Source organism: Eublepharis macularius, chromosome 2 (assembly GCF_028583425.1).
Source record: "Eublepharis macularius isolate TG4126 chromosome 2, MPM_Emac_v1.0, whole genome shotgun sequence".
Taxonomy (NCBI): domain Eukaryota; kingdom Metazoa; phylum Chordata; class Lepidosauria; order Squamata; family Eublepharidae; genus Eublepharis; species Eublepharis macularius.
Window position 1 is genome coordinate 154925383 of NC_072791.1, and position 107912 is coordinate 155033294.

The following is a 107912-nucleotide window of genomic DNA, read 5'->3' on the forward strand; positions in this document are numbered from 1 at the left end:
TCTCTCCCATGTACACTTGTATTTGGCTTTTGCTTTAGAAGGTAAGAAATCAGCAACTGGCGCCTTACAGTTTTTACCACACAAATTACCAGTGCAGAACAGAAGCTGGTTCTCTAGCATAGCTCCACAGGTGCTGAGAGATCTGTATGTTGCTGTTCATAAACACTGATCTGCCAAGAAGCCAGTTTACATGGGCTTGCAGTCAGAATGAATTAACCAATACTATGTATCATTTGCCTGAATAAACAGATACTACTGGAGCTTTTGGACTGTTTAAATGGGCTAAGATAGCAGACTAGATTGATATAATATAGGAACAGAATCCTGAAGGGTATTGGCTTTTTAGTTTTGAAGAGCAAGACTACCCCATCACTGATAAAGAAGTTACTATTTAAAATTTTGAAATCAGAAAGGGACTTGATAAACTTTGTAAACAGACAGTTCTTTGTGCAGGACAACCCCAACCTCTGACCTTCCTTTTCAGGCAGTAAGAACCATAACACATTCTGCTGTGGCCCTGATATTTCTAATTTTGGAACAAGCCATTCAGGTTATGTAGATTATGTACAATGTGTCCCTATACCATATTTTATTATTATAGAATACTAGGAATCAGCATGTTCTGGCTATCTCAAGCAACTTTCTTTTAGGGCACACAGACAAACAGGCACATTTCTGAAAAATCTGCTTTTAATACAAATGGGAATAGTAAAAGAGAAGTCAGGTTCGAGTCCTAGGAAGGTGGTCATCATCATAAACGTGAAGCTGAAACCTTTGATCCACAAATAACAGCTAGTAGGGGAGCATAACATCAGGGACTAAGGGCTAAGACTCACCTGCTTTATACAAGGTGAAGAGATGGCATTCTCATATTCCGAGATGTAGATTCACCAAAACCAGGAGAAGAAACATAGAGATGGATGAAGGTGTTGCCACTCCTGTTCCAGTAAGAGTCTAACTTAGTATGTTTTTGGCAGGATCACAATGGGGAGAAGATACAGGATAGAATTCATACATGGCCTGTTGATTTGGGAAGGCATCCAAGATCGGGTCTTCACTCTGAAGAACTCAAGCACCTCAGATCAGATGCCACAAAACAGTTTCCATTTATCTCTGGGATGGCTTCTTTTAATTCCAGCTAGAAAAACTACTCTCCTGTAGCAGTCAAGCACATAAAGGGCCATTTCACTTCTGAGACACTGTGTGTGTGGGCTGCAGGAGGTGGATCAATTTTTTGCAGTGTCTTCTTGAAGGAGGGGGGCTGCTAAAGGCAGTAGCTTGGGACTCATTATGGGAAAGTGCTTCCAGCTTCTCACTTGCTCTGAGTGACACCAGCACCTGGAAAGCAGATTGTGACCATTACATTGTAGACCAGTTTGGCACACTCATGTAGTCAATTTGCCCACTAAAACTGCTTACTGTTCAGGACCATTATGTCAATAAGCCAGCAAATAGGAAATAGAAGCTGAGCATTTCAAATAGAGCTCTATAGTGTCTTGGCTGGTTGCTATAAAGAAGGATGATGTTTGTCAAGGATGTGGATTGCTTTAAACAAAAAGATGTGGTAAAATCTACCATCTTACAACTAAGAGGGAAAACGAAAAGCCAGTGTGGTATAGTGCTGGACCTGGGCTCTGGGAGACCCAGGTTCAAATACCTGCTCTGCCATAGAAGCCCACTGGGTGATGAGTGAGTCACCTACTAACAGGGTTGTTGTAAGGATAAAATGCGAGGGGAGGAGAACAACATAAGCTGCTCTGGGTCGCCATTGGGAAGACAGGCAAGGTATGAATAAAATAGAAATGAAATGGTTAGCTGTCCTAAAACGAGCTAAGTTACTTCTCAGGCAAGGCACATCAGCTCTGAGGCACTCCATGTTGGTTTGAAGCCCGCCATATAAAGGAGAGCAGGCAAGTCAATAATTGCTAGTCAACAATTGCTAGTCAACAGTCCACAATCACACATAGGATGTTTTGCAGGCAATAGGAGTTACGATGAGAAATGTAGTTCCTCAAACTGCTCTCTTGTGTTTCTCTCTCTTCAGCAACATCATATAAAGCAGTTTTCAAAAGAAAGGAGTTCCTCAGCGTTTTGCCAAAAACAAATGATTGAATCTGCTAGAAAAGTTCATGGAAGTTATTACTGGAATGAATCTTTCCTTGCCTTCCCCAGGCAGCCTGCCATTTGGCCAGAATCTCCTCTCTAAGGACACACAGAGCCTTACAAGCAAAAGACACCACAGGATGGGGAGCTGCAGCATCAAGATAAATGTCAAGTGAAATTTTCTGTTCTATTCAAGGCTTTTATCAGTAGAAGAGGGAGGAAAGGGACACTTGTATTCTCGTGTTGCTCTCCCAAGCCTTTCAAGAAGAGTTTCAGGACAAACAGCAGCAGGAAAAATCCACTCCACATCTTTCTTAAACTCTTTTGGTGGGTCCAACCCTGTAATGTAATTTTCCTTTTAGTCCTAACCTAAAAGCTAGTTCCAGTACTTATCCAGAAAGAAAAACCTCTTTAGCTTCACATTCCCTAATAGCCATTGCAGGAAGCCTGCCAAAGTCCCACAACATACACTGGTCTATTGGAACCAGATAACTCAAGCACAACACTGATAACTAATAGAACACAGATAACTAATAGACCAACACTGATCTATTGGAACCAGATAACTAAAGCACAACAATCTGTAAAGATTACTTTACAGATGGTTTAACAGGTCTATTTCCCAACAGGCTGAGAGAGTATATGACTTCTACCTCCACAGGTATCAAACAGGTAAGTAGCCAGTACCTGGTGGATCTTCGGCTGTTGGCCAATGGATCGGAGGGCAATGAGTGATGCCTTCTGCACAGCTGGCTGAGAATCATGGCAGGCCATATCCAACAGAAGATCAGGTGCTCTGCTCTGGATCAGCAAGTTGCCCAACTCCGACTGTCGGCTCAAGTTTCCCAATGCTGCAGCTGCATTGCAACGAGTCTTAGCTACAGGATCACCCAGGAGGCGGACAATCCAGGGAACAGCTTTGCTAAGGGACTGCATAAAAGGTCCGGCATGGTAGGCTGCATTCCCAACAGCAAAGCTGGCTGAGCAGCGCACATATTCATCCTCATCCAAAAGACGCTGCAGCAGACATTCCAACAGTCCAACCTGGTCCCACAGAACCTGGCGGAAGTCCTGTCTGTGACGTAACAGATTACCCACAAGGCTGCAGGCTCTGGCACGGACTAGTTGTTCTTGGTGACACAGAAGACAGCTTAGTGGTTGGGGGGATATGTTAGAGCCAGACAGGAGTTGCTGTAGGAGAGGCAGATAAGTTGCACCAGCACGGGCCACATGTGTGAGCAGGGATAGCAAGTCTGCAATGAGGGCTACCTGGTCAGAAAGCAAAATGGCCGATAGGAAGGCAATCGCGTGCTCAGACGCAGCTATCCTCATCACCTGCTCAATGACTCTCTCATCAGCCACCACTAAATGGCACAAGAGACTCAATGGTAGCTCAGTCTCCACAAAGGGAAGATAGTGAATGCAGACCTAAAACGAAGATGAAAGTAGATGAATTAACTGTGAGAAGCATTATCATTGTAGAGGATGGCCAAAGAGTTACATTGTAGTACATTTTTATAAGAATAACATTCCCTCCTTCCTCTTTTTCAGAGTGAAAGACTTTTTTAAACACATTGAGCAACTAGTCTGGCTTGAGGTGAGGCTGCATTCCTGGAGTAAGGAGGTGGGGGAGGTGAGATCCTCCTCAGCATCGCTTTTCCAGGGTCCCAATAACTAGTATGAAGGAAGAAAGATTTACCTGGAGCAACTGAGCAGGGATCTCAAAATCCCTCACACCTGTCATGATCAGCTCTAAAGTTTCAGGATGTATATCCAAAGCAAAGGGAAAACAGAAGAGCTGGCAAACTTGGAGCACAACAGCTGACACCAACTCTGGATCACCATCCTCTTGTAGCTGCCTGGGGAGGAAGGAATCAGCAGTCAGTAAATGCCAGATGTCTACATTCAAAGAAGATCATAGGTGGGACTGCAGTAATGAATTCCAGGTGAAACTTGAGCTTGGTGAAGTGATCTAAGAGACATCACAGCAATTTTCATTGTTTAAAACAGCCACAGAGAAGCCCTAGAGCAAGGGTGGTGTGAGGAAGTGGTTGTGTATCATGAATTCAGTTGAGGAGAAGGGAGTATGAAACACGTTTCTTGCAATTCCCTTTCCTACTCCACAAATATCTGACCTTGTAGCATTTCACAGCTGTGCTCATTCTGTTCTGTCCATTGCTCTACTTTGGACTGTCTATAACTTACGTCTGTGCCAAGCATTCCAGATAGTCAAGGCCAAGCAGTTTGTTGAGGGTTGCCATGATAACTCCATTGGGCTGAGCCAGCTGGACAAGGCACTGATGAGGTTCACACTGGAAGATGTGAAGGACAAAGTGGAGGAAGATCAAGGTTCCTACAGGACAGGAGGGGAGGGGATCTTTAATCAATTCATCCCCTCTCATACACCTGAGTGTAATAACCAGGCTTGGAGAGAGAGAGGGCTTCCTTAATACCAGCTTGTGAAGACTGGAATCCCTCACATTCCATTATCTCACAAAATAGGGCAGGAACATTTTGGAGGCCAGGTGCAGAACAAAGTTACTTAAGTAATTCAGGGTTCTATTACCAGAAAAAAGCCAGCTTTGTACCTTGTGGTGAGATGAGGTTCCACTCTGGCTCTGGTGCATCCTGGTCAACTTTTGGGGTCTCACTTTCCATTACTGGCTCCTCGTGAGTCAAGTGGAGCACCGTGGCAATGCGATGCCACACAATGCTCCAAAGGTCCAACCCAATGAATTCCCGTACCACTGCTGCATCCTCCTGTAAAAAGAGAAAGACAAGAAAAGCGACAACTTGCATTGCAACCTCTGATTAGGCCTAGTATGGAATCCTTGTCCCACAGATACTTCCTCTTTAGTCAGACAAGTCTTTTCATCCTCCAGAAACCTTCCTTTAAAGCTGAGTTTTTGTGACTATTCTAACTAAAAAGTAGTAATGGTCAGCTAAGCACTCAAAGGCCAGATTGCCACATGTAGCCAACTTTTAATTGAGGTACCTAATATGCCCAGTTTCAGATCGGTAGCTGAAAAGCAGTCAAAAGCAAGATCTGGGTCCAATAGCACCTTAAAAGACCAACTACATTTTCAAGTATGAGCTTTCAAGAATGAAAGCTCCCTTTGTCAGATATGAGTGGAAAAAGAAAGAGGCGCTTATAATCCTGGCAGAGAGTGGGAGGAGTATTGTAAATTAGAATGTCAGAAAGCTAGTTATAATACATGTTGTAATTAGCTTGATAGAGCAGGGTTGCAAAGTGCAGAAAATTAGCATCTGTAATGTGAGAAAAATCCCATATCCCAATTCAACCCTGGGGGGATCCATTGTTCCAAATTTGTAAATAAACTCGAGTTTCAGCAATATTGTGTTGTAATTTTTCTTTGAAGTTTCTCTGCTTGAGAACAGCTATTCTTAAGTCAGCGTTGGAATGAACTGGGAGAGTAAAATGTTCATTCACTGGTTTTTGAATGTTGTGAGTTTTATATTTATTAAATCTATTTTAGTATAAAAAAATCACAACTTTCAAAAACCAGTGAGAGAATATTTTAATCTCTCAGGAAATTCTATCACTGACTCTCCTCATAGCTGATAAAGGGAGCTTTGACTCTTGAAAGCTCATACGCTGGAAATCGTGTTGGTTTTTAAAGTGCCATTGGACCTGGATCTTGCTCTTCTGATGTGTCCGGAAACCCAGGAATTGAATCGATAGCAGACTGTAGGGTTTAGATCAAGTTTTAGACCCATGTTGTCTCCCTTCTCCTTTCTATGATGTAGTTGTTTCTCGGGAAATTCTTGAGCAAGGTCACAACCTTGGTGAGACCTAGCTTGCTACTGTCCCAGGCTACAGTGCTGGGTACATTTCTTGTCCTACCTCATCCTGCTTGGGCAACAGAAGCATCCCCATACATTCATATTAACTTCCTGTATCACTTGTGTACATTATCTGAAGAATGCAAAACAGCTGCTTCATGTGCCATGGAGGGAAGGTCATACCTGGCTTAAGAGTTGCAGGAGCAAGAGTATGAGACCATCATAGAAGCCAGTTTCCATGGGAGGTGGCAGATACAGCTGCAAGACATTTGAAAGCAGGGTTAGTCAGCCAACACACTAAACAGTGGGCATGATATATTTTTCTCTGTTAGAGCTGACCCTTACCTCCGTGGGTTCTGTGAGCGCAGTAGTTATTGCTGCAAAGGCCTCTTCTCGGCTGAGTTTCACAGCAGCACCATACTGGCTGAGGTGGGTCAGAAGCAGTCCTGCAGCACCCTGCATGAGAAGGGAGAGCTTGGTTATCATCCTACAGTGAAAGCCAGATTGCACTCTTTTTTGTAGTGGATGTGGATCTGACTCTTACACTCAACATGAAACCCCTTAGATTGCTTTAACCCTCACAGTGGCACAGGGAATTCTAAACTTTCCCCAAGAGTCATGTGGCAGGGTATTCTGTAGGAAGTATGACTCACTAAAATAGAGGTAGCTGCTATATGGTTGAAAAGCTCTGTCGCCGCTTTCAGCACATCATCTGACCTAAAACAACAAGAAATAATAGTATAAGTGGGATGAAACAGATTTTTAAAAGGCCATCTTGGGCTATGCAACTGTTGGCAGTTCCAGGCCTGACCATCAACCACTTCTGGGAAAGGAGCTCTGCAGATGCTGTCCTTATAGGACAGTAAGATCCTCTAGTCAATAAGGATCGCAAAAGATAGATAATGCTGGGTTCTGGTAGTCACATTAAAAACTAGGAAAACTCGGCTTCTGGCTGGACTCACATGAGGTTTCATTCAAATAAGAAAACAGACTGATACTTTATTTGGAATACTGGCTGCTGCTGTTATCATGGGATAGCAGGATTGGTACTGCATGAGGGGTACAGCAGGATTTGAGTCCATTGGCACCTTAGATACCAAGTTTTTCAGGGTCAAAGCTCCCTTCTTCAGATCTGAAGAAAAGTGTTTTGACTCTTGAGAACGTATACTCTGAACATCTTGTTGGCCTCTAAGGTGCCAATGCACTCAAATCCTGCTGTTCTATTGCAGACCAACACAACTACCTAACCTAAAACTACCTGAGGTTACAGCGACCCAGAGGACCACTTAGATTTATAGAGCTCTTTCAATCACACTATAACAGCATTTCCCCCCTTTTTAACTTGGTGCAGAGGTTTCCTGGATTAAAATTGGAAACACACTTCATTCTGCAATCGAAAGGCGGTATCTGTTTTTTTAATTAGCTCCTAGAATATTGGGCAGTGATCCTACCTGCAACTGTGGGACAGTTCACTTCATATTTCCTCCTGGGTATACATCCCCTTCTCAACTTGCCTCATAATTCAGGGTCAGTTATAGAACTGTACTATCCAGGGAAGGGTGATGATTCTGGGATTTCCCCACACTTTTCAACAGTAATGCAAGCTGCATTAGAGAATCCTGATGCATCCTCCCTCTCTCCTTTGAAATGAAGTCACTGCTTCTATAGTGGCAGAAGGAGACAGGCATCTTGCTGCATGGGCTTTCCGGCTCCACTGACACAGAGCAGTCACTGAATCCAATACAATTGGTTAATATTTCAAGGCACATCAGCATCTCTTATGGCATATTAGTATGCTTCTCCATACAGTTTGGGAAAGCAGCACACTATAACAACTAAATTAGTATGGAGTCCTTTATCCACAAGTACAAAGTTGTCATGAAATTTCAGCAGAGTTTTACTTCTATACTGCAGAGCGAAAAGGGAATTAAAACTGCAAAGGCTAAAAGGTTGGTTAAAAAAATAAAAATGAGATTTACAAACTGTAGGATTCTGTACCCAATACCAACTTCTGTATTTATGCAGTGTAATAACATAATGTTGGAATACACATAGCCCTATCCTATCCACAGAGGATGAAAAGCAAGAGGGGATGTGGCTCCATGACAGAGTACATGCTTTGCATGCAGAAGATCCCAGGTTGTGCCTGACATCATCTCCAGTTAAAATCATCTTGGGAAAGACTCTTCTCTACCTAGCCATTCAGGTAGACAAATATAAAAGCTATATGTACCTATGGTCTAACTTGGGGAGGGGCTATGGCTTAATGGTATAGCACCTATTTTGTATCCAGAAAATCCCATGCTCAATTGTCAACTTCTCCAGTTAAAAGGATCCAGAAGTAGGTGATCTGAAAGACCTCAACTGAGACACTGGAAAGCTGCTTCCAGTCTGGGTAGGCAATACTGACCTTAAGAGATCAATGGTCCGATTCACTGTAAGGAAGCTATATTCGTTCTTATGGTGCGGGTTCCTGGCCTCCACATTTCTATCTATCTATTACTACTGCAATGCTTCAGAAATTAATATACTGTGTCATCCAAATCTTCAGCAGGCTAAGGGGAAAAGGCCCACCTACTCTTCTCAAACTCATGTCAAAAAAATTAAGATAAAAACCATCCGCTTCTGAAAAATGAATCATTACATTAGGTGTGTATTTTAAAAAATAAAACTCAAAAAAGTCTTTAACATCAGTTTGGGGATCAGTCCTAAAATATGAGATGAGATTTGCTTCAGCCTCACTTTGGCCACTGCACGAGAACAGAAAGAGGTCAACACTAGGGCTGTGCATGGGTGGGGAGATTTGGTATTCTTGCTTCGGGGTTACCCGAAGCGGGAAACCGATTCGGGATACCCCCAAATCCGAAGAGGCAAGCCGCTTTGGATTCGGGTTTTGGGAACTGCTTCGGTATGCTCCGTGAAGATTCGGAGCATACTGAAGTGAGGGGGGGAAACTCCCCACCACAACCCCCACCCTCCCTGGGACAATCCCTCTACCCCCCACCCCCTGGGGAGACCTCTCCAACCCCCACCCACTTACCTGGCGGTGGGAGGGTTATCAGCTGGGCAGCGGGCCGCCGTTGCTGTGGTGGCAGCAGCAGCAGCAGCAGCAGCAGCAGGCAGTGCAATCTGGAGCCAGCTGGCTCCTCTGCCGCCGCATCGCCACCTGAGCCTGCGGAGTGGTGGGGAAGGCCGGAGCTGCCACCTCCGGCCCTTCCTGCCCCTCCAAACTTGCAACACCTTTGTCTCACACTTTCAGGCTGGAAACCCATTTCTTTCTCCCAAAGTCACATCATGGAGAGATATCATGTGCTGGAGGTGATTGGAGAAGGTTCCAGGTGACGCGCTGGAATTACCAGAACCCTGAAGTGGCAAGCCTGGTATTTAGCTTGCTTCGTAAAGATTCGGAGCATACTGAAGTGACGGGGAGCAAACCTCCCACCCCCACCCACCCCACTTACCTGGCCTGTACGGAGAGGGGAGGCTAATCAGCTAGGTGGCGGGAGGGCTGTGGTGGTGGCCCTTGTGAGGCCGGGAAGGCCCGGGGCCGGCTCCTCTGCCACCACACCGCTGCCTGTGGGGTCCGCAGCAGCCAGCTGGCTGGTGAGGAAGGCTGGAGCCTCCTTCTCCAGCCTTTCCTGCCCCTTCCTGCCAAGGCAGCCATTTGAGGGGCAGGAAGGGCCTTCTCCACCTCCTTCGGTGCAGCCATTGCAAGGCAGGGACAGCCCGGAGCTAGCTCCTCTGCTGCCATGCTGCTGCCTGTGGGGCCTGCAGCAGGCAGCTGGGCATCAGGGAAGGCTGGAGCTGCCGCCTCCACCACCACAGTGGCCCTGTCCGCCCAGGTAAGTGCGGGGGGGGGGGCTGGGGGGGGTTGGGCTGTTTAAAGGGCCCTGCCACTTGCAAGCGGCAAGGAAAGGGCCCTTTAAGCTTCGGGAACTCTGATTTGGAACTCCCGAATCTTTACAGATCAGGTCCGATTCAGGCATTTCCCCCTAATCGGATACCTGAAGCACACACCCCTTGTAGTAACATCGTGGTGAGCCCCCCCCCTCCCCAAAGCACCATGTATATTCCCATTCTGCATTAAGTGTCTCAGACGGGTGTATTTTGTGACAAGGATAGTCCTCACAATAAGAAATGTGTGGAAACCTGACTCTCTCCAAAGATGTATAGATCTGGCCCCCCTTTTCCATCAAATTGTCTCCCTAAAGTATGGCTGATGCTTACTGGAGGCCATTCCTTTCTCATCAGTCAGTGCTAACAGTAAAATATCCGCTAGCCTCCTGGAAAGAATCTGAAAGTTAGATATAACACTTACTGTGGTGGGAGACTCTGCAACTGGAGGAGAAGCAGGGAGAGTAGTCTTAGGGAGGCTTCAGCTGCCTGTACTTGTGCAAGTTCAGCCAGTGGGATCTTCCAATGAGATAAGAACATTGCCCTCACAAGTTATCCCCTTGCTAGTCCATATCCAGCCCAAATGGAAGCTGCTCAATGTATCTTCCACAATGCTTGACTCCATTACAAAAACATGCATATTCCCATGGCTTTTTCAAACCAGTCCCAATCCTTTGTGCTATTTCCCCTGCTCTCTTATTTTCTTCTCCATACTATATCTGACTTTCAAACTCTGCCCGCTTCCCCCTCAGTGTATACTGAGTAGCAAGATTTCTGGCTGAGACCTTTCCTGCTCTCCGTTCAACATAAGAATTATTTCATTCATGGCATTTTTATCCTGCCCTTCTTCCAAGGTGCTCAGGGCAGGACACACAGTTCTCCCCACCTCCATTTTATCCCCACAACAATCCTGTGAGGTGACATAAAGCTAGAGTGAGAGAGAATGACTGGCCCAAGATTACCCAGCAAGTTTCATGGGAAGTGGGGATTTGAAGCCAGATCTCTCCAGTCCTAGTCCAGCACACCACCAGTACGCCAAAAAAAAAACACCCACCTTCCCATGCAGATGACTTATCAGGGAATTCAGCACTTCTTCAGTTGCTATGTAATGGCACAGATTCTGACTGACATGGCAACACGCATATAGGAGCTGGGCAATGGAAAGATAAAGAAAGAAGGGATCATCATAGCATCATTTCTTGCTTCCTCAGCCAAGAGGGAGAAAGAAACTGCATAAGGCCTGTTACATCAAAGGACACAGAAATGAAAGAAACATAGGCCAATATGTTACCTTTAGGGTGCTCAAAGAAAAGGCCGGGTGCTCAAGTCTTGCAACAAGTCTGGGCAGCAACTGGTTATTTTCATCAGTCAGCTTCTCAGCTATTTGCTGGGAAATCTGCAAGGCAGATTTCAATATGGACAAAGTTGAAAGATTTATAGATGTCTAGCTATGAGGGGAAGGGGAAAAAGGAGGATTCTTCTCATATAGGATATCCTGAAATCCTCAATTGCATGAGCTGATCCTGGAGGCCTGTTGACCAGCCATACAGTTTGATAACTTTTTCAGTGATACACACAAAGCAAGAGAATTTTGAATTATAAGCACTGAATTCCTCAGCACTTGCGGGGGGCTCAGATATGAAGTACATCAATGACAATTCAATGGGTAAAGGAGCTGCAAATTTGCCTCTCATCAACTGAATGGTGATCAGAGCTCATTTTGAGGGGGAACGCACAGGAACGCAGTTCCGGTAGTTCCCCAAAGAGGTCACGTCAGGTGGCCCCGCCCACCTGATTTTCGGCCATTCTAGGCCCATTGCGGCCTGGATTGGGGCCAAAATGGCCCAGATCGGGCCTCTGATGGGTGGTGGATCACTCTCCTGCTTAGCTGCATCCTGATCCTGACCGTTGTGGGCCCCTTTTTGGCCATTTTCATCCCCTTTTTGCCATTTTGGGCCCAATTTCACCCTGAATGGCCAGGATTTAGTCCAAAACAGCCAGGATAGGTGATGTCAGGGCGTGTGGCATATGCAAACAACTTATGCTAATGACACACTTCCGGTGATGTCAAAGGGTGTGGCATATGCTAAGAAGTTATGCTAATGAGTCATGCTAATGAGTCATGCTAATGAGTTCCTGCAGCTCTTTTTCTATGAAATGGCCCCTGATGGTGATAAATACCAGACAATAGCTACAAGAGGTCTCCCCCTTGCCCCCAGTGATAGCAGCAATAAAGGATACATGCTGTTGCTGGCATCCAGTGCTATCATTACCAGCAACCACCACTCAAGGAAGCGGTGCTGTTGGTAAGTGCTATGAGAATTCCCACCTGCTTTTTGGCCTTATGACATGTGGTATGCCCTCCTGGGATGCCACAGGATGCAGCTACAGCTGTTGTAAATGCTGCTGCCAGGCATTCATTCCGTTCCTGCACTGATTTTGCCTCCTTTGGTGACACTGTTGGAGGTGGAGAGAGAGTATATTTAAGTAAACAGTAAGATTTAATATATCAGTCAGATGCAGAAAAGATGTGTATCTTTTACAGTAACATAGACTACAGCAGGAAGAATAGTATAAAGTTGGCAGCTCTTTAACTCAGTGCTGGGACAGAAGCTCCTAAACAACCACAAAGAACACACTGCCTAGAAGTCATGTCCTCTAACTGGAAGGCTTATAACCACGCTGGAGTTTGTCGTCATTCCAAAGTGGTAGTGGCCACAGGTTTGTACATACTCAAATGTACTGTTTTCATACTGTCTAAGGCTCAGTCCCTTCATCGCATACAGAACTGCAATGTACCTCAGTTCAAATCAAGCCTTGTTCTTGTAACTGTAAATAGGAAAGTATTAGAAGATAGAGACGACAGGTGCTAAGGTAAAGGTAACATTCAAATTGAAGGAAAGTGAAGATTGGTTCAAATTTCAAACAATGGGGGGACTTTCAAGCACTGAAATATAAAAGCCATAACTTATTGACAAGGAAGGAGTATGAAGGAAACTGCAAACCAAATGCGGGGAAGCCAAGGGTGGACTAAGCTACGTGAGGGCCATGGACCCAAATTCCACCGGAGGGTAAAGTAATTCAGACTGACCCCCTGACCTGAATTCAAAGTAAGGGAAAGGAAAGATAAAAGTGAAGAAGCTTCAGACTGAGAGGCATTAATAAAGTGATGGGAAGTCACATCATGGGTGGTTAGAACTGGAACTCAGGGCCATTAGCAAAACTGAAAGACAAGGGCTGAAACAGCAAGGAGGGTTAGAGCTGAAATGCGGGGAGGTGCATTTTCACAAACATTTGCACAATTGTGGGGAAAGTACCCCTTTGGGTGATTACAAGGAGAGATGGAAAGGGTGCAAAAATGTTCATATATGTTCATAGAGGCAGGTGAGGAAAGGGAACATCCCGGTTTCCAAGACAATAAGGCTGAAACTCTCAGTCAAACTGCTCTGCTCCAGTGCAGCATAAGACAGGGAATGTTTTTATAGGCTGACACCCTGTGATGCCCTATGAAATTGTGTTAATTGCACTGAAGTGCAGCAAGAAAGAAACATTGCACTGGCCTGGGAGCCTTGGCAACAGAAACAGTTACACTTCCACCAACTCCATGTAGGCAATAGAACTTCATTTGCCCTGTAGTCATAGCTAACTAAGTCCAAGGAACACTACTGCTAGCCCAGGCTCTCCTCTTTTACACAGAACCTGCAAGCAGCAAAGGAGATGAGAGGCTTAACATCTTTTCCCCTCCCTTAGACTGTTTCTTTTGACATTTTGGGCTTAGAGAGATCAACCAGGAACAGTGACCATGTAGGAGGAGGCCTGTCACCAATGCAGAATGAGGATCTTTGGCGCATAGGATTGGTCTGAAGAATGCCACTTCTCCAGATCTCCTCTCTTATTTCGCATTGTTGCCAAGGTGGCACTAGATGGCAATGTCAAAAGGAACTGTCCCTCTGGTGTGTCCCTGTGGCATGAGGTTCAGCATTTGGCACACCACACCCTTTTTATAAAGCTCAAGCAGTCTTCTTCTTGTACTGTGGAGTTTTCCATTGTTAGTGGTGAATCTGCCAAAATCATCACTGAATGGTATGCTGAATCATATGTACAGGAGTACTGGTATGTGGCATTGAAGCAGTAAGTAGGTACAGGAGGTATGGGGAGGAGTATTTGTGTGAAACGATATAGCAAGAATTGTAAGAGGATTCCTTCTTTTTTTTAAAAAAAAATTAAATTTATACCTGCCCAGTCTCTTATTAAAGGGACTTGATTCGGGCTATGGGGGAATGAATGACCAGGGAATAATGGGTATAAGTAATTACAAACCAGTAGGCACACCAGTGAGCTTCACTCAAATTAAGGAATGGGGAGAGTAATTAGACTACTCTGCTTAAACATAAATGGGTTGGCCTCAGATGTTAAGCGTTATAGAATAAATAAAATGTTAAAAGATTTATTCAAGAAACCCATAAAAGCAGAAAGGATCTAAGATCATTTTTAAACTCCCCCAGTTGGAGTTTTCAAATAGAATCAAGGGGAACAAAAAAAGCGAGAGGAGTAGCCATTCTCTTACACTCCAGATCGAATGTAAATATTTTGGAACAATGTAAAGATAGAGAGGGAAGATTTATTTTCCTGAAATTTAGCATGAATGGTAAAACATATACTATGGCAAATATTTATGCACCAAACAAAGGTCAGACCACATATTTGAATAAAACCATGCAAAGATTGCAGTTATTCTATGAAGGGGAATTAATAATAGCAGGGGACTTTAATAATGATAGTTTGTCAAATAAGAAGTTAAAGTTACAAAAATGGAGACTTAAAGAAAAATATGACTTAATGCAAGAAGAGAAACAAACTACCATCTTTTCAAAAAGACATCAAAAATTCTCCTGTATTGACCATATATTAGTAAAAGAAACTAATAATATGGAAGTAACTAAAGTTGAAACAGGGCCAATATGGATATCTGATCATGCACCACTTATTATAGAAATTAAATTGGATGAGGAGCACCGAATTAGAAGGTGGAGATTCAACCCCCAAAATATTTTTACAACAGAAAGATAGGGAAGATTTTCTTAAAGGGGTGGAACTTTATTTCAAGGAAAATAGACAGTCCACAGAGGAAGATATAATTTGGGAAGCGGCAAAAGTAGTGATTAGAGGGATCTGTATTACTAAAGAAATTCATTTTAGAAAAAATATGGGTATGAAAAGAGAATAAAAGTTAAAGGAAATATCAGAATTGCAGAGACAATTACAAACAAAGTATGATAACCAGATTCAGGACCAAATAAATAAAATAAAAGTTGAATTGCAGGTATTAAGATACCCTCTCAATATGGAAAAAGGAGATGGTAGTGAAAAATGAGTACCAAAGCATTAATATAAACACCATGAAGAGAATGGCTAATTATTTGAAGAAAAGAAGGGAAAAGCAAAGGATAGGGTTTATGAAAGATGCAAGGGGAAATAGGATATTTAAAGACGACCATATAAGAGAAATTTTTGCAAAATTTTACCAGAAGTTATTTAAAGTTGAGGAAAGCAATCAATTTGAGGAGATAGACAACAAAATCAAGGAAGAGGACACGACAGTACTGAATACAGACAAGATGGAAGTGATTGCTGGTTGGGAAAGCAGATGCTTTTGAAGAGTTTACGGGCACACCTTTTGCTTTTTAGAAACAGGTTAGAATAGTTGTTGGGAGTGCCTTTTATGATCTGCATCTAGTCAAGGAAGTCTCTTCTATCCTAGCCTCTGTTGATTTAGTCACACTATTTTGGGTTTCTGGAATCCCAAGGCTGGACTTCCACAGTGAGCACTACATAGGGCTGCCCAGGAAGGTAACCTGTAACTTGAGCAAAATTCAACAGTTTATCTTTGGGCACTTGCTGCCTATTTCCAGATGTAATTCAAGGTGTTGGATATAACATTTAAAGACCTTCACAAAATATAACCCATATATTTTGTGCAATCTTTGGCCTTTTCTGTTGCTTTCCAGACAATGTAGTTTACAAAACCAAGCTTAGGTACTCTTTGAACAAGACCACTTAATTTCAACAAATGTTCAGTTGAGCAGTTTAATCTTTTTTATTGTGGCAATGGCTAATGTGGGGAGGGGAGAGAGCACTTATACAACTTATGGCTAAGTGTAAGTTTCTGATCATTATGAGAAGGCTGTGATGTTTCTGTGTTTTCAAGAGTTATCTTAGGCTAACTGGTTGTAAGCCTCTTAAAGCAAAGATAGAAGTGTGATATAAATATTTTTAAACAACTAAAGTGACTACATGGAGCTATGACATCATCCCATTCTCTATGCGATTCTTCATGGACATAGATCACATAATGAAGGACAACTGAAAAAGGAAATTAGCACCAACTAAAATATGCAGCTCCCTCTACAGCATTTAATACCTTTTTGGACTGGCTGTTCAAAGCTGGCACCACAGCAGAGGGCATCTAACAGCAGCCGATGATCTTCAAACAAGCTGGTGTAGAAAGGGATGGAGATGGAGGGGCAGACAACATCCATGCTTTCACACAAGCAAGTAAAGCACTATGAAGGCAAGAGATAGATTATTAAAATGCAGATGGGGCAGGACTGGGAACAAGTAGAGAAAATACTATCCAAATCAAAACACTGAAGCTGTGCTGTTGAAATCAGAGTCATTTTAATGGGCACAGAGATTTGAGCAACTGAGCAACTGATAGGCACAATGATAAACTATTTCAAGCACAACAATTAAATGTGTGTGATAATATGATACATGGTTTGAATTAACAAAGAAGCAATGAGGCTTCTTTTACCCCTGTGCTTTTACCCCTGTGCTTAGTCGTTCTATACAGCTCTGATAACCACTTTTGAAGAAGGTGCTAAAGAAATGTAGGAAAGGAGCTACAAAATTAATTTAAAGACAGGAAAAACAAACAGTGCAGTGAGAAATTTGAAGGACATCAAGTTCTCAGCCAGTGTCATATATAGGAGCCTAAATATATATAAATATATATATATTTAGGCTCCTATTATTAAAAATTCTCTCTTTTGCATCGATTTCTCAACTAATACTCTGTGCCATTACACCTATCATTATTATTCTATGCTGTTTTCTAGTTGTCCCTGAAATTTTGTTCAGCTCTTACATTACTACCAACTCAAAAGCTCATAGCCTGGAAATCTAGTTGGTCTCTAAGGTGCAACTGGACTCAAATCTTATTCGTCTCTTACTAAGGACAGATTCTCTGACTTGAACAACCCAAGTCAAATCAATGTTTGTTAATCTATGGAAAATTTTATCTTGGTCCCTGCAAAAGGGAAAAAAAAGACTGAAAAGCTCTTTCTTTTTTCTTGTTTTTTCCATCCCCAAACCATGACTGTAAATCCCCTCCTGACTTTTGCTGCAATAAACCTATTTAATATTTAAATAAGTTATATACAGACTGGAATGTTTTTATTCCTTGTCAGATAGTATGTTTATATTGTACACCTCTCCTTTGAGTGGAAAAAGGGCTTTAAACAGCCACAGGTAATCAGGTGTCCTTACTCCTAACTGTTAAGTTTCCTCTCTTAAGATCTTGTTTGTCTATAACAAATGGCAGTGAGAAGGCATTAAAGAAATCCCAGCTTTAGTTTCCATCAGGCTATATTTGGATTTAACCTCCTCTCCCACTCTCTTCTTCTGTTTAATTTACAAAGTCATATTTTAACATACCCAGAGAGTTCCCCAGACTGACTTGTTTAGGCATATGGAGCCAGGCAATAAAAGATAAAGCTTAAGGAAGGGGGTACGGAAGAGAGCCAAAGGCAAGACAAAGCTGAATAGAAGAAAATAATGCCCCCTTACCTTAAGACTTTGGTCTTGCAGCCTGACCTCTTGATCTGTTGGCTGAACCAGCAGCGTAGGCAGCAAGGCTAAAAAGTGACTAGCAGAGCTTTGGAATGCCTGAAAACTACAGAAATGTCTGTGTTTGAGTCAGACACTGGACATTAGCCTTTTTACTTGGCAGTTGGCTTTAGACAAGAACTTAAACTCGCTCAGCCTTTTACCAGTTGAATCCCTGTATAATGGCAGACAACCAGTGAGGGCTGATTTACATGTTACATTGCCTACATGATGGGCACATGGACTATCAGCTAGACACATATTGGGAAATTCATTCTTGGAAATGAATTCTCTGGCATGCCCATGGACTGTGGTACATGGGGAGGTGAACTTATACCTTCACCCCAACACTATTTTTGTAATCTGGAATGTTATCATGAAGCCACTGTTTGTCCCACTGGGGAAACTTACTGAGGGCTACAAATAGCATCTCCCTGGAGTTGTTTCACATCAGGGAAACAATACGGGAGGAAGGTTTAAGCAGCCCCCTCTCCACAGTCTCAATCCAAATGATGCCCATACACGCCTGGAAATTACATTCCTAAGCAAGAACTCCCAGACCCAGGCCTGGCAACAGACCACATGTCTCCTGTGTAAACTTTATAATGTGTGAATCAATCCTTAGAGGAAGAATTTCACGTGCCCGGTCCTCAGACTAAAACACATCATAAGGCATAACCAGGAGAGTGGAACTATTCTATCTGTATCAATCGGCCTCAATTTCTTCTACCCTAACTGCAGCAAGCACAGCACGCTAGCATAATCCCCCTCTATAGCACAGTCACCCTGCAACTTCCTTACCTTTGCTTTTTCCCACCTGGTTCTCTGTTGAAATCACTGGCAAAGTAGACCGACATCACAGTGATTAGGTCTGTTAGCAGTGTGACATACCAGGGCTGCTATGGAACAAATAGAGAGGTAAAAATGGTGGGTAGGGGTGGATTTCAATTAGCTTGCAGCATATGAAAGAACCAAAGATCAAGCAGAACAGATATCTGCTGCAATCATCATTTGCCCTGAAAGGAGAAGAGGAACTATTTTTTAATGTTATGGCCTGAATTCTGTACTGTAAAGTTGCATATGCCAATAAAAGCCTGCTACAGGAATCAAGCAGCATGATCAGTGAGAAAGGCAGACTATAAATAACATAAATAGATGAAAATATCTACATAGCACTAAATGTAGAATTTAATGAAGAATTTGGTTTCCCAATAACCACACTTTTAAGTTCAGGATATGTTCTTCATTTAACCCCTCACTTCCTAAGCATTGTGACCCACCCACAACTCCTCCTCTTTGTAGTTTCCTAGTATTGCAGTTCTTGCCAAAATAACCTGAACTCTGCAAACATCTTAACAATGCAACTAAAATAAAGCAAATTAAGTACATTATACAACTTTTACACAATGAACTCTGTCTTCTCAAGAAACAGTTTTAAATATATTCTGTATGCATCATAGCCCCACAAGAAAAACTAGAAACACGCATATAAAAAACTGCCTGCTATTTACATGGAGGCTTTTCATACAAACTGACCTTCTAGAGGTCTTGACCTGGATAGCCCAGGTGAGCCTGATCTCATCAGATCTCAGAAGCTAAGCAGGGTCAGCCTTGGTTAGTAATTGGATAGGAGGCCTTCAAAGAAAACCAGGGTTGCAGAAGCAGGCAATGGCAAACTACCTCTGTTAGTCTTTTGCCATGAAAATCCCGCTAGGGGTTGCCATAAGTCAGCTATGACTTGAGGGCACTCTCCACCACCAGAACCTTCTAGAGAGCTTCCTTTCCCTACCGGTATAATGTTGAAGTTCCCCAAGATGCTTTCCATTAACTGCACAAGGAAATGGGCCAGTTCTATGTCACTGCAGAAGGTATACAACAGCTCTGAGTCACAGCGGGTCCCTAGCAAATTGCCAATGACACGGAGAGCAGGACGAAGATGAGATGCTCCCTCAAGCATTCCCTCCAGGACCTGGGCAAGGAGTAAGGGTCAACAACATACATAAAAATACTATGTTTGTCAATACAGGTCAAAAGCTGTGCCATAGGCAATGATATTCCCATCATATTTCTACTTCAGTTCCTAAAATACTCTAGAAGTAACACAAAACTTAATGATTATCCTCAACAGCATTTGGCACTGTCAGGCCATCCTAAAGTTTACCCAGTATATATTGCTATGACCTTTGAGAACCGTCTTATACTGAGACTATATAGCCTGCTCTTGTTTACTCAAATTGATGACAACACTCTAAAGTCTTAGGTAAGGTCTTTTCCAGCCCTGAGACTTCAGAATCTTTTAACCAGAGATACTAAAATTGAATCTAGGACTATATGTAGGCAGAGTATATATTTTACCATTGAGCAAATATCCCTCACCTATGGCTACCATACCCTATTCTCCCAAGCAAACATCTCAGGCAACGGCATACCTCCATTTTTCCCATCCCAGTAACTCCCTATATAGTCTCCAGAGTTTATTCAAACCTGTCTCCCATATCTCTGTCTATGAATCACCTTATTTCTACAGATACTACCTGAATGATCTAGAACGGATAAAGGAGCCTTGACAGTTAACGGATTCCACCAGTATTTCCACCAATTTCTTCCTTCTTCCTGCAAGATTATCTTACTCATATTCTGAAGGAGTGGCCTATCTTTTTAGGCAACACAACTCACTTGCTGACTAGAATCCTTGAGCCGGGCATGGATGCGCTGCACAAAGGTGGGGTCCCCTAGAAGACTCAGTGGAGCGCTCAACTGAACATGTGAAGGATCTGTGGCATCCATCAGGTGTTGCCACTCCTCATCGCTATCCAACTCCTGAGAAGTAAGAGTGAAGCAGTGAGGACCACAACGATTAGGAAGCTAGAAAAGCACCTCCTTCATACCCAAGCACAGGACTATGCCCTGCACTCACCTCAGTCTCTAGATCTACAGTATCGATGCTACGTCTGCCTCGTAACTCTAACCTGCCACTTTCAGGTCTCACATCCAGAAACTCCTTCTCATAAGCCTGTGTGATCTGGTTCTCTCTGTTCATGAACAGGGATGAGAAAGGTGACAAACAAGAAGTTGTCTTATACTGAGCCAGACTTTTGGTCCATCAAGGTCAGAAGTGTCTACTCTGACCAATAGCAGCAACTGTCCAGAATCACAGGTGGAGGTCTTTCATATCTCTTACTGATCCTTTTAACTGGAGATGTCATGGATTGAACCTGGAACCTTCTGCATGCAAAGCAGATGTTCTACCATTGAGCCACACCCCCGCCTGAAACTAGACAACAGTATGTTGTCTTCACCCTCAACTCCAGCTGCTTCTCCTCACCGAGGTGTGAGGGATGGTTCTCTTTGCTCCCACTCTGTTTCCTTTTCATTCATCTGTTCTCCAGTGTTGGTGGCTGTTCTCCCTTCCCTGGTGGATGTCTGACCAAGATGGCTTTTGTGTGGGTGGCTTTGAGCACCTTTGGTGTTTTTCCCCTTAGATGGAATTTTGTATTTCAGTAGTTCCTGAAAGAAGTCAAGCAGCATGTGATCAGATAGTAGTGTAATGAATTTAGTCCTAGTATCCCATGAGAAACCTTTCTAAGGATGGGGCAACATGCTCCTCACTTTTTCCTGAGCCTCCTGGGCCATCTTCTGCCGTGCTTTCCTCAAGATTTTTGACTGGCCACTGTGAGGGGCCAATGAGTGTGTCTGCTGTTCTTTCAGGGCCTGCAGTTCAGGAGGTAGTTTGCTAGTGAAGGGATTGGCAATGCCTTGCTCTGTTGTGTCATCAATCACTGCAAAATATAGTCCCAATCAGTGACTGGGATTGCTTGAATTGGGATCACAAGGAAAAACAGGTGCAAATGTCAGATTAGTAGAAATGGCAAGAAATAAGAAACCAGCACTCACCAGTGACCCGCCCAGCAATAAATGGATGGTAGAGAAGCTCTGGCCAGGACAACCGCTGACGAGGATCCTTCATCAGCAGGCCTTGCAAGAAGCTCTATAAAGAAATAGAAAATGGTCATCTGCACATCCACAGACTATTCCAAATTGCTATGTTAACCAGAAAAACCTCAGATCCAGATCTGGTCACTGCTGGAAGAGTCTCTTCGATCTATCCAATTATACTGAATGTTCACATTCTGAACATGTTGTATTTTGTTTATCTGAACGGTACTTGGGAGTGCAGAGACAGTCTTGAATCCATGGTTTAAGACTGTGTCTTAATAAATCTGATGAATATAGTGATACTGCTGAAGAATGCTTTTGTACCAAAACACATCCTTCAACAAGCACATACTTCCAATCTAATCGCCAACAGAATGGACAAGACAAGGAGCAGAAAAGAAGAGATTCATATGATGGAAACTGCTGAAGCAGCAATAATTGGACTTCTATGCCAATATCACTTCAGTTGAGGGAGCATGATTACACATGCTTTCCCTGCTTCTGACATCCATGTGTTGAGTTAAGCATCTGCACAGAACTTATGCACATGCAACTGTATGTGTATAGGGCTCTAGCTGCATGACAAGAAACTTAATTATGTAAAGAGCACTCCCCCCATATTCTGCAGAGGCAATGTAATTAGTAGTTAGAGTTCTGGACTAGGGATGGGAAGACCCAGGTTCAAACCCACAATCTGCCTTGAAAATTTCTAGGTGATGTTGGGGCAGTAGCTCTCTCAGTCTAACTTATCTCTTAGAGGTGATATGCAAATCAAATGGAGGAGGAAAGAACCACTTAAGTTGGCCTGAGCTCCTTGAAGGAAAGGTAGAATAAAAATTAGGGAGTCAGACACTGTATAGAATAGGACCATAAACTCTCCGTGTGAATGACAGGAACAAAAATGGCTCTCACATTCCTTCCCATTGGCTGAAAAGCATCTGCTTTGGAGTTGCAAGACTGAGAGAGCAGAAAGGGTGGTTTATAGCACAGTGCCATGTTGCACTAAACTGTATGGTAAAGGAAGCACCAGGAAGAAGCTGACGTATTAAAATCCACAGGAAGACTGGGGGAAAGAGGCAAGAAGTGATGAGGAGCTGACCTGTTACAAAATGCTATCAGTAGGGCTGGGTGGGTGAGCAGAAATTGAGAATGTTAGGGAGGCAGAGTTTGGGAGTAAAAGGAAGATAGGAAGAACTGTCTGGTTGTAACTGGATACATGTGAGAAGCTGAAGAAGGCCTAAAGGGAAGAAATCACTATCTGGTAGCAGCAGATACCATAAGCAGGAATAAAAATGGAGAAATCCCCCAGGTATGCCACTCTGTGATTCCTAGAGGAAGAACATGAATGTGCATGTGTATGGATGAATGAAAGAGAGAGATATACTGCTTCATAGGAAGGTAACAGAGTGTGCCAGTTTAATGTAAGATTATAGGAAATGGGGTAGTAGAGGGCACAGAATACATAGGGAAAGCTAAGGACAGGAGGAAATCAGCTTGAACACTGGAAAAAAAGAATACTGGACATGCATCAGCGGCTGCCAGTACACGGAAAAGAATTTTCTGTAACGGAGTGACAACTGGTGACAGGTAACTGACACTGTTGTCAAGTAATCAAAAATTGTTTAGAACTCAGGTTAATTTGTGCTTTTATCTTTTTTGAGTTAATTTCTAATTGCTTGTGCCAATTGTTTTCATGGAAGTTATCATTTATATGCAAGCATCCGACACACAAGCATTTGCATGTATTATGCTAGTATCAAAAAGAATAGAATCGTGAGGGGAGAACTAAAATATGCTTCAGACAGAATACATTTGTTTACAGATGAAAAAATGCATAGAGATGGAAACGGGGCTGTAAATGGCTGTCATTCAATACAAGTGTGTTAAGTGGCAAATATGAAGTATGTCTATGAATATTGAGTGCTCAAGAAAAAGAGGCTCATGCCAGAAACACAGAATTATGCATTAACATAAAATAATAGCAATAGGAACAATGCATTACAAAGCACAATATTTATAAACTTGCCCTGAGTTAACTGGACAGAATGGGACATAAATCTAAACACAGTTACCTTGAAGTGGGAGCTCATAGTTTTAGGCCATTTGATGGGGTCCTTGACAATCAGGCTGACCAACTGGAAGATGCTGTTGGTATAGAATGGTGGTGTCCCCACATACAGCTCATACAGAATGCAGCCTACTGACCAAAGGTCAGCTGTGTGGTCATAGGGCTTCTCCTCCACTAGCTCGGGTGACATATACAGTGGAGTTCCTTTAATAGATGTCAGCACCATGGTCTGGATGCTCATTGCACGGGCAAACCTTCCCAGGAATGGAAGAACAGAGCAGATCTTTTAGTGCCAACTCCAGAGACTGGGAGGGAAGGGATAGAGGTCTTAAGGCACCTACCCGAAGTCACAGAGTTTGATCACACCCCCTTTTCCCAGCAGGATATTCTGAGGTTTCATGTCCCGGTGTAGGATCCGGTGGGAATGCAGATAATAAAGGGCTGAAACTAGCTGAGATGCAATGTCCTGCACCTGAAAGACAAATGGCAATCCCAACACTTAACAAAGGCTACTTACTAGCGGTGAGGAAGCCCCTTAAGCTTCAGCACAAAGCCTCTGTTCCTTTCATTATCTCGGCTGTTGTCCCTGAATCATTGACAGCAGCCCCACTCCCCAAGACACATACACATGCATATAGTCACACAGGATTCTGCCTGTATTGGCCTATTCTGGCCCAATGACGGTCTTCTTTTAATCAGAGAACTGCTTTCCATCTACACTGTTATGTTTTCCTGATTTACACGTGAAAGCAGTGAGTTCCAACAACTTCATGCTTCTTACACAGGTGCATGGCTCATGGCCTAGCAGGGTATGAACACCATACATCTTAAGGTCCTGTTATTTTTCCTTCCTACAGCCTTTTCTCCACTTGTATAAGTCCAATCTCACCCCAGATAACAGTTACCTGTTCCTCAGGCAGGTTCCCATCATCTTCGAGGATCTGAAAGAGCTCCCCTTCAGCATAATCTGTCACTACTACCACCTGGAGGAGAAAAGCAAGATCAGAACATTCTCATGAATGCTGGAGAAGGGGGAGGATACTACTATAACTGAAGTACTATAACTCAAAAAAGACAAACTGAACTGTTTGAAAGAAACAGAAGGCCACCCAGCACGGGGGAAGCTGTGACTACATTCTCAATGCCCTGAGAAGCATCTGTGAAAAGGATCTAGAGACAGTTCTTGGAAAAGGCCATTCTGCTGACAGATCTCAGCAAGTTAACTGATGCAGTCTCCTGGCCTGACCTGGAAATCCAGCCATTCATAGACCACGTAGACAGGTAGCTGTCATACTGGCTGACTGCTGTTTCACTCTACCTACAATGCAATCCTTAGCAGGATTACAACCTTCTAAGTAGATCTGAAGTCAGCAGACCTAGAAGGCTGTAACTGTTGAGGACTACAGTGCCAGAGTACTTACTGGATGATCATGAAAATATCACACCACCTAAATGTTGTAGAGTGAGATGCCAAAACTCTCAGGTCTTTTGCCCTTACTCATGGCCTTTCACACATCTAGAAATGGGCACGTTTTTCATCTTGCACTCTTGAAATTTATCACCTCTTTGTCAGTTTCAAAACTGTCAAGCATTTGCACAATATTAGGATGATGAAGCTCCCTCATGATCTCAATCTCTCGCTGCAAATTCTTCAGTTCTTTCTGTGATCGCCCCACTTTGGGAATAAACTTCAAGGCCACCACCTGCCAAAAAACAACAACAATCTGGAAACATGACAAATAATTCTTTCCCCCTCTTCCAGTCTTTCTGGCCCCGAAAGACTAATTGTAGGACTATCAGCATTACAAGCTTGGGATGCATTTTAAAAACAGCTCTCTTCAAAAACACCTCTCACCTAAATGACCAGTAAAGCCTATCTCCACTCACCATTTTTTCTCACCTGGGCACTGTATTTGCGGCGTCCTTTATATACCCTTCCAAAGGAACCTTCTCCAATCACCTCCAGCACATGGTATCTCTCCATGATGTGACTCTAGGAGAAAGAAGTGGGTTTCCAGCCTGAAAGTGTGAGACAAAGATGTTGCAAGCTTGGAGGGTTCCCATATGCCATGGCCTTGCCGGCATCTGCACATCATCTCCAGGGATATCATCCCTCGCCCCATTCTTTAGTTCTCTTCTCAGTCACCACGTATCTGACTCTCTTGATCCTAGCCATTTTGTTTGCTTTTGATTACCCCAAATTTGATACCCCCCAATTCATTCCAAATCACGCTCTCTATTAGATTTTTACTCCTCCCTTTCTTTAAGTTGCTAAGGATGGCATACATGGTTCTCCTTTCCTCCCTTTGATGCTCACAGCAACCCTGTGAGATAGGTTAGGCTGAGAGAATGAGTGATTGGCCCAAGTTTACCTACTGAGATTCATGGTTGAGCAAAAATTTGAATCCACATCTTCTCAGCTCAAATCCAACAGTCTAATCATGACACCACAACAATTCTGCTACTCCTTGCAAAGAGGTCATCAACCCCCCTCCCCATCCTTCTGCTCATTACAACCCTAAAATATATTAATTAAAATATTTATATTCCACCTTTCCATGTGGCTCAAGGTATAAATCATAATTTTACTCCTACAGTCTCAAATACTGTCCCCATGCAGATGCCTGCAATCAGAATGCCCTGGCAAATAAAATAGCACGTCCTGAAAATGTCTAAAGATGTACCTCCTGGGGGGGGGGGGCTGTTCCACAAAGAGAGAGGTACGATAGAAAAGGCATGGGTTTGGTTGATGCCAGGTGGGCTGCCGTGAGTGGGGGAGCAGCCAGTAGGTGGCAGCCCAAGAACCATAGTTGTTGGGTAGGCAGGGTTCTTCCATCAGCGAGACCCATTCATTAATCTGTTCATGTGTTCCCATTAACTATTCGAATGCAACTACACTCCTCCACCCAACACAGCAATAATCCAATGAGAAAACAAAAACGTTTCATTTAACATTAAACAAACAAACAAAACCCCACTCCACACTCATAACAATTCTAAGGATGAGATTTTATCCACATTTATTCCGGAGTAAATTCCACTGAATTGAAACGAACTGCCTTCCGAGTAAACCTCCCAGGCCTCGAAAGGAACGGGCTCCACCGCTGGCCTCTCCCCGACACTTCTCTACCTTCTCCCGTTCACACCACCCATCTGGTGAAACAGAAGGTCTCCACCTACCCGCGCTTCTGGATGCAATCCAAGGGGCATTTGCCAAGGAATAACTGCTAGGCAAACGTGCTAGGCTTCACCCGCGCTCTTTCATTCCAGCGTCCATCTATCCATGCACCCAGGTCTGAAATCCAAGTCTGTCTCGCAGCTTACCCAGAGACCGTCGGCGGACTCACACAAAACCGCGTTGACTTCAGCGCTGGTGGGAGAGATTGGAATCCGCTTCTCGGGAGGATGAGTAAATCTGAGGGGAACGCGTTCGGAAGAGAGAGGGGCGGAGAGCTCTGCACAGTCGCTTAGGCGGTTATTGGCGCAAGCGCCCGTCAACGGCGTCCCGAGTGTTGCCTAGCAACTCCTGGTGCCGGAAGAGAGCCTGGCCGAACCTGCAAGTGTTTCCGTTTCAGGGTTAGTAAGATGGCGGCGGCTGTCTGTGATGGAGAACTGGAGGGGGCAGACTGGTAAGTGACAATGTGGAGTTTCTGTTATTTGCTGTATCGGAAAAGGTCTAGTGAACGGCTGCTTTAGCTTCCATCTTTCTGTATATTCTCCTGTCCACATCTTCATCTGTCCTGTTGGTTTGTTGTGTGTAATACTCGTGGCCTCTAAAGTCTTTTACAGACCAATATACTTGTATGGTACTTTCCAGGGTTTAAAGAGCTTCACGTGCGCTGTTGTAATCCTTGCAACAGCCCTGTAAAAGAGATAAGTATTCTTACACATTTGTAGAGTGGGGAAGGAAGGAGCAGCTTGCCTAACTTGTGAATTCGTGACAGAAGTAGGAGTTTCCTGACTTGTAGCTTAGTCTCTTAGCTGCTGTGCTACATCACATTTTGTCATTTCAGGCAGTGAGCACCAAAGCCAAGCATGTAGCAACTATGCCTAGTCCCCCAGAGAGCAAAGTGCAACATAACTTGGTCACTATTTGGAGAAACTTGCCTACCAAAATGGAGTCAGAAGGCAGGCTCTAAAAACATGTCTGCTGTCAAGACAGAAGAAATCTAGAGAAAGGATCTTTGTGTAATATTATGTCTTTCTCTTCAGGGTGCTGCCTTCAGAGGTGGAAGTCTTAGAATCCATCTACTTGGATGAGCTACAGGTGTCTAAAGGAAATGGCAGGTATTTGAAGCATTGTTGAGTGTGTTACAGAATTTTAATTATCTTTCCTAAATCTCTGTGTGTATATAGTCCTGAGCCTGCTCTCTAGTGTAGGTATTCTTAAATGGTCTGGAGTTGTCTTCATATCCTGTTTTTGGGTCAGACTGCAGTGATTTGTGTAAATTCAAAATGACTTGCATCCTCTGGTTCACTCTGAAACTTCACCAAGCAGTTATATCCTATTCCTTCCAATATTAGGTACATGTGAATTAGCACTCTGCTGGTTCAAATCCCACTACTGCCATGAGCTTAGCAGGTGGCCTTGGGTAAATCACTCCTCTCAGCCCCAACTCCCTAGCTGAATTGTGGAGATAATAATAACACTGACTTTGTTTACTGCTCTGAGTGGGGTAGTAATCTGTCTAGAAGAGCATAGTTTTTATTACAGTCCTGTCTTGATAGCAGGACATGTGGGTTTGGGTGGGATGCCTGCTGTTTGTATACCTCAGTCTTATCAAATCCCGAAAGGAAGAAAATACACACGTTCTGTTTCATCTCCTCTTCATTATTGCTCTTTATCTAACTGATAGCTGGCTCTCACCTGTACCTTCCTGTTATCGTAGAACTGTGCCCTGGGAAATCTGCATCACTCTATATCCAGCAACTGCTGAGGATCAGGACTCACAGTATGTCTGCTTTACTCTTGTGCTTTCTGTGCCCACTCAGGTAAGACTCCTTTTGTCTTGTGTAGCTGTGTTGTAATAGGAAATGGCTGGACCATTCATTTTAATGTTGCTTTATATCTTTTTAGTATCCCAATGAAGTTCCAAAGATAAACATTCAGAATCCTCGAGGGCTATCGGATGAGCAGATCCAGAAGTAAGTGTATGCTAATAAACTCACTGCTAGTGAGGTAATTGTTTTTAATCTGTTTCATATTTCTGATAAAAGCAAGGTTTACATTTGTCAGGACTAGCCTTTAAAATCCTATATGGCTAATCTGCTTGTGTGACTTTGGTTCAGGAATATAAGTTTACACAGGCCCAAGATCAGGCTGATCTTGGAGAAAACATGCAGGCATGGAGCAAAGAGCCTCTCTCACATGCTGGTAGAATGATTCTGAAGAGAGAGGATCCACACTACTGTGAGCAGCCATCTTTTCAAGAGCTGTTAGCCAATCAGGGCACACTTAAATTGGTCCTAGCTTGAGAAACTGAGGATGGTGGCTGGGACTGATATGCCCTGCTGCCCAAGGATGTTTTCCTTTGAGAACAACAGGCTCCAGGTGCAGCTAATCAGGAGGCCTGCCTGTGCCCCATTAGATTAATCCTATATTTATGTTATACTTGTCAGTGCAACCAGATAACTTGGCCTCCTCCTTAGATGTTGCTGTCTCATCCATCCTATCTCATTCTCTCATATCCATTTTCTTTGCTTTCCTCTAGGATTTCTCAGACACTACAGAGTCTTGCTGAGGAACATCTGGGTACAGCCATTCTTTATGAACTAATAGAGGTAAGAGAACAGAAATTAAGAATAGGTGGAATAAGGAGGCAGGGGGCTAACTTTTGGGGGAGGCTGTCCAGACCTGTAGACAGAGCGTGGCCTCAGCTTTAGTTACGTTTTAACATTTAAAATGTACTGTTCCTCTTTTCACAGAAGGGAAAGGAAATCCTCACAGACAACAACATCCCTCATGGACAATGTGTGATTTGCCTATATGGCTTCCAGGTAAGGATATGCTGCAGTAGCATCTTGCTATCATATTTTGGGAGTCGGAGAAACTGAAAGCACTCTTGTGGAAGAAGGAAGAATAAAATAATGGTGCAGCTCATTTGAGAACAGATAAAGTTAGAATGTAGGCTCTTATGTATGTGGGTAGGGATCATACTTGTGCAGGAGAGTGGATCAGATTGTATTTTATAGCTGGGAGTACAGGAACTCAGAGATAGTGTCCTAAGCTCTGCACTGGTGGGATATGGAGCAGTATTGTAAATGCTGTATTATTGACTGAATTTATATCACAGTAAGTGCATTATTAGTTTTGCTGAAGAAAAACTTAACAAAGGGGTTCTGTTTAGAATTCTTTTTCCTATTGTGCAAAGATTCTTTGCAATGTAACTATACATCTCATCAAAAATATATGAATTATTTAAGGGAACCCAAATTCTCTGTTCATAATAAAAGTTGTCATTTAAACAGATTTACCATCCTCTTTTTGTTAATGGAAAACTTGTGCTGTTGTAAAATTGGGATTTTTCCCCCAAGGACCATGATATTGAAAAAAGGCCATTGGGGTGCCTTGCTGCTCCCCAAATAGGCTATGAGTTATAGAAATGCATAAGCCATCCTCCTTGTTCAGATTATTAGGCAGCTAATTACAGTGAAGTGGATCCTACCCCTGCACTCTACTGAGCAAAGTTTGATTATGTATGTACTTATTTATTTATATATCCCGCCTTTCCTTTTGGCTCAGACTTGAAGCCTTCTTCTAAACTAAGGTACTTTCCTCTGAATTAAGTGGCTCTTCCATTGGAGGAAGGCTCCTTGGCCTGGAAGAAGACTATTTGGAGGATGGTTGGATCCACACCAGTATTTGCAAATACTGTAAATCCAAGGAACTAAGGGGAAAGAATCCAGGCTCTCAGTTCTTAAGATGCTAGCTTTTGCATCTTAATAATGGTAATGATTATTATTGTGTTTACTGTAAAATGAAGGTATGCCAGAGTCATTAACTTCAGTCCACAGTGTCCAGTGTCTGTTCCCTGCATGTGTAAAGGAAGTAATTGATTCCCTACACTTGGGCTTTAGGCCTTCATTCCACATCATGTACTGCTCTGGCAGGTTTCTAATACTTTTGGCATATTTGTGAGGGACTGCAGCTTCTTTCTTCATGTAAAATTCTGTATATATTTGTTTAAATCCAAGCAGTAATCTTTGTACAACAGATACAGAACTGAAGCTGAGATCTCAGTGGACTCTGTAAAATGTGCTTAATGTGTGCTGTGCTAGATACAGTTTTTCACAAAAATTTGTTGTCGCTTCTGCTGTGCAGGAGAATGAAGCTTTCACAAAGACTCCATGCTACCATTACTTCCACTCACATTGCCTTGCCAGTTATGTAGCACATATGGAAGAGGAGATCCGTGTACAGAAAAGGGAGACAGAGCAGACTTTGTCATCTTTACCAAAAGAGGTAATCACCGTTCATCCATCCATTACAGTCTCTTTGAGCATCTACACTTTTGTCATGGACCAATTTCTAAAACTAGAACAACACTTTCACTTATTTTGATCTGTTTAGTAATGTCAGTGTGACCTGTAGGCAGGATTTTCCATCTTAGGTGTTGATTAGCTTTCCCCAGCCTGGTGCTTTGTTTGCTTTTTTGGTGAGATCAGAGCTGTGAGTAATAAGTCTAGGAAATATGTTTTAAGAGTTCTGTGAGATAGATGCCATATCCATTACACTCTTCAATTCAGAAAACACCAAGGTTTTATTGGGGAACTGATCTTTGCAGCTTCACCGAAGATGCACAATCAGAAGTACCCTGAGTACATTTATTGGAATTCTTGGTAGAAAAAATATGTATTTTAACATATACAAAAGATCGCTGTAGTCAGGAAATAATAGAATAAAGTGGTGTTGAGAATAAAGAGAATAAAGTGGTGATGCAGATCTCACTTCCCTCATTCACGTTCTGTGGGCACAGTAACTATATCTGCCATTCTGACAATTAGCCAAATCACTTTTAAGTCACATCAAATAGGTTGGGTTCCCATATAAAAACCTGAATAGACTGGTAACTTCAGATTTGATTAAGATCATAGTTTTTTTTTAAACTTACATGCCTATTATATTTTGCTGCTTCGATCCAGTTTGTTTATCAATACTACAAAGACATTACTACCTTCCTTAGAACTCACTCAAAACCACATATCTAACAGTGCTCAGATATTATATTGTGGCTTTGCCATCAATGGTCCATTTTCAAGACAGATCATATGGTTTATTTATGCACTACACTTAAACAAGCACCAGAGCATCTAAAACACAGCTCCAAATAAGAGAGCTGTGCTATTTGTTTGCTGAGGCTGTCTGTGTATGATTCATAACCAATGTTCATATGGAATTTGTATAAGTGAATGTTCCTTTGTTTTGCTATGTGTTTTTCATTGCATTCTTTTTAGTCTGTGCCTTCATAGCTATTCCATTGTTTGACTAATTAGTTGTAATAAAACCCCATTACCAAAATTGAGCGTTGGGTCTAATTCCCCACAACTGTATTAAGGCAAGAGGGAGGCTGCCCATTGCTAGTCCTTCCCTCCTGCCCTTTCTTTCCCTTGTTCTCAGCCAGCTGGTCTTGGTTCTATACCACATTGAGAGCCAACACTGTTCATAGGACCCTGGTATACATAGGAACAGAAATCAGTTTCTGCATTAACACTTTTGGTGCTGGTTTGCTCTCTGGTGCTAGTTTCTCTCTCTCTCTGGAGAGAAATGTCTCTTGGGGATAGGGGAGCAGATGTGGGTGGCCATTTGGGTAACAGGAGCTGCTATTTTGCTGATAGCCATAAGCTTGAGTGCTAGCATTTCCCTGGGAGAGAACAGCCCTCAATGCACAACATTGGCAACATAGGAATACTGAGGCAGAATATTCTATCTCCGAATTCAAGCTTACTTCTAAGATGTTGTTGTTACCATCTTCTTCTATACAGGACGTTGAAGTACAGTGCCCTGTGTGCAGGGAGCCTCTGGTGTATGACCTTGCAACACTGCAAGCAGCACCACCACCTCAGCAGACAATGGTAAGCAGACGATGTAATCATTCACACTAATTAATTTCTGTCTATAAGATAAACCAAGCAGGGATTCCTATCACTTCAGTGTTCTCATTTTTCTGTCAGACTTTTGGCAACCATATCTAACTAATATAGCCTTTGCCATGTAAGATTGCCTAGTAGTCATGTGCATGACCACAAATTAAAGGTGGATAAGAGCTTTAAAAAATCATTATTATTTTATGTATAGTCTGTCTTTTTGTGATATGTGGGTTTTAACTCCATTGTATCTCTTGGCCTTCAACACTGCAAGCCTGTGCAGAACGAATCCAGTCTAAGCCCACTGATTTCAATGGGATAAGATTAGAGTATGTCTGTGTAGTAAAGCAATGTTAGCCTGCTGATCATTGTGTGAAGAAACTAAGTGAAAAATAATCTAAGCCATGACACAGGAAAGCTTCCTCTCCATTATACAATATGTAGCAGGTTGAGTAAAAGGTCACAGACATTAAGTTTAATGCATCCTCATCCACTTACACAGTGCAAATTCTAAACTATTTGCCCTGCTGTGAATGCAGAGGGTATCTCTCACTTACCCATTAAGGCATCCTATCCCCAAAGTCAGATTGCAAGCCTGTGAGGCAGAACCAGAAGATCTTCTTGCTAGGCATCTAATCATCATGTGTGTTCTTCCTTTAGGAGATATACTGCCCTGATGCAAAGACACTACAGCACAGGGAACAACTGCGTCTCATCTACCAGAAACAGCAGGAGAAAGGTGGCATCATTGACCCTGAAGTAGAGAGAAACCGCTACTTTATCAGCCTACAAAAGGTTAGTGGGCTCAGCAGGACTGCTATGAGGATACTACGAACAGTAGTACTAGAGTCAGAATGCAGAACTGGAGCAGTATTTCCATTTCTGCATTCTGTAGTATTTCCAAGGATGGGGAGCTGTTGCTTCTCCAGCTGTGGGAACAATTGGAGGCTCCCATTATGTCCCTTGCAGGGCCTTGCACTCTGCGGATAAGCAGCTGCTGGTGGTTCCCAGCCCAAGGGACTTTCGGCTGGCTTCAACTAGGGCCAGGGCTTTTTCTGCCCTGGCTCCGGCCTGGTGGAACACTCTCCCAATGGAGATCCAGGCCTCGCAGGACCTTTTACAGTTCCACAGGGTCTGCAAGATGGAGCTGTTCCACCAGGCCTTTGACTAGGGGCCAGCTTTTTGTCCCCCTCCTGACTGCCACACCTTCCTTTTGCAGCTGCCCTTGAGTTACGTCATGGTGGTGCTGGGGCTTATGATGATTTTGCAGTAGCCGATATGTCTGATGGTGCCTGAATTTTAATGTGTTAATATTTTATTGTATTTTAACAGTGTATTTCTTGGAAGCCACCCTGAGCCCGCTTGCGGGAAGGGCGGGATATAAGTTGAATTAAATAAATAAATAATAGCAGTATATCCTGTACAAGATAAAGCTTTGGTAATTTCTCTTCTGAGAAGATTTGCTAGCACCTTGAAGACCAACTAGATGTCCAAGGCATCAGCTTTTGAGAGTCAAAGCTTTCTTTAGAATGCTTTAGAAAAGGTCCATAATTGCTTGTGGTATTTTGCAGCTTGCTGTGAGAGGACTGTATTTTGAAAGTCAGGCATGTGGGGAATACATATTTAGTGGCACCACCATCTATATTTCTTCTTCTCTTATGGATTTTTTTCTGTCCATAGACTGGGAGTGAAAATGTTGTTTGTATCTGTTTTTTGCCTTTCATTTTGGCCTCTCTGCTTTTCAGCCCCTAGAACATACATCCATCTCAGAAACTGTCTCAAATGCTGAAAAGCAGCTGGGCCCCCTGGCAGCCTCAGAACATACTCTGGGAATAGCAAAAGTTGTACCAGCAAGGAATGAGTCTGAAAAATCAGAGAGACCATCTTTCCCTTTGCATCACCATAGCAAGAGAGAGAGGACTCGAGGGGAGAGGCCACCTTTACGAAGCCCAGGCCAGCAACTACACTGCAAGCCTTTGCAGGCACCAGCAGAAACTTGCTATCTCTTCACTGTTGAAGGAGAATCCAAAACTTTTGGTTGGAGAGCCCATTGTAAGAAGGACAGAGGAAACTGTGGAAAGTACAACCAAAACTTTCTGAAATCTCGTACCAGAGAACAAGTATCTGCATGCACTGATAATAAAGAGCTATGCACTGGAAGTACCTTGCCAGCCAAAGAGGGAACTTACTTTAGAGAAGAGAACATTGGTATGCAGAGGTGGACACCAAAGCAGGAACTTGAAACTCTGGACAAAGAGGAGGATAGCCTGGAGATAAGCCACCATGAGGTCAGGAGATCCACTAGGTGGCAGGGTCAGCATGCAATGCAGGATTGCAGACGATGGGGAAAATCCAGAGGAAGAGAACACGGATCTTATTCTAGAATGCCAAGAGGTCGAGGGTGGTCCAAACCCAAAACAAGTGGAGAACCACAAGTCCAGCAGACCAAAGAAAGCTCTTAGTAGGAAAAGGTTGAGGCATGCAGAGTTCTAGAAGAGAAGAAGATTGCTGTCGTGTTGTCAATCACTAGTCTCTGAGAAGAAAGTGCAGCTGACTTGGAATTCTCCTCTGACACATAGGTGGTCTTCATTTTGTGGAGCAGTAATGAGCTTTCCTGAGATCATGATACTGCCCAGGGAATATGGTAAAGCATGATTGTGAACCAAATGCTGGTATTAATGGATAAATTATAGAATCTTGTAGCAAATCAGCTGTGCTACAGTGGTCTTGATGGGATATGGGGAGGAGTCAGTTCCTTGATATGAAACTTCAAAGTGTAGTTTTCAGCCCTTTACTCTTTGGTATTTAAAAACAAATTTATTAAAAACAATTCTCTTTGCAGATGAGCTATAGTGTAGCACAGTATAGACAGCATCAAAGGTATTGACAAATCTTGCTACACTTCTGGGCATTAAGAGTTATTGGTATTTGATGTGATGGTGGCATTGGTGTCTCTAAAAAGAGTGAGTGTGAGTCTTGACAACCCATTAAAGTTCAGACGTTGTTAAGTGTACTGTTAAACAGAAAGGGCTGTGTTCAGTTTCAGAAAGCTGTGACCAGACTGCTGGATGCTGAATCCTCTGTTGGCTACTTATAATGAGTTGGAACTCAGCGGCAGTCAGCTTTGAATGGTGAGCACTGAACACGCCTATTTTAAATAGCCAAAGGGCCTTTGTCTCTCAGGGAAGAGCAAGTTCTGAGATAGCCAGTATCTTAGAATCTGGATTCAGGAGTACCAAGCCCCTTAGTTCCAGGTAATAACATGCCTGAACTACTAAATAAGAAGCTGTAGAGACACAATTGAGGTACCTCTAATCATCACAAATGTGACTGACACCCAGCAGTCATACTCTAATAGTGACCTTCTTTCTTCTAAGTTTTAGTTCTCTGCCTCAGGCTATTTTGGAATCCTGTAACTTTGGGACAGAACAAACATTCTTGAGTAAGATGTCACCCTATGCATTCTAATTTTTGGTAACCTGTGTGTGTGTACATGTGCACACATGCACACACACCTGATGTGAGAAATAGCTCACCATTTTGTAGGAGATAACCCTTTTACCAATTCATTCCTAGTTTATACAGTCCCGCTGTCCAACTTTTCATGCACTAAGCCCAATCTTCCCTTTAAAAGTCCATTTTGCTCAGAGAGCCCATCTAAACCTGCTGTGTGTATATTTGGACACTGTGCCAAACTTATGAGCCGTACTTGTTACCTACTATTTGCCATTTTGCCAGATGTTTGGGATATGCACACCACAAAAGTGTTTTGGTCTAGGATGTAGGAATGTAGTTGACCTGTTTAGGCTCTGGAAAAGCACATCATTCTCCTAATTAATGCTTTACCATTTGACCTCATAATTTTGCGTTTGCACTGGCTGTGTAATAAGAGCGACCTTGCAGACAGGTCTGGCTCAAAGTATCTTGTTGCTCATGGGCAGTTTGAATTAGGTAAATGACAGGGAAGGTTATACTTCCTCCCATGTCTCTGACATGGGAACTTGCCTTGGACCTGAGTTGTCTGCACTGTCTGCACCACCACTTGCCTTAATTTGCAGTGCTCCTGCCAGCCACTTCACTTACTCATGCAGTGAACCAGTCATGCTTACACAGTACCATGGAAATATAGTAATGTGTTAATTTCTACCCTTTAAATCTAGAGGATGGTATACATACAAATGTCATTATGAGCAACTCTAACAAAGGATTGAACTGAGATTGACCTACTTCATAGGTCTGTGGTGAGATGGAATTTGTGACGATATGGTACAAAACCTGAAAGTATTAAAAGTAATCTGAATAAACCTGGCTATGAGTTTCCTTCTTGGGTAAAGAGCCTGGTTGCTGCTATGCTGAGAGGTGCTTAGAGATGAGGGAATGCTTCCCAAAGAACATGAAGCACACTACAAGAACTTGTCACCATCGACACCATTGTGTAGATCAAAAAGGTCTGTAGACACTTGATAGGTGCATAGCACTTGTGATGGCACAAGATGTTTGTCCTTCGCAAAAATATCATTGAGGCCAATTACCTTTCTGTAGTCTTTTCAAAATCTAGGCCAGTGACTCCATTATGACTCTGGGCTTAACAGTATCACAGCATCCTACTATGTGGTAATTTTCTTTGTGGCATCTAGTTGTCTGAATCTGGTATGTCTTACTGTTGTCCTATAGCTCAAGAAACCATTCACAATTAAATATATTTTATAGTTAAATGTGCCCTTGTAATAAAATCTTGGCAGCAAAGTATCTAGAAGAGTTTTCCATGAGCCTGCACATCCATAGATCCTTGCAAGCAGCAGCATGCAAAGGATCTGTTGCTATTGCTGTGAGTATTAAGGATGCAATGCTCTGCATGCTTACTGTACAGTAAGTCTGAACCCATTAGGACTTGTGTTTGAGTAAACGGAAGCTCACATAACATAAGCTATTATCACTGAAGTCCTTCTCCATATGAACCTAACAAGCTAGAAAGTCATTAAGAGTCCAGACATGACGGTAGCAGATGTATGTTTAAACTTGGATCTGCTGCAATTCCAAAGAATAGTGGAAACCCACAGCTGGGAGTGGATACTATAACTCAATTCTCAAAAAAAAAATTATGCTTAAGTGCAAAGTGCTATGTGTTAAGTACATATAAATACAGTATAAATACTGTATTTGTATGTCTTTTAGATATTTATTGTAAATATTTATACTGTATTTATATGTACTTAACACATAGCACTTTGCACTTAAGTATAAAAAACAATTTTGAGAATTATGTTATAGTATCCACCCCCAGCTGTTGGTTTCCGCTATTTATTTTTGGTCAGTCTGACTGGGAGAGCTTCCTATTTGGTTGTGGCAATTTCAAAGAAAGCAGGGAGAGTTCCAATTGTAAAAGCAAATACATGTTTCTCTTGCTTTTGGCTTATCTTCCTGGTTTCCTGCCTGGCAATGTCCTCATCCAAGATCTAATAACAAACCTGGCTAAAGTGTTTGTGGGGTGTGTGTATAGGCCCTTAAAAGAGACAGTTATACATTCTTCATCTATGTGTTTCACTAGCAACAGAGCCTGTAAAATTAAATACAATGGGCTTTAGCAGTGAGGCGTTGGGAGGGCTGCACCAGCATGGCCCTCCCAAGGCCCTGCAGCTGGCAGAGGTGGCAGGAAGTCCGTGCTGGGAGAGAGCCCCCCCTGTGCTGCGCCTCCCTGGACCCGCAGCTGCTGCAAAGATGACAAGGCTGCCCAGAGGGCTTCCCCTCCTCCAATGTGCCTCCCCGCCGGCAGGCCTCTGAGGTGCTGCAGAGCTGGCAGGGAGGCACAGCACAGCTCCGCAGCTGCTGTTAAGGTGGCAGGAAGGCCACACTGGGGGAGCTTCCCCGTACTTTACCTCCCCACTAGTTCTGTAACTGCCGCCGACCCGGTGGGATAGCTGCATGGGGGAGCTCCCCCGTGCTTCGCCTCCCTGCTGGCTCCATGGCTCCTCAGAGGCCTCCCCCTGCCACAACTCACTTTTTATCCTGGCTCAGGCGCACCACAGGGTCCTCAGTGCACCTGTGCCAGGATAAAAACTGAGTCATTGGCAACACAGTTTGCCTTTTATGCCTTAGGATGTTGTTGGAGACTTCTAAAATTTTCTTTCTCCTTTATAAAAATTTGCTGCTGTCACATCTGCTTTGGCCTTAAGAAGCGTAATTATCTTTGAGCAACTTTTAAAGATAACCCAGATTCATTTGCAGTATATTCTTATCACCTCCTTATATTTGTTCCCTTCTGTTAATGAGAATCTCAGGAATGGTAAGATACTTTGGACTTGCAGCTGTTGCTACAATGGTAAAATATTAATCTTTTGACCTGGAGGTTTATCAGTAACCAAACTAATATAGCATTGGCTATTAAATTTAATAGATGCATGTCTTTGATACAACTGCTCTGGCAGAGCTGGAAAATAAAGAATCTGACTAGAGATTTAAACTTTTTTATAAACAAATGCTCACTTAGGAGAACTTTTCATTTGACGTACCATGTCATTTCAGCTGGAAAAAAGCCACTTAGAAAGAATTTGAAAATCCCAGAGTAAGACAAAAGGGGTCGGGAGGGAACAAATAATAGTGCACAGGTCTTTTCTTCCCCAAGCCATCTCATGGCAGGTTGAGGAGATGAGGAGGAGGGAAAGGTGAGGAAGTTAACACAGCTGTACAGCTGTTAGAAAGAATAGTTTCTAGAGAGCGACCCTGAACACCCTCAAATTCTGAAAGCAAGAACTAGTCACAGTACACTTTTGGTGAATGTCCAGTTCTGCTGCTGTATCGCTCCATTCTTAATGCATCAAAGACTCATCTCTGACAGTTGTATCTGACGAGACTGAAGGGGTGTGTGGTGCAGTTTCAGGGCGTAAATCTCTTTGGACATCTCTTTATCCACGCTAAACACTCTTGTTGTATGCCCCCTCCAGGAGCCATGGCAAAAAAAATATATTCTCCCTTCTGAGAAAGAGGGAGGGAGGGAGGAAGGAAGGGAAATTTCATTTGCAAAAATTACTTGTAATTTTGACCATATCTACATGAAAGGCAGATGAATTAATATCTTACCTTTATATATGCAAGTCCTTGTTAATGCTAAAATCCATCCAACCGTACAGTGGCACATTTACAAATGTACCATGGAAGCCACAACAAGGAGCCGCCTCAGTTGTCATCATTTCCTCCTTGGATTGTGCTGTGGTATCACTGTAATTTAAACCATCTTTATAGTTGCAAAAAGTGATGGAGAAAGTTATCTAGATTATCACATATCTAGGGATCAAATTGGGCAAAACAAATTATGCTCCACTTTCAGTCTCACAAGTTACCCTGATACCACAACTCCTGTCCTTGTGCCAGTATATTCCCTCACTGGCTCCTTCCCCGTCTGTCTCCCAACACCCCTTTTTTAAAAACTATCTCTCTTGCCTTCTACTTGCTACTATCTTACCTCTTCTTTCTCTTAAATTTCAAACTTCTGGGAGGAATACTGTGTACCCCAGCTTCTTATTGTTTGCCTTCCGGCATTCTTTAACTCTCTGGATTCACCTACTGTACTCTACAGAAACTGCTCACATCAGGATTCGCAGTTATATGTTCCATGTACTTGATGTCGGGGCTTCTTGATTCGGTTTCAGCCTTTGATTCTGTTGATAACATCTGCCTTGGCATTCTTCTCTTGCCATCCTCTCTTTGAGAACAGTCTCCTCATCTAATCTGCTCACTTTCTATCTCCTGTAATATCTAGATCCAGCCGTTTCTTCCTTGCAGCGTTTCCAGAATATTCACCTTACAGAACCTATCCAGTATTTTGTTTCCTCTATTTCTTTTGTAGTGTATTAGACACACATTCTCACTACAAATATTTGACTAGATCTTTCAGGCATTAAGCTTGTGATGAAATGGCCTTTATTTTCTCATTCCTTACCTTAAGTTTTGTTCTTTTTCTCAAAATGAAAGAACATAAATCACACATTTTTCTTGTAATGGTAATTTTTGTGGGAAGAACAGATGCTCTTCTACTCCCTTTATGACCAAAGAAACACCTACCTCCATGAAAACATTGCTCACTGATACTGAAAATATTATACCTAGCCAGGGTGGATAGGCTAACTGTGACCATGAACCCACATCTATAGGACAGAGAGGTCTTTAGAGAGCTGGCAATGCTTCCTATGGTACATGAAGCTTCAAGAGACATTTCCCAACAAACAGAGCAAGATCCAGATCCAATAGCACCTTAAAGGCCAACTAGATTTCCAAGCTCATACCTTGGAAATCTAGTTGGCCTTTAAGGTGCTATTGGATCCGGATCTTGCTCTTCAACTGCAGACCAACATGGCTACCGACCTGAAGAGGATTGCTTTGCCAGCTTCAACCCCGCGGCTTTTCTTACCATCGGGAGGAGACTTCATAACATAGTTGCAGGAAGAAATGACAACGGAGACAGGATATGGACATTAACTTTATTGTACCCGGTTGTTCTAGTAGAGTGTATTTAAATTCTATATGAATCGTTGCTGCTATACCATGCTTAATTGGTTGTACTTATGAAGAATCATTTACATTTGCTGTATTGCACTAATTTGTTAATAGCGCTTGCACTTTAAATATTGAAAATTTATAAAAATTCATTTAAGTAATTGATTAATATTGTTGAATGATTCCCGTGGGTTAGTCCCAATATCTTTGCTAGAAATCTGTGCCAGCAGAAGTTGTAATGCTAGTCTTAATCATGTGGCTGCATATATGATTAGTTTCAGGTAGCTACCCTGATGGTTTGAATCTGTTCTACACTAGGAATGGTTGGAAATGTTGTGTGTTCAGCAGCTGCTGTCTTATTAATCAAAGAAATATTTACCATTAAAGTTTTCTTCAGTGTTGTTATAATCACTGCCTTTGCAGCATAGCATCTGCACATAGGTTTGTCACATCAATAACAATGCAAGTCCATTCCAGAATCAAAGTTCTTAAGCCATAGCTATTGCTATTTCATTGTGTATTTATGTTTGACTTGACTTCTGTCAAAAAGGAACCAGGTTATCACAGGTACAGGCCTGACAGCATCATCAAGGCAAGGGAATTACAAGAACAAGGCATTCTCTTGACTAAACACTTATATAATGCATAGGAAGAAAGCAAGATGTAGAGGCAGGCCTCATATAACAAGAAGACCCACGTTGCTGTTCATAGTCACCAAAATATTGAATAAAATAGTTAAATGCAGATCTCTGAGAAACTTCACCCCAAATACTTCTTTCTGTCTTGCAAGCTTGTCTTTTCGCTTGCAATACATTCCTCCACCCACCCACTGCCCCTTATCATCTTGGTATTTATCAGGGCAATTTCCCCCATTTTTCTTCATGATTTGTATACATTTCCTTGCTTTCTACACAAAAAATTCTTTGCAAAACACAAAGAGATTTGATCAACTCAATTTCCATTGACCGTAGAACCAACTATTTTCTCAACAACAATAAAAAGTGATATCAAATTAGCCTTTGGAACTCTGTGCTGTCTTATATATGATCTCTTTAATTTGTCTTTTCTTCATCATTTATACTACAGCCCTATATATCGGTGAAATTCAATTTAACATATCTATACTTACTTGAATCAGTTTTATTCCCTTTCTTATCTTTTATATATGCTCCAGTCATTAGTTAGTACTTTGTTAGCGTGTAATCCTATGTACAGTTACACAGTGCTTTCACATATAATCTCTCCTTCCATCTCTAGTTTTGGCTATAGTTCTTCAGCACATATCTGCAAGTCACATGGCACCCGCTCACAGCCTCCCTGTTATATAAAAGATACTGGGAATTATGGTCTATGTTCCAGGAGAAAAATTAATGCCAGAAAAGGGGATATAACAGTAGGCACAGCCCCATTGCAAATAGTTATCTCTTTTCCTAAAAGTCTGTGCACTTCATTTTGCTATAGTTCTTGTAATGGATGCATTTTGTCCTTATAACTTAAGTGGACAGCCCAATCCAATTCATGTGTTTAGCTGCTGCAATCAAGTAGTGAAGTTGACTGTAGTACCTCCCCCACACCACATTTCCTATATAAAAGCCCACTCAGTTCTAGACTGTATCTGGTAAATCCTGAGTCTATGAGTCCTCAGTGTTCCTAGAGCTTCTTGGAAACCATCCTGTTGTTCCATGCAGCATATTAGCTCATACAAATAATGCAAGTTAACAAGCACTGCAGTAAATGATTACCCCAAAGTAAACTAATTTTTATTAAGAAACTTACTAAAGGAAGTTAGTTGCATGTCAAGATTGATTTTTCAGCTTTTCTATGTAGCTACTTTACACCAGCAGGTGAACAAGGGATGTGTTCTGTTTGATATTTGATAAATTAGGTAATTGCCTTGGAAAGATAATGCGCTTTCAGTCCTTTCTAGTGTGTGATATAGTGTCCACTTTAGATGTTCAGTTGAAAATAAGATGAGGAGTTCTTTCCTGTTATGAATCCTGAAATAAGGGGATGTTCACATATCCATTTTTTTTTACATTTTTACTTCATTGCTAGCCTTCCTTTCTCTCCAATAGGGACCCAAAGCAGCTCACATAATTCCCATCTCCTCCATTTTATCCTCACAATAATCCTGTGAGGCAAGTTAGGCTGAAAGCGTGTGACTGGCCCAAGGTCACCCAGCAAGAGTGATTCAGACCTGGCTCTCCCAGATTCTAGTCCAGTACTCAAACCACTACACAATGCTGGCTGACATTTCATCTTCCTTGTGCCTCTGACAATCCTTCTCCCAGTTCATTTGGGAATTGCTTCCAATGATGCTTAAACTGTGATTATTGATCCCACTTTTCTTTGCATGTGGGATTTTTCTGAGTTCAGGGTGATGCTGAACAGAGAAGAATTAATATTAAGGGATGCCAGCCAGGAGAAAGGACTGACTGGCCCCGTTTTAATGTGGGAAGAAGCCCAAACACATTCTGCTTGAACTTGGAAGAGATAATATATTTAGCATCAGCATATAGAAGTCAGTGAGACAAAACTGCCTCTTCGCTGTTTCTTATCTCAAGTCAAGTGTGTCAGTTTATAAATAAAACACTATTTGTTCTTTGAACTCCCCCCCCCCCAAGTTTAAGAAAGTATGAGAGATTCAGTGTATGAAGTGGTCAGCTACATCCCACAGAGCTACAAGCTTTTGTTCTTTATCTGATCAATCCTAATCACTTATGGAAGAAAGTACATATGAGTATAAGTGAGATGAAAGATAATAACATTTTGTCCGATTCCACCCTGGCAAAATTCTAATCTGGATCATACTGCTCTTTCTCCCATCAGCTTTCCCACTATAAAGCTCGGGCAAGCTACAGTGCAAACATCACATACTCTAGTGACTATGAAGACACTTTTGCTGCAACTGCTCTTTGTGGCTTCCTTTGTAAGTATCTTATTCCAGAAGGGGGTGAGCTTCTGGCACCACTGGGATGGACACTAATTGGATTATAAAGGGTGAGGTGAATCACCTGTTAGTTTTCATCAAATGACAAAGATTCAAACACACATAGTTCTTGTTCAGGAGATGTCTGCTTCGGTGTTGCACACAGGTGGCATATATATGGATTAACAATGAAATAATGAGATATAGAAACTGTACTTGTATACACAGGGGGATGATATCAAGGGAATACTGCATCTAGCTGCTACAAGTAGATATTAAACTGAAATTTGGGAAGATATCAGTCTACAAGGCTTATCTGGGGACTGAAAAGGTAGCTTTATGTTAGTCTAGCATGTTCTTTGGTTTAATAACTGAAAGGATCCAGAAGGAATTTATACACTTCCCAAAGCTAAGAAGCATTAGGCAGCTCCTAGTCCAGTATTAATAATCTAAAAGGCAGAAGCCAAAGTTGCAGCTAGCATGGGATGGTAGAAGCTGGAACTTTACAAGCATGACAGAAATATTCCCAAGAGGAACAGCTAAAACTATAGAGTCAGCTATGATGGGACTGCATGAAATTTTAAAGGAAAGGCAGGGAAATGAACAGGCTACCATGAATAAAGCTTCCAATTCATTTTCAAGGAGAGCTCCATGTAGAGTGCTTTTCAACACTCCTGTAAAGTCATAATAAACAAATGTCCAGTCCCATCATGTATTTGTACTCATGTGGGATTGGGGTTTTAAGATTCTGTCATTCAAGCCTTCAACGTTCTAGCACAGTCTGCCATATATTCTTCTGCCAGCAAATAGGAGCTTGTTTTCCTATGCTCTCTTCATTTGTTGAACTGGTTACTCCCACTATGACTTGTTCTTCCACTAAAATAAGTGCCAAGCTATTTCTTGGAACTTTCATGGGTCGTAGAAAGGATCAGTTTGGGAGCGAGCAATCTCAGAGAGGAGTTCACAGGTTGTGAATGCTTTGGGAATTCCTGAAAGCCAACTACAGTATTTGAAGCTGAAACTAAGCAAATTAAAATGAGAAACAAGGCATTTTTAATCATTTAATAGAGAAGGTCAGCCAGCCTTGGGAGGATACATGAATGCTCCACTATTTACCCCTTGAGTAGGATGAGACTGAAGATGTTGAGTCAAGAAGACTCAAGAAAAATCAAATAGTCAGACTGATTCTAGCACTATGTAAATATAACTTCCTGGTATAGGCACATCAAAGGTATCTCTATGTTAACCTTAGTATAAGTTTGCAGGGAGGACAAGAATGACTCACAGTTTCCCCCTAGTCATACTTTCAATTTTCTATCTACCTTACCAGGTCATAGTCCATGGTGGCCACATCCAGAAAGTAGTAGGAGTGAAAGATGCAAGTGGACAGTGCATTTGTAGTGTGCAGCTGTCACATGTTTCCTTCCCCGTACGTAAAGTGGAACAATTGGAGGGTGACTACTACAACCTGACTGATCATTTACAGAATATACTGACCAAGGTAAGGGGCAGCTCCTGCCATGATGCCTGTCATCACCACATGCTTATCATCCCATAGTTATGGATATTTCAACATACAGATTGTGATAGCTATCAGAGAAATATAATTGAATTAACGATAACCATGCTGGTTCCCAAGGGCTACTGCAGGGCACAGAGGAATCTCCTTTCCGTCATCAAAGGAACTGACTATGTACCTCCTTCACCGAGTCTCCTGACACAGCCCTATGTACACATTCCTATTTTAACTTCTACCATAAAGACTTGGCCACAAAAATCTGATGAAAGTTCTGCAGAAAACCAACTTGCAGCCATCCAGTGTTGGTAATATTGATGAGCACAGATACAGTGGCTAGCTGTGTGTGCGTGTGTCAGAAATTCTCAGAACACAAATTTGACCACAGAATTCTAGGAATTGGTTTGTGAAGAGTCTATGCATATGTAATGCTGCAGGGGATGAAGAATGAAAGAGGGTACTAATATTTAATTCTCTCTCATAAACCTTGTTATTAATCATTTCCCCCCCACTCTCCCATTGTTTTCAGAACACATATAATGCTTGTGAAGTGTATACCATATACTGCTCTTGTAGTAGCTTTAAATTCAATCACAACACTAAATATGGAAGTTATAACAATTATATAACAACTATGACAATCCTTTATTTAATTAATCTTCAAAAACTATATAACATGTGACATGTCCCTTCCTTATGCAGAGGTCTCTGCACAGCAGGGGGCTCCTATAAGGCTCTGTAGAGCCATGAATAATTTTCATGCTGAGCCTTGGGGAAGAGTGCCTGATCCGTCTGCATCTATTCTTGATCAAAGTTTGGTGTATTGTAATACCCTCAGCTGAGGACAAGCAGGAGCAATCTCATAGCCACAGAGCAATGGAGGCAGCTGCCTTGGGGAGACATCACTGCTGAGTTGCCCTATGAGATGTTGCTGCTGCCACCAGCTTCTCACCACCACCAGGAGGGACTTGGCTCGGAGGGGGGATTTGGGGGGAGAGGATTTGAATATGCCTCCCAGAAGCAGACTGGGAGGCAAAAGGGGCCCTTAAAAGGGCCCTAGTCTGAGGATTATTTTATGAAGATCATTCAGGCTGTTGTTTTAGACAATTTTTATGCCTTCACTGGGTTTTATGCTATTTCTATGCTTTGGCTCCACTGGAGCTGTTCCATGGGTGGAAAGATTTCCACCCATAAAGCATGGCTTTCTCACTTCCCCATTTTCCTGCTGCATCCCAAAATATCTCCCCAAATGTTGCTCAGCAGGAGCTACCATGGGAAGGAGAGACAAGAAAATCCCATTTTATGGGTAGAAATTCTCCCACCTCTGCAGGGAGGTGCTCTTCCCCCTCATACACACCAGTACCACAATCCCATTTCAACCCATACATATAATTTCATGAGGAAAAAAAATTGGGTTTAGTTATAAAATTACTGTTAGATATTCTAAAATATTTTAAAATGCCCACACTTTCAACTTTTGTTTAATAATAGCAACCTGCCTAAGAGTCCTACATATTTGCTAATTATTTTGTCAGCTTTTGTCACTGAAAAGGGACTATCCTGTCAATGTCTTTCAAAAAAATTCTAATAGCCCAATGTGGCTGCAAAGATAAGACCAATTAACGTTAAAATTTTCTTTTTCTTGCCTTTATCATTGCAAAATAATGAATTAGACCCCTCCCCTCAAGCCAATTTCTCTTGCAAATTAATATTCAATAGACAAAATGACTAGATGGCTTAACAGTTCTTGACCCATTGCAGAACACCTGCGGTTTTTGATGAGTGCTCGCTTGCTGAAATTTCTTTCAGCTTCTTCCACAGTCACTGGAACAGTGTGCAGTGAAACTGTAGGGCTATGCACACTTCACTGAAAATTACTTGCCATTAGATGACCATACAGTAACTCGGGATGCAGGGGAACAAACTTAAGATGAAACTGATTTCACTACAGAGACTGAGTTTTTGGCAACTAATTTGGCACCTAATGGAAGAAAACAAAGATAAGGAGATCTGCTGAGACTATATCTGGAATGCTGAGAACACCATGATGGGCATTTAATTACTTCAGCTTCATGCACCAATAAAAGCAATGGAGATGATGAACTAAAAGCCCTTGTAGAACTCCAATTCTTTGAAAGCAGGCTTTGAAAACAAGACTCACTGGAAGGAATGCTGCTAGGAAAGGGAAAATCTGAAAGATACACATAGATCTTTATAGTAAAGAGTCCAATAGTACCTTTAAGACTAACTAAACTTACTAAATCTCAGTAGTAGAAATAGTTGTAGTAGTAAATCACAGCAGCAATGAAGCTAAATTATGGATCTGGATCTAGTGTAGTCCAAGTGAACATATCAGTGTGCCATAGTTTTCTGGTTCCTGTTTACTTTTGTTTTGGTTCCCTTTTTGGCAATCATAGAAAAATCACAAGTCTGTTTGAAATATCAATACTACAAGCAAGAAAGAAGCAACAGGAACTCTCTTGCTAATGTAACCTGCCTTTGTCTGTTTGGATTCCAGCTTTATACCTTCCATTGGGTGGTAAATGATGGGAGAGCAAACCTGACAGATCTGGACAAACGTGCAAAGTATGCAAAAGATTATGGTGCTCATATGGACCTGAAATTTGATAAGCTCATAAAGGACGTTTATACACTGGTGTCTACGGCCAAAAATATAAGCCAGAACACAACTTCTGTGAAAAATAAAGAAATGATCAACAAATTGATAGATGAGGTAACTGCTAAGAATTTGGAATATCAGTGTTTGAGAGCTCTATCCAGGCTAAGCGAAAACCATGTGAACAATTGCCCCTCCATCTATTTTAAAAACGGAGGCAGTTAAATATATGAAGTATGAATATTATCAGAAACAGCATTCTGTAGTCAAAAAAGGCTGATCACAGTCACTTCTAAGGTTAACATCAGATTCTTCCTCTGAAATACCAGAGATAGACACCACTAGAGATGGAATATTATGAGAGATATGCTTGTGATGGAAAGATAAGGAAGTTTCCCTCTATTAAAGCTCACTACATTGGCTTTGCTTTCATACACTAATAGTGCAGTCCTAAGAAGAGTTATTCCAGTCTAAGCCCATTGAAGTCAAAGGGTTAGACTGGAGTAACTCTGCTTAGGATTGTACCATAAGTCTGACAAGGAATGTTTCTTTTTTAAAAAAAGATTGACTATTGCCATACTTGTTCTTGGTGAAAAACAAAATAAGACCCTGGCAGGACTCTCCAACTGCAGGCAGGAGAGGGCAAGATTTAGATCAAGAAATTGGCGGGGAAGAAAAAGGTTAAGTACTCCCATTTCACCCCACAACCCTGATCAGATTGGCACCCTCCTTCCGTGAAGCTACATTTATTTACAATGTCAAAAGATCAATTACAGATCTGTCAGTGTAACATGTAGCTTGACCTTCAGTTTCTAAATATCCATTCCTCTCCAACATGCTTGCCATTGCCTCCCATTTGATCCAAAATGAGAGTCAACTTCTACTATGAACACTCCAGCAATGCAGCACATTGCTCAGGTTGAGGGTTATTTTACCCATGTTATCAGTTCCTCCTAATTACTAACTCTTGTTAATTAAATGTCATTCAGAATGGTGTACTGTATGCCTTAATACATCTTAGTGTCAGCTCAGGGCTCAGGCATAGACCTTCATGACTAATTTCAGCATGCTCCCTCTTTCACTTTGTTTCCTTGAGGAAAATGGGGTAGTATGCTGCATCTCAAAGGATCGGTATCGCTGGTAATGAATTTGCCTCTTTTGGAACTCTGACTGGAATTCCTTTCCCAGTTTCTAGTTCTAATTCTGTATTTCTCATGAATAGTTCTGTTTCATGCGTGTATTATCTCAGGGGAGTAGGAACCACACATACTGTATCATATTTCAGATCAATGGTATAGCTGCTGTAATAATTTCGATGGAAGAACGTGACAAAAACAACATAATCACTGCACAACGTGAGGTCGATACACTCAGGAAAAAACTCTTAGAATGTGAGGAAGCAATTGCCCTGGTCCCAGCAACAGTGGCAGACAAGACTGTTTTTGGTGAGTATTACTAGAATCTTATTACTGATAACTAGAAATGAGAATATGTAGATTTGTAAATGTGGAAGTGTAGTCAAATAAGCGTTCTCAGTTCTGAAGACTACACTTATATGAAGAGATGGAATCTGACAATCATTAACCATGGTTTTGCTCCTTCTAAATTTGTCGGACTAAAGTATTCAGTAATATGTTCCATGTTGCAGAATAAAGCAGCTTGCCTCTTAACAAGCCAATAGGATGAAAGATCATAACTGGTTTTTTTTAAAGAATTTTTATTAGGTGAGAATATTAATACATACAACTTTCAAATATCATCTCAATATCATTTCCCCCCACCCTTTCCCTCCCCTCCTTTTTCAGGACTTCCAACAGCTTTCCAACCCTATATCTTAATCTATTCCTAATCTATCCCCTTTTTCTGTAACTCATTATATCATATTTACATTCTGCTTTATTAAACTAAGCCCTATCCGTTAGCTTTGAATCTATTATTATTAACTTAAAATCTATTATCTATTACTATCTGTTAACTTCAAATATATTTAAATTTAAGCTAACAATTAAATAAAATATCTACTTTATTAATTTTACCAATATCTATTAACTCCAAGTCCACTTAAATTTAGGCTCACAATTAGCTAATACTTCACTTCATATGGTAAAGATTCTGTCTCTTCCAATAAAAAAAACCCATTCTAATAATTTTCAAATTGCCATAATTCTCCTTTCACGTCCCACTTCTTTTCTAGATATGTTTTCAATCTTCCCCAATCAGTAAAAAATTCTGCTAAATTCTGATCTCTCAACTTTCTTGTCATTTTATCCATTTCCGCCATGTACAGCAATTTATACATCCAGTCTTCAATAGTTGGTATTTCTTGCACCTTCCATTTCTGCGCGTATAAAAGTCTTGCTGCCATCGTCATGTAAAATAGTAATGTTCTGTATTGCATAGGGACATCTTCCATACTTAAATTCAGTAGCAATAGTTCTGGGTTCTTCTTTATTTGGGTCTGCAAAATCTCATTTATTACTTCTAAAATATCTCCCCAGTACTGTCTAGCTACTTCACACATCCACCACATATGATATAATGATCCTTCATGCTTTTTACATTTCCAGCATTTATCTGACATATTTGCATTTCCAAGCGCAATTTTCTTAGGTGTTAAATACCATCTATAAATCATCTTATAGACATTCTCTTTAATACTGGTACAAGTTGAAATCTTCAATGTAGTTTTCCATAAATATTCCCATGACTCCATTGTTATTTCTTTGTGACAATTAATTGCTCACTTCACCATCTGTACTTTGACCGTCTCATCCTCTGTATACCACTTCAAAAGTATTTTATAAATTTTTGATATCTTCTTTTTACTTTCTTGTAGTATAGTCTCTTCCAACTCTGAGTTTTTCCATTTGATTCCTCCTTTTGAACAATCCGAGTTGTAAAGATCTCTAATCTGTCTATATTGGAACCATCCATAACAGGGAGATAACTCTTCCTCCATTTTGATTCTTATCATTTTTTGTTCCATAATCAGTATCTCTTTATATGGTAGACATTGTTCTTCATTATAAATAGCTCTCGGATCGATCACTTCAAACGGTACCACCCAAGAGGGGATACCTTCACCCAGATATTTTTTATATTTTTTCCAGATCGTGAAGAGGCTCCTTCTGATTAATGGTGCAAAAACATAGAATCAGCTTTTATTTTATCCTGCCATAAGTAGGCATGCCATCCAAACAACTTCTTATAACCTTCCAATGTTAAGAGTTTGCGGTCTTTCAGTGACATCCATTCTTTTAGTCAAACTAAACATATTGCTTCATGATATAGTCTAATATTCGGCAACTGCAGTCCACCTCTTTCTTTAGCATCACACAGGACTTTCATTTTTACTTGAGGTTTCTTGCCTGCCCACACAAAGTCAGAGATCTTCCTCTGCCATTTTTCAAATTGTTTAGTGTCTCTAATAATTGGAATTGTTTGTAATAGGAACATAATCCATGGTAACACATTCATCTTAACTGCCGCTATTCTTCCCAGCCATGACAGATTTAATTTATTCCATTTAATCAAGTCTCTATCAATCTGTTGCCATAGCTTTTCATAGTTATTCTTGAATAAGTCAATATTTTTCACAGTTAGCTCATTTCTAAGGTATTTAACTTTGTGTGTTACTTCGCAATCAATAAGTTCCATTAATTCTTGTTGCTTTTGTTTAGTCATATTCTTGCATAATATCTTTGATTTCTTCTTATTAACATAAAATCCAGCCAGATCTCCGAACTCTTTTATCTTATCAAGCAACTGCGGCATGTTTTGTATTGGATCTTCCACTATAACCATCACATCATCCGCAAAAGCTCTAACCTTGTAGGTAAATTCTTTAATCTTTATGCCTCTTATAGTATCATCTTCTTGTATTTGAATCAATAGCAGTTCCAAAATCAAAATGAACAACAGTGGAGATAATGGGCACCCCTGTCTTGTACCCTTTCTTATTTCCAATTTTTTTGTTAAATCATCATTTACTACTATTGCCGCACATTGGTCTTTGTATATTGCTTTTACTGCTTGAATAAAGTCTTTTCCCATTTGCAGCCTTTCCATTGTGGCAAACATAAAATTCCAATTCAGATTATCAAAAGCTTTTTCTGCATCCACAAAGAAGAAACCAACTTCTTTTTCACAATGTTTATCGTAGTATTCTATAGCATTCACTACAGTTCTCAAATTGTCTCTAATTTGCCTGTTTGGAAGGAACCCTGCCTGCTCTTCTGCAATGAACTCAACTAACCAGTCCTTTAATCTCTCCACCAAAATTTTTGCAAAAATTTTGTAATCATTATTTGACAATGAAATAGGCCAATAATTCTTAACATTACTTAAATCTTGATTTTCTTTTGGTATCAATGATATGTTGGCCTCATTCCAAGACTCTGGTATCTTTTGTCCTTTTAAAATTTCATTCATTGCCACTTTCAAAAAAGGTGCCAGTTCATTTTCCAATAATTTGTAAAACCTAGCTGTAATTCCGTCTGGGCCTGGTGCCTTCCCTAATTTAGTCGTCCGAATAGCCTCTTTTATTTCCATCTCCGTTATTTCTGCATTCAACTTTTCCTTCCATTTTCCTGATAATATTGGTAAATTGATCTTGTTCAAATATTGATCAATAGTGTCCAAATTTACTTCTTTTCTTTGATACAGGTTTGCATAATACTTAAAAAAGGCTCTGCTAATAGCCAATTGATCTGTTAACATCTTGCCATCTTCTTGAATCTTGGTTATTACTTTTTTCTCCCTTTTCTTTTACAATTGCCAGGCTAAATATTTCCCAGGTTTATTCGCACCTTCAAATGACTTTTGATTCAATTTTTTCAGTTCCCACTCTAATTCTTTATTATTCATAACTATCAGCTGCTCTTGCAAAATTTTTATTTCTTGATACAGCTTCTTCTTCCCTGGTCTTTTCTTTAATTGTAACTCCTTGGCCTTTATCTTTTCCATAATTTCTTGCCTTTTCTCTTCTTTTCTCCTCTTGTCTCTTGCATTTAAATCCATTAGAGTTCCTCTAATCACTGCTTTATAGGTGCCCCAAACTTTGTCAGTTGAAACATCTTTATTTAAATTGTATTGTATAAAGAATTTGGTCTCTCTTTGTAGTAGCACTATATTATCTTCTACTTGCAGCAAATCTTCATTTATCCTCCATCCTTGTCTTTTGGTGCCTTTCCCAAATTTCCACATTACTGGATTATGATTTGAGCCTACTTTAGGCATTACTTCCACATCTTTAGTCCATACCGCCAAATCTTTGGAGACCCAGATCATATCAATTCTTGATAGTGTCGAGTGTCTCGCCGAATAGAATGTGTATTGTTTTGTTTTAAGATTACTTCTTCTCCATACATCTTCCAAATTTTCCTGATCTTTAATTTCAAAAAAGGATTTTGGCAAAAGCCCTCTTTTTTTGTGAGCACCTTTCGGTTTTTTATCATCGTCCAAATTTGTTACTCCATTAAAGTCACCTGCCAAAATTATTTGAGCATATTTGAGTTGGTTCTGTAAATCCTTAAAAAAGTTCTCTTTAGCACCATTAGGTGCATAAATCCCAATCAAAAGTATTTTCTTTGTATTCCAAATTATTTCCACTGCTATATATCTAGCTTCCGCATCATTTAAAATCATTTTCGGTTGCAGCTCATCTTTAATATATAAAACAACTCCTCTTTTTTTCTGGTTTGACGCGGCTGTAAATTCTTTCCCCAGTTTAGCAAATTTTAAATATTTCACATCCTGTTTCCTAATATGTGTCTCCTGCAAACAAATTATATTACAATGTTGTTTGGATAGCCAGTGGAAAGTGGTTTTACGTTTAGAAGGTGAGTTTAGTCCATTTACATTCCAAGATATGATTTTACACTCCATAGTCAAATTTTAGATCTTTTGGGTAAGTCTTTTTCATAATCCTTTATGAACATTTCCATCTCATGTCCAGATCTGAGTGTTCTTTTAATCTCACGAAATTCAAAGCTCAATCCTTCTGGTATTTCCCATCTATATATAATGTTCAACTCTTTCAGCATTTGTACTAATTCTCTGTATTTCTTCCTCTCCAACAAAACCCCCCTAGGCAGTTCCTTCATTATTCTCACTCTTTTCCCATCAATTTCCAGAGGGTTTTGAAATTGCTTACTCACAATCTCTTCTCTTGTTCTTTTTGTTGTAAATTGGACTATTATATCTTTTAGTAAATTTTTTTGTGCTGCATATTTTGAGTTGATTCTGTATGTCACATCTAGAAAGGCTGCCACTTCATCCAATTCTTTGTTCAAAAATTCTGCTAGTATTTCTGAAATCTGCTCTTGGGTTGATTTCCCTTCCACTTCCGGGACTCCACAAAATCTGAGTTGTTTTTCCATATGTTTACATTCCACCACGGCCATTCTTCCTTTCAAACCCTTGGTTTCTAACTTGTGTGATACAGCCAACTTGTCAGTTTCATCTTCCACTGTTTTAACTTTCTGCTGTGTCGATTGTAATTCTTTCTTGACCTCATCGATATTTTTAACCAGCTCCACCATCTCTGATTTAAAAGTCTCTTTAAGCTCCTTAATGTCCTTCACAATCTCTTGCATCATATCTTTGATCTCCTTATTCCCCTCTGCGACTTTTTTGTCGAGACTATCCAACGCCGTTTGCTATTCTTTCTTCGACATCGTGGGGCTTGCTTTGCCTCGCTCCCACGAGTCTGCTCTTTTCCTTAGCTCCGTGGCGTGGCTAATTTATTTTTCTTGGTATAAACATCAAATTTTAACAAAGTCTTTTAAAAATTAGCGATCCTAGTATCCAAAATGTCAGGCATCTTTTCTCTATGGTTTTTTCTTGAAGTTTATGCCCTTTCCCTTATCCAAAATGTCCTATTTCCGCCCAATTTGAGGTCAAGCCCTTTCCCTTCTCCAAAATGGCGTTCTTCCTTTTCCGGTTCTTCAAAGGCCGCTTCCAGCCAGTCTGTCTGTTGCACTGACGCACTTCCGGTTGCTCTTCTCGGCTCAGCATTTCTTGCGATTTTTCAGCTTTCCCACACTTCGCTATCTCTTTCAAGCCACAGGTATGTAAACAATAATCTATTTTCCACGTTAACTCTTCTCTGAAAAGTTCTTTTTTCTCAATTACTTTGCCAGAACATTCACAGTAATTTTTTAAGCCTTTTGCAATTTTTATCTTCTACTTTAATTCAGTTCTTTTACCGATTTTCTTCTCAAAAAGAGAGATAGCAATCTTTACCTTATTAGTCCTTCTTTGCAGGTTGTAATCGCTGTTTCAGTAATTAGAAAGATCATAACTGTTGATCACATCTAGGCCCAATTTAATATTCTGGAATGTAACTTAAAAACTCTACATGGTTTGTATGCAGCCTGTGTCAGGTAACTATTTTTAGGAATCTCCAGACCTTTCAAGTTCTGCTAGGGAGGACTTGTTTTTACACAGTTCAGAACTGTTCACTTGACATAGGAGAAATAGGGCATCATCCATGATTTTAAAGGCATACTCTGGCTAGGGAGGCCCAGCTCTATCATGTTCGTTTTAGGAAATACGTGACCTTCCCTCCTTTATTTAAAGGAAAGTTTTTATCTTGGCCTCAGGTTTCTAGTTGTACTTTACTGATGCTTGTGACATTTGAAGTTAATTTTAGTTTTCTGGATTAGAAATAGAGCAGAGAAAGAAGATACATAGTAAACTTTGTGTAAGGTAAAAAAAGGTAAAGGTAGTCCCCCTGTGCAAGCACCAAGTCATTACTGACCCATGGGGGACGTTGCATCACAACGGTTTCTTGGTAGACTTTTTTATGGGGTGGTTTGCCATTGCCTTCCCCAGTCATCTACACTTTACCCCCAGGAAACTGAGTACTCATTTTACTGACCTTGGAAGGATGGAAGGCTGAGAGCCAAGCTACAAGTGTTGCCTGACACAGGTTGGACACTTGTCAGCTTCCCTCAAGTTTTGATGGGAAATGTAGGCATCCTAGTCTTGCAGCTGTAATGGAGAGCCAAGCTGTAAAACCAGGATGCCTACATTTCCCATCAAAACTTGAGGGAAGCTGTAATGCGTCACTTGTAGCTTGGCTCTGAGTCAGCCATTAGCCAGCTACCTGAACCCGGCTTCCACCAGGATCAAACTCAGGTTGTGAGCAGAGCGTGGACTGCAGTACTGCAGCTTACCACTCTGCGCCATGGGGCTCTTTGTGTACAGATACAAATTATACCATTATTTCAATACGTTACTAAAAACTTGCTGATTATACCCATATTATGCCAGTATTTCAGCACAACATTGATGCCCTCTGTATACATTCTCTCAATATGCAACAAAACAAAACAAAAAGCCAGAAGTCCAAGATGATGAAGGAACTTTGACCAAAGATATGTAGGATTTATGCTGGAGCCCTGAATGTTGTATTCTGCTTTCCTTTCTGACTGGTCACTCCCCCACTTCCACTCCCAAAGCCTTTGGAAGAGCACTGGAGGAAGGCAAGAGTCCCTAGGCCCATTTCTACCAAGGCTCCAGCCTCACCCCATACCTCCTATGCAGCTCTAGGAAAGCAGAAGAGGGGAGAAGTTAAGGAATTGGGAAGGAGCTCCAGCTATGGCCTAGAGGGGTTGGGGGGGGGAGGGGGCCTCGCTGGGATCTGGCCAGACTGGTGGGAACTCATGAGGGCTTTGCTTTTCTCCACTACTGAAAGGTAGCAATTCTTCAGCAAAGAAGTGAGGAGCAATGTCTGCCTGTCTTGTCCGGGCGTAGGGCTGTTTCGGAAGGCAGGAACTACCCTGGGCTTCCCCATTCCTTCCTTCCCAGGGATTTGCAATGTGAAGAGAGTTGCTTGAAGAGCAACCCATGAGCTTATTATTTCCCCCAAAGCCCAACATTTCTCCAAAGGGATCCAAGTCCCTTGTCCCCGCTGGCAGAAGTCAGTGCAAAAAGGACTTCTCTGCAAAGCATCTTTTCCATTGATTGTGACGGAATGTGAAGCCATGACTTCTCTTTGTGGCAAATGCCCCATCACACACAGAACAAAGCACAATGACAGAACTTCCTGCAGTCTTCAGTGCCATGGGAACAGGGGAGGCAGCTTCATTGAGTGGCTTTGGGAAGCCAGGTGCAGACAAAGCACAGACATCTCAAAAAGAAAGCTGGTAGAGGTTGGATGGCATTTTGCCATAGTAACTGCAAATGTGGCATAAAAATTGGCAGCAGCCAGGAGGTAGCCAAATAAATAGGAGAAGGAGGCAGTGGCAGCCAGGAGGAGGAGAATAAGGAAGAGACCAGGAATTGAGCCAGAATGAGGTGGGGAGTAAGAGGGAGCCATTGGTGGTGGTGGTGGTAAGTCAAAACTGGAAACAGGGAGGAGACAATCTGGACCTGTAGGCAAGGTGGGGAGTGGAACAGAGGGGAGGGCAGTAATGGGACTTATATACAACCAAATGCTGATGGGAATGAATTCCCAGCGTAAAAGAAACTAGATAACTTCATTCCTTTGAAAGGGCTTTCAGGATTAGTATTAATGGCACAGAAACGACTAACAGAACCAAAGAAATTTCACCCAGGAACTGCTCAAAGAGATGTCCCAGGATGAAAGCTGTAATTCTTCATGCACATCTCTGTGAACCAGTTGAAGCAGAATACAATTGATGAAATAAATTTCCTTCTTATTCATATACAGGTACATGTCAACATGATGGGCTACAAAGTGTCAGTTCTCCCGTTCTAGTGAAACTGAACTGGAAAGGTCCAGATTTCAAAACAGGATCCTGGGGGAAAGATTTTGCCTTAGGGAACAAATTAAAGGATCACTACTGGGTTTTCCCAATGAACAAAGATGAGCGTACACTGGAGACTTTCCGTCTATATGCTTCATACAAGAAATTGCTGCTTTACTCTCCCATCCGAGAATATAGCCTTAATGTTAATTCCAAGGACACATGTGAGAGCTGTGGCCAAGGGGGTGGAGTGGTCTTCTACAATGGTTCCTTTTTTTACAACTGTTATGATAGCAGAGCCCTATGCAGGGCCGACCCATTTACTATGCAAGTCTCAAGGGTGGACTTAGATGACCATGACCCTGCCTCCTTTAATAACTGGTTCTCCTATAAGGATGTCAAATATCAGGATATGGACATGGCAGGGGATGAGAAGGGCTTGTGGATGATTCATGGCTCTACAATGGCCAATGGGAACATAGTTATTAGGAAGGTAAACCCTGACCTCTTGAAAGTAGGAACGCCTTGGATCACCACACAGCCAAAGAATAAGCTGACAAACACTTTCATGATCTGTGGAGTCTTGTATGCCACCAAGAGAGTGAATTCGACACACGAACAGATATTTTACTATTATGATACAAACACAGCCAGAGAAGGCAATATAAAAATCTTGATGGAGAAACTCAGACCTACTGTGCAGAGCCTGAATTACAATCCCAATGATGAGAAGCTCTACATGTTCAATGATGGTTACCTACTTTATTACAACACCACATTCAAAAACCATATTCAAGTAGTGAGCAGAGGAGGAAAGGTTTTGGCTCTTAATCACAAACAGGATTCCATCAGTGAGAAAGGACAGCGTCTGATGAGCAAAGGAGCAGAGGCTAATGCTGGCCAGGAAGATCAGAGTTCGGTGAGCAACAAGCAACTGGACTGGTTGAGCAAAGGAGGAAGTGATGCCCAGCTCAAGGAAGAGCAGGTTGCTATTAGTGCTGTCAGGCAGGAAACCGTGAGGGAGGGCAACCAGCTTGTTGATACTGAGTGAGGCCCAAGTGTGACTTAAGGAAAAGCAGGATGCAATGAACAAAGATAAACAATGGTGGGATTGTTTTGTAAATAAATGTATTGTTCTAAGTACATACACAAATGAACACAAGAGTTCTATTTTTCCACCACCTAAAAAGCTGAATTTGCCTGTAAAAAATAAATGCATTATCTTGCACAGACATACTTGGCAATCACACCTATCTTTGGAATTCTATTGGCAATAGTATATATATATATATTGTGAGGAAGCATCAAATTAATGTCTAAATCACCTGCAAAGTTTAAAGACTATAGTGGAAATAGCTCTCCTAATCCCACCTGGTCTTTTCTCCATCACCAGCCATCCAATGTATTATTTTTTAAATGTTTAGGTAAGAGGACTCATCACTCACACTGTGAAATCTGTCTCAAAGCCAATTTGATTCTCAAATAAAATGCCTTTGTTTGCTTTATTGCCTAAAGTCATTCTTTTTGGAATTGAATTTATCTACTGGTCTTCAGTCCTTGTAGCTACAAAATGACTATAAAGGTCCCTGTTCAAACTAAACTATTTCTTTAATTGTCTTCAAAATGAAAGGCAGAAATTATAGTTATTGCTTTCTAAACCATCCTGCTAGGTTTAATACTGCCCCATAATCTTTCCTAAACTGATCTACATCTTTGTTGAGGTGAGTTTTCCTGGACCCTGTAAAGGAATACTAGCAGGTATTGCTCCTGCTCTTTGGATAAGAAGGTAAGACATGAATCATGTTTGTGAATACAAATCACAACTTGCTTGCGTGCCTGTGTGGGCAAATGATCACTGCCAACAGCATATCAACAACAAAGCTTAGTATTATTTTTCATTCCTGCCCTAGCTTTACTTAACAAAACTGGGATTGAGAGAAGTAATCCCAGTGGAAACAGGAAAATACAGCATGAAAGAGCCTCGCACTGGGATTACTCTGATCAGTAGCCATGCAGGGACTTCCATCCAGGGACTGCTATCTTGTAAACAAAAGGAAACACATTTTGCACAGAATGGGATTGGTTGCCCAAGGCAGCATGTTCACATCAAGCCCTGGGATTCTGGCTAAAGAAAACCCCGACTGCAAGAGGCAAGAGGGAAGTCACCGCCTTTGTATATCTGTCCTCTGTCCTGCATAGTTATATGTTTAAAGGCAAGTGAAGCAGCAGCACAACTATGCAAAAGTGCCAAGCTTTAACAGGACAAACATACAGACGTGTTGACCATTTGCTGTTTCTCTAGACTTCCAATGTTTCTAAGGATGTGCTGCAAGCACATTTGAATGCTTTGAACACAGCTCCCGAAACACCAAAACAGGCCAAACCTGGACAGGGCCACATCTGTTTACATCGCACCCCTCTCAGATTGTAGCAGCACATCACACATAGCATTTGAAGGGAAGGGAGTCACTGAGAGCTTTGCTCCTGGTCCCTGCTCAAGCTGTGCTTCAGGCTGCACTCTCCGAGGCAGGGGCCACCTTCCTTCTGTGCATCCCCAGCCCTTGGAAGATTCATGTGTACAGATGCTGCTGTCCAGCAATCAAGGCAACATGAGAAATGGGAGGGGATGCTGCAGCTGTATTATTGGTGCCAAATCACATCTGGAAGGAAGTCAAAGACCCTGCGCAGAGAGTGTCACATCCTTTTCTTCTCCTTCGGTCCCTATAGTGGGAAACGCGTCAGGCAGGTCCCGACAGATGGCATGAAAAACCTCATTCTGAGCTCTGAAAAATAATGTATATGGAACTTAACCATGGATTCTGAATACCAAAGGGTGGGTGGGTGGGTGGTTTTGCTCTCAGAACCCTGTGGTTTTGTGTCAGAGATTGGCACAAGAAGGGATAGATGGCGAGGATAGCTTGGATCTGCTGGCAATGCTCCAACTCAAACTCTTCATATTCAACAAGGGGAGGGGAATAAGCAGCATCAAGTTCTCCAGGTGGAATTTCTCTGCTCCCAGCAGACAAGCACTCTGGAAGGGAAAGACAGAAAAACACAAAGTTTCAAGTAAGCTATTCCCCAGCTGTATCTCTCCTAACTAACCTGGAAGGGGGGTGCCAAGGAGAGGAGGCTGCACACAGAGGCACAGCTGTACAGCTGTTACAAAGAGTTGTTTCTAGAGAGCCACTTAGTGCTACTGTGTATTGCAGCAGCAGCCCTGGCTTGTCATTGCTAGCTTGATGTACACTGACATAAGGGAGAGAAGATCCTCACTGCAGAGAAAGCATACATGGCTCCATTCCCCCAATCCCTTATTGCACCTGCTCTCCAGAGTCCCATGTAGGTCTGTGGGGTGCTGAAGCTCAGTAGACTGCATCCAAGCAGCTAGTCAGTTTCACTCTTATTACCAATAGGAGGACCCCTTTCTGTGTTGCTATTAATCACGTTCAGAGCAGGCTAGACATGAAGTATTTTCATTTTTACAGTCTGTTGTCTTTTTCTGGCAATTCTTGCTCTCTCCTCATTTCCCTCTCTTAAGCCATAGGTGGGGGATGTGGATATCTTTGAGAAGCACTGCTCTGCCCCTAACAATCAGGATAGGGTGTCTCTTCCAGGAGATATCTGTGCCCCTCAGAATATAGCTGGAGTAAGGAAAGGAGGATGATTAGATGGCCAGTGAGGAAGGGAAAGGACAGAACGGCCGTGAAAGCCAAGTCCTCATGGGCCTAAGTGTTGCCCTTGTCATGGCAACTCAAGCATTACCTCTGCTACAACCCTGCCTTCCAAATTCCTAAAACTGGGAGACTTGCAATTAGGAGAGGTGGTGCTTGGAATCACACACCTAGTTCAAGGCACAAACTAGCGTCTGACCAGTACTTCCCAAATCAACGGTTTCAGTTCATCACCCTCCAATCTTGCAAGATTGAGGTGTGAGGTGAGAGGGACCGAGGCATCTGCTGAAGCAATCCAGTGAAAGTTGAAATGCAAACAGATCCCCCAAGACCTAAACCAAGAAATTCACCAATCCCACCCCACTACAGCTCAGAGCAAAGGCCTGTGCACTTATCAACCTTTGTACATGCGGTAAATGAAAGGCAGTGGGTACCTTTCCAAATGTGCAAGCTCAGTGTCTTGACTAGCTTCTGAAAGGGGTGTGAGGTCTGGAGCAAAAAAAAAAGTTGTCAAGGATCATTGAGTTTGATTGCAGATTATTCTAATGCTCATTTCAATAAACTCACCAGCAGCAACAGAAGATTCCTGGTCACCTCCCCCTACATCCTCCAGACATACTTTTCTTTTTATCCTCTCATGCATCTCCTAGTAGGAAAGGCTGCGCCTAGAAAGTGATTCTCCTCAACTGATTTGTTTCTTGGACTGTAGCCCAGGGCCTTGTGGGCCAAGATAGCATAACTGGACAAGTCCCTGATTAAAGATTTATCTGAAGAAGTGAGGTGTGCTCATACCCTACCACAAATTTTGTTAGTCTTATAGGTGCTACTAAACTCTTGCTCTTTTCTACTGCTACAGACAGACTAACAAGGCTACCCATCTTGATCTATCTCCTATCTCCTAAACCAAGTACTTAATAGAGCAGATGCAACTCATCTTTAATGAGTGCTATCTTGGCCTACAAGGCCCTGGGCTACAGTCCAAGGAACAAATCTGTTAATGGTTCATTTCTTCTGGGATAAAAGTAATTCCACCAGCAAAGCAGCCCATTAAAGAGACCTGGCCAGACCAGACGCTGACTGAGTGGGTGCATATTCCTGCTTTGAATATTCTTAATCTGTTCCTGTTATCAGCAAGAACCAGCTGGCTGCAGGTGAGCCACTGATGGTGTGATGGGTGACAGTAACCCAGAACAATATGCTCTTGACTGTCTTGAGCATTGATCTAGAAGGGGATTAACTGTTACTGTTGGGAACACAGGAGCTGTACCAATAAGCACCTGTGTGTTGGCAGAAGGGTTCAAATATATTTTTTCATTGAGGTAGAAGATCTGGGGATGATGATAACTGGTTTCTTTTCCCTTCTCACAGGTGCTTACCACCCATCCTGTTTCTGTTATTTCCTACCCAATAGCCGCTGCCTGCTGAGTTATGCTGATCCTGTCCTGCTCTTCCAAGTTGCAACTGCTGGAAGGAATTTTAAGGAAGAGCCTTCCTCAGACCCTTTCGGTAAATTTGAGCAATAAAATTTTACTAACTTAGAAATGGCTCTGAACAAAGGAGAAGGGGAAAGAGATGCAGAACCTCCTCTTTGTACTACAAGCCACAAGCATCAGCTAGATTCCTGGCATCTCATTCATATTTTTCCTACACTCCACATTCAATGGCCTTCTGATATGTTATGTTTACTTAGGTGTGAAAAACATGCTTAAAATATGTGCATCAGAAAGGTACCCTCATCAGAGAATGAGGATTGGCTGAAGATTCCTGTTATATAGACAGTTGGGATAACCCTGGGGTTGATGCTCTGTAATGTGAATTCACTTGCACAGGGAGAACACTTAAGTTGGTGGTGCACTAGAAAACTTTCTACCAAAAACAAATTGTGGGATGTGTTGCTCCTCAACACTTGACTTGACTACCACCAATGAGAGACAGGTTGGACGTTCAGCATGGAGTCTTAATGCAGAGTATGGAAATAAACATCAACAATGGAATATTATTTTTAATAAATATTTTATTAGTTTTCTTATAAAAGTAGAAATAGAAAAAGGGGAATGGGAGAGGAAAAGGTAAAAGAAGCCATATAGTCAGCTTGCAGCATTCTACTTATCTATATATCACATCTTTTCATACTACAAATCATTTGACTGTGACTGTTAATAACAAATTACAATAGTGCCTTCATATATTTACTATATTCAGGTCTTTATATTTCTTTTAAATCCAATTATAGAAGGGGGTCCATGGGGCAGCAAAGTCTTCTTCTATTTGTCCTTTCATTAATGAAGTCAGTTTATCCATTTCCTCATTTTCCATTATCTTCACCATTAATTCCTCTTGTGTGGGTATTGTTTTACGTTTCCAATAATATGCTAATAAAATTCTGGCCACTGTTACTACATGTACTATGAAGTATTTCTGGTCTTTGTTCAGTTCATCTGGTATGCAGTTTAACAAAAATATCTCTGGTTTCAAAAGGAATTGGAGCCTGTAAAATTGTTTGTAATAATGCATGTACCATTGTCCAACATTTATATACCTCTTTGCAAGTCTACCACATGTGACAGAATGTTCCTGTATATTTCCCATATTTCCAGCAATTATTTGACATATTTTTATACAAGTTTGTCCGGAGTTAAATACCATCTATAAAACATCTTGTATAGATTCTCTTTAAATGCAACTGACTTCGTTATTTTAACATTCACTTGCCATATCTTGTTCCATTGTACTGGATCAATACTATATCCTAAATTTTGTGACCATTTAGTCTTATATTCTTACACCCCCTCATTTTTTGTCTTCATTTGCATTAAAATACATACATTTTTAAATCAATTTTTCATCAGAATCACATAGCAGTTTTTCAAAAGCATTTTGTTCTAAGTAAAAACCTCCCATTTTTTAATCTTTATTATATCTAGATTCGATCTGAGCCCTTGACCACCAATCTAAGTTAATATCTTGTCTCTGTAATTCCTCTTTTGTTTTTAATACTCCTTTATCATCCAAAAGGTATTTATATCTAATAATCCTGTCTAGAGGGAATACGTTTGGCTGTGAAAACGCTTCTAGTGGTGAGACCCATTGTGGAGTCTTAGAATATATTGTCAGTACAGTTCTTTCCCATGTTGTTATAAGAGATTTTCTTATCAGTTGATCAATATTATCAAAATCCATGGAGTTCCACATCCATGGATTTTCTGTTTGATTCCTGAAATCTGTCATTCACTTCCTGATTTCCCTACTGAGCAGGGGCAGCCCTATTTCCAGAAGTTAAAAAGAAGTTGCCACAATATCAAGAATGGAGCTAGCCATGGCTGATTATTAGAGGTGGGCACGGACTGAAAAACAGACCAAAATTTTATACAGACCAGGCCAGTTCAGTGTTCGTAAGTCAGTGGGTTGTGGGATGTGCCTTTTTTTACGGATGCAATGAACTTTGGCTAGTCCATCCTTCTGTGAAACCAGACATTCTGGCGCCGAGCAATCAATTCCCTAGGCTCTGGGTGGGAGCAAGCTTATTGGGTTTCCTTGGATGAGGGCTCATTCTCGTTTTTCCTTTTTTTTCTTATTTGCTTGTGGGGTGGTGGGATAGCCTAGAGCTGTGCCCCAACCCACTCTTAGAGCTGCAGTCAGGCTCTTGGTGCAAGTTTGTTGATCTCCTTGAGGACTCACTTTTCTGTCTCATTTTTCCACCTTACAAATTGTATATGATTGTGGGGTGTTGGGCTAGCCTAGGGCTCTGCCAATTGTTGCAAGCCAATGGAAATCAATTGGCATTTTCGGCTCCTATTCTATGTACTGGAAGTTTCCTGGGGTGGCCACTTTGGAGGTCTGTAACTCAGATGTCCAAAATGCAATCTTGGCCAAACTTGAACGGAGGATGGAGGAGAGCCTGCTGAAGATACGCTGTATGTTTGGCATCTCTGAGCATGAAAGGGGCAGTACTAGGTCCCCTAGAAGAGACAGAACGCAGACCAATGAACCAATCTGCAAACTGGGGTGGGTCCATGGTCCATGAAACACTTTTTCCCAGTCCATGCCCATGTCTACTGGTGATGCACACGGTAGATTTAATGGTGCAGGGAGGACACTGCCACGTGTTACTGACACTATTCCTTCATGCAAGTTCTTGCATCTCCATCCAATATCCAGTAGGAAATGTGCACTTAAATGTACCATGAATGTGCTGTGGACTACAGCACCATTCAGTGGGTATTGACACAGGGCATCAGAGCCATTTCATCAGAGTCGCCCCTTGATCTGCTCTTCAGTACCAACTCTCACCTATGATTCTTGGCAGGTCCATGGAGCACTAATGAACATCAACCGTGGGAACCCAGTTGGACATGAGGTGCTTGTGGATTCATGGCCAAACTTCAAAGCTGTCCTCACTCGGCCACGCAGAGAGGTAATATAATCTTCAATGTTCCTTAGGGACACACTTTTTGGGATTCTAGCAAGGAATGGGATATGAAGTGGCTTTTACTATGAAGCCATGATCAAATAGAAAGGTTGTTAGATATTGTTCCTAGGAAGAGAGCAATAATAGTTTATTAGCATTCAGAAATGTCACAGGTGAAGCTTTCCCCATCACTGCAATCCCCTCTGCCTCCAAGTCATGAAAACCTTCATCTGTAAGTTTTGTACAGAACTAGCTGATGAATGCCTAACAGGAAACTGAAGTCCCCCTCCCCCAAAATCCAGCACCCTCTGAGCAGGCTGATCAGTTATTCTCCATTGTTCTCTATAAGGACCAACATCACTCCAGAGAATCACCCAAACCAAAATGAAGCAAGGGATAGTCTTGCAATCAGAAGCAAACTCAAGCAAGGGAATGGAACTCCCCCCCTCCCAGAACCAAACTGATGCAACTTCAAATAAATAACAGAAAATTAGAATAGTAAACAACAGCTCAGCTTATCTTTCTAGATCTATTTGGAAGTTAGCAAATGCTTATTTATAAGACCTTCTTTTTCCCTTCCCAAATCTAGCTAGACTTTTTGCTTTTCTCTTTTGTAGCACATGGAATAACATATTTATTTTAAAAGCTCAAGGCTCTATGCAGCCAAGTTAAGCTCTTTTAGACATTGGTTTCAGTTATTCAAGTCTGTGTTGCATCTTTTCTGTTGAAATAAGTTGGACTGAACATTGTTATATTGTAGGAAGTTGAGGTTGTTGAACACTTTGCGTAGACTTGCTTAACTGTATTTCCAGTTGCAAGACTGTCCCCCCTTGCTTCATTTTGTGGGGGGCTTCAGTTTGGTTCTGTTGGGCTGTCTGGTGTGTAGGTTGTAATTGGGAGTGTACCTCTGGCCATGGCAGCCACAATCCATGTGTTTCTGCAGTGGGAGTCCCTTTTTCCTCTCCATAGATACAAATGGGGTAGCTGGGGGCACCTTCCTTGCAGGGCCATAAAATACCCCCCCTGTGTCCAATCTCCCTGAAACTTGGGGGGGGGGTCTTTAGAGGACAGGAGTAAGTTCCCTGCAAATTGGGTGGATTTTGCTTGCAAAATTCCATGCTAGATACCTCCCCAAGATTACTCCCCTAGTTTTCCCCACAGGGAATAATGAAGATTGGAGGTGGCTGAGGGCACCTTCTTGGGGGGAGGCATAAAATAGCTCCCCCCAAAGTCTAATCTTAATGAAACTTGGGGGGGGGTTGTTAGAGGACAAGAGTAGAATCCCAGCAAATTTGGTAAAATTCGGTTCAAAAATTCCCCCCCTCCCCCGGAAAGCTCCGAATTGCCTTTCCCATTGGAAACAACAGCTGAATTTTACCAAATTTGCTCTGTACTGCTGAGGAAGATTTGAGCATGCACAAAGAGAAGGTGCATAATGGGACACCATCCCTTGTTTTGGAGGAATGAGGAGGAAACCTGTGCCAGTTCATACATGGAATTGACTGCCGTGTGGCTGAAGTGTGCAAGTGAACAGGAAAGTAATGGGAGAAACATGTGTAAGTGCAATCACATGCTCCACATGTGTAATTCATCTCGTGTAGTTCAGCTCTTTGTCTGTAGCAGTAGAAAAGAGCAAGAGTCTAGTAGCACCTATCAGTCTAAGATGAGTTTTCATGAGTCACAGCTATCTGAAATTGTGGTATCTGAAGAAGTAAGCTGTGACTCACAAAAGCTCATACCCTACCACCAATTTTCTTAGACTGATTGTGGTCTATAATCTTTTAAATGTCTGTTTTGGCTGAATGTTGTGAATGGAGGGAATTTCTTTAAGCTTGTTTTGTTGGAAATTGCAATGTCTGATGTACTGCAGCAGCAAAGGGAAGATGAGCCTTCTATGCAGGGGCCAGCAAGCATCACTTAGTTAGGACAGTGAGAGCAGCATCTCTCTTGTTTTCTGGGGGTCATTTCCTTGTCTTGTCTCCTATTGGGCTAAACAGGGCAATATCCTGCTTCTTCTCTCTCCTGCATTATTCACTCTCTCTGCAAGATGTAGTCAGATAGCAAGGACTCTATCTCTATCTCTCCTCCTTCACTCTCAAGTATGTATTTCTTAAACTTTTTGCCTCTTTAATCAGCACAGCATAACTTCTCTGCTCTGTTTACACTCCGCTAACAGTTTTTTTGTCCCCAACCAAGATTTCTTTACCATTTAGAAACCAATGTGAAAAGTAGGTTGGGGTGGGGGTGCATGTGTGTGTGTGTGTGTGTTCAGGGTTAAACCCATCTCTCTCCTTCCTGAATTCCACTTTAGATGAATTTGTAGATTCCACTTAATTTGGATTTTCCTCTCCTTTCCCTGCCATTCCCAGAATACCATTCAAATATACTTCAGCAGCATTTGGATTTCTCAGAATGGAAGCTGTCTTGACTTCCTGGCAGACCTTCCACTGAGGGCCAAGCTAGATGTGTTAAAAGCTGTTAAAAATAAAGCCTAAATAGCCTCAGAATGCCTCTGTGGGGGAGGAGAGGCTCCTCCTTCCCCCATCAAGCCCTTTCCCCCTGTCAAAATAGCAGGGGAGAGAGTCCCTCCCCCATGTTTTTTCTGCTCCATGTAGAGTATTCTGTGCACATGGAGCAGTAAGAACGGGAGATGGGGACTCCCCCTGTGCTATTGTTGTGACACAGGGAAATGGCTTGAGGGAGGAAAGAGGAGCTCCTCCTTTCCTCATGGAGGCATTCTGAGAGCCAAGCTACAAGTGACGAATTACACTTGCCTGGCAAGTGAACAGACTCACGTGTATTCCTCTCTGTTCACTTGCCATTCACTTGCTCTCCACTTGATCAAGTGGAGGGCAAGTGGAGGGCAAGTGAACAGGGAGGAATACATGTGAATCTGTTCACTTGTCAGGCAAGCGTAATTCGTCACTTGTAGCTTGGCTCTGAGGCTATTTGAGCTCTCTTTTATTTTTTAACAGCCATTTACTGTTTAATGGCTGTGGACACCAGAGCTGGGTCTAGCTTGGTCCTCAGATTTTTGATCTTTAGGTTTCTGACAGAATTCTACCTAACTCATATGTTAATGAGGGCTGTGGCATGGAACAGAAGGAGATGTCTGGAGGCTATTTCCTCGATTAAGGCCTGTATGGGTCTTTTGTTTCATAGATAGGTGGAGAGCAGAAATGTCCAACCAGTTCACCTCTGGTTTTCTGCCATTGCTGTTTTGACTTATTTTGGAAGGGAGCTTGTGTGGGAGAAGGGGGGGAGCAAAGCATGAGGATAGGGAGCAAGCATTGCTCATGTGCTAGCATCACTTACAGGCAATCTCCTTCCCTCTATGCTGCTCTAGGAATCCCCCCAATATCTATGGTTGTGACACTGCTGTATCCGCAAGTTCATCCCCCCATTTTCTCCTGCTGTGAGAGTGGGAAAGAGTAGGAGAGAGCAGGGGCGAGGGGGTGCTCATTATGGTAGGCAATCTGATAAGACTATATTATGATGAAAAAATTATATTACTGAAGATTGAGGTATCATAACTAAGTTATACCTGGCTAGCCTGGGGAAGTTTAGAAATGCTGTTAATTAAGAAATTATGTTTGAACTCCATGTCACTGTTTTAGGTTGCCTCAGATAACTCTGATTTGTATGCCAACATGTATGCAGCATTCTACCATGATCTTGATGCGTATCGAACACTCTTGCAGGACACAGATGCTGTCAACTGGGACCAAACCTTTCGTATTCATGGTAACAGACAACTTCCTTTGAAGCAAGAGTTAGGGGATGGGAGGATCAACAGCAGCTTTAGTATCTCATATCATCCAGCCAGCATGAAGTAGTGGTTAGAGTGTTGGATTCAGATCAGAGAAACCCAGGTGGGAATCCCCACTCTCCTTCCAGGGTAACGTTGGGCCAGTCACTCTCAGCCTAAACTACCTCACAGGGTTGCTATGAGGATAAAACAGAAGAGAGGAGAATGATGTAACCTGCTTTGGGTCGCCTCTGTGGAGAAAGGTGGGGTATAAAAGGGAAAAAATAAATAACCAACACCTTGCTTTTCAGGATACACCATAAACCATTCTAGGTATCTCTGTTGGTTCATGGGGAAAATATCCAAAAACAACAGTTTTTTTTATTAGAATCAACCGGAATATCACAAAATGCTAATAAACCATAATTGGCCCACAGCCTCAGCACAAGGAATAATATTGCCTCTTCAACAAAAATTATGACATCATTATCACCATAAAAAAAATCACGCACTGTACAATTAATTAGGCTAACAAGAACAAACTCTGTCCAAGTTTAACGATGACTCATCCTGATTAGGAAATGAGGGGGGAAGGAGCAGAGGCAGAGATTAAAGGCTGGGAAGAAAAGATGCATTCAGGAACTTGCAAGGAAAGAGCAGTGTGGATGTTGGAGGCAGTGAGATGTAGAGGGGGAAAGCAACAAGAGAAAATGGCCAGAAGGTTAACTGGAGATTCAACTAAGAGGGGAGGATTAGCAGAAAAGGGAAGGCAAGAGGCAAACAACCAGAGAAAAGAGATGTAAGAATCAACTAAAGACTTAAGCAGAGGGTGGGGAGTACCAAAGCATCCTGAGAGCCAACTTGGAGTTACGCCAGTATATCCTGGACTTGTGCTGTCGTAACCCCACCTATGCTGGTGCAGCATCCCGGCGCCACTTTGCCTGAGTCCTCCACTGGCACTCAGCCACAACAGCTGAGTGCAGGCATAAATGAGGTGTAAGTCCCTGTGCCAGTGGAACAAAGGGGCAGGCCAGGAGGCAGGGTGCAACTTTATTGACTCCCTAAGCCATTTCCGGCACAGGAACACCCCCAGCACCAGCAGAAAATTACAACAAAAAACAACGGTGTAGCCTATAGGTGCCCATTGTATGGGGAAAGTTGATTCCGCCCCCCGCCCCGCACATAGCCCTGCCTAAGTGGCCCGGCAGAGCTTGGGATGCCAACTACTGAGGGGACCAATTTGCTTGTGCCCCCTGTGGCAGCTGAGCCCCCTTCCCCATGCCCAATCAATTCCCTGGCAACCTACATAACCTCCAGCTGGGGCGCCCATGACCTCAGGTAATTATGGAGGCAGCCAGAGGCTCTGCCGGAGAGGACCCTGCCATGGGGCCTGAGAGCTGAATTAGACAGGACAAATTACACAAGGCTATGCAAGTGTCTAGAATCATGTCTGTCCTTGGGTGAACATGTGTCCTGTAGCCCTAGTCTGTGCACATGTCAGGTAACTGGTGTAGTCATGGTTGCAAGTGTCCATGGTTATAATCAGCAGGTTGCCATTGCAGAGCGTTGGTTTTAGGTGGCTTCCATGTCCCTTTTCCCTCTTTTTGCCCTTAGAACTGGTTTACACCCAAACTGTTTTGCTTTTAATCTGGCATGTTTTAAATTCTCCTGTTATCTAGTTGACACTGCCAACTCCCTCCTCCTCCTTCCTGCACCCTCCCCCTCCCTTAACTTCCTCCTCCTCCTCTTCTTGCAATGTCTTTGGCTGGGATAAGGAGGAGGTGGGAAGAAAGATCGTGGCAACACAATTAAGCATCTGAGTGAAAGTTCAGAAACATGTCTGATACATGTACCTGAAAAAGACAGGGTGTGTGGAGGGTACTCATTCTTCATTTTGGCTCGGCAACACAGAACATATTTAAGTAAAATTTGGCCATTGTTTCCATGGGAAATGAGATTTGGGGCTTTCCAGGGGTCTGGGGGGGGAATTTTAAGACTGAATTTTACCAAATTTGCTGAGGACCTACTCCTAGCTGTTCTCTAAAGACCTCCCAAGTTTCATGAAGATTGAACTTCGGGGGGCATTTTATGGGCCCCCAAAGAAGGTGCCTCCAGCCACATCCAATGTCCATTATTCCCTATGAGGAAAACTAGGGGAGCTATCTAGGGGGCTGGGGTGGTATTTTTCAAGCAAAATCCACAGAATTTGCATTTCCTAACTGTCCTATAAAGACCCCCAACCCAAGTTTCAGGGAGATTGTACCCCTGTGAAAGGCATGATCAATGTCAGTTTCTCTCCAGAATAGGAAAAAATGGGGTGGCTGAGGGCACCTTCTTTGGGGGGCCATAAAATGGCTTCCCAAGGTTCAAAATCCACCAAATTTGCATGAGACCTACTCCTACGTGTCCTCTAAAGACTCTTCAAGTTTCAGAGAGATGGGACACCTGGGAAGCATGATCGATGGGTTTCCCCAGTGGCTGTCAGTTTCTCTCCACAATAGGAAAAAATGAGGTGGCTGATGACACCTTCTTTGAGGGGGGCATAAAATGGCTCCCCAAAGTCCAATTTCCATGAAACTTGGGGTGTCTTTAGAGTACAGTATGCAGTAGGTTCCCTGAAAATTTTGTGGATTTATTTTGCAAAATGCAACCCCCATCCCCCGGGATAGCCTCCATAGTTTTCCCCATAGGGAATAATGGAGATCGGAGGTGGCTTGGGACAAACAGGCAGGAAAGAGTTGATTCTTGCTGACAGCAAGAAACGCTGCCACAGCTCCCGAAGTAGGGCTTGCCCAGCCCCCCTTGCATAGATGCTCCCTTCCTAGCAGGTTGAGCTGCAAGATCTCAGCTGTAGTGTGGAAGCTTCATTTTTAGCGCACACACACCCAGGAAACCCAGTGTTTTTTTTTTCCAATTGAGTAAACAACTCTCCCTCTCAGAAAAGCTGCAGAGGAAGGTTTGAACATGCATGAAGAGGTGCATCATGGGATACCATCTCTCATCTTGGAGGAATGGGGAAGAAACATAGGCCAGTCTGAGCATGGGATCGAGTACAGTGTGGCCATGGTGTCTGAGTGAACAGGAAAGCAACATGGAAACACGTGTAAGTGTGTTCACGTGTCAGACGCGTGTAATTCATTTCATGTAGTTTGGCTCTTAGAGTGCGAGGTGGGAGAGGGTGCTCACAGCGGGAGGGCATAAGTGCATGGGGGACTTGCTGGAATCTGGGGCATGCCTCACACTCACATATGGGAGGAAAGCCATGCCCATAATGTCTGACTAACAACTACCACTTGAGTTTCCTTGCAGGTTACCCATCTCCTGAGTCTTGGCTCAGGGAGGAGCGAAGGTACACCAACAGGTAAGAAAGAGCTGGGAAGGTGGCTGCCTCAGCCCGCTCATTCACACTGGCCTCCCCTCTCCCCTCACCCATGGCCCCCCAAACACTTGTCTCTGCAGTTGAGGCTCACCAGGGGTGTGTGTGGCCCGGCATGGCCTATGCCTGCCACAGAGATAATCACCCAGAGAGCCATGCTCAACACAGCTGTTTTGGGCAGCCCATGTTGGGCTCCATTCTGACTCCCTTGGCTGGGCTCCCCTCTCAGGCAGAGGAGAGAGAGTGGCTGCAGCTTGAGGTGAAAGGGTGCTTGATCTCATAGCTCCCCTGTGATGATGGGTGCACATGTCTCCCAGGATCAGAACCTCTAGCAGCTACTGGAGGGGCATTCCTCATCTGGTTGCCAGCAGCAACTGTGATGACGGAACTGCCCCTGACCACGGACACCCTCTCAGGATGAGGCAGGCCTGGCTGTAGTCTGTGTGAGACCCAGCCCCTCCTCACACACATCTCTTTTACTTTCAGGCCAATCATAACCCATCAGGGAAGCCAGGGAACATGGCTGTTCCAGCCTCTGGTGATCCTTCCCAGCTGCCATCCGAACCCTACCCTGTACAAGGGTGAGACTCTAGGCATGCCACAGCTCGACCCCACTCCTGAGAAGGACAGTTAACCCAGGAAGTACACAGCCATTCCCCAGGCATGCAGCAGCTCGACCCCACTCCTGAGAAGGCAGCACAAGAAACAACTCTAGTGGCCCGAACTGGCACACAAACAGGTGCAGCTCCCATCTCAGCCAAGGGAAGTTGGCAACACATGGCCGGATATCCTCTTCACTATTGGCAGTACAATAAAGTCTGTGTCAAACAACTATTTCCTCCCTGCCTCTTTACTTGCCCGCAGCCAACAGCAGCTCCCCCCACCTCCACTCCCCCCGTGTACATCCCCAGTACATCCCCAGGTATGGTCCCTGGCCCTGAGCCACCAGGGAAACAGCACCCCCAAGGATCCACCAGGCACCTCTGCCCTGTTGGGTGGCATGGCCTCCAAATGGAGCAGGGGAACATTGGTTCTGGGTAGGCTGCCGCTGAATGCTCCCCTATCCCACCTGGCACCTCCTCACATGGCTTTAAGGCAAATGGGGTGGGACGTGGGGTCTCACCTGTGTACAGGGGAGAAAGCCGTCAATCCCCCGCAGTGCCACTAGGGTCTGAAGCACCAGACAGGTGGCCTGGGGGGCAAGGATGATCTACTGGAGGAGGGATGGGCCAGTCCATGTGCCATGCAATCATGCTTGCAGGGGGAGCTCCTGGAAGAACCCTGGGGGTTCTTCTCTTCACCAGTGAAAGTGGGGGACTGGACAGGTAGCTGCCCATCATTCCCCTGCTCCTACTGGGACAGTTAACCCGGAAAGTACAGAAGAAAAGAAAGAGATGGAGGGGGGCATTGCCCCCTGGGTTGATGCTTCTATGTGGTATACCAGTCCAGGAAGGAGGGAGCACGTGTGTGGTGGTGTAAGCACACACCAACTCTCTAGTTAACCAGTCTTTGTAGCAGAAGGATTTTTAAAAAATATTTTAGTGAGATTTAAAAGATGGAAATGGTAAATGACAATAAAATACTCTAGAATGATTCAGAATAACTTGCAAATGCTCCTTTCACCCATAATTTTAATCCTGCTTTCCCTCCCAAGATAATTCACAGCAGACAATAGTTAATCCACTAATGGGCACCCACAGAAAGGAGTGAGGATCCATCTTTTTAACAACAATTATTCAATTAAAGGCTAACTAATCTTTGTGAAGGGATCTTTAATATGTGCAATGAATGTAATGACTGCCTTCAAGACCACCTTCTCCCACATGAACCTAACAGTCTATTGCAGTCATCTGCAGAGGCCCTGTATTGGGTGCCCCCGCCATCTGAGGCTAGACAGGTTGCAAACCTTCGAAAGGGACTTCTTGGTAAAGACTCCAAAATTTTGATCCCTCCCCAGGGAAGTTCACCTGTCTCCCTCAATTGTTGTTTTCCGCTCACGGGTGAAGACTTTTTTGTTTGGTTTGACGTAGTCCAGTAACTTACTGGCCATTCTCTCTGCCCTTGGCCCAGTCACAGCTTCTTGGAGCTCTCTCAGCCCCACTCACCTCAAAGGGTGATTGTTGTGAGGATAATATAAGACATTTTGTAAACTGCTCTGAGTGGGCATTAAGTTGTCCTGAAGAGCAGTATATAAATCAAATGTTGTGGTGGTGGTGATGGTGTGTGTTCGTATTTATATGTTTTTATTGAATTATTTTATATATACTTTATTTTAAAGGCTGTTTTAATGTTGAAATGTTTTGATATTCACCACCTTAGGGATCCTATTTGAATGAAAAGGTGCCAAAGAAATAATTTAAATAAATAAATGAGCTTCATGCCTGACCCCACAACATGCATACCCTTCTCTCTGTGACTGAATATTGTACTGCTTTCTACAGGGCACCAGAATGGGATATATGAGGCTTCCCGAGATGCAGCCACCATCAAGCAAGTGCAGTTCTCATCCTCTTCCTACTTCACTTACTTGCACCCTGACCCAAATAAAATACGTGCGCGTCAGTAAGTGTCCATTTTGTTCTCTACCATTTCCTTGTGGTGCAATTGCAACACCACATAACTTTTGGGAAACCAGCCCTTGGTCTACCTTTTGATGGCTTTAATTTCTTCTGAAAAGGAGAAAGAAAGCCACACATTTAAAAATGTGAGAATAGACCGTAGCGTTCTTTCAGAAAGGCAGCCAACGGCAGGGTGACCATTCCTTATGAAAGAGATTTCAGTACCACAGGAGGCCACTTGCCCCAGCAAGAGAGGTGCCACTTCTCCAAATATGACAAAAGGGAGGTGAGGATTCGTCTTAATTTCTCACCTATGAAACTGCCCATTAAGGTGTAAGCCTTTTGAAAAAGCGGTTTTCAACAGCTGCCATCTAGGGAAGAAACAAAAACAGGGAGGGTCCTGACAATTGCTAACAGTTACAGAATTCAAGACCACCTAATGAAATAAAGCTACTCCAAGGCCGTTTCCAGATGGCTTACCTTCACCCGGGACGTCGCAAAATATTGCATTTCCTCGCGCGAGTTTTGCGCGACGTCGCTCGACGTCGCGCAAAACTCGTGCGAGGTAATGCGACATTTCGCATTTCCCCTGCAACGAGGCGCGATGTCCCGGGTGAAGGTAAGCCATCTGGAAACGGCCCAAGTCAGTTTCATACAAAGTATTAATCATACATTAAGTGTTATTAATTGCCATTCAATTCATTCACAATCATTCTACAGTCTCCCTCACCAGACCTATAAAGTGCTTAGTGCATATCACAGATATTATTATTTGTAATGACCATTCCACTTGGTTGTTGTGGGTTTTCCGGGCTGTATTGCCGTGGTCTTGGCATTACAGCCCGGAAAACCCACAACAACCATCGTTCTCCGGCCGTGAAAGCCTTCAACAATACACCATTCCACTTCATACTATTTTTTTGTTTTGTCCAGTAGTTCAATTATTTGTATAATGGTCCAAATGGTCACAAGTCCATTGTAGCCTTCACTTGAAGCCTTCACTTGAAGCAGCACCCGACGTTGGGATAATGGCGATTTAAATGGAAGTCTGTAATTTTTGAAGGTAACGTTGGAACAGTCTACATCTTCCATCTTTGAAAAAGGGAATCCAGAAATGGGACCTTCAACCGGTCATCCCGTCAGATGGATGTTTCTATCTATGTGCTATTGGACCTATAATGGACTTGTGACCATTTGGTCAATGGACTTGTGACCTGCCAACCACAGGCCTGCTGTGTTTCTCAATGAGTCCTCAGCTTATAAAAGGGCACTGGGCTCCCAGTTCTGGTTTCACTTTCAGCAAGCAGTGGAGTGGGACAGAGCTCTTAATAGCTTTTTGGGAGAGAGAGAGGGAGAGTGCATTGGAGCTGGGCTTTTTTCTGTGTGTGGTGGGTGGGATAGGGAGCGATCCCCTCTGGTTCCAGGGCTGCTGCCAGGCCCTGGGGCCAAGCTCAATGGGCACCTCGGCTGAGGGTTCACCCAGATTATTATTACTATCAGTATCAGACAGTGCCTGATCTGGTGGTCAGGCTTGTGGGTGTGCTGGGCTAGTGCTCTAGCCTCAGCCTCCGGTTCCAGGGCTGCTGCCAGGCCCTGGGGCCAAGCTCAGTGGGCACCTCGGCTGAGGGCTCACCCGGATTATTAGTGCCTGATCTGGTCAGGACTCTGGGAGTGCCGGGCTAAGGTTCTACCCCCTCACTCTGGTTCCAGGGCTGCTGCCAGGCCCTGGGGCCAAGCTCACTGGGCACCTTGGCTAAGGACTCATAGTGTTCTCTCCTTTTCTGTCCTCCTTAATTCTAGTTTGGTGGCACAATGAGTCTTCATGTTGTGTTGGCTTCCATGGGGTGAAGTGCGAAGGCAATCCTCCTGGTTTACTTGTGGAAAGCAGTAGTGGGTGTGGCTCATGGGCAGCAGAGAGTCCTCCCGCTCCCCCAAATTCACCTGTGGGGGCTGTGGAGGAGGCCAAAGAGGTCTTTCCGCTGGGGGGAGAGGATCTCTCTCAACATTTTGAGGAGGGGACGTTTCTATCTATGACGGATCCCTGGAGGAATGGTTTGTGTTTTAAGAAACATCCCTCCCCTATCCCAAACTCTCGGTGGTGTCCCCACCTGCAGTCCACCCCTCACTCCATTGTCCGTGGCCAGCTCCACAGTGCAGCCTGTAACCATTCGTCCTCCCTCCCCTGGGACAGTTAGTGGTCCATGTTTCAATTCCTCCATACGGAGGCACTTTTGGGCCCTTCCTAATGACCCCGGTGAAGGTGCGGTGCTGTGCCTGTGATGTCCTGGTGCACAGGGGCAAAAACCCGAAGCACCTGTCGTTGACGGCCTTGAGTCAGCACCTGGAGACGCACCACCCGAGCCTATGGTCTCCATCCTCGCCCAGCGAAACATCCGTTGGGGGGTAGATAGGGGTAGACAGGGAGTGACCAGCTCTTCTGAGTGGGGATCAGTGGGAGGGTCACCTTGCCCTGAGGGTGACGCTGGTGGGAGCGGAGTGCTCAGGCAGGCCGCGCTTGCGGAGGTTGTCGCCTTGGGGTCTTGGACAGCAGTGCCACTTAGAACGTCGAGGTTGAGGGCTCAGGAGGCGGGCCTTCGTGTCTTGGCAGAGACAATTGCCCTACATGGCTTGCCCATATCCATCGTGGAGTACGTGGGCTTCCGCAGGCTACTAAAGCATCTTGCCCCTTGGTTCTCCATGCCATTGCCGCGCACCCTTGCCCGTCGAGTCCTGCAAGTATATCAAATGAGGGCTGGCACATTTGGGTCAGGTTTAGCCAGGCCCGCTCCCACTGCTAACAGGCTTCTGAGGCCTTGATAGGCCTTCCTGGCACAGCCCGATCATCATGACACCTCCTTTCTGCGAAGGCAGGAAAGTGGGTGATGCTGGCGGAAGCCTCCTTTGGGCACTTGCGTAATAGCTCAGGAGCTGTTGCACATGTAGTTGAGCTGCACAGTGCCCCCATCCATTGCAAACACTGTGCCCTCTGAGCAGGGGGGAATGGGTCCCTCGACTCATGTCCTTCCTGCAAGGGCAGGAAGGTGGCCGATGTCAGCTGCTGCTGCTGTCCTGTTTCTGTCTCTTCCTCTCTGGAACCACTCTGACCCATCCAAGCAATGTCTCCTGTCCCATCCATCCCCTTCTTTCCGCGAAGGCAGTATGGCAGGTCATGTCAGCCGCCACTTCACGAGGGACTGTCCTGTTACTGCTCCCTCCTTGGTCACGAGGGACAGCTCGGTTGCAATCGCACAGCCAATTGTAACATATAGGGATACAGTTGGTTGCACAGCATGGCGGCTCCCCTGTCAATGGGACTGACTAGACCCCTTTGAGCCAGGGGCGAATGTGTCCCGGGCCACAAAGGCAGGAAGGTGGGCGATGGCTGCTGCTGCCGCTGCCCTATTTTATCCTCTCCCTCTCTGGGACCACTCTGACCCCTCCCAACTACCTCTCGCTTGGGAGCTTTCCAGTTCCCAATCCATACCTCTCCCAGGTACTGCCACGAGTCCCTTCCCCACCACTTGCACCACCCTGTCCCCTCCTTTCTGTGATGGCAGGGAGGTGGGTGATGCCAGCAGCTGCTGACAGATCAGGATCTTCCAGGCCCTGTAACAGGATCTTCCAGGTGCGGCTCGTCGCTGCATCCAGAACCCCTGGGTCTCCCTCTCCCACCCTGACCACTTCGTGTTCCCTCTTTCCTTCTCTTCCTCTCGGGGACTGCCACGAGTCCCTTCCCCAACACTTGCACCACCCCGTCTCCTGATTTCCATGATGGCAGGGAGGTGGGTGATGCCTGCAGCCGCCGAACCGGAGTCTTCCAGGCCCGGTCGCAGGATCTTCCAGGTGCGGCTCGTCACTGCATCCAGAACCCCTGGGTCCCCCTCTCCCACCCTGACTACTTTGCATTCCCTCTTTCCTCCTCTCCTTCTCGGGTACTGCCACGAGTCCCTTCCCCAACACTTGCAATGCCCCATTCCCTCATTTCCATGATGGCAGGGAGGTGGGTGATGCCTGCAGCCACCGAATCAGGGTCTTCCCGTCCCCCTCACAGGATCTTCCAGTGGCATGCCACCACCTCCCCGAGCCCGCCAGGCCTGGCGGCCGCAGTCTTCACCCACCTTGCTGCATAAGCGGATGCTTTGTCTGCCTCCAACCTGGAGGCCTGGTGGGTGGGCACATGGGGGGTGCCACTGGCGAGCGGCCAGACCCCCCACCCCCTGTGGGGAGGCAGCATGCCACCGCCTCCCCGAGCCAGCCAGGCCTGGAGGCCACAGTCTTCACCCACCTTGCTGCGTAAGTGGATAATTTTCCTCCCACCCGCAGACCTGGTGGGCAGGCACATGGGGGTGCTGCTGGCACGTGGCCAGACCCCCTGTCCCTGTGAGGGAAGGCAGCACACCTTCAGGACCAGTGCACGGGGCACAAGTGAACTGGGGAGGGTGGCTCCGTTTGTGTTGATGGGGAGTTTCCTGAGGGCCTTGAATTTGGGAATGTATAACTCCAAGATCCATACTGCAATCTTGACCAAACTTGGATGGTGGCTGGAGAAGAGCCTGCTGCACATTCCCTGTGAATATAGGCTCTCTAAGTGCTATGGGGGGCACTCTGGTGCCGATGAACACCGAACACCGAACACGTTAGTTAATGGGACATGTTTGGTTCCAGTCGGCTGTTCGTGTTCCTCGTCGGGAACAAGCACCAAACAGCTTGTTCAGGTTTTTTCCCCCATGTGTGCCCATGTCTAGTCTTGACTAAGACTAAAAAGGCCTATTTTTAAAGTCAAACGAGCTTTGGAATTATTCTATATAACATTGTTCTCTTATTAGAAATCTTTTAAGTTAAAACTATCAGCATTGTCATTATCATTACTTAAACTAACAATATTATTAAACTAACAATATTGTTATAACCTTGAGCCCATTTTAGGCTGAACTAGAGGAATCAGACCCTAATCATGAAAACATGTTTTCATATTTACTATTATTCATCTAGATGATGGTGATGATTTGTTTAGTTTACTTTTATCCCACTTTTCTCCTTGATGGCCTACAAAAATATACTTGAAACGTATTTACAAACTAACAGCATTTTGTACAAAAAAGCAAGTAAAAAGCAATAAGCAAACAAGATATCCTGAAGTGATGTCCACCAGCTCAATGTTGACTAGCCAAGGCCATGGGCTGTGATCCATAGGCCAAGTGCCAAGAGCCAATAGGCTCTTGCCCTTCAGCTTGTGCTCAAGGGCTCATGCTCCAGGCTGCACCTAAACAATAAATACCTGCAACAAAAGAGAGAGAAAAAACACTCAGGCTGATCGTTTCAATCTGGCAGCCATTTCCCCTCAATTCATACTTCTGCTTCAGTGTTGCAATACTGTGAAACCTATTCTCATTCATATCTATTAGTAAAGACATTGGTGACCCATAAGGAATCATAGAAGTGGGCAACAGTTTAGAAATTTTCCTCCATGCCCCAAATCTCCTCTTCCAGGAGTCTCTAAACCCCCCACCCCGGCGGGTTTATTGTGCTAATTTCCTCTCCCCTCTCAGCATTCCATGCTCTGGAGAGAATTCAGCTGTCACCTTGTCCTTTTGAATTTTGTCTCTGTTTTTAGATATATTTTTCGGGCATATTTGGTGAATTCCCTGAGTTTATAAAAATCCTTACTTTGTCTGCAGGTAGCCCATTTTTGTTGCTTTCATCATTCACACAGGAGCCCACCACTTTACTATTAAATATAGTGATATTTCTCTCTATCAATATTAACACCTTAAGAACCACAAATGAAAAGGACACAGGCAACATTTTCTAATTACCAGATGCTGGGGAAAGTGACATGGGATGGTCTTCACCACCATGCCCTGTTTGTGAACTTCTGAGATGTATCAGGCTAACCTCTGTTTATTCTAGACTTAATGGACTTTTAGTCTAATCCACAGTCATAAGATTATATTTAGTTCTCTTCATGTCTCATTGACATCATTTGTTTGGTCTCTCTCTTCTTCCAGGCTAGATCCCAGCTTGACACTTTCCACCTTGAATAGCTCCCATGCTGACCTGCTGAATGAAACATGGCCCTATGGAGGCAATGAGCAAAGTCGTCGGTACCTGGCCACTCTGCTGCGCTCCTTCCCCAACCGCTGCATCCTGGACAGCAATGGATACCTGATCAGCTGGGGCATCATGGATTCTTTTGGTGCATTGGCGCATGGCTATACCCTTCCAGAGTATCGTGGTCGTGGCTATATGACTATAGTCCATAAAGTACTGTCCGTGCATGTCCATGAATTTGGCTATCCTGTATATGGCAATGTGGCCCTCAATAATGTGTACATGCAAAACTTAAATGAACACCTAGGCTCTCAGAGGTTATCTCAATTATGCCATATCATTTCCCATGTCCCTAAATCCCCCATTGTTTCCTGAAGAATTTCTTGTCATGTGGGAGGGCATCATAACACTGCCTCTCTGGCCTCCCCCATCTCAGGATGGGAAATTTCTCTATTGCATCCTATGAGTCTGAATTTCAGTTTACTAAAATAGAAGCCCTCGGGATGCCATAAATATCTCCATTGCCAAGCCTCTGGAATGTAACTGGGAAATTTCCCATCATAGAAAGTGGGGAGACCAGAGAAGCTCTGATACTTGCCTGATGGAATAGTTCTCTCTTGAATCCCAGGTGATTGTGATCAAAATACAAGCCATTGGAAAGCAACAGAGAAATCTGTGAGTGGGATCAGATCCTTATGTTCTGATTCTGCCCGCACAAACTTCTTGTCATATCCTGGCAGGGACATGTTGGGATGTTTCCCCAACCCTGATTTCACCTGACCTTTCCCATCGATGTTAAATAAAATTTATTTTTGAATTTAAAAACGCCTCTAGTTCCATGTAAATTGTTAAAGTCAAAAGAAGGGGCATCATAACTCTATATAAGGTCCCTTTCACACTTATGGTTTAAACCACCACTTATGAGCATTCGCCTAGATCGCAATGGTTTTGGCATGGCACTCTCACGTTCCACACTGGTCCAAGGCAATTTCAATTTGGCATTTTGTTTTTCATTTTAGATGGGCTCTGAAGCCTGGGTGCAGTTTCAGATTTTCAGGGCTTTGGAATTCATGTCACACTTTTTAAAAAAACGTTGAGCATGCGTAGTTGGAACCTCCCCCTCCCCCCCGAATTTGCTGATGGGGCTGTCCCATGCCCAGTGGAGAGGCAATTGGTGGTGGATTTCTGGGGGGAAACATGTACTTTTCATGCTTGTTCCACTCTCATTTATTTTTTTTTAAAGCCAAGCCAGGAAAGAATTAAAATCATGCTGCTTCATTCCCTCCAGGCAACTTTCCTGCTGCTTTGTTTTGCAAACAGCTGTGCAAAGTGCTTAGTATTTTTTTTTAATCTTTGGTATTAGCAGAAGGAGGGGAAAGCAGCCATTTAACCCTTTCCTGGCTTTTAAAACCAGGAGAAATGAGCAGTAGCATTACAACACTTTCCTAGCTTTGGAAAAAAAAATAAAAGAGTGTGGTCATACCATTGAGGGAGGAAGGGAAAAGTAGCCATCTAACCCTTTCCTGGCTTTTAAAGCTAGGGGGAAGGTGCAGTAACATTATAAAATCAATGTTACAACTCATTCCTGGCTTTGAAAAAAAAGTGTGTGCATACTCTTGAGGGAGGAAGGGAAAAGCAGCCATTTAACCCTTATCTGCTTTTAAAGCCAGCAGCGAATAAGCAGCAAAGTCTGGAATTGTTCCTGGCTTTGAAGAAAAAAAAAGAGAGTACGTGTATACCTGGGAGGAAGGAAGCCAATGGAGAAACAGCCTTATGACTCTTACCTCGCTTTACTGAAAAAAATAGCAGGAAAGGAGTTCAGAGGGCTGAGGAGGGTGGGAATGGTTAATTCCACACAGACCAATCAGCTCCTGGGGAAAAGGCGAGGGGGGAGAAGAGAAGCAGAACGGGAGTATAGAGTTCGCACTGACATTAACCAGGCCCAACATGACTGGGCAGCAGCTTCAAAATAAAATCATGGTATGTCCACGGGGAAAAGTCGGGGATTCCGTGGTCAAACATTGGTTCTGAATCCCATGACTACCTTGCAAGTGTGAAACTCCTGCAAAGATGGGAAGTAGAACAGATACCGAAACACTTTAAAGTCCCAGTGTGAAAAGGACCTAAGTCTCCCCTCAAAATCATCTTCCACAAGAGAAGAACTCCGGGGGAACAAGGCAAAGCAACACCAACAGTTCCCCTCTTTACTATCGCTAAACACCATAGTAATAATAAACAAATATACATTTAATCAACTACACACATGAAGGGTTAACAATGTATAAAGAATGTAATCTCCATCAAACATTAACCATAACATCAACTCCAATCTGTTAGAAATACATCATGAATGAATCTCAACCAGAACCCAGTATCAAAGTAATCTCTCAGAACGTATACCTAGTATATCAAAAACATTCAAAGTTCAGATATCAAAATGTCCAGAAGCAGTTATATATATACAGTATGGAGGCCAGCCATATCCTCCACAGGAGACCAAGGTGGAACAACGTAGCTCAGACGTGGTCCAATCTGTCCTGGGGGTGGCTGGTGAATATCCCAGCCCAACACGCCACTAGCAAAGAAGTGTTTCACCTCGTGGGCTTTCTCAGGGGCTAAGCTGTCTATATTGAACAGAAGTTACATTCAGAGAACACAATACAATACTTTACATTAATTCCTTCAGGTTACAATGTTATACTCACAACTAGTGAGACATTTTCAAGCTCAATGGCATCACTGGTCTGGTCTGGTATTTGCGCCAACAATGTCCGTGATCAAGGGCAATTAACAACTCTGCATAGATACTATACACATTTAAAGTGGTAACGTCATTATCAGAATTACGTCCCTCTAGAGAACAGTTCTAAGCTTAAAGAGAACATGTCCCAACAACGTAAGCAGTATACATTACAGAATGCAAGTCATGTCAAGATCTAAATTGAGTCCACTTACGGCCAACGACCCTAACTGAAATATCCAAAAACTCTCCCTCTGGAGTAGTTTTCTAGTTGGAATTCTCCCTTCCTTGTCTCGTACAACCTCCAAGGGCCAAGCTACACATGACGAATGACACTTGAACGGCAAGTGGATGGAGTGGAGGGCAAGTGAACAGGGAGAAATACACTTGCCGTTCAAGTGTCATTCGTCATGTGTAGCTTGGCCCTATGACTGTGAACCTAATATCTTTCTCCCTATGCTGGAACTGTAGAAAATGCGCTGTTAATGGAGCTTCCCTAATCCATCTCCTCACTTTAGATAGATGTTCCTGAACCCTTATCTGAACCGCCCTAGTTGTACTTCTTATGTAAACTTTACTACATGGGCATTGTAAAAGATAAATCACTCCTTGGGTGTTACATGTAGAAAAGCTGTGCAGTTTAATCTCCCAGTCGTGGTAAAGCGACCACACTACCTTGTAGTGAAAGGGGACGCACACGGCAGTGTCTGCACTTAAAATGTCCTGTCAGTTGGTTTCTCCTGACTACCCCTTCCCTCATGTCGGTGTGCACAAGAATATCTCTAAAGCTATTCATTTTCTTGTATCCTATCAAAGGAGGTTCTGCGCAGCCTGGCAGGTGTTGTACTAAATGCCAGTGCTTACGAACAATCTGGCTAATGTAAAAAGCCCTAGGTGTGTAATTTAAAGACCAATGCACTCTCCAAGAGGAGTTCTTAATAAATCTTCTCTTACTCTCTCTGAAGCTCTACCTCTCACCTCCTGTACAACTCTGGGAGAGTAACCACGTCTTAGAAAATTCTTGGCCAATGTATCACTTTCTCTCAAGTAATCAGTAGTTATGGTGGAGTTCCAGCTACCTAGTGGTGAAATTTGGGGTGTGCTGTGATTGGCAAAACTTTAGCATCTGCAACCCTACTGGGGCTAGGGTCAGAATTAGGGTTGCCAGGTTGGAGCCCTGGCACTTACCTGGTGCAAGCCTCTTTTTGCGTGCACTCCCAGCCAATGAGATGATATCACTTCCGGGAAATGACATCATTGCATGAGCCACAAGCCACCCTGGGAGCACTCCTGCACTCCGCAGGGGGCTGATTTGTCCTGAATCTGGCGCATTCTCCCCCACAGTGGCCAGGTAAGTGGGGTGAGGTGTGGAGAGCAGGGGACTGGCAACCCTAGTCAGGATCCAGTTGTCATAGGACAGTTCAAGCTTTCCTTGTAGAGTGGTACCAAAGAAGAATACCTATGAGATGAAATGAGGAAAGGAGATGAGTCTAATTGCAGGTGATTGTATGAACTTGAGTGGCATGAGTAGACCTGCTAACAATGGCCAGGACAGGGCCTAATGATGGCCCTTCCTGGGTTCTTTATTACATTACTAGAGGATTCTGCATGGAGATTCTGAGGGCCTTGTGTATTATCCTGGAAACTTGGATGATCACTCATGGTGAGTATGCAAAGAGCTCTAGAGGAATGTACAAAACTTCTTAGATTGATGTGCCCCTGGAGTTCTCAGGCAGCCCCTGGAGAACTACTCACTTTAATTTAGAGACCCTGCCTAGATTTCAAAAACAGATGGATTCCTCCACACCCCTGAATTCAGATGCCCAAATGTGCAAAAAGACATGGGTCTCAGTGGAGAGGCATGAATGGACAAAACCAGAAAGCTTCTCACAGGCTGCCTATAGGGATGAAGCGAACTGTTTCCCTAGGGAGGCAGGGATCACATGCACCAATATCCAGTAGCTCCTCCATGCCTCCCACCACTGCCTACACTGATGCCTGTAGTGCCAATGTACTCACACCTTCTCTGCCACCATTGCTGATGCCTGTACCCCTGATCCCCATACCTCCCCCTGCTGCCATCCCCACTGGCATCTGGCAGGCCCGCCACACCTCTTGCCTGCCATTTAGAAGGCTTCCCCATACACACCTTTTGAGTGTTTTAAAATTCTGATGATGGGGTCTTATCGCTTTGGTTTTAGTTTACTGAGTTATATTAATTGATAGGGTTCAAATTGTATTTGTATTGTTTTAGTATATCTTATTAGCCTCCTCGGGCAGGTTCTGGAAATCTTCTCAATAAAAAAAAAGAGCAAACAAAAGGAGATGCTCTGAACTGAAGGGGCAAAAGGATACCTGGCCAAACAGGCAGGGCCTCTAGCAGGTTGCAGCTTCTCCCATCTAGGAAAAACAGTCTGCCCCCAGCCATCGCCCTGACCTGGATGGTCCAGATGAACCTGATCTCATCAGATCTCAGAAGCTAAGCAGGGTTGGCCTTGGTTAGTACTTGGATGGGAGACCTCCAATGAAGAACAGTGTTACTGAGGTAGGCAATGACAAACCACCGGTATTAGTCTCTTGCCTTGAAAACCCCACCAGAGGTCGCCATAAGTCAACTATGACTTGAGGGCACTCTCTACCACCACCACCCCAGCCATCAACCAGACTAAAAGCAGGTGCTTTAATCTCCCTAATCCAAACCAGTATCTCTTAGCCTTCCTGCCCTTCAGTGTGAAATACTGGACTCTAGCTCCTGAGCAGGAAACGTCTGAATGGGCTTGCCTAGAGCTTTGGGCTCTACCTTCTTAAATCAGTCATCTCCAAGCGTATTTTCCTGTAATTGAAGCTACTAGATTGGCCTGGCCTGGCATATGGTTGGCACTCAGTTGCCTTTTCACTCATTCACACACAGGGATCTATATATTTGGAAAAATCCTAGATTAAGATAGCAAACAAAGTTATTTGTTGGAAACATTGGGTGTCTAGTGCATTAATGTTCCTCTCTGAGTTGGTTGGACAGGATGACAACGTCAAACACTCTGACACCATGCACAGAATGGTAGAATATGGGTAGAATCCACCCAACTGTCTGACCTGTTTTTGGTCCTGAGTTTTTGCAACTTTGGAACATGCCCCCCCCAACTGCTTTCTGTACTCCAACCTTCAAATTCTACCTAGTCCATACTATTATCATATACAGTTTTTAAGAAGTCAAACAGAACACAATCTAGATTCCACCTGTTCCCATGGAAACAAAAGTTAAACATATTAAGCTGCATCTAGCTTAAGTGCAATTTGCCACTGGAGTTCCAAGATGCAGCTTAATATGTTTAACTTTTTCCATTTTGTTTAAAGGGGCTACTTGATCACTCTTGTGCTTGATGGGACAGCTCTAAGGAAGCAATAGAAGACTATAACCCGAGGCCATGTAGGTTGGGAGAATCCTCAACATTGTAGTATTCTTCTTCTTTCCTTTCTGTCTGGTTGCTCCCCTGCTTCCACCCCCAAAACCTTTGGAAGAGCACTGGAGTAAGGCAAGAGTCCCTAGGCCCATTTCTACCAAGGCTCCTGCCTCACTCCACACCTCCTATGCAGCTCTAGGAAAGCAGAAGAGGGGAGAAGCTAAGGAACTGGGAAGGATACATAGTAAACTTTGTGTACAGATACAAATTATACCATTATTTCAATACGTTACTAAAAACTTGCTGATTATACCCATATTATGCCAGTATTTCAGCACAACATTGATGCCCTCTGTATACGTTCTCTCAATATGCAACAAAACAAAACAAAAAGCCAGAAGTCCAAGATGATGAAGGAACTTTGACCAAAGATATGTAGGATTTATGCTGGAGCCCTGAATGTTGTATTCTGCTTTCCTTTCTGACTGGTCACTCCCCCACTTCCACTCCCAAAGCCTTTGGAAGAGCACTGGAGGAAGGCAAGAGTCCCTAGGCCCATTTCTACCAAGGCTCCAGCCTCACCCCATACCTCCTATGCAGCTCTAGGAAAGCAGAAGAGGGGAGAAGTTAAGGAATTGGGAAGGAGCTCCAGCTATGGCCTAGAGGGGTTGGGGGGGGGAGGGGGCCTCGCTGGGATCTGGCCAGACTGGTGGGAACTCATGAGGGCTTTGCTTTTCTCCACTACTGAAAGGTAGCAATTCTTCAGCAAAGAAGTGAGGAGCAATGTCTGCCTGTCTTGTCCGGGCGTAGGGCTGTTTCGGAAGGCAGGAACTACCCTGGGCTTCCCCATTCCTTCCTTCCCAGGGATTTGCAATGTGAAGAGAGTTGCTTGAAGAGCAACCCATGAGCTTATTATTTCCCCCAAAGCCCAACATTTCTCCAAAGGGATCCAAGTCCCTTGTCCCCGCTGGCAGAAGTCAGTGCAAAAAGGACTTCTCTGCAAAGCATCTTTTCCATTGATTGTGACGGAATGTGAAGCCATGACTTCTCTTTGTGGCAAATGCCCCATCACACACAGAACAAAGCACAATGACAGAACTTCCTGCAGTCTTCAGTGCCATGGGAACAGGGGAGGCAGCTTCACTGAGTGGCTTTGGGAAGCCAGGTGCGGACAAAGGAGGATGGTAACTTAGGTGGGAAAAGGAGGACTTCAGACTAAATTCATCAGTTTCTAATAGAAAAGAATTGGCCCCTGTACAGATAGCCAAAATCCATACAATGCAGACAGCTGTAACTATTTGTAGGGATATACAAATCTGGGTGGACTCTCATGTTTGCAGGAAAATCTCTCATTTTAAAAAATGAGAGGGCAAACTTCAACAATTCAGGTGGAATTATGACTTACTGTAGCAACTCAAAAATGACATGCAGAAACTGGCAGTGTTCAGGAGAGCTGGAAGGAAGAAGCAGTAGTAGCCAATAGGAGGAGGAGGAAGCAAGGAGGTGAGAAAGGGTTCGTGGAGAAAGGAAAGCTGAAGTGGAGTTTGTTTGTTTGTTTGTTTAATCATATTTATATCCCACCCTTCCTGCAAGCAGGCTCAGGGTGGGTCACAGAAAAAATAATCAAACTCGCCGTGAAACCTAACTAATAAATAATTCTGTTATAATTCAATCAAATTTATAGCAATACTCTAATCAAGTTGAACAGGAAAACAATGTATACAGGGAAGGTGATTACAAATACAAAAGGCAGGGCATCATATAAATTATTAATCAATGGGAATTCATACACAATATTAAAGTGCTCATGCCTGAAATTGACCAAAGGTCTATATAGTAACCACCAAAGTCCCAATAGGTTTGTAGCGTGCCCTCTGCTAGGCTCTCTGTGTGTTGCCAGCGTGTTTGGTTCCCGAGTGCATTTATGGGACCAAGAGAGCGCACTTCCTCTCACTGCTGCCAGTGCGCTCCCCTTGTTCCCCTGAATGCATTCAGGAGCCGAGAAGACTAGATGAGATGCCTAGAGAAAGAACCTCTGCCAGGGAGAGGGAGGATTCTCCCTCTTCTCCCTGACAGAGGTTCCTTCTCACTACATTTCCTGTGGAAACTTGTGGGAAACTGACGCATGTCCTCCACATGTCAGGTGTCTCTTCTAGTTTGGCTCTGAGTCCCCTCTGTAAAAGAAATTAGTTAACTCTGCAGCTCTCTAAAGAGGATTTCAAGGTTAGCATGAATGGCACATGAAGGGATAGCACAACCAAAGAAAGCTCAGGAACAGCTGGCAAGCAGCCATCACAGGATGAGAGCCTTGTTTCTTCTGCCCAGGTCTTTGGGCAAGCAGAATAAAGTTCTTTAAATAAACAAACCTATCCCTTCTTTCCTGACAGGTACCTGCCAGCATAAGGGAATACAGAGCATTAAAGGACCTGTTCTTGTGAAATTGAACTGGAAAGGTAAAGATTTCAAAGCTGGCTCCTGGGGGAAAGATTTTGCCTTGGGGACCAAATTACAAGACCATTACTGGGTTTTCCCAGCCAACAAAGATCACCGTACACTGGAGACGTTCCGCCTTTATGCCTCCTACAGAAAAATGATGCTTTATTTTCCCATTAAAGAATTTAGTCTTAAAGGAAAGAATGATCAATGTGAGAACTGTGGGCAAGGGGCTGGGGTGATCTTCTACAATGGTTCCTTCTTTTACAATTGCTATGATAGCAGAGCCCTGTGCAAAATGGATCCAAATGCCATGCAACTGTTGCACAAGGATTTAGAAGACAATGATCCTGCTTCCTTTAATAACATGTTCTCCTATAAGGGTGTCAAATACCAGGACATGGACATGGCAGGGGATGAAAAGGGCCTGTGGATGATTTATGGCTCTTCAAAGGCCAATGGAAACATGGTAATTCAGCAGGTAGACCCAAACAACTTGAAAGTGGGAAGACTTTGGACTACAACACAGCCAAAGACAGAAGTCACCAACAGTTTCATGATCTGTGGAGTGTTGTATGCCACCCAAAGAGTGAATGCAACGCATGAAGAGATATTTTACTATTATGACACTAACACAGCCCAGGAAGGCAATATACATATCTTCATGGAGAAAGCTCTACCCACTGTGCAGAGCCTGAATTACAATCCCAATGATGAGAACCTATATATGTTCAACGATGCCTACTTGGTATACTACAATGTCACATTCAAGGATCACATTTCTGTAATAAGCAGAGGAGGACAGGTTGAGGCTACTGGAAAAGGGCAGCGTTCTGACAGTGCAGGTGGGCACAATGTTATAAAACGACAAGTACAGGCTGATGCTAGCAAGCAAGATCAGATTTCAGATTTGGCTAGCAAAGGAAGGAGCAATGCCAGCCATAAGGAAAGGTATGCTGTTGTTCACAGAGATACCATGCAGGACAGATAATACGATGCTGTTAGCAAGAAAGGGCAGAGCACAGCAAGCAAAGGCAGGCAACCTCGGGCCAGTGAGTGGGAGCAGATGGATGAAGGATATTTCAAAAAGAAGAAAAGGTTTTGCCTATTCCACCCTCCAGAAAAAAATAAAAACAAATGTAGCACATCATAAATAAAATACTTAGAAATTGCACTTATCCTTAGAAATGTTGCTTTATTCATTCATAGAGATGCAAAAGTACATACAACAAACTAGTAAAACCCTGGGATGAAAGGGTTCTGCCAATCCCATCTGGTCTACTCTCCTCTATCAGCAACCCAATGTGCTATTTAAAAAAGTTAAGTGCTGAAAAGTCTCATTCTCATTTGGAAATCAACCCCAATGCCCAGTTACAAGTAGAATGCTTCCCCCTGCTGTATTGCCTGAGGCTTCCTATTTATAAATGGCTAGCTGTTCTTTTATCTTTTGTAGCCCCAGAATAATTAAAAGCATTTCTATTCAATCCAAACTCTACCATCAATTTTCTCCCTGAAACAAGTCTGTTTCTTTCTAAACTGTCCTGCCAGCTTTAAAGTCTTCCCCCTTAATACTTCCTGAAATGATTTACACTTTTTTCCAGTGTGTTTTCCTTGTTCCCGTAAAAGAATGCTAACAGGTATTGCTGCTGCTCTTTGGATAAAAGAGTAAGGCGTAAACCACGATGTGGATACGAATCACAACTTGCTTGCGTGCCTGTGTGGGCAAATGATCACTGCCAACAGCATATCAACAACAAAGCCTAGTATTATTTTTCATTCCTGCCCTAGCTTTACTTAACAAAACTGGGATTGAGAGAAGTAATCCCAGTGGAAACAGGAAAATACAGCATGAAAGAGCCTCGCACTGGGATTACTCTGATCAGTAGCCATGCAGGGACTTCCATCCAGGGACTGCTATCTTGTAAACAAAAGGAAACACATTTTGCACAGAATGGGATTGGTTGCCCAAGGCAGCATGTTCACATCAAGCCCTGGGATTCTGGCTAAAGAAAACCCCGACTGCAAGAGGCAAGAGGGAAGTCACCGCCTTTGTATATCTGTCCTCTGTCCTGCATAGTTATATGTTTAAAGGCAAGTGAAGCAGCAGCACAACTATGCAAAAGTGCCAAGCTTTAACAGGACAAACATACAGACGTGTTGACCATTTGCTGTTTCTCTAGACTTCCAATGTTTCTAAGGATGTGCTGCAAGCACATTTGAATGCTTTGAACACAGCTCCCGAAACACCAAAACAGGCCAAACCTGGACAGGGCCACATCTGTTTACATCGCACCCCTCTCAGATTGTAGCAGCACATCACACATAGCATTTGAAGGGAAGGGAGCCACTGAGAGCTTTGCTCCTGGTCCCTGCTCAAGCTGTGCTTCAGGCTGCACTCTCCGAGGCAGGGGCCACCTTCCTTCTGTGCATCCCCAGCCCTTGGAAGATTCATGTGTACAGATGCTGCTGTCCAGCAATCAAGGCAACATGAGAAATGGGAGGGGATGCTGCAGCTGTATTATTGGTGCCAAATCACATCTGGAAGGAAGTCAAAGACCCTGCGCAGAGAGTGTCACATCCTTTTCTTCTCCTTCGGTCCCTATAGTGGGAAACGCGTCAGGCAGGTCCCGACAGATGGCATGAAAAACCTCATTCTGAGCTCTGAAAAATAATGTATATGGAACTTAACCATGGATTCTGAATACCAAAAGGTGGGTGGGTGGGTGGTTTTGCTCTCAGAACCCTGTGGTTTTGTGTCAGAGATTGGCACAAGAAGGGATAGATGGCGAGGATAGCTTGGATCTGCTGGCAATGCTCCAACTCAAACTCTTCATATTCAACAAGGGGAGGGGAATAAGCAGCATCAAGTTCTCCAGGTGGAATTTCTCTGCTCCCAGCAGACAAGCACTCTGGAAGGGAAAGACAGAAAAACACAAAGTTTCAAGTAAGCTATTCCCCAGCTGTATCTCTCCTAACTAACCTGGAAGGGGGGTGCCAAGGAGAGGAGGCTGCACACAGAGGCACAGCTGTACAGCTGTTACAAAGAGTTGTTTCTAGAGAGCCACTTAGTGCTACTGTGCATTGCAGCAGCAGCCCTGGCTTGTCATTGCTAGCTTGATGTACACTGACATAAGGGAGAGAAGATCCTCACTGCAGAGAAAGCATACATGGCTCCATTCCCCCAATCCCTTATTGCACCTGCTCTCCAGAGTCCCATGTAGGTCTGTGGGGTGCTGAAGCTCAGTAGACTGCATCCAAGCAGCTAGTCAGTTTCACTCTTGTAGACATATGTGGATAAGCACCTATCCTTTCAGATACTACCCCTGCCCCCCACCCCCATCCCCAAATTTCTCCTGGAACTGCAGAGCCATTGAGAGAGTGTGTCACTGTCATTGTGAGCTCTGTCTAACAAGTGACTGTGACATTCACACCTAGAGGTACCCCAGTTACAGCCCAAATCACATTTCCAGTGCTATTCTGAGTTTGTTCATCATTGCTATGAAACCCTGCTCAGTGGTTTTTGGCCAAAGACCATACACAACAAACATGTATCTCATATGAAACCTCTGCATGACCCTAGCAAGTCATGTAACTATGTCAGAGGAACCATTGCCTAACCTAAGGAGCATGTCTGGCTTCAGAGTTTCCTCCAGTTCTCATTGGTGTGGTACACTGGGTTGAGTGCCAGACTAGAACTGGGCAGACTGGGGTTCAGTTCCTCGTAACCTGACCACGTAAGATTTTTGTGAGGAGAAAATGGAGGAGAGGAGAACCATGAGCTCCTTGAAGGAGGAGCTCCTTGGAAGAGGAGCACAATGGAAAATATTGAATAAGGCTTATTTACACAATTCGACTAGCTTCATTGAATGATAAATGACTTTTTCTGACGGAGACAGAAAACCCTTCTTTGTTTAAGCAAGTCTTTCTCTGTTGGGGGAAGATTTGCCTGAGGGGTGTCACAGGATCCAACTGAGTGGAGGAGAGTTATAGGCCCCAATCCTCAGCCTTCAGTACCTAGAGCTGCTGGTTGTGTGTGCAACATCCAGAGTGCCTTGTCAATCAACAGTAAGCGCTGTGAGTCATGCTGAAGATTTTCTTGTTTATTTGAATAACAGATAAATTTGTTAGTCTTGCTGGATTTTTTTTTGCAGGATATGTACGATATGCTTAGGCCTTTCAGTCCTGTTAGCCTTTAGCTCCTCAGTTCCTTAATCTGACTCTGCAGTGCCCACATCCTCTCTGAACTTCCTCAAGCTGTTTGGCCACTCCAGGCTGGTCACTTCTCATGCTGCCCTGGTGACATGCAGGGCAGCAGCAGGGCAGTGACTCTGAAGCCCCCTAGGATCCCATAGAGATGGAAACTGTAGGAGGATCCACCACCCCTTTCTGTGTTGCTACTAATCACATTGAGGATAGGCTAGACATGAAGGATTTTCATTTTTACAGTCCGTTGTCTCTACCCTGCTCTTTGCCATTCTTGTTCTCTCCTCATTTCATTCTCCTAAACCATAAGTGGAGGATGTGGATATCTTTGAGCAGCACTGCTCTGCCCCTAACGATCAGGATAGGGCGTCTCTTCCAGGAGATATCTGAACCCCTCAGATTATAGCTGGAGTAAGGAAAGGAGGATGATTAGATGGCCAGTGAGGAAGGGAAAGGGCAGGACGGCAGTGAAAGCCAAGTCTACTCGAACCAAAGTGTTGCCGTTGTCAGGGCAACCCAATCACTACTTATGCTGCAAACCTACCTTCCAAGTCATTTATTTATTTATTTTATTTGGCTTATACTTTGCCCTTCCCACAAGCAGATTCAGGACAGCTTCCAACAAGATATACAGTTAAAAAAATACAATAAAAACATTGATCCAGAGGAGTTAGCCATGTTAGTCTGTAGCTGCAAAATAGTAAAGAGTCTGGTAGAACCTTTAAGACTAATCAACTTTATTGTAGCTTAAGCTTTTGAGAACCAAGAGAGCTGTGGTTCTCAAAAGCTTATGCTAAAATAAAGTTGGTTAGCCTTAAAGGTGCTACTGGACCCTTTACTATAATAAAAACATTATAACCACATTGATCCAAATAACATGAAAAAATTCCAAGTGCCACCAAACAAATCAGGCTACTGCAAAGTCACCATAAACTATGGGCACCACCTTGATGTAACTCCAGGGTAACTGCAAATGGAGGGCATGGCGGTCAGAAGAGGTTTCACTTCAACACCCCCCAATCTGTTGCAAGATTCAGGTGTGAGGTGGGAGGGACCAAGGCCTCTGCTAAAGCAACCCAGTGAAAGCTGAAATGCAAACAGATTCCCCAAGACCTAAGACAAGAAATGTGACAATCCTACCCTGTTAGAGCTCAGAGCAAAAGCCTGTGCAGTTATCAACCTTTGTACATGCTGTAAATAAACTACAGTGGGGATGCTTCCAAATGTGCAAGCTCAGTGTCTTGACTAACAATAGTAGCTAACTAAAAGGGGTGTGTGGTCTGGAGCAAAAAAAAGTTGTCAAGGATCACTGAGTTTGACTGCAGATTATTCTCACACTCACTTGAAGAAGCTCTCCAGCAGCAATAGAAAATTCCTGGTCACCTCCCCCTACATCCTCCAGCCATACATTTCTTTTATCCCCTTCTGCATCTCCTAGTAGGAATGGCTGGGGCTGGCAGGGTGATTCTCCTAAACCGAATATTAACAGATCAGATGCATCCCATCTTTAATCATAGACTTGCCCAGTTATGCTATCTTGGCCCACAAGGCCCTGGGTTACAGTCCAAGGAACAAATCTGTTAATGGTTCATTTCTTCTGGGATAAAAGTATCTCTACCAGCAATGCAGCCCATTAAAGAGACCTGGCTGGAATACACAGTGACTGAGTGGGTGCGTATTGCTGATTCGATCATTCCTAATCTGTTCTTGTCATCAGCAAGACCCAGCTGGCCACAGGTGCACCACTGATGGTGTGATGGGTGACAGTGGCCCAGAACAATATGATCTTGATTATCTTGAGCACTGTTCTGAGGGCGGGGGATTTAATGTTACTGTTGGGAACACAGGAGCTGTACCAATGAACACCTGTGTGTTGGCACAAGAGTTCAAAATGTATTTTTTTCATTGAGGCAGAAGATCTGGGGGTGATGATAATTGGTTTCTCTTCCCTTCTCACAGGTGCTTACCACCCAACCTGTTTCTGTTCATTCCTACCCATCAGCCTCTGCCTGCTGAGTTATGCTGATCCTGTCCTGCCCTTCCAAGTTGCAACTGCTGGAGGGAATTTTGAGGAAGAGCCTTCCTCAGACCCTTTCGGTAAACTTGAGCAATAAATTTTTCCTATCTTAGAAATGGCCCTGAACAAAGGAGAAGGGGGAAGAGATGCAGAACCTCCTCTTTGTACTACGAGCCACAAGCATCAGCTAGATTCCTGGCATCTCATTCTAATCTACCCTGTTCTCCACAGTCAGTATCTGATAGCCTCCTGATACATTGTGTTTACTTGGGTGTGAAAAACATGTACTTAAAATGCATGCATGAGAAAGGTACCCTCATCAAAGAATTAGGATTGGCTGCAGATTCCTGTTATATAGACAGTTGGGATGAACCTGGGGTTGATGCTCTGTAATGTGTAAAGTGGCCTGTCTGTGAATTTACTTGCACAGGGTGAATGCTTAAGTTGGAAGTGCATTAGAAAACTTCCTACCAAAAAACAAATTGTGGGATGTGTTGCTCCTTAGGAGTAAGAGCAGTGCCCATGCATATTGAGTTGACTACCACCAACGAGAGACAGCATGAAGGTTTAGCATGGAGTCTGAATGTGAAGTATGGAAATGAGCATTGAGAATGGAATATTAGAGGCACTCTACATACCCATGTATTTTCTGTTTGATTTCAGAAATCCATCATTCACTTACTGATTTCCCTAGTGAGCAAAGACAGCCTTACTTCTAGGAATTAAAAAGAAGTTGCCCCAATATCAGGAATGGGGATGATGCACATGGACACTGCCATGCATTGCTGACACTACTCCTACGTGCAAATTCTTGCATCTCTGTCCAGTATCCATTAGGAAATGTGCACTCAAATGTACCATGAATGTGCTGTGGACACAAGGCATCACAGCCATTCTATCAGAGTCCCCCCTTGATCTGCTCTTCAGTACCAACTCTCACCTATGATTCTTGGCAGGTCCATGGAGCAGTAATGAACATAAACCGTGGGAACCCAGTTGGGCATGAAGTGCTTGTGGATTCATGGCCAAACTTCAAAGCTGTCCTCACTCGGCCACGCAGAGAGGTAACAGCCTTCAAAGTTTCTTGGGGACACACTATATGGGATTCCAGCAAGGAAATGAGATATGGAGTGGCTTTTACTATAAAGCCATGATCAAATGGAGAAGGGTTGTCAGGTATTGTTCCTAGGAAGAGAACAATAACAATTTATTAGAGCTCAGAAATGTCACAGGTGAAGCTTTCCCCATCACTTCACACACACCCTCAAGTTATGAAAATCATCTGCAAGTTCTGAGCAGAGCTAGCTGGTGAATGCCTAACAATTGTGCCAGGAAAAGTCTGACAACCCTCACAGGGGTATTGCCTCCTTATCCTAATGGTGTGTGTATATTCAGCATGACTCTTGGTCTCTGAACTATAGGTGGAATAAACAGTTTCCTTTCCTGCACTTCAGAATGAAAGCTAAGCACATCCTAAATTCCACTCATTCTATAATGATGGCCTCACAGCACTGTACAGCAATATTATCGTGTTCATCATCTTTAAACGCTATATTGTTCTTTTAGGTTGCCTCAGATGACTCTGATTTATACACCAACATGTATGCAGCATTCTACCATGATCTTGATGTGTATCAGACACTGTTACGGGATTCAGATGCTGTCAACTGGGACCAGACCTTCTATATCATTGGTAACAGACAACCTCCTATAACAAAAGAGTTAAGGGATATGAAGACCCAACAGCGCCTTTCTTATTTCCTGTCATTCCTACTGTCCAATACCTGGCCTTTATTTCAGGACACCCCATTAACCATATTCTAGGCACCCATATTGGTTCATGGCGGGGAGGGGGGGATCCAAAACCAGTAATGCAATACCTTTTTTAAGAACAACCAAAATATCACCAAATGCTGAGTGTCTGTAAATGATAGCACAACCACGCAGTGTGGGCACAGAGAATAACAGTGCCTCTTTGACCACATAAATGATGACACCATTATCACCATAAAGAGAAATCTCAGACACTGTACAGTAAACTAAGTTAAAAGAACAAACCATGCCTGAGTCTAAGCATACCTCACGTCCCCATTAGGAAAGACATGGGGAGACGAGGAGAGGTAACAGTGTCTTCCACACAGGGACATGATTTTGTGGTTTTCCCCACTGCTGGCTCAGCTGCAGATAAATCACAGCAACAATGAGGCTTCCACGTGGCAGGATTCCCTGCAGATTTCCTGCCTCAATCCCCTGGAAGTGATCACCCTCCACCCCTGGGCTGCCAGGGCTTTTGCAATTTCCCCCCAAAACTGGCACAAGAATATCATTATATCAATTATATCATTATCATTATAATGATATCATTATATTATAACAATAAATGCAACATGTTCACTGAATTCGTTTTAATTTTTTAAAGCAAATCTCTAGCCCCTTCCCTTATATTGCTGTAAGGGAGGTGGCTAGAGACATTTAATTTTTAAATGAAAGGTGAGAATTCAGAGAACCTGCTACAACTGTTGTTATAATAGTATAGAGATATATCGATATTGTGTTAATTTTTTAAAAATTAGAATGCCCCATGGTGGCAGAGGGAGGAAATGGCTGTTGCAGAGTAGTGTTGCCAGGCCCTTCCTGGCAACTGGTGGGGAGGGTGGGACTTGGTGGGCCAAGGTTGCCAATGATGCGCTGATGTCACTCCCTGTGCATTCAGAGCACATAACCATATGGTGGTGATGCTCTGGTAGGTGGGCAAAACTCTGAGGTTTAACCATAGGATTTTCCCCTATATTAGATGATGATGCACTGGGTGCACAGGGAGTGACATCAGAACATCAGGACACTGGTGATGTTCCCTCCATTTCCTGCTATATTTCCTACGCCAGCCAGCTGAGCAGCAGCAAGAAGCACCCGTTGATAGTGGGAAATTCCCCACTGTAATTGGAAGAATGGTAAGCCTGCTGTGGGGACAGGGTCAGGGAAAATGGCTACTATGTAGGCCAGAAAATCAGAATTTATCTACCCACACAGCAGCCATCCAGGCTTTACTGTGATCTTTACCAAAACTTTGTAGCAAAGCAGGTTTGAACAGAATAAGAGCTAAACTACACGAGACGCCCAACACATAATGTGTTCCCATAAGTTTACCTGGGAAGTGTAGTCAGGCCAGCAGCAGGGCCAGAAGGACTTGAGGGAAAGAGTCAGCGAGGGGAGCCCGAAGCTGAGCGGCAGCTAGCAGCAGCAGAAGGAGCTGCTGAGGCTACCGCTGCAGCTGCTAGACTCAACCATCCCTTTTCACAGCCTTCTGCTGCGGCTAGCCGCCTTTCAGCTTCAGGCTCCCCTCGCTGACTCTTTCCCTCTAGTCCTTCTAGCTCTGCTGCTGCTACTCTGACATGCTGTTCTCCCTGCCCCCAAGCTCCTGGAGGAAAACCCGAGTGGAGTGGTTTTTATCTCTTGCAAAAATCTGCTCTGCTCAGGTTTTTCTCCAGGAGCATGTCAGTGCAAGCAGCAGGGCCAGAAGGACAGGAGGGAAAGATCCTGTGAGGGGAGCCTGAAGAGAGCTGATCCTGAAGCTGACAGGAGGTTAGCAGCTGCAGAAAGAGCTGCTGAGGCTGCTGCCACTGCCGCTGCTGCTGCCACTAGACTTAACCATCCCTTCTCACAGAGAGGAGAAAGTCATCAGGGCCAGATGGAGGGGAGGGAATGAGTCAGTGAGGGGAGTCCAAAGCTGACAGGTGGCTAGCAGCAGCAGAAGGATGTGAGAAGGGGTGGTTGAGTCTAGCAGCTGCGGCACTGGCGGTGGCAGCTTCAGCAGCTCCTTCTGCTGCTGCTAGCTGCCTCTCAGCTTCAGGCTCCCCTTGCTGACTCTTGCCCTCCCCTCCTTCTGGCCCTGCTGCAGCTGATCGGACTACACTTCCCAGGTAAACTTGTGGGAACACAACACATGTCGGGTGTCTCGTGTAGTTTAGCTCTCAGAGAAAACTAAAATAGAGAAGGAAAGAGTAACACAAGAGAGTGGCCAGAAGAGGTACCTGTAGGCTTAGCCAAGAGGGGAACATTGGCAGAGATAGGAAAACAGGAGGCAAATAATGACAGAGACCTAAGGAAGAGCTAAGGAGTAAAGCAACAAAAAGTAGTAACTTAGATTAGATTTGATAAGGAAGGAGAAGCCAATGAATAGAGAGCAACAAAGGGGAAAGGAGGACAAAATAAGGCAAAAGGGCCATCAGGCAGCAGAATTATGGAAGAGAGTGAAACAGGGAAAAGTCAGTGAAGAGGAAAATTAAAGCAGTCTCAGAGCCAAGCTACAAGTGGCACCTGACACAGGTTGGACACTTGTCAGCTTCCCTCAAGTTTTGATGGGAAATGTAGGCATCCTGGTCTTGCAGCTGTAATGGAGAGCCAAGCTGCAAGACGAGAATGCCTACATTTCCCATCAAAACTTGAGGTAAACTGACAAGTGTCCAACCTGTGTAAGGCTTCACTTGTAGCTTGGCTCTCAGTCCAGCGAAGAATGAGAGAATAAACCAGTTTTTCTAGCAAAAACAAACCAAAAACAACATTTTAGCTGTATTAAAAAGATGGAAATGGCTAGTGACAGCTCTTTATTCTAGATTGGTTCAGCATAATTATCAATTGTGCCTTTCCTCCATCATTTATGTGTTTAAATATCCCACTTTCCCCTCCAAAAGGTGCCTAAGACTGCTCACAATGGATTCTTTCCAATCCTTTAAAATAATGTACAATGTTTACATTACAATCCTAAGCAGATAGTTTCAAGTATGTAATTATGTTAGTTTATATTCGTAGAACAACATTTTGTTCATTTTAAGCGGAATTACACACTTCTCAAGGATGGGGGTACATACTGCTAATCCACCAAGGGGTAGCCATAGAAAGGAGGAGGGATCAATTTTTTAATGCTACTTACCCAATTGAAGGGCAATTAATCTTTATGAAGTGATCCTGAATGTGTCCATTTAACTTCTAACCTGACTCCACAACATACGCACCTTTCTGTCTGCGACTGAATAGTTTACTGTTCTCTACAGGGCACCAGGATGGGATATATGAGGCATCCAAAGCTGCTGCTGCCGCCAAGCAAATTCAGATATCATCCTCTTCCTACTTCACTTACTTGCACCCTGACCCAAATAAAATGCCCACACGTCAGTAAGTGTCTATCTTGTCCATTTGCTTGCGGACAACTGCAGAAATTTTGTAGTCAAGACAGTCATGGTTAAACTGATATTTGCCCCTCGGTCTCCCTTGTAATGGCTTTGATACTTAAGGGCTTCCTTGATCAGACTAATTTTCTCTCCTCACCCAACTTTCCTTTAACTGCCTCTCAGTTGCCTTGCATCTAGATTCCGTACTCCTGAAGCACATTCAGACCTCATGATGCCACTTGTTATCCCACCCACCCCTATCCCCCTGCACAACTTTTCTCTTTTGGTTAAATTTTAAAAGATTAAATTGTTTAAATTTTTTTAAAACATAATTGGGGAAGATTTTGAGCCTGTAGAAATGATTACGTTGTCTGCAGGTAGCCTGTTTTTGTTGCTTTTATCATGCACACGGGACGACCACGTTACTATTACTTATAGTTATTTCTCTCTCTATGTTAACACCTTAAGAATCACAAATGAAATGTTCAAGGACACAGGCAGAATTTTCTAATTACCAGATGCTGGGGAAAGTGACCTGGGATGGTCTTCACCATCATGCCCTGTTTGTGAACTTCTGAGATGTATCAGGCTAACCACTGTTAATTCTAGACTTAATGGACTTTTAGTCTAATCCAAAGTCGTAAGATTATATTTAGTTCTCTTCATGTCTCATTGACATCATTTGTTTGGTCTCTCTCTTCTTCCAGGCTAGATCCCAGCTTGACACTTTCCACCTTGAATAGCTCCCATGCTGACCTGCTGAATGAAACATGGCCCTATGGAGGCAATGAGCAAAGTCGTCGGTACCTGGCCACTCTGCTGCGCTCCTTCCCCAACCGCTGCATCCTGGACAGCAATGGATGCCCGATCAGCTGGGGCATCATGGATTCTTTTGGTGCATTGGCGCATGGCTATACCCTTCCAGAACATCGTGGTCATGGCTATTTGACTATAGTCAATAAAGTACTGTACACACATATCCATGAATGTGGCTACCCCTTATATGGCAATGTAGCCCTCGATAATGTACGCATGCAGAATATATTGGAACATTTGGGCTCCCAAAGATTATCCATCTTGTGTAGTTTTATTTACCATACTTCTAAACCTTCCACTATAAATATATAACCCTCCTCAAGTCTCAGCATATGTGTGATCTTTTAAGATGGTGAACCATCACTTTATTGCCAGGGAGGTGGAATGTAGTGAGCTATTCACACTTGCCCCCAGCCAGCATTTCTTTTATTTTATACTCTTCTACTCAGCAGACTTTCCTAATCCCTCTTGCACGTTTGTCCTTTATCATTTTGTTGAGGAACATTATATGCCATATCCATAAATCAGGCCAGTGATCTAATAATACAATAAAAATAATTTCCTTTGGCATGTGTTATTGTCCAAAGCCATGGGTTCATTCTCCAAAAGATTGTAAACCCCTTTTCCATTTTAATAAAAGCACTTGTTATCTAGTGAAAGCAGAAAAACAGCAAATGGTGGTGGTAGGTTTACCTATAAGCATATCCGTTCAAAAAGTTTACTGAATTAACAAAAAAACTTTATGCCACTTACAAAGCAATAAATGCAGTACAAAACTTACTTTGTATGCCCCAGAGACCTAATTAAAGGATTCCATGTTTGTGCCATTAGCAGAGTCAATCATTTGACATAGGAAGCGTGATTATAGGTGGTTGTGTGAGCTCATTCTGCTGGCTGGTGTGTGTGCAGGACAGAAAATAATAAATCATATGCTTGCTTTATATTTAGAAAAGAAATAAGAGCTCTTTATTGTAGGAACTCCATACTCTGATAGCAAGTTAGGAGAGACAGATCCTAACTACCTATCTAGTCTAAGGATGGACATGGATGCTAGGACAAGGCCTGCATCCATGTTGCCAAGACAGAGGGAGGAGAAGGAGAGAGGTGTTGCCTGGAACAATGCCAGGAAGAGAATAAGTGAAAGGGAGGAAGTCAGGGGGAGGAAATCCTGAGAATAGCAATCGACATATCAAAGGACAGTCAGAGCAGTAAACAAAGTTCCCTGACCTCTCTATTTTTCTAACTCTTTGGTTTGTCCCCCTCTGAAACCTGAGGAAAGGGACAGCGCTGAATTCTCCTCTTCCAACAGTATCATTTACCCAGAAGGCTTTTATATCTTGCAACTCTCTAGTGAACTGTTTACCCAATTATGATTCCCAGCACTCCCTTGATTGCATGCATGCTGCCAAGGGAGTTGTCCAATAAGTGGTAACTGCTCTGAGGGATGGTGCTATGCACCAAACCAAACAGACAGAGCAGGCTGTTACCTTGCATAATCTGTGTACATGTTACCTTGTATAATCTGTGTACATGTATATCAGACAGGTGTTTGTATGAATGGGCTCTGGCCGATCTGGACCCAACTTCATACTAAACTAGCCAAGCTCAGGAAATAAAACACTAAACAACCATCTGTTGCTCTGGTCATAGAAGGGAATGTTGACTTAAGTTTTAACATCTGGCTAGAGAACTGTGTCCAAATCTGGGCTGCCATACTCTCTTTTGAGGGGTTTATGAAAGAGATGGGGCTCCAAAGCAAGTCTGAGGGGGGGAAAAGAGATATATATTGAAAGCAAAGATAATTTATTGACCAAGATATAAAAGACACATACAGAGTCAGAAAAATATCAAGTATACAACACCAAATACTAGACTGCCCACAATAAATGCAAATATTCCAAATGCCCAAACACTTGTGCAAGATTAAAATGAGGGATAAAGATCAAAGAGGAATGCAAAGGTATATAATTACCTAACTTGAGTGTAGAGATCATCTCTAGAGGTTCTCAAGTTTGGATGCTCAAACACCCACAAGTTCAGCTCAGATCCTGCTCATGCATTCTGAACAGGGATCTTATTTTCTATTATTGGTTCAACTATCTATTGATCTGGGTCGAATCCACATTCACCCATTACCCGCATGTTTATCGGATATCTTCCGTTTGCCTCCAATCCGCGATTTTTTCCTCTTCGTTCACATTCCTGCTTCCAAGCCGTCTTTCTCGCGCGTCCCTCTGGCCACACGGCCGCTCGAAAACCGCTTTTTTGGGCGGGACCTTTTTTTCCTGCCCATTTTTTAAAAAAATTTTTGAGCGCACTTTTCCGTTATTTCGATCTTGCCTTATAAAGAAACATCATTGAAGATAATGATGCCTCTCTTTCCCCCACTGACAGCACTGATGGCTCTCTCCCGTTTCTTTTTTGGAAATTTGGAAGCATGTGGGAAGCTTTCGTGGGCATTTCCTACGCAGGACAGTTCAGTGCCTGAATTTCACTGAAGTTTCACTTCCTTGGAGTGTCATTATTTCAATATTTCATAATTTCGATATTACAGTAATATAAAATTTAAAAAAAAAACAGTTAAAAAGGAAGTTTCGTGAGTCCGTTCTGAGGATGGATTCACCCTAAAATGGTTTTTCAAACTACCAGATTTGATTCAGAAACAGCATAATCAATAAATCCAATGCTATGAAGTCAAAAACAGTCTTCTGCAGACTACGGAGCACTTGCAAGTTGAATCAGCCAATAGGAACTCTCGGAACGGCCGGAGAGACAGGAAGGGGGGTGGTTTTAAAAAAAAACATGTAAATTGTGCATTGGCCCATTCACGGCCACCGTGAAACTCCCGTTGAAAACCTGTGACCACACATTCGGGAGAAATGCGAATGAAATGCGTCTGTTTAATGAGGTAATGTGACCGGCACTCGGGATTGCGTGGGGAATGCGGGGAACATGCGACTTAGAATGAGTAATGTGGATTTGACCTAGTTCATGGCTGTTCAATAGGCTGTTTTGCTGTATTCCTTGCCAGCAGTGTGGTATAGTACAATCTACTTGTTCTGCAGCTATGGCTGCCATTTTCCAAGCTATGCCACTGGAAGGCTTTTTGATATTTTAATTAATTGGTAATTGCTATTATAGTTTTGTGACTTCACAGATTGTGGCAAAAGATCATTAGAACATTAGTCTGCAATGGTTCAGTAGCAATTAGGGATATGCATAATGAAAATCCTGACCGGTAAAAATCAGAGATGCTGGTCTGGGCTGTTTGGTAGTCATGGAAACTCCTCCTCTGAACATTCTGTGATATTTTTCGACTTTGAGTGCTTTCAAGTCTCAACAGCAATGCACAGGCACTTCTCAGTTACCACAGGGTTTTTTTCAAATGATTTTCCCCAGGCAACCGACCAGCAGACCCACGCATTGCCCATTGTGGCCAGCAGACCCTTTCTGTGGATCTTTACGTACAGAAATGCTTCTGTGCATGGAAAAAGGACCCTTTCTATGTGCTTTTACACAGAGACAGGAAAGAGGCGCCACTAACATCTCTGTGCGCCATGAGGCATCGGCAGGAGGGAGGGAGGGAGGGCTCTTCCCTCTCTGCAAAGGATCATGTTATGCAAAAGCGAGTGAAATTTGGAAAGAAATGACTTGTTTTTAAAACTGAGAGAGCCTCAGTGATGGCAGCGGCATTGTACTAAGTGGGCCATTCTGCTGGTGTGCTCACTTGGGATTTTTCCAGTTGTCAATTATGACAATAGAAGTCCTACTAAAGTAAGGTAGAAGAGCATCAAGAGAAGTGGTATATCCCCCACCCCAAAGACTGTGGTCTTTTTGGGCTCTATCTGATTAACAATGTTAACCTTGAATTGATCTTCTCCCTTTCTTTCAACTTTTTGTTAGCTTCCCAACTTTATGGATCAAGAATAGAAAAAAAGGTGGGAAACAATCCATCAGTGTTACCAAAGCTATCTCAGACTCTTGCACAAACATTTCTCTGTCTGCTGCAAACAATGGAGGGGGGCAGAATTTTGCATATCTCTGGCCAACGCATGCCCTGGTTGGTGCACATGATAGTCAGACACTAAGCATCATGGCATGCAAATTAGGGGGAAATTTGGCCAAAATAAATAATTAGAAAAATTTTAGAAGACCCACAATGATCACAAGCAAGAGGGCATTGGATGTACATGCCAATCTGTTACTGGCAGACCCAGACATGCTGGCACATCTGCAACTGAGTGGCAAATGGCAAGAATGAGAGAAGGGATGCCTCCTATTCAGAGAAGTATGTTGAGCATCAAATGTAATTGGATATTGCACCTTGTCACATGCAACCATAGGTGAGAACTTTTCAGCCCTCTTAAAGAGACCTCAACAAAAAAAGAATAAAAAAACAGGTTTTCTTTTCTACATGTTGCTGGCTAGCACTAGCTAGTGGCACTGCTCTCCTGCTTGGGCACCTGCTTGCCACTAATGGTTTGCTTGCAGTTTCCCACCACAGGAGTCAGTGAAACGATGAACATGCACCACTGACATTCACCTACTTTGGGGTCCTTTAACACCAATCCCCTTGTTTGTGTGTGCTGGAAATTCAGTGAGTCAATGGTTCAGTGGGAGGACTGTATTCTGAGTGATTTTGGTACTACTGAGTGCAAAAACAGGTGCCTCAGAGCCTCCAATTGGTCCCCCCTCCCCTTCTCCATTGAAAAGAATGGCCACAAAAATAAGAACGAAAAAAACTAACAAATTTTGAGTTTGACCTGGCTATGTCCTATTGGAAAATTATCCAATCACAATAAACATTTCACTTAACAGCCACAGATTTGACATCACAAAAATTTTCAAAATGCACACCCCAGTAGCAATTACCAATTTTTAAAAATATTCCCGAAAGCCTTCTGGCATGGCAGATAAAAAATGCAGAGAAAATAACAACAACAACAACATTCTGTTTATATACCACCCTTCAGGATGACTTACCCACTCAGAGTGTTTTACAAAGTATGCTATTATTATCCCCACAACAAAACACCCTGTGAGGTGGGTGGGGCTGAGAGAGCTAGAAGCTGTGACTGACCCAAGGTCACACAACTGGCTTCAAGTGGAGGAGCGGGGAATCAAAGCCGATTCTCCAGATTAGAGTCCCACACTCTTAAGCACTACACCAAACCGGCTCTCGATGGCTCACAGTGTGGATTCAGCCATAAATAGTTTAATCCATTCCAAATCATGTAACTCAGTCATCAATAAATACTAGGTTTAAAAAAGAGCTGGG

The 107912-nt window shown here is 43.3% G+C and overlaps 6 protein-coding genes across 7 annotated transcripts; 5 read left to right on the plus strand and 1 right to left on the minus strand.

Moving 5' to 3' along the window:
• Window positions 1-714: 714 nt before the first annotated feature.
• STK36 (serine/threonine kinase 36) lies at window positions 715-27086 on the minus strand. The gene is made up of 27 exons (XM_054971661.1): window positions 27017-27086; window positions 25593-25711; window positions 25255-25395; window positions 24598-24675; window positions 24034-24164; window positions 23697-23946; window positions 21583-21676; window positions 21298-21467; window positions 21014-21195; window positions 20606-20720; window positions 20365-20508; window positions 19478-19657; window positions 18490-18587; window positions 17650-17755; window positions 16223-16364; window positions 12131-12258; window positions 11093-11197; window positions 10856-10951; window positions 10226-10320; window positions 6561-6624; window positions 6253-6363; window positions 6091-6165; window positions 4692-4863; window positions 4309-4456; window positions 3803-3962; window positions 2791-3531; window positions 715-1338 (listed from the first exon to the last, which is right to left on the minus strand). Exons 2-27 carry the CDS (start codon window positions 25674-25676, stop codon window positions 1186-1188), a joined length of 3963 nt encoding a protein of 1320 aa, XP_054827636.1. The 5' UTR covers window positions 25677-25711; window positions 27017-27086; the 3' UTR covers window positions 715-1185.
• A 181-nt stretch (window positions 27087-27267) lies between these two features.
• RNF25 (ring finger protein 25) lies at window positions 27268-37080 on the plus strand. Its single transcript, XM_054971414.1, has 10 exons — window positions 27268-27321; window positions 27905-27979; window positions 28582-28684; window positions 28770-28837; window positions 29404-29473; window positions 29618-29689; window positions 31014-31154; window positions 32675-32764; window positions 33437-33571; window positions 34522-37080. Exons 1-10 carry the CDS (start codon window positions 27278-27280, stop codon window positions 35236-35238), a joined length of 1515 nt encoding a protein of 504 aa, XP_054827389.1. The 5' UTR covers window positions 27268-27277; the 3' UTR covers window positions 35239-37080.
• An 8391-nt stretch (window positions 37081-45471) lies between these two features.
• LOC129323553 (olfactomedin-like) lies at window positions 45472-59095 on the plus strand. The gene is made up of 4 exons (XM_054970088.1): window positions 45472-45696; window positions 48230-48445; window positions 49614-49773; window positions 58008-59095. The coding sequence occupies exons 1-4, from the start codon at window positions 45472-45474 to the stop codon at window positions 59093-59095; spliced, it is 1689 nt and encodes a 562-aa protein (XP_054826063.1).
• Window positions 59096-62776: 3681 nt separating this feature from the next.
• On the plus strand, window positions 62777-82675 carry LOC129323354 (glycine N-acyltransferase-like protein 3). 2 transcript variants are annotated; one of them, XM_054969882.1, is made up of 6 exons: window positions 62777-62866; window positions 63084-63221; window positions 66022-66129; window positions 69741-69867; window positions 75689-75809; window positions 81814-82675. In XM_054969882.1, exons 2-6 carry the CDS (start codon window positions 63144-63146, stop codon window positions 82229-82231), a joined length of 852 nt encoding a protein of 283 aa, XP_054825857.1. In that variant the 5' UTR covers window positions 62777-62866; window positions 63084-63143; the 3' UTR covers window positions 82232-82675. The 2 variants fall into 2 exon arrangements, with proteins under 2 accessions (XP_054825857.1, XP_054825858.1); XM_054969883.1 differs by having other exon boundaries at window positions 69825-69867.
• Window positions 82676-89086: 6411 nt separating this feature from the next.
• Window positions 89087-91421, plus strand: LOC129323554 (olfactomedin-like). Its single transcript, XM_054970089.1, has 2 exons — window positions 89087-89162; window positions 90385-91421. Exons 1-2 carry the CDS (start codon window positions 89087-89089, stop codon window positions 91419-91421), a joined length of 1113 nt encoding a protein of 370 aa, XP_054826064.1.
• A 4809-nt stretch (window positions 91422-96230) lies between these two features.
• LOC129324706 (glycine N-acyltransferase-like protein 3) lies at window positions 96231-103464 on the plus strand. The gene is made up of 6 exons (XM_054972080.1): window positions 96231-96304; window positions 96593-96730; window positions 97607-97714; window positions 98217-98343; window positions 101702-101822; window positions 102526-103464. The coding sequence occupies exons 2-6, from the start codon at window positions 96653-96655 to the stop codon at window positions 102944-102946; spliced, it is 855 nt and encodes a 284-aa protein (XP_054828055.1). The 5' UTR covers window positions 96231-96304; window positions 96593-96652; the 3' UTR covers window positions 102947-103464.
• The last annotated feature ends 4448 nt before the right edge of the window (window positions 103465-107912 follow it).

Excerpts from the sequence above, each read along its gene's own strand:
- LOC129323553 (XM_054970088.1), top strand. The coding sequence starts at position 45,472 with ATGACTCACAGTTTCCCCCTAGTCATACTTTCAATTTTCTATCTACCT. Across the intron at positions 45,697-48,229 it reads TACAGAATATACTGACCAAG|CTTTATACCTTCCATTGGGT; the intron begins GTAAGGGGCAGC and ends TTTGGATTCCAG. Across the intron at positions 48,446-49,613 it reads TCAACAAATTGATAGATGAG|ATCAATGGTATAGCTGCTGT; the intron begins GTAACTGCTAAG and ends ATCATATTTCAG.
- LOC129323554 (XM_054970089.1), top strand. The coding sequence starts at position 89,087 with ATGACAGAACTTCCTGCAGTCTTCAGTGCCATGGGAACAGGGGAGGCA. Across the intron at positions 89,163-90,384 it reads GAGTGGCTTTGGGAAGCCAG|GTACCTGCCAGCATAAGGGA; the intron begins GTGCGGACAAAG and ends CTTTCCTGACAG.
- LOC129324706 (XM_054972080.1), top strand. The coding sequence starts at position 96,653 with ATGCTGATCCTGTCCTGCCCTTCCAAGTTGCAACTGCTGGAGGGAATT. Across the intron at positions 96,731-97,606 it reads GCCTTCCTCAGACCCTTTCG|GTCCATGGAGCAGTAATGAA; the intron begins GTAAACTTGAGC and ends GATTCTTGGCAG. Across the intron at positions 101,823-102,525 it reads AATAAAATGCCCACACGTCA|GCTAGATCCCAGCTTGACAC; the intron begins GTAAGTGTCTAT and ends CTCTTCTTCCAG.
- RNF25 (XM_054971414.1), top strand. The coding sequence starts at position 27,278 with ATGGCGGCGGCTGTCTGTGATGGAGAACTGGAGGGGGCAGACTG. Across the intron at positions 27,322-27,904 it reads GAACTGGAGGGGGCAGACTG|GGTGCTGCCTTCAGAGGTGG; the intron begins GTAAGTGACAAT and ends CTTTCTCTTCAG. Across the intron at positions 28,685-28,769 it reads TGCTTTCTGTGCCCACTCAG|TATCCCAATGAAGTTCCAAA; the intron begins GTAAGACTCCTT and ends ATATCTTTTTAG.
- STK36 (XM_054971661.1), bottom strand. The coding sequence starts at position 25,676 with ATGGAGAGATACCATGTGCTGGAGGTGATTGGAGAAGGTTCCTTTGGA. Across the intron at positions 20,509-20,605 it reads CTGTAGATCTAGAGACTGAG|GAGTTGGATAGCGATGAGGA; the intron begins GTGAGTGCAGGG and ends CTTACTTCTCAG. Across the intron at positions 19,658-20,364 it reads TCAAGGATTCTAGTCAGCAA|GTCCTGGAGGGAATGCTTGA; the intron begins GTGAGTTGTGTT and ends CTCCTTGCCCAG.
- LOC129323354 (XM_054969882.1), top strand. The coding sequence starts at position 63,144 with ATGCTGATCCTGTCCTGCTCTTCCAAGTTGCAACTGCTGGAAGGAATT. Across the intron at positions 63,222-66,021 it reads GCCTTCCTCAGACCCTTTCG|GTCCATGGAGCACTAATGAA; the intron begins GTAAATTTGAGC and ends GATTCTTGGCAG. Across the intron at positions 66,130-69,740 it reads TCACTCGGCCACGCAGAGAG|GTTGCCTCAGATAACTCTGA; the intron begins GTAATATAATCT and ends TCACTGTTTTAG.